This window comes from Protopterus annectens, chromosome 4.part0 (assembly GCF_019279795.1).
Source record: "Protopterus annectens isolate FY-2018-M chromosome 4.part0, PAN1.0, whole genome shotgun sequence".
Lineage (NCBI taxonomy): Eukaryota > Metazoa > Chordata > Ceratodontiformes > Protopteridae > Protopterus > Protopterus annectens.
In genome coordinates this window covers 1,270,589,992-1,270,734,170 of record NC_056733.1, presented here as the reverse complement: position 1 = coordinate 1,270,734,170, position 144,179 = coordinate 1,270,589,992, and positions in this window count along the sequence as shown.

The window sequence follows — 144,179 nt, the reverse complement described above, 5'->3', positions numbered from 1 at the left end:
TCAAGGAGCCTAATTCCTCGCCACTAACACCAGTGAGGGGTGTCCACATTGGAAAGGATAACAAATACACACAGAGTAAAGCACAATTTCCCTTAAGAGCACACAGAGATCGCAGTCAGTCTGGGGCTGGCTTCTCCCTTTCTCTCCAGATCCCCAATAAGACTCCCCACTGGCACAGCTATAGAGTGTGGTCCTTATCCTGGGTCCCAAGCCAAGTCCTCCTAGCACTCTTTCTGTCCAACCAGTGCTTTGTGTCCTTGCCCAAGTAGCTGACACACACACACACATACTTTGAGATATGATTTATATACAACCACACAGACACTCCTGGGGAAGGCAGGCATAGGTTCACTAGCTGTGCCCCTTCTGTCTAGGCTATAAGGAAGTAATCACTGCCACCAGGATCCTTACTTATCAGCTACTAAAAAGGCCCTTACCAAAGGGTATCCAATTATTACTGTGCAATATTATTATACAAATGGCAAGTGTGACTGAGCACCAAGGCTTATTTGGAGTGGCTTTGTACAGTATCACTATATGCATGCAATGTACTCCAGAGCTTAAATTACCTCTACACAAAACAGCCACAGTTGAAATGTTTCAACTATTTAATAAATAATAAAAACACAAGACAAATCTCCAAAATTCAACACATCTTCACAATTCAACACAGTGCCAGTCAAGAGTTCAGACATCACAGGAAAATGCCTAAAATAGTACAGTAGAATAGTTCTGACATCAGTACAGAAAACAGCTAGACTAAATGTACTATTTTCTATGTATATCTAAGAGAGACACTAAAGTCTAAGAAGTTACTTATATACAGAGCACAGGCAGAGTGCTGGTGAGTTGGATGTTGTCAAGACAAATGCAAAATGCTCTCTGTCTCTTAGAAAGTCCTTTAAATTGATAATACATCCTGCTGACTCATTTTAGATTACATCATTTTTTTACAATTCTCTGGTTTCCCAGGCTAACAGAAACTTTACATTAACATTTCTTAGTAAGCTTCCACCTGATCAGGAAACTACAGCAATTAAAGACATTATATATGTAAAATCTAGCAATTAACTCTAGTCTCAAAACAATAGGAAGAATTCCTTAATCCAGACATCTCCGCTCCGAGTTTTGAGATCAAACAATTATACAATGCTTGACTTATCAGCTTACCTCCAGCAGAGTGCAATGTGGTTACATTTTTGCAGTTTAACATCCAATAGTCTTTTCACATTTAAGAGAACATGCCTGTGACTTATATTAACATTTACAAAAGACAGAATTATCTACAAAATTCTATCTAGCTAGGCTGGCAGCCTTTATGTATCTTCACACAGCATACTAAATGTAGACTAACAATTTGTAATTGTGAATATATTGCAGCTGAATGGTAATGTGAAATTAAGCTTGTATCTGTGCTATATCTGAATATATCTATTGTCTCTCTGCCACATGGCTCAAGTAATGGCTGCAAAACAGTCTTCAGACCAGTTCACTTAGTTAGTTAGTTAGTTAGTTAGTTAGTTAGTTAGTTAGTTAGTTAGTTAGTTAGTTGTCTTTGTCAGCCGGGGTAGAGCACTGATATATATGGACCTTTTTCAGATGCTGTATGGTAAAGTAATTTGCACAGAATCACAGTGTAAGAAACAGGTTGAAGAAATCAATCCCTGGACTACAGGAAGCAATGCATAATAGTTCATATCTTCAATCGTCTACACTAAAAACATTCATACTTTTATTCCCCCATACTCAAACAGATCTTTACCCAGTTAACAAAATTACATAAATAAATTAATAAAGTAGTGTTAGAGTAAGAGGGAATAAAGGAACAGAGGAAAATTAGACTGTTAAATGCACTTAAAGCACATTCTAGATAAATGTTATTGCCTTCTTCTGCCACTAAGCAAAAGCAAAGTATTGTTTTGAATGAATATTGCAGACCACATTTCTGTTCTTTTCTGCTGTAGTTATTTATCTAGGGTGAATGCCAATTTTTAGATTTTAGTGAAAACTAAAACCATATGAGTATAATAGGTGCCACAAGAATTTTTGGAGGGCTGCCAGAGAATATGATATTAAACTGGAGTATTAGAGCAGAAGGGAATATTTTTAAATACATAGCTAAAAACCTAAGTCAGACAGCCAGTTTTGAATTGAGACAGAAGTATACAGAAGAAAACTTGCAGCTTGTGAAGAGGAAGAAGCAGTACAGGGACGGGTGGAGTCATCATCATTTTTATATAGTGTCAATGTAAGCACAGCACTACAACTTATGTATGAAGCTCGACAATAGCAATGCACTAAAATCAGAGCCTCGAGAGACACCCGGAAGAATGGTCACAGAGGATGAGACAACAGGGCCCTACCTTACTGTTTCCTCATCTGAATGTAGCCGTTGAAACAGGTCCAGTTCTATACTGTATATGATGATACTGACTGTATGTAATGCTGAGGCATGACCAAGTCTATACTGTATATGATGACACTGACTGTATGTAATGCTGAGGCATGGCCAATTCTATACTGTATACGATGATACAGACTGTATTTAATGCTGAAGCATGAGCAATTCTATACTGTATACAATGATACTGACTGTATGTAATGCTGAAGCATGACCAATTCTATACTCTATACGATGACACTGACTGTATGTAATGCTGAGGCATAACCAATTCTATACCCTATATGATGATACTGACTGCATGTAATGCTGAAGCATGACCAATTCTATACTGTATATGATTATACTGACTGTATTTAATGCCTTGGACAGTTTCAGTTACATAACTCCAGCCAGTTTTGGCAAAAACAGCTATCTGTTACATGGTAATGGCTAAAGATGTTTGGGAATCAGAAAAGAAAAGGTTAAAAGTAGTGCATTGGAGTAGCTGTATATGGGCAGTTTTCCAGCACTTTCAATAAAGGACAGAATAAAGTGACAGAAGAAAAACTGCTAATACCTGACTGCTGCCAACTCACATTTGGAATGGATGGTCTCATTCCATATATTGGAAACATTACTCCTATGAAGGCAATAGTGGTCAAAGATGGCTACTGGCCAGCATAAAAAGTAGGCTGTGGGTTGCCATATTTATTTATTTCCTTACTTGCTATTTGTTAATAAGGTAGGCACTCAGACTAGTATCTCAACCCTTTTCATCTATGACCTGGGCAAAAAGAACAGTTGAACAGAACATAATACAATAGAAATGGACATTACATGGTTAGTCTGAACACAATACAGTAGTAATAATTTACATAAGAAACAATGTGAAATACAGTGCAAATAAGAAATGATGTAAGGCACAAAACATCTTAAGAAGGAAGTTTGTCACCAGTAAAGAAACAAGGTTAAAGCATTTTGAGAAAAGATGTGGATCTGAGTACCCTGGTGGGCATATGCAACTCTGAACAAAGACATAAATGAGAAATGTGTGGGCCAAAGTCTGTGGACTTGCATAAAGACATACCTAAAAATGTATGAGTCACTGAAAAAATTGTAGCCTGCTAAAAAGGAGAGGAAAAGGGGTTTTGACTAGTCTACGTTCCAGGATGCAAAAATGTTTTGACTGCAGACCTAAAATGTTTTGATGAGCGGCTGGAAGTGGACTGAAGATATAAAAAACACTCTTTGCTAGAAAGAGTGAACATTTTAAACTGGTTCTTGGCTTCATGGAGACTCTAAAGGAAAAAAAATACATTTTCAGACTAGAAACTTTTTCACACATACGTTCATAAATTAGTACTAGGCTAACTACCTTGTGGGTCATTTTTAAGCCTAGCCAGTTACCATTTGTGAGAATCAAACCCTGCAGCTTTTGTCTGTAAGGTAAACACCTTAACCATTATGCCAACTTCCTAACCACATGAATTTTAGAGGGTGGCAATCCATGGGGAAGAATATAATCTCACTCTTTTTCAGTGAACTGGATATTACATGCAAACACTGTTGTGAATGGTGATCTGAAGAATTGCTTGACATCATCAAATGGTATCTAAAGCACAAGAAGCTATTTCATTGAATACAGGACATCATTATACAAAACTGGGTCAATGTGTACTACAGCAAAAGACAGAGAGTAGTGGTCCTTCTTGATATAACGTTGTCACCATATCAGGAAGAAGCGTACATTGGTATTAATAATGTCAGCCATCACATCCATAGGTGTTAGCTGGTATGACAGTGAAAATTTAATCATGATTACTATTCCTCCTAAAGACTTTGTTATCCTAGAAAATGCAATGAGTTGTGCTGTATCAGGGTCTGAGTGTGATTCTGGGGAATTACTTTGTAACTATTCGAATGGCACCAAATAATAACCTTATTACTGAACAGACATCTGTGTCAATGACGTGCATTATTAGCACTATCCTATAAGCTAAACTAGATGCAGAGACAGGCTAGAACAAGATATTTATGGTTACTAAAAGTTACATCAAAGATGATGCATCAAGGTTGGGTGGAAGACAATGTCTATGACATCATTATCATCAATTCCCCATTATCCCATTGTTTTCTATATGAGGTCAAGGTATCATGTAAATATTGCCACATCTCTCAATTTTCTGGTGCTCTTCTACTTTCTTCAGAAGTAGGTGCACTTAATTGAATTGAGAAAATAAAGGCAAAACATTCAGCATGCTTGTGTGGTCCATTCTACCTGAAGACAGGAGAGATGAGGAACAGTTTGGGTAACTAAAGAATATAGTCAGATTTCACATTTGTTGGGATTTATGGCTCATAGCAGAGGTTCTCACTCTGTCAGTATTACGTTTATTACATATATTTTGGCACTTACATGCACCATTTTGCTAGAGATGGCTAAGGGCAAGAAATCTGCATTAATGCTGACTAGTGGAGCATTATGTTGAAAAATGCCACTATTTAGACATTAGTTGTTGTTGTTGTTGTGTCTTTTGGCTTTTCCCGGACATTAGAAGAGGAATAAATATGATGTTTAAAAGTTATATGCTGGTATGAATTAAGCTGTATGGCAATCAATTTGCAGTTTCTCCAGTGAAAATATACAACAGACTACTCCTGTAGCAGTTGGACAAGCAGTGCACTTTATTATATAGTACTTAACATTTTGCACAAACATTTACGATTGTGTGCTACTCTAACTAGAGTCTGCACCACTTTGTGGCTCTCACAATATCCATTTGTCTATTGTATGACTTTGAGTCCCTGGAAAAGGACTGTGTGGCCAATGGACTTTCACGGTTAAGATTTTTTTTTTTTTTTGCTGCATAGTGTGGGTTGTGGAAGGGAAAAGTGAATAACTGAACAACTAAGGAAAGGGACAAGTTTATTTCTAAACAGGTATCAGAAACATAGACAAAACCCGGGATTCATGAAGCTCGGTGCAAGGATGGTTTTAGCCTTGCGCTAAGCGTCCTCTTTCAGGTGGTGCAGCAGCGCCATATGAATATTTCTAAGGGCACGCTGCCACACCCTCGATGTGCACAGGAAATGTGTGCAAGTGCAGGGGGCATGTTCAAGTGTTCTACGGAGGCAGAAACATCCCCCACAGTTGCACAACCTACTATGCTTACTATTAGAGCCCGCCTCTAATAGTAAGCAATTAATTCAGTGTCCGTGGTTACTGAAATGTATGCTAAGCATACAAGAGTGTCCACGAACACTGAAAAAAAAACAAAGTATTAAACACACAAACACGTAGCGGAATGTTGAGCCTCGTTCCTAGAACTTTCACAATTAGATTCCCCGTGTCCCTATTTTACATTTGTATTGCTTCAATATCGAAAGTATAAGCGAAGCGCAGCATGTTTGCATGTCGCTGCCCCCTGCTTAGCGTAGCTTACACATCAAAATCAACCAAATAAAGAAAAACATGTGGAATTAACATTAATGTCAATAGTGTAATGGTTAGAGCATCCGCCTAATAAGCAGGAATGCACAGTTCAAGGCCAACTGTAGCACATATCATTTTCCATGTGGAATGTCGTTTTGCTGTATAACCAACATAATAACATGTAAATGTGAACTGGAGTACCGCATGAAATGTTTAACTAATGTCATGCAATCAAAGTGGCAGTGTCATAATGAATAAGGCACTAGTAAGCAGGTGTAAGCACAAATAAGCAGTAGTAAACATATATAAGTACCAGTAAGCAAGCCTGAGTGTGCTTGCGTGGGTGTAAGCAGTGCCCAGCATAGGAAATGTATATAATTATGTAGATGTATGTGCATGTGTATGTATATATATATATATATATATATATATCTATCTATATATATATATATATATATATATATATATGAAGAATGAATGTCGTAACAATAAAGCATACAAAAAAAATGAGAAGGGAATCAACAGCAACTCCAGTATTATTTAGTGCTGTCAGTGTATGTCATACCCAGCTGGGCAGGGGTGAGCAAAGCACTGCTACTCACACCACAGGCAGGATACTACCAGTGGGAGTAACACTGCCGATCTGCTAAGTCTACTTTATAAACAATCACAGGGTAGTCCCTGGTGGGACTACCCAAAAATTGCTAGGATGGTTGGACCTCCGACCATTACACAAGCAAGGGCAGGTATGTTAAAGGACTAAATGGTGGGAAAGCCTGATAATACATGGCTTGGGACAACATACGTGTAGGGCCCTAACACTGGTGAGAGGGAAATGTGTGGAGGTGTGTCATGGCTATGATAGCAACCGGAAAATGGATGGTTTGCATGTATGTCGCACACGGGTGGGGTGGAGGAACTATGGGTATGAAATTATGGATCCAGGCGTGTCAGGGTTGGATGGCCTGGTTCTAATTGGTCCACCTCGTGGAGGTCAGCCAGTTTGTTATAAGTATATATGCATACACACATGCATACATCTATATGTAAAAGTACATTCCTTTCGCAGACATAAATAACATGAAAGTGCCCCTACAAACCTCGACAGTAGATAGTAAAATAGTATGTGCATAAGCGGGAAGGAACGAAACTGCTAAAATGCAGAAGTGTGTGCAATGTTCGAAGTCAGTGCTGTTCTCAAAAAATCAAATGTGAGGACTTTCTCACACATGGAATCATTCCTGTGATCTGCCTGCTATGGCAACGCCACTCACTAAACCGGTCCTAATTGTAAAATAATTTTGCCGAACTTGTACATTATTAGCTCTCATGTGTAATGTGTGCGTTACCACATAGTCATACCGATTAATTTATTGTAGTGTCATGTAAACGGGAGTAATGATGTAATGAACTATAGAGTCTAATCTTGAAATAAAGACATGTGTGTCCCAGGTGGGACAACCCAAAAATTGTGAATAGTGTCCTATTGGCCACTCATTTCACCAATGTTTGTGGACTAAAAGTTTGGGATGTCTGAGGACACGTGGAGTGAGTCAACCCATGGGATGGGTCTACAGGAGTAGGGAGTGGCCAATGTGTAGTGGTGTGGATACACCATGTATCCAACTGGAGAATGGATGACTGCTGTGTTAGTGTAGTGTTGGGGTGGGTGTTTTGGGGAACCAGGAATCATGGGTATATGGGTATATATGCAAATGAAGCAGCACAGCAATAGTGTAGTGGTTAGAGCATCCACCTAACAAACAGGCATTCCCGTTCTGAATCCCACTGCAGCACATACCATTTTCCATTGGTAATCTGTATATGAATATATTTTGACATCTGTCTGCTGTATAACCTGCATAATAACAATTAAAAGTGAACTGGAGTGAAGTGTCAGTGACATAATGAATAAGGCACTAGTAAGCAGGTTTAAGCATAAATAAGCACCAGTTAGTGTGTTTAAGTGAGTCTGCACAGGGGTATGCATTGCCTTACAGACATATATATATATATATATATATATATATATATATATATATATATATATATATATATATATATATATATAGATATATATATATATATATATATATATATATATATATATATATATATATATATATATATATATATATATATATGCATATATATATATATATATATATATATATATGTGTGTGTGTGTGTGTGTGTGTGCGTGTGTGCGTAGATATACACAGATATACAGTTATGATAGGAAACAGCACACAAGAATGACATATGTTCATAGGCTATGCCAATGGAAGTGAGGGGCCAAAGCAAGAAACATGTAACAAGTAGCATGACCCCCCCCCCAGCCGGACAGAGGAAACATACACACAAACCCATAAACAATGTAATTAGTCCACTGCTCCCCAAACCACAGGCAGAATACAACCAGGGGGGTACACAGTGCACCCGTGAAATCCCAAAAATTGACATATAACCAAAAGAAGGTGATACGCCGAAAGTTTTGCCCGGGGTGTGTACATACCTGAAATACAAGGGTGAGAAAGCCTGATGACCTATGAGTCGAGACAACGTATGACATGAGTCCTGTGAAGTGGAGAGTGGGCAGCATGTAGTGGTGTGTTCAGACCCGACCAGCACCCAGAGTAAGGATGGGTACTGTAGAGGAGGTTCGGTGGGGGAACTATGGGTAGCTAGTTATAGGTCTAGGTGTGCAGGTGTTGGCTGATGTGGGTCTATATGGACAGCTCCAGGGATGTAAGCAAAAGTGTTCATTGGGCAGAGGCATCGCCCAACAAGCAGCCACATCCACTACGAGTCCCACTGTGGCAAAGTGTAATCTACATGGCAAGGAATGGAATAACCAGATGTAGATGTATATATGTAGAGGTATGTGTGTGTATATCTACCCATAGCTACATGGAGATATACCTCTCCCTCTCCATAGTACAAATGTATACATACAGAGACAGAATACATATACATACCCACATATAGATATATACACATGCAGACACCCATACACCCATACACCCATATGTTGTTAGATATATATAGCCAGCAATATATAAATATATACATGTATGCATACATATACAGATATATCTGTATATAGTCATGTGTGTATATATATATATATATATATATATATATATATATATATATATATATATATATATATATGTATATATATATATATATATATATATATATATGTGTGTGTGTGTGTGTGTGTAAATATAATGTATATAGCTAGGATATGATACAGCAGTTACGAATTACATATGTTCACTGGCTGTGCATATGGGGTGAGGGGTCCAATCAACAAACGTGTAACACGTAGCATCAACCCACACGCCCCCGCCCCCCCAGCTAGACTGGTGAAACATACAGACACACAATAAAAGTAAACACACCACTGCTTCCCAGACCACAGGCAGGATACTACCAGTGGGAGAGACCAGCCAGGTCTAATCTTGAAACAAAGACATCAATGTCCCTTGTGGAACACCCCAAAAATTACTGATCATTGGAGTCAGTTCATGTCATGAGTCATCAAACCAGGCTGTAGATGTACAGTGACCAGTAGGTTGTGCAAGCCTGATAACCCATGGTTCGACACAACGTACAACATGGGTCCTGTCACGCGGAGAGTGAGCAGTGTGTAGTGGTGTGGTTAGACTCCACCTGCACCCACAGTAAGGATGAGTGCTGTAGAGGAGGGGCAGGTGGGGGAACTATGGGTATGCAATTATGGGCCTAGGCATGCAGGTGTTGGCTGGCGCAGTTGCATTAGGACCACCCCGGGGATGTAAGTAATATTCTGAAATGGGCAGAGCTTACGCCCATACCTCTCAACCCCTAAGAGCAAATCCACTGGACAGGATATAAACCATTGGGGGAACAAATAGGGACCATACCTCTCAACTGTCTGTGATTTTCAGGGACATCCCTGATTTTGACTCAAATTTTAACTCTGTCCCTCTTAATCCCATCTAAAACTATTGACTTTTGGAGGAAAGGTGGTGAATTACACTTAATGAATAATGACAATAATTAAGTGTTATAAACTCCTTTTACTTCAGAAAATGTGTATTAATTTACATGCTCTGAGTTGTCAGTGTTTCAAGTTAATAGCACTAATATTTTAAAAGTGTCCCTGATTGTCCCTGAGTGTTTCTTGACTTGTCCCTGATTCAGCTGAAATCTGTGCCCACTTGTTTGAGAGGTCTGATAGGGATGGAAAGCACATATTCCATTTACAGCCTTAGAAAGCTGATGGAATAATAGGTGTGCATTAGCATGACTCAGCTAAAGGATGTGGGGTCCTAAACCCAATTACTTGTCTGTATTTAATTCTGTCAGTTCCCAGGTATTTGCCAGACTGGTGCAGATTGTAAGCGGAACACACCAATAGTATGAAGCAAACTCTGGCCTGGCTGCAGATTCCGTATAGCCAACCAGCATGCTTATGCCTAATGGGCAGCCATTCCCGATATGGGTTCCACCTCAGCACAGTCCAGTTTAAATGGCTATGTACGGTATGACCATATGTGTCGTTGCATAACCCACTACACAACACCTACGAACACATGGTCACAACACCCCACTATAGGCATGTAAGCCGATGTAATAGGCATCAAAAGGTATTATCGTAGTCCTCACCCCCACCCAGGGGTGTGAGTGTTAGATGCAAACACCAAATGCAGAGCATTTGCAAGTGCAGGAGCAAGTGGGTGTAAGCCTGTTTGGGTGCCGGTATGCGAGTATCACATTGGTGAACCAATGTCGAGGCTAAGTGAGTGTAAGAAACTGTATCCGGAGGTTAGCATTGCTTAGCTCCGAGCAAACCCGCACACACCCGCTCACAACTGCTTTAAAGTGCCTTAATCACTCTGTACCCAACAGGTCGTGTTCTGGCCAGCAACAAAATAACCAGCCTCTGCAAGGCTAGAACTCTGGACCCTGTACATCACAGTCATAGTAGTAAACCACTACACCATAATAGCAACACATATAAAGGAGGTATCAGCAAACTAATCCCCACAACAGGGAAATCAAATCAAATATGTGAACTGAATCTATTTACAGTGTAATGTGCTATAACCTGCCACAGACCATACATATGTGAATTGGAGTACTGCAGTAAACATAGAGTTGAGGTGTCACTGTAATAAAGATATAAAGTCCCCAGGACCCCATACAGTGTATGTACACATGAATGATGGATACCAGACACATATATAACCTGTAATGAGTAAGACGTCATTGACAAAAGGCAAATATAATGCTAGATAACCAATAAGCAATGCTAACTGCAGCACAGCCCAAGTAAGTAATTGTAATCAATGTGTACAATATACCCACAGGTGCACCTCTTTAAGCAGTGCCAACCTGAAGTAAGCAGGTGTGCCCATAGCTTAGCCTTTTTGAAACTGGCCAATTACGGAAAAGTGCAGGAATCCGGCCCTACTTAAACCAAAGAGGCAGGAATACGGCTCATAACTGGTTGTAGCATCCCCCTGCAGGCAGAATGGCTGGTGTGGGAGAAGGCAATCACTTTAGAGCGCAGCACTGGGGCATCCAGGAGTCCAAATTCATGGTATGGCTCCTGGTAAAGCACCATGACAGGAGACTACTGCAGGGCCAGTACCAGGGCTCGCAGTACAAAATGGAGGCCTGGGGCATTCTCACCCGTGACCTCACTAGTGCCACAGGTATCCCCCGGACTGGTGAGCAGGTCAGGCACCATCATGCAGACCTGAAGTAATGGAAGGGGGATGTCCAGGAACAGTGGATCCAGGAAGCAAGGCAGATGCAGAATGCCCCAGAACTGAGTAAGTACTCCTTCCACTACATAGTTAATAATTGCCTAGCTTGTGTATACTATGGATATGTATGGCTAAATATCACTGTACTTCTCTGACAACTGCAGATGAGCGTGCTGTGAACCAGCAAGCCTATGATGCTAGGCTGCAAAGGATGCGTCGCAAGGCAGGTTAGTAAATAGCCTGCATGTACTGCCATAACAAATAAATGTAAGAGCCTCAGAAAGTGTTGTACCAGTATACAGAATTGTTTAATATGCTGAGAATAAATATGTAACTCCTGCATTGCTTCTGTTTACTCTGCAGTCATATGTTGTTGTACTGTTGCAGTTATTAAATAGCACTGTTGTAGTAAGCAGTGTTACCCAGACTGTGGTATGCAGATAAAATGTGTATGAAGTGGTGTATAACAATGTCGGAAGTGCAAACAGGTCAGTCATATTAGACGAAATACATTGCAACGCCTCACAGCAATTGCCTGATAGCATAGTGTACAGTGATCTTAACTGCAATGTTTTTGTCACACACAGCAGGGCTTTGGATCCCAGGAGCGCCAGTGAGTTGTATGCATAATCATTCCACACAACTGCACACAGTTTGTTAGAATGTTCAGTGAGAAAGCCATATGCATATATACACTTAATAAATGTACAGATTATGCTAGAATGCTCAAATAGAAAGTGGTATGCATATTCATACCCCTCAACTGTCCCAATCTGCCCAGTATGTCCTGATAAATGGCCCACATCACCTGCCTTTTGTCCCGTTCCCCTGACAAATTAGTGTGATGATCCAAGAAATGTAGGCAGCTAAAAATGACATATAACTGATAGTCAGACTTGTACATAGTCAGAGAATGTACATGCAAACATACCTGTCATCCCAGCATCTCACCCAAAGTGCATGACAGCAGTCAGCAATCTCAAAACATGTTGCATTAACACCTGCATCTTGTCAAACCTGTACGTAAGACACAGGTCCCATACATACTAATCTACAAACATACCATTGTACAATATAACACCATTGGGTAGTGTAATAATACATGTAAGGGACAGACCACTGCAGTGACTATGAATGTTGTGAAAACTACAAGGAATTATTAATTGTTAATTGAACTCTCTCCCTCTCACCCCTACGATATGTGCAAAAATAACCGATTTACACAACTCATTTTGTATGTCTACACTCCTAACCTTTGTTGGGACATATGTCCTATTGGTTTATAAATATTCACAGCTGTTTCTATGCATGTGCCATGTTAAAATACTCCCATACTGGTGTCCTGTTGCCATCAATGAAACCTGCATGTTGTTGTAATCGCCACTGTTTACCCACATATGCATGCGTTCTGCCTGCTCTGTAACTATGTTATATCTGGTGCCCTGGGTAATGGGAATACCTATGCATGCTGTTATAACTAATCGTGAATGCTGTTGACTATTACTAACCAATATCTGCCTTAAACATGCTACAACATAATTCGTATGGGAAGGCTAGTCCCACAGACCCACCTGTCCTACCTCAGCTGGCCATGGCACCGGGCACCAGCACATCTGGGGCCCAGCCTGGGACCTCCTCGTCTGGTGGCCCTGCATCACCTTCAGGTGGAACCGCCACAGGGGATGGGGAGCAGGAATGGACAAGAACCTGTCACCCGTGGTACGGTCCGGGCAGTGGTGCATAGGAGGCTCGACAGGGAGATTCGAGACCACCTATGCCAGCTTGAGAGCCGAGTGACACAACTAGAGGGTGTGCCTGCCCCTCCTACACAGCCCAAAGCAGAGCCACCTTCTGGGCTGTGAAGGTGCAGTGGTGACTGTCCACGGGTGGGGACCTCAGTCCCACTGTATCCATTTGTGGGCTCATGGGCTTGCTACTTCCAAACACCCCTCCCTGTCCAAGGTGTCCCCCCCCCATGTGTCATATACTGCCCCTGCACGCATCTTGTTTGTCTTGTCTGTCATCCTACCCAACCTATCCTCCCTGAGCATACCTACTCTCCTTCCTCAGCATCACACTCTCACCTAAAATAAAAGAAAAAAGGGCAATCTGTTCCCACAAAAAAGCACGCCCCATACATAGCTGTCCATTTGCACATGTGTCCACTGGACACATGTAAATGTTTCTAATTGGCATCACAACATACTATTGTTGTCCTTACCCCTCTCTCAGGGTTGTGAGTGTCCAAATGTACTGCCAAATTTATTGCATACGCACAGCCATTGCTGTAGAAGAAATGGACAGCTATGGACCTTCCTTACACCCTTCCTGCACATCCCTTGCTACTATCTTTCCCTCTTTGTGCCCCTTTTTCACCACTTTCCTATCACCCCTTTTTTCTTTTCTTTTAAAGAAATTAGTGGGGGAGTAAGCGGGAGTAAACACTTTTAATCAACAGTGAGTGGGTTTCAGCCTGTTTGCATGGGGGTTAAGCACTGCCTACACAGGTTAAGCAATCAAGGAGGTAACTGAGTGTAGGCAAACCCACGCACACCCGCTCACAGCTGCTTAAAAGTGCCTTAATCACTCCGTATCCAACGGATCGTGTGCCTGAGAGAGGGGTGAGGACAACAGTAGTATGTTGTGATGCAAATTAAAAAGGTTACATGTGTCCAGTGCACACGTGTGTGAAATGGACAGCTATGTAGGGGGCAAATGTTGTTCTGGGAACAGATTGGCCTTTTGTTTTAAGGTGAGGGTGGGATGTTGGGGAAGGAGAGTAGGTATGCTTGTGGTGGATAGGTTGGGTAGGATGACAGGGAAGACAGCATACAGGTGTGGTATATGACACATGTAGAGGGGGATACACCTTGGACAGGGAGGGGAGTTTTGCAGTCACAAGCCCATGAGCCCCCAAATGGAAACAGTGGGAGGGAGGTCCCCACCCATGGCCAGCCACCACTGCACCTTCACAACCGCAAAGGTGGCTGTGCTGGGGGCTGTCTAGGAGGGGCAGGCTCACCCGCTAAATGTGACACTCTGCCCTTGAGCTGGAGTATCTGGCCTCAAAACCCCTTATTGAGCCACCTACGCACCACATCCTGGACTATACGATGGCTGACAAGTTCCTGTCTGGACCTGCTTCCAGGGGGGACAAGCTCCATCCTCAGTGGTGGTTCTGCCAGAAGGTGGTGCAGAGCCAACAGAGGTGGAGGTCCAAGGCTGGTTCCCAGACGTGCTGGTGCCTGGTGTCATGGACAGCTGAAGTGGGACAGGTGGTTCTGCCGGGACCTCCAATCCCATACAGCCTATGGTGTTGCAGTTTTAACACAGATATGGCATAGTAATAGTCAGCAGCATTCAGGATTACTTATAACAGCATGCATAGATATGACCATCAACCCAACACAACAGATGTCATACATTTGCAGAGGGAGCACAACACATGCATATATACTGCATGACATCTGTACAAAGCGTAGATGACTTGTGATGGCAGCTATGAACAGTGGCCCATTATTGGCATGTCACTGTGATAACCTCAGACAGTGATTGTCATACCACTGTTTCATGTGACATATGTCCAATCAGGGATGCGATGGCAGTAACTCTCATCACTATCACCATGTACTGACTGCAATCCTCACACTATGCTTCTGCAGTTCACAGATGTGTGTTCTATGAGTAACACAAGAAACAAATGGTTCCACGCACTGACCAGTCCACAGATGACCCTACAGATGGGGGTTTCCTCACAAACAGAGCACTGTTTGTCAGTTATTAAAACATGCAGACTAGCCCATTACCACACATAACCTGTTAAATTGGCAGTAGTCTCGATGAAGCATAGCTGCATCTACATGCTGTAGTCATGTCTAGCACATCACCTTCTGGTCTTTAGGCTATTTTCCACTGTGTATGTTGTTTGAGGAATATCCAGATATCATCTGTGATGCTGTTTAACAAACACCAGATCCAGGTTCCACTCACAGCAACTGTTATGGGCAAACACCAACATGATGTTCCTAGATATTGTACTGTGTTTCCATGCAATTGGCTATGGGAATGTCACCACAGCTGTTCCACATGCAATTAGCTAGAGGAGGACTGCAATAGGTGCAGAGGCCATCACCTGATTATGACCATCACTTACAAAACACAAGCTGCTGCTGAGCAAGTGTACAATTCCACATCCACCAGAGAGTGTGTGGGAGGGACAGACAGAGGCAAAGTAAATCAGAGAAGGGCTGGGAGACTAAAACCTAAGCATCATCTGTTGCACACCTACCAGTAAAGGGGTTCAAACCCTTGACTGACTAGCCATTACTATTACAAGTGCATGCAGTTACTCCATGTGTCACATAGCTTACATGTCGGTGTGCTGTAAGAACATATATGTGTGCTGGTGAGTGACATCTGCAACAGTGATATAGTAGACATACATTAGTTGTTGCACACATGGCTGTCCACATGAACAGATGTCATTGTCAACCCAACCACACTCTCTAAGGGACTCAGACACATTGGCACACTTTGGCAGGCTCACAAATACACTTCCTAACTACTAAGTTTTCCACACTGCAGTAATGCACAGGTATTACATGCACCACAGGGGATATCCTGAGGTTCTATGGGCTAGGGCATGTGAACATGTCTGACATCAGTCAATATGCTAATGGGTGTTATACTGGGTGTGACTGTGGTTGAGGACATCATACCTCACATGCAGATGCAAGGTGCCAGTACTGACATGGATATGTGCATTGCTTCATGGGTGTGTAGTGGTTGGCTGTGCAAGATGGATGTACAAGGCTGGGTAAAGGGTAATCCTTGGCATCTGGCCACCTGACAATGGTCTGCAGTGTGATTCTGCACACAGATGGGTATTGTATGACCTGTCCTGTCATCCTGGTCACCATTGTGTGTGGCCATTGCTTTGCAATGCATGCCATGTCTGTGTTTGATAGTCCTTGACATGGACAATGTCTGGGATGTGCACGTCCCACAATAATGTACAGTGACATGTTTAAGTGCACCTGGTTTGCCTGGCACATGTTGTGTACACTGACTGTTATCATCAGATGTGCCAATACTGGCCTGTGCCAATACTGGCCTGGTGTGGCAGGACCTGCTAATAGACAGCAGGTTGACCCTGCACCTGCAATGATAGCATGATACAGGTATTCCCTGGTGTCAGTGGCATCTGTCCATAAAGGGCATATGTGTAAGGCATTGTTTATCCTTTTCCTTTGAGGATCACATTTGATGGCACCACATATGTTGCAGGGGTCCAGTGGGGAACATAGTGAAGGCGCATTGTCCACAATTATGTGTCTATTGTACAGTTGGACAGGGTGCCATGCCCTCTGCGGCACACTGCAATCACACCATGCGTACTATCTGTCAATAATGTGCAGGGTACTAGCAACATAGCGGGATATTCTAGACAAGTGTGTTTGTGTATGACACATGGGTTCAGACCATATTCTGGGTAATAATAGGGTTGCTTACTGTGTTCACCAGGCCTTCTGCCAGATGTAGGGGTATGGCTTTCCAACCCAGTCTCTTGGCTGGTTGAAATCTGTAAACCTTGTGAGGTGGAAATTGTGACATATAATATGGCCACCATACAGAAAAACTACAAAACCTGCTCCTCAACATGTCCAGTGGTTAGACATTCACAGCCACCTCCACACAGGCTCGGACTGTCAAACACACACACACACACACACACACACACACACACACACACACACACACACATACACACACACACCTGCCATGTCTTGGAATAAAACTCCTACCTAACTGGTTTATCATGCTTCAGCATTACACACAGTTATAGCATGCGCTACAGAGATTACTGAGCTACTCCATCCCCAACGGTGTATTTCACAAGGAATGACATCAGCAGGTTTGCCAAAGTAGGGCAGTTCAGATTTCCTGTGAGTAGCACAAAATGCATTGCTCACAAAACAGACAGTGAGACACACACAACTGGCATGTGTGGGTACAGAACCCATGACCAAGATTTATATTACACTACTGCATAGAGAGGTTATAGGACATACCACGAGGATTACTAGGGAGCTTGTTTCCCAGAGGTGTATTTTACAAGGTATGACATCAGCAGGAGTACCAAAGTAGGGCATCGTAAATGTCCTGAAAGTGAGTAGGGTATAATGCACAGACATTGAAACACACAGAAAACACACATAACTGCCATGATTGTGCATGGATCCCTACCACATTTCTAAATCACATTCCAGCAGTATGCAGTTACAGGATATGCTACAGAGATTATTGGATTACAGCAGTTCCAGAGGTGTATTTCTAAGTGGGTGACATCAGCAGGGTTGCCAAAGGTGAGTATGTGAATTGTAAGGAGTGTGCGTACTCTAAAAAGCATTGTTCCCTTTTCAGGCAGACAGACACGTTGGCATGTCTGGGATTAGAACAAATACCAAACTAGTTTATCACACTACAGTATTACACAGTTGCAGGATACTTTACAGAGATTACTGGGTTACAGCAGTCACAGAGGTGTATTCCTAGGTGGGTGATAGCAGCAGGATTGCCAATGGTGAGTACGTGAATTGTAAGAAGTGTGTGTACTTTAACAAGCATTGTTCCCTTCTCAGGCAGACAGACACACACAGTTAGTATGTCTGGGATTAGAACACCTACCAAACTATTTTATCACACTGCAGCATTATACAGTTATAAGATGTGTGACAGAGATTACTGGGTTAGAGCAGTCCCAGAGGTGTATTTCTAGGTGGGTGACATCAGCAGGATTGCCAAAAGTGAGTATGTGAATTGTAAGGAGTGTGCGTACTCTAAAAAAGCATTGTTCCCTTCTCAGGCAGACAGACATACACACACACAGTTAGCATGTCTGGGATTAGAGCACCTACCAAATTAGTTTATTATACTACAGCATTAAGCAGTTACAGGATGTGCTATAGAGATAATTTGATTACAGCAGTCCCAGAGGTGTATTTCTAGGGGGGTGACATCAGCAGGATTGCCAAAGAAGGGCATTTCAAGTGCACTGCGAGTTGTACATGTATTGTACCTGTGCGTACCCATTGCTTACTGTCGCGAAAACACATTTACACCCGCATAAAAGTGTCTTATTCAGTCCTAAATAACATTATCAACAAGCCTTGGAAGTTTTGAACCCTGGACCGTGCCCACCAAACTTACCACTAAGCCATCTGGGTTGTATACATGTTTCACTGTTTTTATAATACACATCTTACTACAGGTATTCCACAGAACTGAAAATAAATGGGACAGTCACTTTATGTACAGATGTACAGTACCCTTGAATGTACTGTACTCTGTGAAACAACATAGACAAGTCTACATCTGTACAACTGTCATAACTAAATACATATATGCACCTACGGGATGTGGACATATATATATATATATATATATATATATATATATATATAGATATATGCATACACATGTCTGAACACCCAAAGGAACTGACGTGTACACAAAACAGAGGCATCTCTTGTTTTATAACATTTAAATCATAATCAGTTCACCAGAAAAGAGACGGTTGTTGGATATGTGGAGTTTGGGGTGGGGAATGATGGCTAAGGAAATATACCCTGGGGATTGTGGAGTCTGGGTAGGGGGAATGATGGGTATGGACATACACCAAGGTGACCACTTCTGTGTCACTGCTCGACAGTGGCACAGGAAAACAACATACACAACTGTAGTCGTTCTTAATTGTCTATTCTTTTCCATTCCTAAGTATGTAATAATTTGTAGACTCCACTCACCACAGATGACTACCATGGTGTGCAGCATGTTAAAAGACATAACACATGTATATGCCTAGCTACAGGGTAGTCACACACACACACACAAACACACACACACTTGCCAGTATTGTGCATATATGTCTTGCCTATGTAAGGGTAACTGGTAGAGTTGTATGCAGTTGAGGTATGTGCCACAGACACCATACAATTACACTTACTCTGATTCTGCTTCTGAGCTGCGTGACATCACAGGACTGATTACTTACAGTGGGCTGGGAGGAAAGGGTGGTTTAGCAGATGACAAGGATAAAGGCCAGTGCAAAAGGTGGTTTCCCTTTGGAAAGCAGCAAAACCCACTGTCATGACAGGATGCAGACACAAATACACACTCACAACCACACAGCCATTTGCTGACACACACACAGTTGTGAGTGGTGGGATCAGAACTCCTGCCTATCTACAAATCACTATTACAGTAGTACGCAAGTTACAAGACACGTCACAGAGATTACACATTTCAAGGCAGTCAGAATGCCCTTCTAAGAGTGAGGATAACTACAGGGATACTGACAGTTAAGATGTACATAGCTGTAAACCTGTGTATTTAAAGTAGGAGTCCATTACAACCTGTATGCATAAACATGACACATCATCTGCAGGTAAGACATAGGTAGGCCTGAGAGGTATAGTTGTAGCACAACAAACCCTGAACTGGAGTATGCCCATCTGTGGAATGGACAACTACTATCACTATACAGGGTTACAGTGGTCATGCTCATACACATAGAATCACAGGACTTGTTTGGATGCAATGACTCCAATTACACAAGGTAACAGTGGGCATGCTCATACACTTAGTAGCACAGGGCCATTTGAGATGCACTATGACTACAACTACACAAGGTTATAATGGGCATGCTCATACACTTAGAAACAAAGGGCTTGTTCGGATGCACTGACTCAAATTACACAAGGTGGCAGTGGGTACGCTCATGCACTCAGTAGCACAGGGCTGTTTGGGATGCACTCCGATTCTAACCATGGAAGGCCACAGTGTGCATGCTCATACACTTACATGTACAGAACCCATTGTAATGGACCCCTATTGTAAAAGCACAGGTTTATAGCTATGTACATCTTAACTGTCAGTATATATATGCACATCATACAGGTTTACTACCAGATACCTGTATGTGGCCCGTAAATGATATATCTGTGTCTGTGCTGTGTGATACACATGCATATATGTACATGAAGTACTGACATATATATGCGAAGTATACACAATCATACATGTGTGGAAGTGACAGACAATAGGTTAACTGGGGCACACAGGTGGATGCTAACTACAGCATGTGTCACACACATTGCTGCCCTGAAAGGCACACATTGATAGCAGGTTGTGGACAGTGGCATTATACTTGGGACAGTGGTATGGGCAAGCATAATATGTGAGACCCATTGTCTAATGGTACTGAGGTCCAGGTGTCAAGATGACCGATGACCTCTCCCGGCTGTGCTAGTAGTTGTTATTATTAACAGGACCGCTACACTAAGAATATCTGACATTGGTCATATACACAATGTCTGCTGGTGTCCGTCACCTTAGATGTAGCATGTGATACCAACCACATTACTGCCACTCGCAGTGATGTCATGTTATGAGTGGCAACTGCTTGACCAAAACAATGAGCCAATTTCCTGCTGTAATTATGAGGTTGTCCGGTGTCTGTCATTCCGGGATGTCATGACTGAAAGACAAGCCTTTGTCACACAGCACATGCATCCATGATTCAAGGGAGTGTGGATAATACCTAGGTCACATTTACCCATATAGTGGCATTCCAAAGCAAAAGTCCTAAACACGGAAGTAATACCCTGACACCTACAAGACAATTGCATTGGATGCTTATGCTAACCAGTGCTAGATGTATGGCTTTCGTAATCCATTTGCTCAATGTAGAACCTACAATGGGGAATACTGATATCTGTGCAGTGAGGAACACCTGGCTGAAGGCTCTGTAGTGCACAATTGCACTACCACCATATAACTCAGATCCAGACATGTGGGCCATAACACTGGTACGGACCATTCCAGGTGGTGGTGTCCACATATTCATAGAGGCTACTCACTAGTAAAGACCACTACTCCGACATAAGTCATCACAGATGAGTCAGGTACAGGTGACTGTGGCAAAAGCTGCATTCTAGGGTGTATCCTCATACATCCACCACCATGTCCTCAGACTACCAACACACATCCATACATGTGGTATGACATAGCATAGTAGAACACCAAATAACCTTCGATTGGTGGACTGTACCTAGCCCTACATCAACTGTGCAAAGTACCCATGTACTGCCATAGTTGCATAATGTGTTATGCAATGCAATTATACAACTGTTTGTAACCAGGTCAGTTGTACACATACCAGGGTCCTTCGGATGTTGTAATCATTAACACAGTCAACTGTTGCTATACACCAGTAAACAACACCCTCATGGTTGGATATGACCTAAATGTACCTGCCCTGGATATGTACATACCACACTCATACAACATAAATGAAAATACCATAGCTGTTGTTGTCCTTTCTACATACAGGTGGCTACATTTATTACACACATGCACAGGGCAGATAGGTCCATGGCTGCTGAATGATAACAGTACATAAGGTTTGATATCTATGTTGACAGAGGTAATATTCCCTCTCTACTGGTCACCCATGACACCTATCATATCATACAACAACCCATGTGGCATGCATGTCATTAGACATGTCCAACTAATGCAATGCCTACAAACACGCCCAAATAACAGGACCATAGGACCTACACACATGGCCTGTATTGACAGACTCAGGGGAATACAGCTATGCTTTGTATGTTCCTGAGTAGTTACAGGTGATATGTCCATGACATGTACAACCATGTGTGCCCACAGCTCCTACATATATCCCATGTCAACAATTGCAAGCCATGCATGCTGTGTGGTGTCTGGACATTAACCTTATTACCACAATAGCCAGAACATGCTGGGGTGAGATGTTTACAAGCCACAGACCTCACACATGCTTGAATGAGTGTAATGCCTAGCTCAAACAGAGCACATTGCTGGCACTCTTCCAGTAATCATGAGGTGTGTGTGTGTGGCATATATGAAGTGCTCACTGTTGACCATTACAGTGCCCTGGCTTCACCATGGAACTATCAAGTAACAGTTTATGGGATCATGACATGGAATATTGCTGTGTGTGTGTGTGTCTTGCTGATATGTGCTGTTGGCATGAATGTACACATGGCTACTCAGTGAAGGTGGTTGTGTGTCCTACCAGTACATGAATACAACATCCATTATGGTGTAATGCTCGGCTAGGTTTCACACATGGTGTGGGTAAGGTGTGGAATGTATCCTCTTGACCTGCTAGTCCACGTACTGATGGAGACTGCATATGTGTACATGTATTGATGTGTGTTTAGATTCCATGCATGTGCAGTGTCTGATGTTTGAAGATGACTGTTGTCTTAATGCATCATGCTGTTCCAATGCAGCCTCAACATTGCCAACTGTATATGGTGATATGCTCAAAGTACAGTAAGCTGTACTTTAGGTAAGGACAGATGTTTAGACATGACTTCTAAGTGGTGGGGCTACTTTGCAGATGAATGATTACTGAGGACAGCCCACAGGTCTGTTACAACCATTCCTACAATAACCTGTGTAACTGCTACACTATGGTTCTGTTAATTGAAGTGGAAGACACACAACATAGAATGCAGCAAGGGTGACACTGAAGGCAAACCTCTTGACACCTGTAACAGTAACACCTCCCCTGTGCATATATTGTGCATATATCAGCACAGGTGGCAAAGGAAAGAGTCAGTACACTTTGTAGCATGTACAATAGAGCTGTAACTCTGTAATACCTATCATGAGATAGGCAGGTGTTTGATTCACAGTACTGGCACATGTGAGTGTGTGCATGTCCATATATGTCACGTATGGTGGGGAATACATCCCAAATGTTTTTCACTCTCCTGAACACTGTGGTAGACATCAGTACAGAGTGAAGTGTAGAAAGAAGGTCATAGGCAGGTGGTTGAATCTCACACATGTCACATGTCTGTATGTGTGTGCCATAGGTGTATATCTTTGTCAATGCCCTAGTGTGTGTGTACGTGTGTGTATGTATGGCTATCCGGTCCCTGGTGTGAGGCTGTATTTTACCATAGTGAAATGTTAAGGCCCCGTCCCCCCATCCACTCAATGTAATCTAGTATCCCTGTTGATGTCATCAATCTTAGAAGGGCATTCTAAAAGCCTGTAAACATGTACACCCTGGGGTGAGACTTGTTACATAGCCAACTGATGAACCCCCCACCCCACATTCACTCACTGCAATCTAGTATCCCTGTTGATGTCCTCGATCTTAGGCCATTCCAACTACTTGTACATGTGTAATCTCTGTGGCGCGTCTTGCAATTGCGTAGTACTATAATGATGATTTGCACATAGGCAGCGGTTCTCATCCCAACACTGGCAAGTGTGTATGTGTGTGTGTGTGTGTGTGTGTGTGTGTGTGTGTGTGTGTGTGTGTGTGTGTGTGTGTGTGTGTGTCAGAGTGTGTGTTATTGTCTGTGAATCCCTGAGTGTGTGGGTGTGTTACTGTGTCTGTGAATCCCTGACTGTGAGGGTGTGTCTGTGTTTGCATCCTGTCATCAGAGTGGGTATTACTGCTTCCCAATGCGAAGCCACTTTTTCCACTGGCCTTTTCCCTTGTCATCTGCTATACCACTATTTTACCTCCTCCCCGCTCCAGGTAACTATACCTGTGATGTCACCCACTATGGATGTGATGGCTTTGAACACAGTACCTTACTACACAGCTATCATGCTCTTGGATTATTAGATCAGTAAACATAATTGAAACTTGGGAGATTAAAACTATGATGTGGAAGCTACAAAGTGCATGCAGGTATTGTCATACAGACCTGTGGGTAGTCAACATTTACATATCAGACACTAACCGCAAACACTGACATCCCCCAGCACATGCAATTACACCTGAAAGAGGAAGGCAGAAAATCAAGATCAACATGCAATTACTGTTACACGTGATACATACTGTCAAATGTACCAAATGCATTCTAGAACTTTAATACATCGTATGTCCATTGCCTGTCAAACACTACTCAACAATATTAATCTACAATTATCTTCCTAGTATGTTCACCCTGTGCATCAGACCATATGAGCATGTCCCTGCACCGATGATGTGGATGACAGGGATGTGGCATAGGCATCATCATATGCACAGAGTGATAATGTTTGCCAGAGGCCTAGGCTGCACCATTGGATGGCATCATGTGTGTGGGTTAGGGCCTTTGATATCACTGGGCATGTGTGGATGTAATGCGTGTATGTGTTGAAGTGCCCTACATTTGTTTCTGGTGTGTGTATGTATGTATGCACACAGGTCTGGCATGTGGCTGGCCTACACTGGGGTATTATTGATAGCTGCAGTCTGTAAAGGGCAGGTTCCACAGTTCACGGTATCCAGCCATGGCCATGTGACCTGTGCCTGCCAGGGGTTGCACAGGCACTACCCAGCAGAGGCCCAGATTGGGTACTGTCTGATGACACATGTCCACTGGAACTGTGTCCCTGTTGGGACCATCCAGGACCAAGTGCACATGGCCTGCTGTATCCTGGTGTGGACAGCACAGCACCAGCTGTACTGCTGCTGCCACCACCATTATGGGAGAGGGCATGTGAAATAGCATGTTCACGTAGACCTTCAACAAGTGATGTAGCTGTCCTACATCCATGTGCCTGATGCCTCACTCCCACCAGATGTTCCAGCACAGACATTCCACGCTCAAGGATTGACATGCCATGGTTAAGGACTTCCACCATGTCACCCAATCATCTATCCAAGACATCTGCAAGATGATGGTGAGCATTTGTAATTGCCTGGATGTTGTCAGTTAAAGAATGGACAGCAGCCCTCTGAAGCCTCAGACCTTCTCTGTTGTGCTGTTTAGCACATGCCTGTGCCTCCATTACAGCCTGAAACATGTGTCTAGTGACACCAGCTGATGTGATTTGTCTTGCAGGGGCATGTTGGCCAGTGGTCCTCCTACGAGCAGCACTGGGCACATGCCTGTGTGAGACATCACCAGTCAGTTGGCTGGGATCATGGTGTGCAGGCACACCTTCCATAGTCTCCACACTCCCATGTTCCATGCTGCCATCCACCAACTGTCCTTCCTCTATGGCCACTGGTGATGGGGTATGTGTAGGCAGGAGAACTGTGTGCAGGGATGAGGGGGATACAGGTGGAATGGCAACCAATGGCACATATTCAGCCCCTGACAACCCTGCCTGTGCCTCAATCATACTTTCTTCATCACTGCTAGAGTCTGTGGGGACACTAACATCAGGTGGACCGCAGGATGGCAATGCACCTACATCAACACCTGTGGGGGCAGACAAGAACTGTACATTACAAGTTATACAGCACAGCACACACACAGACAGACACAGACAGACACACACACACAGACAGACACACAGACAGACACACAGACAGACACATGCTATGGCACCCAACGGCATGCAACATGCATGTGATATGGCAGATAGCATTCAGCTTAGACAATTATAGTGGTAGATATCATACATCCCTGAGTTGCACACAACAGCATGCATGTGTTATAGCAGAAGGCATGCACCTTACACATTTATAGTAGTAGTTAGCATACATCCCTGTGTTGCACCATTTGTGTTAGTAGCTTATGCTCCATACCTGCAACACAATGCATGCACTATGCACCGTTGCACTGCACTGCCATGTTTTGTGCAACATACCCCACATGTTAACAGACCATCGCTGACCTTTGTACATCTGCCACTGATGCTTTGTGTTGGCCACTGCCCCTATGTGTGAGGAGGACATGTGCAGAAGGGTATGTGGAGTGAATACTATGTTTGCCTGAGCCCTTGCTTGCATTTCTCCCTCAAAGCAGTGCATGTCTGTTCAACATTATTCTGCCTACCCCTGAGCTGTATCTACAGACAATGTGTATGTGGCTGTAAACACATGTTTGACATGGCTGTCCCTACTTTGCAATGGTGCCACAGACCAGAACAAGTTAACAGTACACAAGCCTGATGTGTGGCATATGACCTTGCTAATCACATGCAGTATGACATGTTTTCTGCTGACGTGTTGAATGACATGCATATATGTTTAACACAATGGCGTCCTTTCAAATATACAGTAAGGTAATGGTGTCCCAATGCAGGGACGTGTTACACTAACATGGCCTTCAGCTGACGCAATGTTGTCAGTCTACCCTACAAATATGCAGTGACATATTGCACATTGAGCTGATGTGCATAGCCATTGCAGGGCATCATGTGGCTTCACTATTGCTATACAGTGTGAGTTACAGACACAGTTCATAGCCATGACTGTGTTCAGATACAATACATATCTAATGTGGAATGTGACCCATGACACTGAGGTGTATACACACTAAACCCTAATGTGGAATGTGTGACACAGCTCACTGTAGGGTATACAGATGACACCCCTGCACATCTGCCACCATATTACTGATGCCTGGCAACTATGCCCAGACATGGCTAACTTAGTAGTACTACATGTATCACATGCCATCTGTGTACTTCGCACACATGAGGAGCAAGCATGATACTGATGTCTGACACCAGCAAGGTGCATGTACTGTATCTGTGGCATGCTGTGGTTGTATGTGTATGTTGTGCAACACATGTATGTATTACTGTATAGATGAATGTTTTCATGTCGTGACACACTCAAGATGTTCAAGACATGTTATGTGGTAGCTTTGATGTCATGCCTACACAAGCTGTGCACAGGCCTGTATGATGTTTACTGTTTCACATCTGCAATATCACCATTACACAAAGGCCATAGATGTATTGTGTTGAGCCAATGTTCAACAGGGTGTACACACATATACATCACTTCTACTGTGTGTGTTGCTTCATGTCTCTGGCCATTCTCCATGGCAATGTGTACACATGTTTTGTCCAATGGTTGTGCTGGGCATCTAAGTTACATGTCAGTGTTATCCAATATGACATACACCCATAGATGTCCTATGCTCCACTGAGGACAGGGTTATGCAGACAAAGGGTGGTATGTTTGGGATGTGAGACATCATGTTTTGAGCAGTGTTGCAGTCAGCCCACTATATGTCATGGAAATGTCAGATAGCACATGACATTGTGTGACATTCATAGCATGGGTATAATCCACAAGGGTGAATCCTGTGGGCTGGTCATACTCCAGCTCCAAAACATTTAGAGTGTGTGCACACATATGCTCTCTGTATAGTACTGTTTGTATTCCCCACATGTGTAATGTTAATCTGTAGTACCTGTCCCTACAGTGAACCACACCTTCACCATTGTATTCACAGCTGTCCACACATCTGGCAATGACAGTTTGTAAGGTTTAATGTAGGTGTTTCATATAGTCTTCGATCATTCCACATGGGTAACCACTGTGATGCATTGCAGGTCTGACCAGTGTATATTAACAGGACCACCATACATTATGTGTACGTGTGTTAAATGGCCACATGGCAGATAGCATGCAATTAATATGATCTGTGCATTATCAAGCCTGATAAATAACAATCTCACCTGCAACAGGCTGGTGTCACTGCTAAATGCCAGAGGTACCTAAATAGGAGTGTCACAGCAGTAAGATCATTATCCACACCTGTTTGGTAGCCACAGGGTGCAATGTCCATGTTAGCATATAAGCCAGTACAATAGACTATACTATGGAGTATGCACATTTGTGCACACATAGAGTAGCAGACTATAGTATGTGGCATGTGTGCATACATGCCTTGCATATGATGTTACATTACATATTGTACAGTAACACATGTAACTATATGAAATATAGTTGTGTTATATGTGCAGTAGTGACTGACCAGGCAACTCCTGGCTCGGTGGTTGAGAGACACCCACCTCCACAATACCAGCTAAAGCTTGTGGATGGAAGTCTGCAGGTATCCCCAGGTTGGCCAGTAGCTCCTCGGTACGTGTGAGTGGGGGCTGGGTGAGTGCCCCCCCCCACCTGTTGCACCTTGTTCCCTGGTGATTGCATTAGCACATTGTTTCACCCATCTTATGAGGTCAGTGCAGTGTCAGCGCACCTGCTGATAGGTGTGATTGTGGCCACCAACATCATTTACCCTCCTGTGGAGTTTCTCCCACTAGGCATTCCTCTGGTGTGCATCCTGTGGCACATGGCTGAAGAGTGTTACATGGTTGTCGAGGAGGTATGGGATGAGGACCTCATCCTCCAAGCAGGTGTATGGTGGCAGCCTGGCACACGGCATACCAGGAAGACATAATGATGGAGACAGGTCACAGTAACTCACAGAGAAGTACAGAAGTACAGCTGAACCTACATGTGTATCACATTTATTAAGATTACAAATATGTCTTTGCAAATCTACATGACACTAACACCACTGACATGTTTAATTCACACACATTTGACACTTATTGGTGATTTGATGTTATCACCATATATGTGTGTGTCAAGTGATGACATTGCTCATACTCCATGTGGATGTCTTGATGTGGGCCTGTCTGCTTGCCTGTACTGGTGTCTTTACCTATCAGCACATGCCTGGATGTGTTCACATTAATGCAATAGACCTTAATGCTGTGTATTTGTCACATATATAGTCATACACAGCCTTAATGGACATGACCTGTGACCCTGCAGACTTGCTCACAGAATGTTTTACATGTATGTGTTTTGCTATATGCATCTACATGGCACTGTACAGCTGTGTAGCATCCTGCCATGTATTACCCATGTTGCACATGTGAAACACATGGAACAATGGCTATCCTGATGGTATTTGCAGGGTTGGATATCAACTATAGCATGTATGGTCATAGTGAACTAGTAGGCTATATGTCATGGGCCATTTATGAGCCTAGGCTGAAAGGTTACCTAGCTGTAGCCAGCAGACAGGTAAGTTTCAGTGGCCAGTTCAAGCAGTGCCACAGAACTGATCCACAGGGTTACTGATATATTTTCCATGCGGCCATCACACCATGTCACAAAGAGGGGCAATGTGCAGCTTCACTGAACAGGGATGCATAGTATGGCAGGAGTATGTAAAGTGTATGGGACAGAGACCTGTCAGGCATGTTGTGATGCTTGTACTAGAAATGTGGATTTCCATGAAGTATGTGTTTATTTGAAATCAGTATGTGTAAGTGTAGCATGTCCAACATTTCTGGGTTGGACATGGCTTTATTCAGGGTAGGCATCATGTTACATAGTGGAGCTAGGGATTGGGAAGGCCAGTGTAGGCCATCTGAGCATGGCCAATTACCCTTAAAGGAGATATGTGATCTATTATGGGTCACTTGAGTGTTGAGTATGGCTGAACAATGATTTCTATATTCATGAATAGCACCCTGTCATGATTAGGGGTGCCACGTATGACTACCTGACTGGTGTGGTGAAGTAACTATCAAAGGAGAGACTACTGTCCAGCTGCATCCCATACACACACAGTTTCCATTATATTGACTGCTGCCTAGGTGGTAGTTCATGGGTACACGGTTTTTAACATAGGGGATGACAATGCAATACTTAGCTGTCAGATTTGGGCCAATACGTCACACACCACACATCGACCCAAAAAGGCCCTTCTGTATGTTGACCGCAGCACACATTGAGTCAACTATAGCTCCTAGTTCATAGTCATTTGCAAACATCAATAGGCAGATGCCTACTGTGTTAGTTTGTGTGGTATAGATAACAAAGAGGGGGAGTACCAGGAATTAACCCTGTATTACTGTAGCTGGCGCTGGTTTGATGTGTGTGTATTAGTCAGACACCTTCTGTCGTGTTGGTTCTGCCAGCAGTCCAGTTGCCAACCACTTCTGTGACATAGGAATATACACCTAGTTTACTGAGTGTAGCTGGAACACAGTATGGGTGATGGTGTCCTATGACCTGGCAAGGTAATGATATGCTGTGTGAATCAACCTTACTGTCATCTACATCTGTGCTGACTACATCAAATAAGTTGATCATGGTTCATGGCCTTACAGACCAGACACAGCAGGGTAGTAGTGCACTATTTCCAATTATCAGTGGTGTCTCCCCCTTTGTGGGGTGTGATAACTGTTGCTGTGCACCATTCAGTGTGTACACAGCCTGACATGAAGCTATGACTGAACATGATGTGTATGTGGAGAGCAAATTGTTCTGACATTTCTGTAGGATACACCCTGGGATGTTGACAGGTCCCATGAAAGCTGTATGTATGGCTTTAGAGAGTGCAGCTTGTACCTGCATAGTTGTTATTACAGGGGCTCTGTAGTGTACATGGATATATAAATATGTGTACCTGTTGGGGGGGGGGTAGGAGTGGGTTTAGGTTCTCCAAGACCCTATCTGGATGAACAGGTGCTATTTCTGTAAGTGCAGCACTTCCCATACCATAGTGCTGTGAAGCACGGCAGGTCTTGTTGTTAGCATTACGATTCATGACACAGCTATAGAAGACTCTGTGACTGGCCTCATAATATGTGGCTGATTAGTTTCACAGTAGCTTTGTGTGGTTTTATATGGTGTATCTGCATCTTACTGAGGCTGACCAGGGATCACCTCCACTCATGTGTGTTCACTCTTGCAACAGTTACTACCTTCTGTGGTACACTTTAAGGCAGGGTACCACCAGTTTGCCTTCTTGTTTGTGTTTGGGTGAATCTTGGTTCTGTTTCAATGGTACAAGCACTGCACTTATGTGAGTGCTTAAAGTTCATTTGTATAGGATTCATCATTTGCACATGTATTGTCCATCTGCATGTGTGCCATGACAGTCACCACTTCGGTCTTAAGAAGCATAACATTGGCTTTGGAGACTGACTATGTGTAGCATACTGTTAGCCCTGTTTGTGTGACTATGGTGATCCAGGTCATTGGGGTTGATGAAATCCAACATGCATTGAGCGCAGGTGTTAGTACATGAGGGGTCTTCCCGGTTCATAATGGAATAGTTGAGAGTAGCCATTATTATGGTTATATGTCTCAAACATAATATTCCCCATTACAGCACAATGTGACAGTTGGGAATTCTGAAGTATGGTGGCTGATCTGTCACAAGGTGCAATTTGGATTCCACTTTGGCACAAAGGTAGTTGCTCAGCATAATGTATCTGAAGTTATGCAAGTGCAACTAGGATGGGGGTGTACATATCCTTCAGGAATATGGACACACCTGTGGCCCATGTGTTCCAATAAAGGATAATGGGCAAGAGGTGAGGTATGTGTTATAACATGGTCATGTAGTTGTGCTCTCTGGTGCGTTGAACCATATCTCAGTCACTGCATATATATGTTCTCCATGTTAAGGATTGACATAAGTGAGTCCATATTGAGTTTCTGAAATGCATAATTGAGTAGCAAGACCCACAGTTTATTGCTTGGCTGTCCCTGTTACAGCAGTGGACTTTCACTTGAACTTTGCATGATGAAGGCACTATAGGGGAAGCATGAGCCCTAGCCAGTATCCAGATTCCCAGGGGTGACAGGTGCAGGCCCTGCCTGGCAAAGCATCATGGTCTGTCAACCATGTTATCCCAGGCAGAGAGATACTGGATACCCTTTGAACTGCACCAGTACATTAGACAATTGTGGAATACAATCCTTTTGTCCCTGTACTGCAGTATCATTCTGGCCAATGGTAGAATGCTACCCAGGCATTGGGACATACCTGCATGGGCTACAAGACTTGTCAGTTCCTACATTTGTGTTTCCATGCAGTCCAGGCTACTGCATCACAGGTCCTGCACAACAACATGGAATATGCCAGGGCCATGTGTATAGTTCAAAAGGTGGTCTGAGTGTATGGGTATGTGGCTAATCATGGCAGACAGGCAGCTGACAGTATGTTTGCCCTCGTATAGCTTGGTGTGTAACATAGTGCTAGAGTTTGCATTCTCAAATGAGTACTGTTGGGCATGTTTCTAGCCACATGTTCTGAGGTGTGGCACAATTATGCAAACTATGTCATACAATTTGTGTATTTTGTTGTCTGTCAATTACAGCTTGGGAGGTCACTTGCTTGGCCAGATACTTGGAAGCCTCTGTGATTTCTGGTTGTATGTGTGGGTTGTTCTTACTGCAGTCTGGTAAGGGTATGTGTTGGTTGTGATGATGAGATGCATGTGTTAACCTACACCTCATGACTATCCAGTCCAGTCATGGCTGTAGACTGGACAGCCTTCCAGCTTACCCCTGTAGCTGCATCCCAGACAATGTGTGGGGTGTGGTGTTAGGTGGGTTTGGCAGTGTACATGGCATAGAGATTACATTCCCCCAGGATGGCCACATACACAAAGCTGACATTAGTAAACACCAGTAGCTGACTAGTGGACCTGCCTGTATGAGCATTCAGTACTACAAGTACCAAGTACTGTATTTAGTTTACTTATTGCTTATGAAGATGTTTTAGACAGTGATGCTCACAAGTAATTATTCGTGTTATGGAAGTGACAACACTGGCTATTACAGAAACATAGTAGCTACCTTTAGCAGCAATCCTCCTCTGAGGAGCACATCACATCCTGATAGTTGATTACAGATGATGCAAGTGTCTACATATCTGTTTCCTTTTCTGGGTATATACTCACATATCCACCAGAACCATGAGCTCTGTTGGGCATAGACACCCACTCCCCAAACAGAGTCATGTATCAATAGACTCTGCTGCCACTATCAACATGATCAGGATATAATCAGATAGTGTAAGCCATCACCTATGAAACAGCTATTACACATAGGCAGCAGTCTCCTACATCTTACACTCCTACTGCAGATGTTACACTGGAGTTAAAGATGATATGCAACCTTTTTCATTGCCAGTACTGTGCACTACCTTATATACAGTATTTGCAAGTGGCTGTTAGGCTGGCAATGAGAGGTTAGGCTACACAAACCTGAAAGTTCAACCAGTGTGTCTCTACTCTCAATATCCACTTTATTTAGGTGTGCACATAGCCATTTGGCCCAGCCTTGTATCAAGGGTCACTACACATTTGCATAACATGTACACATGCACAGCTGTTATTGCTTGCAAATGATACTAGAGAGATGGATGTTACATGTGTTATGTGCATGGATAGTTACCTAGCTCTTCCAGTTGTCTTTGCTATCATGCAGCTAAACTGTCAGATGAATACAAGTCATATGTATCCTGTTATTGAGTATTGTAATTGCCAATAGACATAACTAATGTTTGCATAACATAACAGAAATGCTATGTAAAATGGAATACAGATCTGCCTAAAATACTGTACATTACACAGTTATTGGCACAATATCCCACAATGCAAACCATATTTGCACAGTAAGCCCACCTTTGACATGTTCATCTTACTTTTACACCCATACATATGTCTACTGTTACAATATATCGACATATACTATCCCCTGTTAGAGCACATACTTGTTGGACCAACCCTGACAATGACAGTGGCTGGAAGAGAATTGGTGAGTTCCAAGCCCATATATATCATCCCTTGTGGTGTATGAGGAGTTTGCCTTGTGACCTACAGCAGTACACACATAGAATACTACAAGCATTACTACTGCTCAACAATACATCACTACAAGATAGTTATTTCCAATATATGCATTGATTACACTGTAATTCTTACAGAACAGGTACTACATACACAGACATACTAAATGTTATACATACCCGCTTAGTAATTGGAGGTGTTATTGACTGGTATATTACTCATTTTTGGTTTGTGTTTCAGTATTTTGTACTGTTCTACAGGTAGATACAGATGGTTTGAATGTGTGACAAGGCATCCTTTTATAGTTAGAGATCAGTAACACGTGCTATCCTGATAACCAATTGGTGTTCCTAAGTAGTTAATTACATGCACATCAGCTGTGCAGCTACTGCCTTAGCCAATACCATGGCAATAGTGGAATATAACTGAGTACTCCACTTGGACGTTGTCCCTTTGCCTTACTTGTGAGGAAGACAGCCTGGAAGTGTTGTTTGAAATCTATTGCAACAGCTGTATGGATACAAACACTAATATACTGTGTGTAATGCCTAGAGGATTTGGTCTAAATGTGAATACTGCTGTTATATTTCTGAACATTGCTACTTGTGTAGGGTTTGTCTGTACCTAATACTTCTGCATATGTTTCAGACTGGCCAGGATGTTTGACCAGCTCAAGGCTGCATGGCTATGCATATAATGTTAGGGGGTTTACAGTGTGCTTACCAGACATCCTTAGTTTGGTGTTAATGTGTATGTGCTGATAATCAGTAATTGGTGACACTTCCTGGTGTAATTACTTTTCAACCCTCTAAAACGGGAATAGTTCAAACAAACACTGTAACATCAGCAGCTGTTCCATGGTATAAAAGCAACTATTTCACATAGGGCCATGTTAGTGTGTCTGTGTCCAGGTATGTTAAGGTTTCAGCAGATGTCGTACAGTGGGTGAATAATTGGTTATGGAATGACAGTATGTATTGTTGTAATTAGTTTGGGGGTGGGGGAGATGTTGGTGGGTGTACATAGCAGATGCAGGTGTGTAGGAACCGCTTTTATACATCTTCTCTATGTGTGTGGGGGTTCTTTCCCTATGTAAACACCTATCCCTTAGTTGACTAATACTATGGTAATTGCAGGCTGATTCATTAAGGCACTGTTAAATGCTTCCTGTATAGCATGCAGGTACTGTTAGTCCTTGAATCCTTTTGGCAATACATTGGATTGTAATAAAGTTTTGCTAAATGAAAGCTGTCTGTGTATTTCTGTCATGGATATTTGCAGTCATTGTAGTTGTGTTGGTGACTGTGTCCATAGAACATATTTGTAATAGTGTATTGGCATATACTCTTCATATGTTATGTTCATATTTTTTGGGGGCAGAATGTGTGATTGCTGTGGTCCATGTTATACTCAGATATGAACACTTCAGATGCTATATACACACATGTATGTATATATGTGTATATGTATATAGATATAGATATATAATATATATTATTGCATACGTTTATCTGTACCTCCATAGATGTGTAGATGTTTCTAACCTATCTATATATCTACATATATATGTATATCTCTATATATCGACATGTATCTATGTCTCTCCCTCTCTCTCAATATATATATATATATATATATATATATATATATATATATATATTATATATAAATATATGTATATATGTATAGCATACACCTTTCATTGGGTTCATTGTGGTTTGTCCTATTTCCACACAATCCTCCCTTTTGTGTTTTAACCTGTCTGAATACACAACTGACATGGGTACATCTCCGGTAGCTTAGGGGTAGGTTACTCTGAGGATGGTATACATGGTTATGGGTTCTAATCCTGGAAGGGGTTGTTATTTTACCTCTCAGAGTAGGCACTGGCAGGGGAAAGTGTGAATAATGCACATTTAAGCAGTTGTAAAGAGGTTTGCCCGTAGACTGCGCAACTTTAAACAAAGGTTAAACCTGTGAAGCGCTTATCCGTTCAACCGTGTTTTAAGTGCCGCTTACCATCGCGCAAACCCATGCAAAACCGCTTACAACTGCTTAAAAGTGCTTTAATCCACCTGCATCCAACAGCCCTTATTCTGGCCCTCAAAATAAATTAACAGCCCTTGAACCCAGGACCATGAACACCACAGTCACTGACTTTATCACTAAGGCATCTGAGATATGTGCAAATGTTATTGTGTTTAGAATATACATTTTACTATAGGCATTCCTCACTACTGAAAACAAATGTGACACTCAGTTGGTGTACATATGTATGATACATGTTAATGTTCATATGTTCGTGGAATTAGGTGTTGCAATGTGACATGACAGGGTATATTATGGATGAGAATGGTTCCTGTTTTATGTCCTTTTTATATTGTCCCCATACTCCATGTATACCCCTCCAGTTCACTTATTGAACATCCAACCCAGGCTCGCCTTGATGCATGATTTCATTACCCACCATTCCTTCCCTACCACAATCTCCACATACACAACAGCCATCCCTTCTATAGTGAATTAGGTTAATATTAATAGTTATAATACCAGAGCTGCATGTGTTTTATGTACACTTCAATTCCTTTGGATTGCTTCTGTGTCATGAAGTGTGTTCATAAATGTTTATATATATGGCTATAGATGTAACCGTAAATATATATATATATATATATATATATATATATATATATATATATATATATATATATATATATATATATATATATATTTGTAACAGTTATACATATGTAGACTTGTATATGTTGATTCACAAACTACAGTACATTACAATGTACTGTACATATGTACACAAAGTGACTGTCCCATTTGTGGTCAGTACTGTGGAATGCCTATGGTATAAGGTATAGTCTAAAAGACCATGAAACATGTATATACTCAGATGGTTTAGTGGTAAGTCTGATGACTATAGTGTGCATGGTCCAGGGTTCAACACCTGCGATGCTTTAAAATGTTTTTTACTCCAGAATAAGGGTCATTTAAGCAGTTGTAAGCATGTTTAAAAGTGTTTGTGTGACATTAAAGCAGCAGTTAAACAAACTTTAAAACGTATAACCTGTGCGTGCAAACACGGCCACATCTGCTAACTACTCAGGATATATACATTTCAGTGAAGTAACATCTCACTATGTGCTTACATAACATTACATTCTCGGTTGACTTTACTCTCCAGCACACATGGGTTTATATGGGTGTTTCAAATGCTTATTATACTGATGAATACTACCTATATATGCAAGCTGTAGTTAAGGTATACTTTTTAACATGATAAACATCCCTGACTTTATTAGGATTTGAACCGCAAATGCACAGATACTATGCAAATGCTGTAACCATTACACTATTGACATTAACGTTGCTTCCATCTATTTCCTATTTAGATGATTTCTATGTGTAAGCTAGGCTAAGCAAAGGACGGATGCGCCCAAACCCACTGAGCTTCACTTACTCTTGAAATAAAAACATATAACAAATGAAATGAGAGACTATAAATCACATTCCTGCCTACATTAGGCATAGCCCCTTGCTGACACACTTCAAGGAAAACCTTAATGTGTGAATGGGTAACAGAATATACAACGCTGGGATTATGTGTCCCAGAACCATACAGCCAGGGGGTGGGGGAGCCCCTCCAGTTTTATAGCTGCAAGACCTGCTGGGGAGATTGAATGGTGTTGATTTTTCATGTTAACATGCCTTCTTTAGAACACTAAGTGCCCCTATCACCCTCCACCACCCCAGTCTTCAACAGCTTCCAGCAACTCTGCATGGAATCATTTCATTGGCTATGCTTGACAGAGGCTCAGTTACTTCATCAATGGTGCAGAGAAAGCCAATGCACTGTAGCTATGCTTCTAATTGCCCTTGGGCAGATAGCCTACTACCTATCTGTGAACCTCTAAAGTGCAGGCCATCATAGCCATAATATGTGAATAAACAGAGCTTTCAGATCACAATATACAGTGAAATATCACCATGTAGTCAGAAAACAATTAAGTGCAGCAAGAACATACAGAACACTGATACTTAATCACTCCAAAAGCCTATCTTGGAAGCTAGAAGACTTGTATAAGTTTAAGGCTTTCTATTGTTTACCAGTAGGTTACCTACAGGAAAGATGAGAAACAAGCACAGATGGGAAACATGCGTGCAACACTACCATACCGGCTTATGTGTCAGCCTTAGGCTTTGGAATACTGGCCAAGGCTATCGGCGCCCCATGGTGCCTTTTTTAGGGAAGTCTCAAAGGTGAATCATTCCTCTGTAAACAGCATAATAGCAGAATCAATGAGGGTTATGCTACGCAACACCAGGGGTTGTGATCCCAACATGCATGCACTCACAGCACTCCTCAGTATGGACAACGTCAAAATCTGTGCAGTAACTGAGACCTGTTTTAAGGCTCCTGAGAGAACACCAGCACTACCAGACTACAACCCATACCACACAGAACATGGACTGACACAGACATGGAGGGGGTGTATCCATATTCATCAGGGATACCTACACCTCTAGGTTATTGGGGCAGCATGATACCGCTAAGATCATCCATGTGCAGTTAACATCAGCCACAACTGCAATGCAAACTGTGGCCTGCTACAGGCCACCCACCATGACCCAGGACCACCACTCCACCTACCTGGAGACAGTGGAAAACATGATAGTCCTACCACACACCCTGGTATTGGTTGATATCAACTACCCTACCATTAACTGGGAAACGTATTCAAGTACTCACTTCCAGGCCCAGCGCTTCCTGGAATTTATCACCTCATATGCCCTGTATCAGATGGTAAACTCCCTAATGAGGGGTGGAAACATACTAGAAGTGATAATCACCAACATGGGTGACAGGTGCACCACAGCAGAGGTAAACCGGTCACTGGTTAGATCTGACCATGAACTATTCACTGTTTCCACACCCAACCATCTCCCCCACCCACGGAAACCACAGTGTATACCTTTCCTACAGCTAAATTCACACTACTAGAGACAGGGGTGGGGGTTTTTGCAGCCCCCACGCTAAGGGAAAACACTGCTCAAGATACAGACAGATTTACAAATGCACTCTATAAGCACCTACAAGCATGTATGGATCATGCCATCACTGGTAAACCAAGACTCACTCCTCCTAGACAAGGACACCAGTCTGGTGGACCCCTGCAATAAACAGGCTATACAACAGACGTAGGACAGTAGTCCAGAAAAACAGCAAATCCCAAGAAGGGCAGACATCCGTGACCAGTATTGGTAAGAAACGTAGGTCCCTCATGAAATCATCCAAGGCTAACGTCAACAGGGAAATAGGCAAGGATTTGAAAGATAACCACAAAGCCTTCTTTGGCTATGTCAAGGATCTAAGTGGTGACACACAGATTTGCACAGTGTCGGTGCAATATAGCACAAAATATACTGACCCTACTGATATTGCCAACATCCTTGCAGAAACATTCAGTGCAAACTTCACACCCTAAATAGCCCACAACAATACCCGAAAAGTACAGTATCCCAGACATCAGAGACACACAGGTGGAAATGGCCCTCTCTAACAGCAATACACAGCGTCAATGGAGGCAGATGGTGTCCCAGACTGCATCTTGCAAACACTACAAGACAAACTGACCCCCACCTAATTAAGCTTTTCAACCTCAGCCTCTCCATAGGCTACATGGCCATACAATGGCACGTGGCAACGGTTATTCCACTCCACCAAAGTGGAAACACAACTGATCATGGTAACTACCACCCCATAAGCCTGACTAGCCTGGTCTGCAAAGCTATGGAGCTCATCCTCATGGCACTCATTAACAAAGACATTGGTAACCTCCAAACACTTGACCCAACCCAGGTCAGCTTGGTTGAGTGCAGTTCATGCCTACTGAACCTGTTTGATGTCTTACAGACAGTCACCAAGATGTTAGATGAGGGGAGAGGTAGTTCACACATACTACCTGGACCTCGCCAAGGCTTTTGACACCATTCCCCACTCAGGTATTATTGATAAACTCATCAGCCTGTACATACACCCATACATCACAGGATGGGTTGCCAACGGACTTACACACAGAACCCACATGATACGACTAGTGGTCTGCAGGTCCAACTCTTAACTAGTCATGACTGGTGTCCCACAGGACTCAGTCCTGGGACCCCTACTGTTTGGCATATACTTCTCAGAGGTACAGGCAAATACAGGTGGACTATGGCAGACCATGTTTGGCAATGACTGCAAACTAGGAGCCATACTTGACAGCCCAGCTAACACAGACATCCTTTAAGGGGCCTCACAGAGACCAACACAGGGTATCAAAGTCATGGCCTCCAGCTAAGTGCCACAAACTGCATGGTCATTCCCTTGTGGAATATTAAGCACCCACATATTAACACATAAGTGGCAGCCACTTTAATACAGATGAGGTAATAGGGTATCTGGGGACCAAGGTAGATAGTGAACTCTCCTTTGGCAATCATATCTCCAAAGTAGTTAGGGCATCCTTCTATGTAGGCCATCTGATTACTAAAGGGTTCGCATCTAGATATACTGAGGTTATAGTGCCCCTATACTCACCACTCATCAGTCCCATCATAGAGTATAATAACCCATTTGGGATGTACCTCAGAAGACACATCCAACAGCTGGAGGGTCCATGAATGTACCTCACCAAGAGGATTACTGGCCTCAAACATATGTCCTATGCAGCCAGACTGAATAAACTCCTACTTTACTCAGTGGCATCTCGTTTACTCAGAGATGATCTCTGCTGGCCAACAAAGCCATGTTGAACTCAGGCATAATGGATATGCTCCACGTATGAGAATCCATGTCACAGTAAGCCACACGCTGTAGTGAGCTGAACCTTGCCACAACAATAACTGGAAGATGCTGGAGGGATGGATTCCTGTCACAGAAACTCCCCATACTTTGGAACAACATCCCTAATTACATTTTACAGAGCCCCTCACTACCATTCTTCAAGAGAAACCTTGAAGAGTGGATGGGGAACAGTAGTTACACCCCGGGGATCCCGCCATTGGCTCTGCTCCACAGAGGGACAGTTAATGAATCAATGGGGTGGCAAAAGCTGACACATTTTGGCTAGGCTTATGAATGCCCTCAGGCAGTTAGCCAAGTACCTACCTATGAACCTATGAACTTATAAATACAGTATCAGCACATGCTGAAAGCTTAATTTACTATTCAGGTGTTGACCTACCTTGTGCCAATGGCAGTTGTGTGTGCAATAGTTGAGGGTTGCCTATGTTGGATGCACACAGTAGACTGCCTATACATGACAATTTACAGGTAGTCTTGTGTGTGTGCCATCCATTTTTACTGTGTGTGCAGGTGGAGAAAGATGTCAGTCTCTAGGTGCCTACACTGTCAGTGTGTGTGCTATACGTTCCCTCCTTGCCAAGGCATGGGCATACTGGGCATGCCTCTGTCTGCCTACTGGGGCTGGCTCAGGGTGTCCGTGGTCTGAGTACCTCTGTGCCTGTGGGGTCCTTGGCAATGGTGGTGGGCTGTGAGGGCCTTCACCATTCTGTCCCTGCTGCAGCTGTTTCCACAGGATCATATTGTGTAGCATGGCACATACTATGAAGATGTAGGCACACATGCCTGGACAGTACTGCAAGCCTCCACCAGATATGTCCAAGCAACAGACCATGATTTAAGCATCCTAAACACATGCTCTATGATGATTCTGGTTTATGCGTGTGCCTCATTATGGCATTCCTGCATGGGTGTGTGTGCATTTCTGATGAGAGTCATCATCCACGGTTCCAGTGCATAGCCAGCATCCCCCACCAGGTGGCCAAATGGGATGTCCCCCCAGGCAAATACCTGATACAGCTGTGAGGCATGCCAGATGTGGGAGTCGTGATAGCTATCAGGACTGCCAGCACACACATCCACGATAATGCCCTGGGCATTGCACATGACCTGGCAGTCGATGGAGGGGTATCCCTTGTGGTTTATGTAGCACCTACCCTACTCACTGGGTGGTGACTTGATGTGTATGTGCGTGCAATCTATTGCACCCAGTGCCTCCAGGTATTCTGCCACATGGTGGAAGAGATGCATATTGCTGGCCAACTCCTCCTGTGTTCGGGGGAAGTATATGTGCTCATTGGCATGTGGTAACATGGCATCCAGGAACTGGTGAAGTACCCTGAATGCTGATGCCTGTGAGATCCCCATGATATCCCCAGTTGGCCTTTGAAAGGTACCTGTAGCTAGTATTCTCTGGCTTACACATACCTTCGTATCCACTGGGATGGGTTCCCCTCTGTTTGTTCTGGCTCTGAGGTGTGGCTGGCACAGCTCAACAAGTTGCTGTATGGTGTCCCTGTCCATCCTGTAATGCTCTACTATCTCCAGATCATGTAGCCCCTGGTAGGTTACCCTGGGTCGGAACACTCTTCTCCTCCTCTGGTGCCAGAGGTGGTTGTGTGCATCATCCTTCACACCACCTTCAGTCTCCAACACATGCTGGTGGATCAAAGCTATGGCAGCCCCTAACATGTACATACTAAAATTTCCCCGTCTGTATACACCAATGGTGCAGAGTGTATGGAAATACACAAATCTGTGTGAGGTCCTTTCACACTTTATACTAGTATACTATTTTGCTATGGATGCTGCTGATGTCATTTGGTGTGTATCAGCAATTCCAGCTGCAGGGTATCTTAATTATGGGTTTTACAGTGAGTACTGCAAGTGTGGGGCCTTTAGTGTGGAGTTATGCTTGCCTGCCTTGATTAATCTGTTGCCCTTTAATTCACTTTTAAACCTGGATCCCCTCTCATTATCAGGCATGCATCCACCTTCCGTCTTTCTTGCTTTGTACTTTCCTTACCCAGTCATGTGTTGCAAAATGTGTCTTGTAGCTGATATACTGCAAATCCGCTTTGTTCTGCTGTGACACTTTACTGTTTTCTTTGCAGTACAGCCCCTCCCCTTTCCTGTTCTGCAGGTAGCTGCTTGCAGCCTTGTTAGCTGTTGTAAATGACCCACTGTAGGTTCCTAGGTGTTAATTAGTCATTTGTACTCCAATTTCCCTGCTGCAGCATTTCCTTATTTCTTTCCTATATCCTTCCTATTTCAGCTCAGGTGCGTGCCGCTCAAACCCACTTGCCAGGTTTAAGCGGGTTTTCATCACCGTTCACATGCATACTTGTTTACCTTGTGTACTCTCAGCTAAGCAAAGCTATAGCCAGTTCGACACACCCCTATCCTGCAGCTTTGCTTAGCTATGGGCAAACCAGATTGGCAATGCTCCAATGTGCTTACAGCAAAGGTGACACACCCCTCTCTTGATGTCATCTTTATATCAAGGGCAGACCTCGGTGTTATAACGCTACACTGTGAGGTGCATCCTTACACCAGCAGAGAATCTGTAATTCACTATTACTCCTCTCATTTGCATGGCATTGCCTACTAATTCCAAGCTACCACGCATATCACTGTCACAGCCCCTTAGCAACCCTTGCGCATGGTGTGGTGTAGCATGCCTGCCATTCACTATTATGGGGAAATCATGATATGTGTTACACTGCAGTTTTATTCTATTTTTTTCTATTTTCCTTGCGATCCCATTTGCACGCCGCTGCCCTGCTCTTCCACTTCGTGATAGTGTGAATATAAATATTAAATGTTAATTTTATATTTTGTACATTTTTGTTTTATGCCAGTGGCTATATATTTAGCCATTGGCATATATTAACAATATAATACATGTGTTTGGTCGGCTGGCATGGCTCCGATTTTATGTTTGCAAAAATGTAAACCATTTTTTACGGTTTACATTTATGCATGCTTACACTATGCCTGCACCACTTCCTGGATCGCTACATACCCTCATTTGCATGCTACACTGCTGCACATGGGTTAATTAGCATACAGGGCCCGGGAGCTGTGCGGGCATAGCGTACGCAGTTAGTGCACATGGGAACAGCTCGTACCTGGATCACTCGCCGGCCATATTTGGTGTTGGAAAGCTGACGCTACACCTGCACCTGGCGCAAGCTTCATGAATCCCGGGGAAAATGTCTAAATGGAGCTGTATAAATAGAAATTAAAAGTTACTGCATGTAATATCCAAAGATGTTGGGCCCACTTCCAAAAAGAACTGATTCAGTGTAAGTAACTTACTTTAGTCTAAGGCATATCAATAAATAGGCTTACAACAGGGGGGCAAATTCCAAAATACTTGCACTCAGAGTAGGCCTTACTCTGAGAGCATGTTTTCAGGTACATAACTTACTCTGAGAACAAGTCTTTTGGGATCTGGCCCATTGTTTACATTAAATGCAGGTAGATGGTGTGTTAAGCATCAGTAAGGTATGTAGATAGTTACCTTGGCTATGCTTTTGTGTTTTTGTCACATAACCTTTTGTATGACCCTTACGTTTTAGTCATCAATCTTCACTCTAGTTCCCACTATTTTTTCTGCTGCAGTTGTGATTGGCAAGTAATAAACAGCAAACCTGAAATAGCTTAAACAAAGCTAGATTTAAAAGTGGACACATTCATACACACCAGTCCCTGAAAAGAAAATTGAAATAGGGGTGGGCTGAAATGCTTTTCCATCTCAGTACTGGAATTGTGTTTAAAGCTAGAAAAGATAAATAGTATTTGAGATGCTTGTCATGGCACACAGAAGCAGAGCTTCAAACAGACTCCTCACAGCTAGAACTGGAGTATCACCTTCCACAGAGTGGGACTAAAGAAAAGTATAGTTATATGCCTATAAATGTTATTTGATTAGTACCTGGCTTGGAGCATTTACCTCACTCAACTCATGCCCGAGCAGCACTAGACACCAGGGATAACAAATAAGTAAGAAAAAAGAAATAAAAACAAAACAAAGGGGAAAGAGATATGACCCTAGCACCCTAGACACATGAACCCCCCCTCCATTAACCCACTGCACTGATGGACAAGCTAGTGGAATAAGGGTGTTTTAGCCTTTACTAAGTGTCTTGGGCATTATGTGGAAAGGGAAACGGAATATTCCTCCTAGTTGCTAGGATTACAGGTTTTGCCCTAACATGCATGTACTGAGACATATGAAGTACAATTTCAATATCTGGCTTTAAAGACTGGCTGCAACTATCTCTGAATTACCAGGGCAGGGAAAAGGGTACCCTAACAACAGGTACTGGTATGGGCACATGGTGTGTGTGTTTGTGGGTGGCTTAATCTGTGCTTGCGCGCAAAAGAGTGACTGAGAGGAGGTGCCTGTCCTTACACAGTATGGCAGTCACTGTTAAATGCTGCAGAAAAGTGTTGATCTGTACTCATGGTAGTTAATGGCAATTTATAGATATGGAAATGAACTAATAGTGAGGCCATTCTTCATTGCAGCTAATGTGTCTATAAAATGCAACCATTTGTAAGCCATCAATGTATGCTCAAAGTCTCGCAATTTCAATTTAAAGGTAGGCAGCAAATTCACATATGCATTTTCTTCACTTGTACACTGTTCACACTCTGTACTCTCAGTTTCTATCAATGGGTTGTCAGAAATATCCGCCATCTCTCCAAAGGTTTTAATAATGATAGATGTCATGTTAAATATCACAGTTCTCACACAGAGATAATCTCCACAATAATTCACGAGTGTCTGCCTCCACCCGAAACAAATAAACATATTCCAAAAACAGCTGTGAGGCAGTCAACCAGTTCTCAGTCACAAAATCAAATCCAAAGAAAAAAGAAAACTGGAAACATTAAAATGACAAAGTGTTTAATTCAAATTCACAAGTAAAACTTTCACCTTCAAGGTTTCTTCAGGAGAAATAAATAATATCAATTAAATAACATGACTTAAATACACATTAAAAAGCCACATGACTCTGATTACACCTTCTGATGCAGCATATTCAAATAAGGCTTTAAAGTAAAACTGTCATCGAGGCCAGGTGGTACATATGCTCTCATTCTTAAAATCCATCTCATCTCTTCATTTTCAGTTAAAAGTTTTATGTTCCCACCCCTCAATGGTCTATAATTTACTTTTAAAATCTTAAACTTAGAGCCATGTTGATCACTATACCTCATCGTGGAAAAAGGGCATTTTTACTGCAGCCCTTAATTCAAACAATAAGGTCTTAATGAATCCTTGGGCTGATAACTGAACATGTTTTACTGTGTAAAATGTGTATAGTATTTCAGAAATATAAACAAGTAAAACCATGCACATTGCATTTTTGTCACCTTATTATTACGCATACTCTGAGACTGTGGTATGATACAAAGTTTACAGTAGCCTGGGTTGTAGTTTTGATTGTTTTGACTGAAAGTAACTTTGCAAAGAGTATGGTAGTGAGACATCAAATGAGATCATATCCTTGGCCATAAAACAGTAGGAAAGGTGGAAAGCTATGATTAATGAGATGTCATTTACCGGATGTTAAACTGCATTGCTGGATTCTTGAAAGCATGGGGAGAGTGACTAAATATGCTACCATTCTGAGTGGGATAGCAGTTAGAAAGTATAGCTTAAATGCTCTTGCAAAGTTTAAGTCCCAGCTTAGGGGGCAAGCCTTGGAACCTGCTGACTTATCCAAACGGAGGTATATTTAAATGTCAGTGCCGGGTCAAGTTGAGCTATAGCTACTAAATATGTTTCATATAGAGGGTGGAAGGGGCAGGATATGGAAAGGTTATCTAGTTGCAAATGTTTATCTACAGATGACTTTTAGGGAATAGACATCTTAGGAGTACAGGCCCTTTTATGAAACTTTCTAATAGATAATTCTGTCACATAATAATGCATTTTACTATAAAACATTAAGGAGATATTGCATTTTTAAAAGATGTTACTGGCTGAAATATATGTTTATATTGTTTGCAATAAAACAAAGACTTTTAGATTCCCACAGAGCTGATAGGAAATCCGCATTTATGTTGTTTGCTGTCTCTAAATATCTTTACACCCAATAAATATGAATTATTTCATGTGATTATCATTTCAAAAAACTTCAGTGGTGCAACCTTAAATTCAGTGTTGACAAAACAATACTTTGTATATCTATATTTTTTTATTTGTGACTGAGCAGCTGAAATAGGTGGGCAGTACAAAATTGCTTCCTTTATATTTGTAATGACTACATATCTTTTAAATATTAAGTGATGAGTAATAATATTTAAGCAATGATTTTAAACAGCTCTGACCCCAACCCTGCCAAAATTCAATAGTATTATCATATATTTCATGAGAAGTATTATATTTTTCAAATTTAGTTTGAAGTATTAACTAAAAAAGTCATCCCTCTCATTAAATGGTTAGGAGGTAGACATTATGAAAGGAGCTGTGCTGATTACACACAAAATGCACACTGCTACCCCCCTTGACATGAGAACACATTGGTCTCAAACTTTGAGAAACTGTCAAGACTCACACATGATAAAATCTAAGGGCAAACATTTAATTTAATCTCACACAAGTAGTACAGGAAGCAATTATTTGGGTGTGATGTTCAGACCCTTACTATTTGGTTTGTCCATGAATATTTACAAAATATGCAATCCCCATAAATGTAATAGCTGTACAACTATCTATGACCTAAAAAAAAGTTATATCTGGTGTCTTTTATTACTGCATATGAATACTGCATTTGAAAACTACAACCATCTACTAGCCAGAGCATAACAAAAAAAAAAGCCTAGCATAACCAGTCCATCTACTTAATCAAAAATGACTGAACTTATAAATGATTGCCCAAATAAGTGCATACATACATAAATAAGTTAAGTAATTTGGAGGAACATTTACATAATAAATCCACTAGTCTTACTGATGTCACTCATGATTTGCATAAGTTATTTCACAAAAATCTCAAGAAATGGCTTGAAATGGGCTTTGAAGCAAAGTTTCAACCAAATGGATATACCTCAGTAATAAGGTTACCATGCATGATGAAATCTATGTGCTAGTTTGCCTTGCAATCTCTATGTATTAGTCATTCTAATGAACAGGGGACTTCAGCTCCCATTGGTGTTAATTCTGTACCTTCCAAGGGCATCTATATGCACATCCATGAGCATAACATGCATAGATATTGACATATACAAAATATTTCTGTTTTAGAAGCATCAGTTTTATTACTGATAGTAATAAATAGATTATTTTAGTTGGCAAGACTAAAAGTATTTTTTCTGTTTTGATTTCCAATCTTCTGTCCATCTGTTAGAAGTAACACATTAATCAAACTACAATTTCTACCTCTGAAAACCTTCAAAGATTTAAAAGCTTTGGCATGGAAGACAACATTTTAATAAGAGTAATGATTTCACAACCCCCTGCTGACCTTTCATGCCCTAAAATTGCTTATCTTGCCAAATTCATTTATTTGCCATCTATTTATCAATTCAAATACAAGGTGTTTCTAAAGGTCATTAAACAGACAGCAAATGAAAAATGATTTAAAGAAGATTTAAAAAGCTAGAGGCTGCAAAGTATTCATATTTTCAAGAAATTATAGTAAATAGATGCAGAAAAGAGCTACAAATTATTTCACCTGATAAACAGCCTACACATTTCAAACACTAGAGGTTTCTGCTACAGTTTTAGCCACTACTAAGCTATTTAAATTACAAAATATAGTAAACAAGCAATCATTTAACCATGTAAAATCTGAAACCACACCAAGAAATGCCCTGATAGTGTCCTACTCTCAAAGTTTCAGTGTGATATAATTGGATCCAGACAGCCCAGTCTTAAATCATTTCCTTGCTAAGGCAAATCTGGAAGAGAATAAAAAAAACTTTAAGTAAATAATGCCCAGCTTTAGGTTCACTGTATAAGTTTGCAACAATATAATTAGGACCAGTACCAAGTTCTTTATTTGAAATAATATGTGTGCGACAAACATTTTGTGATCTGCATACCATCTGTAAAATTAATAAAACAATGTGTTTTGATGCTCTTACCTCCTGTTCAGATATTTGTAACTGTACTGTTCAAATCTCCTGGACTTCTGAAACATAAAATACTGGATCAGAGATATAGATTAGTTACCATCAACTAAATATGTTTACCATTAAAAGTATCCCTTGAGCAATCTACAAACAATGGTTTCCTTTGATGTGCTGTGCTTTGTCAAAAAAATAAAAATTAAAGCAAATAATACATAACAAAAACAGAGCTAATGTTAATGGCAAAAAACAAAGTATGAAATATTGTTCAGTTCAGCAAAAGACAGATCTAAGTCCCTCTTTCATCTAACACTGTACATAAATAGTATCCTATAGTATGCAATGGAGCTCATTAGCTAATACCAATCATTAGATGTCTTTGGAACACTGCAGTTTTATAGTACTTTCATACCATCACTAAACACATGCAAGCAATAATCATTATGAAAAAGGAAATATGGAAAAAAACAAAAGCTCAAGTGTGTTGCTTTCTGTAACAGACTGTGCATTTTATCTGGTGCATAATGTAGACATAACAACAAGAATTTAATGGTAAGCAAAGCAGCAAAAAATTTAGAAGTGAGAATATGCCATAAAATATAAATATAGAATACAGCCTTACCACCTTCAATATCAATTATTCATTTCACAAGCCAAGAAATAATCTCAAACAAAAATATGTCCTTTTCAAAGTTTATAACATTTCTGCTTCCTCAACAAAGTTTATCTCTAAGAAAGTATATTTGAAAAATTCCATTGCTTCCCTGAAGAGGATCCACTACAGCGTATGTCAAAATCAAATTTTGTTGTCTTTGTATAATACATAGTCTGCTCTTAGAACATTTGTACAGACTGAGATTATAGAATGACAACTTAGATTCTAAGGAATTAACAAAAACATGTTGGTGAATATCTAGGAAATGCATTGCCTCACAAGATTCTTGACCTGAACTCTTTACCATAACGTCACCAGAGACCTGAAGGGCACTAATGCAACATTAAGTCATATTGGAAATTCAAGCTTCATCTCACTGAATTAATGCAATATAAAACAAGAGTCGGACTATTTGTTTAAGGGAAAACACCTGCATGATCTAAATTGAGATTGGGGTCATTGTTCTAGCATTTTGAAGGCCCCCAGCAAGTGTCATGTTGGGGGTAGCCAGATACTTCCAGTCCAAGCATCATCCCATTTCTCCCACCTCTCCTAACAACATATTAACTCATGTTAGAAAGCTTTAGCAGTAGTATGCATAGAGTGAACTGTGGTTAAAATGGTGTAGCACTGTGGTCCTAACAACATATTAGCTCACGTTAGAAAGCTTTAGCAGCAGTGTGCACAGAGTGAAGTGTGGTTAAAATGGTGTAGCACTGTGGTTGGGCCTGAAACCATGCTGTGTGTTGGACATGAGATTGTGTTTGGTTATATGTTTCATAAGCTAACAGTGAATACATTTCTCAAGGATTTTACAGAGGGGTGATAGGATAGGAATTGGTCTATAGTTTGTTAACTCTAAGTACCTCTTTGTGAAGGGGTATAATAATGGATTTTTTCCAGATGGATGGGACATAGTTTTCACTTATTGACCAGGAGATTAGAATGGAGACAAGGAAGGCTAGTGATTCTGCTCCTATTTTGAGGCACTCAGTGGGAAGGTTATTGGCAGCTGAGATTGTTGCTTTTAACTTGATAATTATTTTTTTTATGGTTGATGTTGGAACAAGTTGCAAACTAAAAGAGAGTGTGTTCCTTTCAAGAACAGAGGGAAGTTGGAGGGTTGAAGGGAGGTGGTCATTGATTAGTAAAAGAACTGAGTGGATAAAATGAGTCTTGAACTGCGTGCCAATGAACTTTTTGTTGTTTGAAGTAGAAGGACAGGGTGTAGTGGTATGGTTAAGTATAATAGTTAATTTAGAGCGGGCCAAAATAGCTTGGGGTTGTTTTGGTGCTTTTTTTTTTTTTTTGGAGATTACTGCAGTATGATTTCTTGTCAAGGATTTTGGTACAATTTCTGAGATATCTAACATTTTGGTAAGCATGTTGTATTTTATTCTTATACTATTCTTTCCATGCATTATCTCTTTGCAGCATGAGCTGTTTGGTCTCTTTTGTCAGCCATGGCACTGTGTTAGATTTTACGTAACTTGCCTAACTGCTGCTAAACTGTTTAGTATTTTTAGAAAGGTATAATTGAAGTGAGTAACTGCATCATCTAGGGGCATTACTCTTAATACATTCCAGTTGTAGTGGGACAGGGCTGTAATACGTGTCTTTGTCAAATTTGGTTAAATTGTGTACTTATTATGGATTATTTCATTTAGTAAATCATGTTGTTGTCTGATTCCATAGGCTGGGAGGTGGTCACTTATAGTATCTGGTAAGCAACAAGAAGATTTTATATTATGGGGTTTGTTTGTCAATATCGAGTCCAATGTGGACTGCCTGTTAGTGCTTTTGTTGATTTTGTATGTGGAGCTTATTAATTGGATGAATTCAAATAGGTGAATAGAGTCCTTGGGGTTGCTGCCATTTATGGATTTCCACTGTATATTTAGATCATCTGAGATGAAGGTTTCCTGGGTGATATAGTCAGATATCTAGTGTAGGATATTTTCAGCTATGGTAATGTTTTTGCCTGGTTGGATGTATACTGCTGCGATATATATAGATTTCTTTTGGCTGATTTGGAGGTATGCAATCAGAAGTTCAGCATTATTACATTTTCAGATATTTAGATGAGCTGGAGTTATTTTTAAGTTATTTTTATAAATAATAGCAATACCACCTGCTCTTTTAAGTTTTCTGTCCATTCTGAGTATCCTAAAATCTGGGGGAATAATTTCATTAACAGTTTATTCTTCTTTTAGCCAGCTTCCTGTGGCGATTACAATGTCTGAATAGAAATCTACACCTGCATAGATATCATGAATTTTGTTGCAGATGCTTCCGGGGTTAATGTTAAAAAGAATGAGATTAGTTTCACTACCTGAGGGGAAATCATGTTGGGAAAGTAATGGGTTGACCATGGTGGTTAGTTGATGTGTAGGTCCGGGGTTAGGGTAATATCTCTACTAAATGTCAGGATGGAGATGGGGTGAGTAGATGTGTAAAGCCATCTGTGTTTGGATCTGACTTTCAGTACCCCTGACAAAGTTCTATTTTTAACTTTAATATATCTGCAAGAGAACAGATCTGAACATGCATATCGGTACAAAGAAGGAGAGATAGACAGGGAGAGAAAGAGGATTTTGTGATGTAATGTATGTGTGTTTGCGATGGAGTTGGGATATGAGGTTGGAATATTATGGTAGTAGGTAAAGTGAGCTAGTGTTGTGAGTATACAAAGCAATAGCAATTGATTTACTGTCATTGTGAGTTGAAATGGTGAGATCATGAGTAAAGCAAGAAATTCTTTGTTATTGTTGTTGTATACTTTCTAGGAAGAAATAAGTTGTGTCCAAGGCTTACATTCAAATCTGACAGAATAGTAGCTCACAATAAAGTGGGAAACAAATGTTAGGATACATAAATCATTTTGGGAGTACTTCTTGCTCCCCCCCAAAAAAAAAAATATATTCACGTTCTGTGTATCCCTCTGGTGTCCAATTGTGATGCAAGTAATGGCACAACTGGACGCACTCATATACTTCAAATAATTGTTGCTATTACAGCATAAATTTCATCCCTACCCCCAAAGGCAACTACCTTCTGTGTACCCCTCCAATGTCAAGATGGGACAAAACTGAAAAAACAAATGGAACACAGTAACATATTTCAATGTGTTGCTGTTAAACATATAAAAAATTGCATGATTCCTTACTCTTACCCCAAACGATAGCCACCTGTATGCATGTGCAATATTTGATTGTGAAGAAAGTGAAAACAGTAATGATCACAGTAATGTTATTCCAAGTTGTAAACAGTACACTATCCCTTCACAAGCTGCAGTATCCTACTTTGCAAAACGCTGATGTCTGTGAGAAAAGTTAAAGAAATAATGAACACACAGCTCCAAGTTCCATTATAAATTACAGTGACCTTCTGTGCAAACCTCTATGGTTTGTAAGGAAAGTTTATGAAATAATGACCACACTGTCCTCAGGCACCACACGCACTACAATGACCACGTGTGTATATCACGGAGGCTCAATTGCTAGGAAAATTAAAAAAAAATAATGACTACACTATACATAGCCCACCACCACCAACACCATTACCATGACCTAAAGCAGCCTTTTATGCACATATATGAGCAGGTCCAGTTTTAGAATAGATGAGATAAAGGGCAGAGGCTACCATTAAACCCATGTTAAACTGCATTTATACAGTCTGGGGTGTGGGGATCACCAAGTTTCTAGAAGCTCTAAGAGTCTAGATGTTCTGTGATGCATTTATGCCTTATTTTTTGAAAGATAATAACTAGTTAAATATATTTTACTAATATCCATGAGAGTTATATATGTGCCTGGCATTATTCTGTGCGTTTACAGATAAAAATGTGTGTGTGTGTGTGTGTGTGTGTGTGTGTGTGTGTGTGTGTGTGTGTGTGTGTGTGTGTGTGTGTGTGTGTGTGTGTGTGTGTGCACACATGCATGTGTACAAGTGCATGTGTGAGCAAAAAATGTCATCGGTTCATAGGGTTATAGACTATATGATAATTTTTCACATACACGCACACACACACACACACACACACACACACACACACACACACACACACACACACTGAGAAGCTAGTCTTGTGATCAGTTTCTTTCTACACATAGTCTAACCCCCACAAAAAACAATATCAATTTTCTGCATAGCTAACTTCTGTGTATTTATTTATTTCTCTCTCTCTCTCTCTCTCTCTCACACACACACACACACACACACACACACACACACACACACACACACACACAAAATGCCTCCACCCCCCCAGCAATTACCTCTGATGTGTGATTGCAAAGAAAATGAAATAAATGGCAACATCAGAATGTTTTAACACGCTGTTGTCAGTCACTGACATGCGCAGCTAAGCCTCTCTATCTTAACGCTGTTATTTCCAGAATCAGATCAAGAACAAATCCTGAAATCAATAGTAGTTAATGCTCCTATCTAAAATATTAGTGATATTAACTTGGAATGTTGACAGAATAAGTGAATGTGAATTGATATGCATTTTCAGAAGTAAAAGAAGTCTGTAACTATAACGATTGCCATTATTTGTTAAACGTTATCCAGCAACTTTTCACTCTAAATCATCAGTTCTAGGAAGGATTAGAAGGGAAATATTCAGCAAAAAATTAAGAACAGTTGAGAGGTATACTCTAATTTACTTAAAAGTTAATAGAACAACAAGTGACAAGTTTTATTTTAAGATTCATTTTATGAACAATACAAAGTACAAAAATTTCATCGTTCACATTATGACAGGTTTTGTTTCAGCTTGCATTTTCTGATCAATAAGACTATGTTGTTGTTGTTGTGTCTTTCGGCTTTTCCTGGTTAGGGGTCACCACAGCGGAACTCCGGAATAAGACTATGCTAGACATAATTAGACTTTCATTTGTTTTATTGTCCAGAAAATGCATGTTAAAGCAAAATTTGCCACCCATCACAAATTAATGTTTTTACATTGTAGGTACAAGATTTTGTGGGTGTCACCAAAAACTGGGAAACAGTAAGGATGCTGAAGGCTTGGGCAAGGCCGTAAGCTCATCAGGAGAACCAAATTAAACCACTGAATCAGGTCTTGTTGCCCACCATCCTCTAAAGCTTTCATTGTATTTTTTACAAAGTATTGCTCTAGTATTACCTTGTCTGCACTGACAGTTTTCCTGTACTAGAAAGCTTTTTGAATAAGCAATCTTCTGGAGACAGTAGGAGAGGGAGACAGTGAGTCACTGTGTTGAGGTGACATAGTGATCTCAGAAGACCACTAACAAAAAGCAGCAACTATTGCTGAAGTAGTGTGACATGAAGCTTGACTGCCCTGGCACCTGCATGCCAATGCAAGCACCAGGGAACTGATATAGATGTGTGTGTGTGTGTGTGTGTGTGTGTGGTATATATATATATATATATATATATATATATATATATATATATATATATATATATATATATATATATATATGGGTCTACTTCTAAAACCTGACTCTCACATAACGAAATTTCAATATCCCGAGATGAAAATCCTGAAACTTCAGAAACCCAAACATTGACTGTTTACTAGGGTAAGTAAACACTTATCCAACATGCCTGATCTCTATATCTCTACTGTAGTGTGATCCCAGGGTTGGTATATTTAGTCGGCAGGGGTGCGGGGGGAATATCCCCCCACCTAGGTGGGTTTTACTTACCTCAGTGTGACTTTTGTTTACAGTTGGCCATGTATTTAAGTACACTGGTAAAAATCGACGTTCAGGTTTCTGAAGTTTTATGATTTTCATCTTGGGATTTTGAAAGTCAGTTATGTGAGAGACCCATATATGTATTAATGGCACAGTGGTGCAGCGGTTAACGCTGTCACTTCGCAACAAGAGATACTATGGTTTGATTCTTGGCTGGAGTGCCCTCTGTGTGGAGTCTGCATATCCACTCTGCATTCATGTGGGTTTCCTCTGGGTGTTCTGGTTTGCTCCCACATTCCAAAGACATGTCTGGAGTATTTCTCTCTGGGCCTCTGCTGAAAATAGGCTCTGTCCTAGTTGGACTTCCCAGGTCAACAGATGTTAAATAAAATAAATAAAAAATACAGGTATAGATCAAGGTGGGTAGACTGCAAATCCAGATGTTAATATGACCCTTGTTTTTTATACATTTTTCATCTGGTTTAACAGAAGTAGATGGTCTCAGTGGAGGTTATAGAACACAGAGGCAGATGGGCATCTCAGAATTTTTTGCATTATATTAAAATATACAAAATGAGTGGAAGCTGGAATATGAAGACTAAGCAAACTGCAGTAAGGGGTTAATTTAGTCAAAGCAGCATGAATGACAATATGAGCTCCAGGGTGAATACACCAGCATGAACAAAATATCTAATTTCTGATAATATTTGTGCTTTATTTCATGGGTTGTTTCAGAGTATGGGTAGAAGGGCATGCCTATGTTTTCTGGGGTAAACTGAGATCTCATTTGTGGTGGTAAAACATAGCTGAGACTGGATATGATGCAGTTCCATCTCAGGAGGAAGGGTATTAGGGATGTGGAAAGGATGCCACTATCAACCGAGCAGAGATTTTCAAATGTATCCATCATGCATAATATATCTGAGAGAAATACCTGGACATTCATTTCTCAACCTATATTCTTTTCACTGATGCAACAGCATCTCTTCCATTTGAAGCAATTGTTTCCAAGTTAGATTATTACCTGGTCACAGATAATTCCAAAGTTGTTTTGAAAGAAGGTAATTAGCAATATGTCAAAGGAAAAAGCTAGAAAGTACAGAAAAAAATAGAATGGTTAAATGCAAAGGGGTTTAGACTACTACAGCACAAACACCAGAAATGTAGCCTGGTGGATGAACAGTTAGGCATGGTGCAGGATGTGACACCCTTGTCCCATGGTGCAGACTATACCCACCAAGATAGATTTTGAGTGGTGTTATGCTCCTTCCATGGCATATGCATAAGTACAGGAAGGCTTTTAGCATGTCCTTTGTTGATAAACTATGGCTATTATTTATGGAATATGACAATGCTGCAAGGCTATGAGGTAATCTACATACACATTTATACACACACACACACACACACACACACACACACACACACACACACACACACACACACACACACACAGACACACACATATATATATATATATATATATATATATATATGGGTCTACTTCTTTTGACCTAACTTTCATTTGCCTGACACTAATTTGCCTGACCCCATTTGACTGAAATTTCATTTGCCTGACACTTCATTTGACTGACAAGTATTATTAGCAAGAAAATAGAATATGCCCCCTTCCCCACTGTAGCGCAACCCTGGAGTTAGAATATATAGTTGGGGGGGGCACAGCCCCTCACAATGGGGGGTGTGGCAGGCGAAGCCCCCCACTTCATTTCATATGATATTGTTAACTTTTGATGTAATATTGCTTAGTAAAAGAAAAGTAAGTGGGGGTTTCGCCCCACCCCGTTGTGGGCTGTGCCCCACACCCCTAACTATATATTCTAACTCCAGGGTCGCACTACAGTGGGGAAGGGGGCATATTCCATTTTCTTGCTAATAATACTTGTCAGTCAAATGAAGTGTTGGGCAAATGAAGTGTCAGGCAAATTAAATTTCAGTCATTTGGTCTCAGGCAAATGGGTGTCAGGCAAATGGGAGTTAGGTCAAAAGAAGTAGACCCATATATATATATATATATATATATATATATATATGAGTCTAAAGATTTTGATCGAATGACCCAAACATCGACGTTGATCAGAAAACATTGACATTGTAAATGTCAACAGACAACTATGCATGCACAAAGCAACAGCCTCAGTACATGCAAAATATAAACTTAAAAATAAAGCAAAAAAAAAAAAAAAAAACCCAAAAAACACCCACACTTCCTGCTAAGTATATATACTAACTCTTAGGTCACATAATATTGGGAAAAGAGCATATTCCCAGATCCCGAATATTGTGAGGTCTTGCACACATGTTCACCCCCTCGTCTATAGTATTATATAGTATAACAAAGTGAAGATCACTATATGTATTCACTGTATAACAAATTTATCTTAAGGGGAGGGATGTAGTATACACTGTAGTGTACATTTACGTATACCATAAGGGCAGAGTTCATACAAAAAGTCACATGATGCTCTCTTGTTTCTTCAGTTGTTGCTATATCAATACAGAGAATGCTACAAACACATTGTCTCCTGGATGTCTTATTTCCTGCCATTAAGACAATAAATATCATATTTTCTGAAAATGAATCCACAAGCCTAAAAGAGTTCAGAAACTATTTTGCAAAGGTTGCAGCAAAACTGTGTTATGCCAAAATCAATAGTGAACAGGAGGACTTAAGACCACTAGATATGACAAGTGCAGACTACGGTAATCTATAATGAAGGCGTTCTTCTATGCCCAAGAAGATATCCTTATAACAGGACAGTATGAAGATAGATCTAGGGATGATTCCTCTTCTTGCAGTCTATTTGGGATATTGTCTTTTCTAGGAGGAATGCGGCAACCTGTAGGCTAAGTAGGGACATTTTAAGGGCAAGAAATTTCCTGGGAAGAAGGCATATATACTCATAACTTATTTTTCCAGCAATACAGGAGTAAAGGATGAAGTGCCTCTTATTTCTAATCCTTTTGAAAAGTCAATTAATTATCAATAAGCAGTGACAAGTTACAGATATAACGGGAAAAAAAACTATGAGGAAAATTTGTCAGCCAGAGTACTGCAATGGAGTTTATGAACTAATCTAAAAGAAAAAGTGTGTACTGTGTTTAGTTCATGCTGGTATACAGTCTAACAAAACTGGCTAGAGAGACATGGTGATGCAGTAAGGTCAACAATCTAGGGATAAAGCATACATTATTGTGTTACATCACATCAATGCTTGATAAATAGTTTTCCTGGTGTGAAAATTCTCAGTATGCATTCAAGCACTGTAATCATTCATCTGTGGCTACTTAAACGATAGTATGTGAAAAAAGCAAAATGATACAATGTATGTTTACCCACTGGCTTTTGCAAAAATAACAGCACATTCATTCATACAATGTAGCAAACAGACAACTGTCTGTTACATGGCATGATTGAAAGTGACTACAGTTTGCAAACACAATTGAAAGTAAAAAGAGCTATGGCTGGTCCTCAGCTTTGGCTGAAATGGTTGAACTTGATTTCAGGGAGTGCCAACTGCGGGCATTGCCCTGAATGACCTGGCTACAGCTCTGCTACTACCCATTGTGTGTCTTTAGTCAGAGATCACAATAACCAAGAATCAGGAAATATGCCAGTTTATCTATTTAATCCATTTGTGGGTGAGATTTCATTTTGCTGATTAAGAAAAATGCCTATCACTACAAGTTCTTGAAGCTCCCTAGTTCACATCACAATTGCCTGGCAAATAGTGTTTGTAACCAACAGCTTAATTATACATATGAATGAAATGCATGTTCAGAGGTTAGTACTAGGCTTACTGCCCTTGTGAGCCTAGCCAATTATCCCTTGTGAGACTCAAACCCTGCACCTTGTGTTTGTAATGAAAAACACCTTAACCATTAGGTCGCCCTCCCAACCCTCATGTACTTGACAAGCAAACAGAAGGCAAAGCAAAGCCCTACAAAACTTTTTTTTTTTGTGAAGGGCAACCTTCTTAGCATCCCGGATCTCTTTGCTTTATTATTCTCACTCTAAAATTACTGCATTTCAGAAAACAAAATATCAGTGGTAAGCAAAGAAAGGCTTGCCTTACACTTTCTCTGGAAGGTTTTATGCTTACACAAGTTCAAACCCCTTATAAATTTAAGTTCATAGGTATATAGGTTCAATGGAGATTATGAGGCTAACATCCCAAGACCCATACAAGCGTAGCCATATTTAACCCAAGTTTCCTAATTTTCAATAGTTATGTGAACAAAGTTCACAGAAATATGAGCCTATGCTATGGTATCTAATATTGACAGCCTGTGTCCATGAGGGACATGGGTGCCAGCCCAGGAGTAAATTTACAGTTACTCATCCATTATATCAAGGTTGTGCTTGAAGAGAAGGGCTTTGCTTCATTATGAGAAGCTTGTTCCAGAGAAGGGGTAGTCTCTGAACAGAGTATCTATCTCTCCAACACAATTTATTTATGTCAGAGGATAGGTTAATATCCCTGTAACCAGTGACCCTCGTGTGGTTTGATTTATGAATGTGTAACATTTCTATCAAGGCCAGATCAGAGACTGCTCTGTAGGCCATGCGCAGATCACACCATAGTAGTCTGTAGGAGACAGAATACAGTAGTAGGGCTTTCAATCTTTCCACATATGACTTATTTATCCCCAGTATCTTCCTGGTGAGAAACCTCTAGGGTCACTCCAGTTGCAGATGTCTGGTGAGGTACATGCAAAAGGGTGCATTGTACTCAATTATTGGTCTGATGAGGACCTAGTACAACAGAATTATAAAGTCCTTTGATCTGGATGCCATGCCCTTACTTATGATTTATGCCACATAGAAGGACTTTCTCACCACTGTGGACACACTGTGGTCGAAGTTCAGATTACTATCTACCTGAGTACCCAGAACACATGCCACTGGGTTTCCTCATAGGGGGTTGTTGTCTATATTGCAATTAGCTAGGGTATCTGCTTTCCCAAAGGGAATAATTATGCATTTTTTTTTTTGCATTTACGTTCAGTCCACGGCTCTGGCACCAATCATATGTCTGTGTTAATCCTTTCTATATCAGTATTGTTCGGGGATTCACTGATTGCCCCCAGTTTGCAATCATCCAGAACTTGGTCTGTCTTGATTTCTGAGAAATAAATATTGAACAGAAGAGGGCCTGGTACAGAACCCTGTGGTACATTGTTGGTGACTGTTTACTTAATAGAAGGTGAATTCACATACTTTGACATTATATATTGTCATCCTATTGGTGAGCAATTTGGCTACCCACCTGGTGACACAGGAGTTTATGCCCAGTTGAGAGAGTTTCTCTATACTATATGAGTGGAGAATTGTGTCAAATGCCTTGGCCAGGGCAAGATAGGCAGTATGCACAGTATTTCCCTCATCCATGGCCTTGGTGATCTTTTTGAAGATGTCAACCAGATTTATCAGACATGATCTACCCTTAACAAATCTAAACTGGGTTGGGTCCAGAGTGTGAAGATTACCTATGTCCTTGTTGATAAGGTTCATGATGACTCTTTCCATGGCCTTACAGATGAGGCTAGTCAGGCTTATGGGTCTATAATTCCCTAGATTAATTGATGGTCCCCCATTGTACAGAGGGACGACTATTGCTGTCCTCCATTCTGCCGGAACATAGCCTGTCTGGAGGCTGTGATTAAATAGCAATCCAAGTAGGTCTGCTAGGTCATGTTTTAAGTTATTTGAAAGGCAACCTTGGATGTTGCCAGGGCCCATTGATGCTGTGTTTTTAGCCTTAGAGAGCTGTTAAGGTGACCTGCTCACTTGAAATAATAGGCTGAGGAATGGTGGCAGGTATACTTTGGGGGACAACTGGTGAGGACAGGAGGGTGAAGTTTGATCCAGATCTGTCAGCTAGCAGGTTCATAGGAGGTTACTAAGCTAATGTATCTGGGGCCTTTACAAGCATAGCCATGTAATAACCCGAGTACCCTTATTGCCCATAGTTAGATGGTCGTTGTTAGCAGAGCAATTCTGTGATCAGCACAGACTGCCCCTGTCCATGAAGAACATATGTAGGGATGAATTTATGGTAACCCATCTAGTTGTCAAGATTGCACTTGAACAGGGTCATTGAGGAGCTCTGCTTCACATGTAGTGGGAGCTTATTCCAGTGGAGCAGCAATCTTTGGGAGATATAGCAGTCTCTTCAGCATGTTCTGTTAATGTCATAGGCTAGGTTGAGAACCCTGGAGTGAATTATTCTTGTCCCATTTGATTTACAGATGTGCAGAATTTCCATTAGGGCAGGGTAAAAGACTGCTTTGTAGGCCAGGCACAGACTGCCTCTCAGCAGCCTATATGATACAGAGTACAGTGACAGGGCTTTCAGTTTTTCCATGTATGTCATGTTTTGGAGGCCCTAGATTCTCTTGTTTAGAAACCATAGTGCTCTCTCCATTTGCTGCAGGTGTCTGGTGAGGTACATACAGAAGGGAGCATTGTACTCAATTAGTGGTCTGATAAGGGTCAAGTACAGCTGAGCTTTAACCTCCCTGATCTTAGAAGCAATGCCTTTATTTATGAAATGTACAATGTAGAATGTTTTTCTTACCACTACGGACACACGGTGATCAAAAGTTTAGACTGCTATCAACCTGTGTTTCCAAGTCTCACACCACAGAGTTTGAGCTTAGAGGGGTGTTATCTATATCATAATTAGCAGGGGCTACTTCTTTGCCAAAGGGGATAATGAGGCATTAAGTTTTAGTCTGTGAGTTTGGCACTTATCATTTGTCCGTGTCAGCCTTTCTATAATATGTTAACATCACTGGGGGCTCTATTTGCACCCAGTTTACAGTCATCTACAAACTAGATAAACCACAGGTCATCTACCTTCTCCTGGACTTCCGAGAAATAGATTCCAAACAGTAGAGGGCCCAGCACGGATCCCTGTGGTATGCCAGTGGTAACTGGTCTACTGGTGGAGGTGGAGTCCCCAACTCTGACAGTGTGCATTCTGTCGGTTAGCCAGTTTGCTACCCATCTAGTAATGTATGGGTTAATCTCAGGTTGACTATTTCCTCCAGTTGAGTATGGCTGGTGCCATCTACAACCAGCTCTGTGCATAACTGGGTATTTCCCTTAAAATTTCGGACATACTTAAAAAATGCTTTGTGATTTTCCTTGGCTAGAGAGGCTATTTTTGCTTCATAATTTGCATTTGAGGACTTGACCAGATCTCTGACTTGTTTGTTTAGACTAGTGAAGGATTCATTCTTCTGATGAGCTTGTTCCTGCTTACTTTTGAAAATTAGTTTCTTTCTTTTGTTGTACAGCCTGTTTATACTAGGGGTCCACCAGGGTGACTTGTTTTTCCGGCAACACCTGAGTTTATATCCAGTCTAGTACTGCCAATTCTATACAACTGCTAAAGTGGCTGTACAGGGCATTGGTGTACACCTCTGCATATGATTCTGTGTTTTCTAGTTCTTTGATGAAAAGCTTTAATGTGACTTCCAGATAAAAAAAACAACATTTTTCTAAGCTTGTCTTCTTTGCAGTCAAAAAGACATATAAGCCTTTAAAGTGATTCATTAACTATGGCTTATAAAAGATAAACATAAAACTCTGGTGAGAATTGTACTTAGTTAATCAAATCCACAATTAAATCATTGTAGCATTCTTGCTCTTGATATAAGACAATTAAACCATTTCCAAAGTGTTGCCCACAGGCAATTTTAGTAAAAAATATGTCAATATGGCAACAAATTAAATTTGATTCACATGCTTAAACAGAGGAATATTGAAAGAATAGGCCCAGCATGGCACACAGCATAGTGCAATTTAAAATATAGGAATACTTCAGGAACCTGTTGTTAGAAATGGAACACTGACGTTGCACTTTAACATAACCTGATAGTGTAAAGAATATGTGAAACAAAGTTAAAAATCAATCTAACCATTTAATCTTACCTGTGAAGGGAATTCAACTGAAGTATCCAAAATGTTTCCTTTTGAGCTAATAGAGTTCTTCTCTTACTGTGTCTGTATGTTTCAGTGACTTAAATTAAATGTCTTTTAAAAAAGATTGATCAAGTTCTCTTTAATGTAGGCCAGTGACATGTTTTGTCTTTGGTTTAATTACCCAGTCATGTTCCTATATCCTTGTTTTATTTTTAGTGCTGTAATTGCCATGCCTTCATAATACACCTTAATGTGTTTTTGTGTACACATCTCTCTAAAGGTTTTCAAAAACATGAAACAAAGGAATTCCTTTGTTAATGAGAATATCTGCTTTGTTAAACAATTTCTGACCTATACACACTTGTTTGTTAAGGCCAGCTGTGTATATACACAAACACACACACAAACAATAAAACTATTTTGAATGTATTATCTGTACAGCAGTGCAGTAATTATGCATATACAACTCATCATGCAGGTACAACACTGACCCTTGTTTAGTAAAAAAGATGTCAATACGGCAACAAATTAAATTTGATTCACATGCTTAAACAGAGGAATATTGAAAGAATAGGCCCAGCATTGCACAAAACATAGTGCAATTTAAAATATAGGAATACTTCAGGAACTTATTGTTAGAAATGGAACACTGTCGTTGCACTTTAACATAACCTGATAGTGTAAAGAGCATGTGAAACAAAGTTAAAAATCAATCTAACCATTTAATCTTACCTGTGAAGGGAATTCAACTGAAGTATCCAAAATGTTTCCTTTTGAGCTAATAGAGTTCTTCTCTTACTGTGTCTGTATGTTTCAGTGACTTCAATTAAATGTCTTTTAAAAAAGATTGATCAAGTTCTCTTTAATGTAGGCCAGTGACATGTTTTGTCTTTGGTTTAATTGCCCAGTCATGTTCTTATATCCTTGTTTTATTTTTAGTGCTGTATTTGCCATGCCTTCATAATACACCTTAATGAGTTTTTGTGTACACATCTCCCTAAAGGTTTTCAAAAACATGGAACAAAGGAATTCCTTTGTTAATGAGAATATCTGCTTTGTTAAACCATTTCTGACCTATACACACCTGTTTGTAAAGGCCAACTGTGTATATATACACACACATACAAACAATAAAACTATTTTGAATGTATTATCTGTACAGCAGTGCAGTAATTATACATATACAACTCATCGTGCAGGGACAACACTGATCCTTGTCAGGGGGTTGAAACTAGGTCTCCCAAATTCTGCATATGCCATGACACTCAACATGTCACCAGTTTTACTGACAACAAAGTTACTGCAGGCTTCTTATTTAGTAATATAATTGTATCAAGTGCTACATACATTTTAGATACAGATTTTTCCTCATAATATAGGATGAATGTATTTAAAATCAGACCTACAGAAATAGGAATGCAGTCAGATAGTGAGCTAAGTTAATTTATTTGTAATCTGCAACACTATATTTCCTTCAGCATTTCTATATTTATAATTCTCATTTATGCCCATTTTTTACATTTCCTCTCATAATTTGCAATAGTTGTATTTATTTTTAATTGCCACTTTACTCAATTGCCATTAACATTTATACCATTGCATTGCCAAAAATATTTTGACTCAGATTTATGAGATATACATTACCTTTGTATCTTTTTCCTCATAAATACTGCATGTGCTCACGTTGTGTTATTAGCAGTGCATGTCTTATAGTCCACCAATGTTAAGACTTTATCCTCTGGTCTAATATATAAAAAAATAGACATCAGTGTACATCAGAAGTAAATGACATTAAAAACTCTTACTATATAGACTTTTGGTTATGGTGGGCTCATGGGCTGCATATATCCAGTCAGAACTTGAGAACTTTCCTTAAGTTGTCATAGCAACACAGTTATCCAGAACAAAAACTTAACATTTTCAACTTCAGCTTCTAATTTATTAAAGAGTTTTATCACAAAACACCATTACAGATGGAAAAATATTAAAATTTAACAAACAAAAATAAAAATAAATATTAGATTCAAATAGACTTTGTATAGGAAAACATATTGCAGAAGTAGTTAGTGCTATAAGCAGATGTCTAGTATTGAATATGGCTTTTGTTTGGAAGCCAGCTCTGTAGCACACGCAAAAGAAAAGGCTAAAAGTAAACGGTGTCAGGTTCTCAGCAATCGCCAACCTCACGTGCAATCATAAAGGTGATGGAGAGAGAAATAATTATTTAATTATTTAATTATTTATTTACTGGCATTTGATTACCAAGAAAGTCCGAATGGATAGAAGTCCATTTTCATTGCCGGCCTGCAGAGAAAAGCTCCAGATTATTACAAAATATTTTAAGAACAATAATTTTACAATTAATACAGCAAATATGACAATGAAGCAACCAGGCTGTTCCAAAAGATGTAAAAGCATAAACCTTTTATTACTACAAGTGCATACGGTAAGCACTTTCACCAATAAGCTTCTTCAGACCTCATAATACAACATTAAAGGGAAGTCTTTTTATATAGCAATTCAAATCCTAATAATCCAATCACAAGATAAAGCCTGACATTAGTGGAGTGAGTTCTTAAAGTAGTATGCATATTAAACCAGTGAATATACATATAGAATACCTAGCACATATTTGCATGTAAAAAATACATATTTTTCATATCAAGAATGTATATATAAAAATATCATAACATATAGGACATCCTACATCAAAAGCATATAATAAAAATACATAAAATAACATATAAAATATTTCATTTCTGTATTCTCCATTTTTTTAAAAGGGGTTTTATGGAAGCCAGCTCATTTAACCCACTGCCCCTATCAGCTCTAAGAACAATGATCCAATTAGTTTCCCTAAACTCAGCGTGGTTCCTAATATCTCCTTCCCTAATACTAGGTGTTATAACTTCAATGGCCCTAAAAAGAAAGTAATGACTATCATCATATCTAGTGATATGTTTAGCTAATGCATTATTCTCAGAACGTCTCCTAATGTTATATAAATGTTCTCTAATCCTGTCCTTAAAAGGTCTATTCATTTTACCAACGTAAAAACAATGACATGTTTGACATTCCGCCAAATATATAATATTGGGGGTTCTACAGGTGGCATCAGCATGAAATGAATATTTTCTATGTAAGTCTGATTGGAAAAATGTATCAGATGTATTAATATATGAGCAGAAGTTACACCCACCACAAGGGTGAGTGGCACCTCCACTACTACAATCACTAGTAAAATTCTGATAGCAAAGTAGCCTCTTTAGGTTCTTTCGATTTTTATACAAGAACTTTGGTCGTTCTCCCACAATTTCTTTGATACCTTCATCTATTTGTAAAATAGGCCAGTTCCTGCTGAAAATTTCTACCAGTTTCCTATTATCAGAGGTATAGAAAAGAGGGACCTTAAGTGACTCATGATTCCCATGTTCATGATGGGTAGTTATATCACTCGAGGGACCAAAGTATGGTGCAACAATACCCAGACGTAAAAAACTAACATCATATAATGACTCAAAGATCTCATTCTCACAATACCCTCCAGATAGCAATCTATTTTCTAGGCTTTTGAGTTAATCTAAAAAACAATCTTCTGATGTATTCAACCTTGAGGTCCTAACACCTTGACCTCGAATAAGATTTTGAAAAATATATCCAGGGTGCATACTAGTTCTAAATAGAAGAGAATTCCTATAGCATGTCTTACGAAATACGCCTGTGTTAATAAGACCATTGCATAATTTCTCAATGTAAAGGTCAAGGTATTCTATACGTGTAAATGACCAATTCAAAGTAAAATTCAAACAACTAGTAAGCGTATTAATCATTTGATGAAATTCAAACAACTCTTCCACACTACCTCTCCACAAAAGGAAGAGGTCATCGACAAAGCATCGATAGAATAGAACATGTGCCTTAAATTCATCAGTATCAAAAAGTATAGTATTCTCCCAGTGTGCCAAAAACATGTTAGCATAACTGTTGGCACATGAGGTGCTCATGGCAACCCCATCACACTGGGAGAACATGTCACCATTAAAAGTAAAGATATTATTCTCTAAGATCAATTCCAGAAAAAATGTGACTAAATCTATTTAGACCAAAGAAAGGTCACTATGCCGATGAGATATTCAAGCACAAACTGAATACCGAGGTTATTATGGATGACTGTGAATAACGATTGTACATGCAGAGTTACAAAAATGATCTCATCCAAATCATGGACATCTTTAACACAGTCATAAAGATCAGTAAGAAACTGCTTAGAGTCTCTAAGAACAAATCTATTAGAATTAATGACTGGTCTTAAATGTTTCTCGGCATAAACTGAAAGGGGTTCGGTTACCCAACCTCCACCCGCCATTATAGGTCTCATTGGTGGGTCGGATGGATTTTTATGCACTTTGGGTAACCCCTGTATTACAGGTATAAGTGGATTCAAGACAACAAGATATTCATAAGTGTCCTTAGCAATAAGGCCTCCTTTAAAAACATCTGTCAGAGAATTAAATGCTACATCTATAATCAAATGTACATCCTGACTCGAAATTTTCTTATAAAATTTCTTTTCACTTAACAAATTATCCATAGATTTAACATAATGCACAGTATCCATAATAGTTATCAATCCACCTTTATCTGCAGGCTTTATTATGATTGTTTTATTATCCTGCAAGTCCCTTAGTGCTTTCCTTTCTTTGAAACTGAGGTTACTCCTATTTCTTCCTTTATCATTAAAGCCAATGCTATCAAAATATCTAAAAAGCTCATCTTCAGTGAGCTTCATATATGCATCAACTAAGGGGTGATTTACAGGGATAAAATTGTTCAATTTTTTCAAATGAAATGTTGATGCTCGAGCTACCTCTCCTATATGTTTATTTGTATCTCCATAAAGCATACGAAGCATTATATTTCTACAAAACAATTTAAGATCCAATATCGTATCAGACAACTTACTTCTACAAGTAGGAATAAAATTTAATCCTTTAGATAAAACTCTCCTTTCCTCTAAAGAAAGTACATGTGAAGAAATATTAAAAATTAATGACTGTTCATTCTCCCCCACATTTTCTTCAGGGTATGGTTCTGTGCATATTCCCCTGAGTATTTGTGTTTTTGATGCCCCCGACTCATAGACCTGGTCCTCCTCCATCCTCAATCTGTTCTGACAGGTAGGGGAAAAGAAATACCTTCACTTGACTTTATTTTCAGTATTTAAAGGAAAATCATCATTCAAATGGTGAGTATATGACTTAGGTCGAACTACTGGTTCAGTGACATCAGAAACAACTGATGTTTTACTAACTATAACATTTGGATACAAGCTCCCACCATAATTAGTTTGAATGCCCTGAGTTTCATTAGCACCAACAGATATAGTGCGCGCTTCATTGACCTCACTAACAGCACTATTTACTTCATTGTTAGATGTTAACATCACTTGCTCATCATTATTATCAGATGTTAAACCATTATTAACTATACGACAGTCATTAGAACAATCCACAGTATTCAACGGTTTCCTAGTAATATTATCACTAATAATTTTCAACGGTAAAACATTGTCTATCATTTCAGAACTCTTATTAACAGAAGGTCTATCAATAGTAATAGGAACATTCCGATTATTAGAGGCAATGTTCATGTCCAAATTGCTCCCATTTTGGGGCCACATAAAGACGTGTCCCAATTTAAAATCCTTAGTATCTCTCAATATCTTTATCTTTTTCTGTTGTAGCAGCTTCCGTTCAAAAGCTGCAATTCCGTCAAGAAGGCTCTCAAACAAAGGGTTCACAATCCTTGCAGCAAAGTTATTAAAAATAAACTCTTGCTTTTTCTTTATGGATTCAATAAGATTATTCTCTTCAGGTAGAAAAAAGTCAATAAGTAAGCACATATACTTGTTGCTTACCTCAAGGTTTAAGTGCTGCCAATGTGTCAAGAGTTCCAGATACTGCGAACCCTGTGTTGGCATTTTAAAAAATCGCAGACCGCATGGCATGATCTTCTTATCAAGACAGAACTGAAAGTGATGTTTTTGCGCCTGCAGCCTTTTCAGTTTAAGAAAATCCTTCTCAATCTCTTCCATTAGCTGTTGTAGCCATTCCATTTCACTGGTCGCATTTGCGATGTCATCATCGGCCGCTGCAAAATCAAATTGCCAGAAAATGCTCCTCTCAGGTACAAGATACTGGGCAAACTTCTTCCAAAGTGCATCACTAGCACTATCGCTTCTACTAGGATTGTAGTCCAACTCGATCGAACCAGATAATTCCATAGCCTTATCCTTGTGGTTAGATGCTAAGAAAGTCCAAGATAATAATAGTAGAAAGATGTAGCAAAACACCCACAAGATAAATGGTTGTTAATAATGGGTGTTTTGGACTACAATCCTAGTAGACAACTTTAGGTGTAGAACTTTGCTATAGCACTGTTCAAGCTTTAATTTTAGTGAAGCCCTGAGGTTAGGAAGGATAGTAGCACCATAAGGAAGACAGGGGAGGAGATAATTAGTGGCAATGGTAGTTTGGTTTGCTCAATGATAATGTTTTTGCCTCTGTAAAGCATCCCTAGTTTTTGATGAGTTTTTCTTATGCAATTTTGTATATGCAGGGCAGATGTCAGATAATAGGCTCATAGGTGCGTACTAGGATAGTACTCCACTATTAGCTATGACAAATAACTTCAATTGTTGTAGTATCAAGAGAGAGGACTTTAAATGTTTTTTTTTTCATAATAGAGGGATTTGGGGAAAAAATAGTAGTTTGGTCTTTTTTGGGTTGAGCATGAGTTGTGATTTAGAAAGCCATGTTTCAATGGCTGTCAAAGCTTCCTGGGTAATTTGTTTGGAGATGTATCATGTTGTCAGATGTGCAAATGAAAGTGGAATCATCTGCTTATTGTATTAGGGTGGCCTGTAGTATAGAAGTGTAGAGGATGGTAATGAAAATGTTAAAGAGGAGGGGACCAAAAAGAGAGCCTTGTGGTACACCCGTGGTGACTGGGAGGCAAGGAGAAAGCAGGGAGTGTCATTTTACTGACTGATACCTATTGGACAGGTAGCTTTTGAAACACAGAAGGGTGGGGTAAGAGAGACATAGTGAGGACATTTGAAGTAGGAGTTTCCTGTGACAAACTGTGTTGAAGGCTTTAGACAAGTCTAGAAATAAGAAAGAGACTAGCTTGCCATTATCTCTAGCTTTATTGACAGTATCTATATTGGTTAGAAGGACAGTACTAGTACTATATGGGAAGGATGGAAGCCATGTTGTCTAGAGGACAGGGATTTGTCTTGCAGGAGATAGCCTAGCAATTGTTTTTTAATACATTTTCAAGTATTTTAGTGAGGGGAGATACAATTTCTATTGGTCTAAAGTTATTAATGTCTGTTGAATTTCCACCTTTTTTCAGAGGAATAATTTGTTACTTTTTCCACAGAGAGGGAAAATACGATTCTCTGACTGACCTGTTTATAAGGACTGAGACAGGATAGGCAATGCTGTTGGTTGGTCTTTTTAAGTACTCGCTTAGAATGTCATCAGCTGAAGAAGAGAATTTAAGTTTAAGAGTAGTTTTATATAGGATGTGGGCACAGGTTTGAAGGTGAAAGTGGATGGGGTGATGTGACTATTGGGCAGGGTTATGATTAGATGTTGAGGAATCCTTGTTTAGAGATTCTATACTATTTATAAAATAAGAGTTGAACTGTATTGCAGTTTTGAGTGGTGAGTTATTGGGAGAGGGGTTTAGGTTGAATTTTTGGCCAGGATGTAAGATTTCTTTAATAGATGTGCAATTTTTTTTAAGGTTGTGCTTAGTATTATTTTGAAAGTTATTATAGTATAGTTTTTGTCTTCATTTATTTGCTTTTAAGTATGATTTTGAAGCATTCTTAAGTTTTCAAAGTATTGTGGTGTTTTATATTTTTGCCATTTTTTCCATGCATTTTCTCTATCCTGCATTAGCATTCTACCCTTTTTGAATAGCTAAATTGCATTATTTGTTTTTAGTCTCTTCTTCTAGGAAGTGCAAGGCTATTTAGGATATTTAGAGTTGCATTGAATTAATTTGCATCATTGTCTAAGGGGAGGATTTTTACGTAGTTCCAGTTAATAAATTATATTGGGTTAAACATAGGAAGGTTATGTGTTGTTTTATAAATATGCTGTTTAACTGGATGTGTGAGATGTCTAGTTGTATAGACTGGGAGATGATCATTGAGAGAGTCTGACATTGTGCCTGTGGTGGAGTATTTGCTTGCGTCTGATACTAGGATCCAATCTAATAGAGAATTTGATGTCTTGCTATAATGTGTTGGGCTATTAATCAGTTGTGCAAAACCATATACATTCATGCCAGATGGAGGGAGAGTTAGAGTTTATGTCCAGCCAATTGACATTCACATCACCTATATATATGTATATATATATCTATATATATATATATATATATATATATATATATATATATGTATATATATATATATATATATATATATATGTATATATATATATATATATATATATATATATATATATATATATATATATATGTATATATTCTTCTGGAAATATGGACATCCTATGTAGGATAAGTTCCTGTATAGCTGTATTGTCACCAGGAGGGATATAAAGGACACTAATACATATTACATACACATGTGTATATGCTTCCCCTTTACATAATCAAATTCCCATAGCGAGATGACAACATTGAAGGTTCAAAACAGCAAACTCTCTGAACGGCAAATTTCGGCTCTGGGAAAATAACCACTTGGCCACCAATGATGACCTTTGCCCTTTTCTCCACTGTAGTGTGATCTCAGAGTTGGAATATTTAAGTGGCGGGGAGTGAAGCCCCCTACTTCAGTTGGTTGAATTTGTTTATTTTTTTTTTTTGTCAGTGGTAACCAAGTGGTTATTTTCCCAGAGGCAACATTTGCCGTTCCAGGAGTTTGCTGTTTTAAACTTTCAATGTTGTCATCTCGCTGTTAAGCGAGTCAACATTATCGGAAATTGATGATGCAAAGTAGAACCGTGTATGTCTAGGTTTACCTTTACATATCCCTAAACCACTCATGCGATTGCTCATATGAGCAAATCGTAAGCACGAAACACAAAAACACGACAGTTTTCAATGTTTGAAAATCAGCAAATCGAAAAGCAGTTTAGCTGATTTTCAAACATAAAAGTCAAATACGATCTGTAATGAAGTGTAATGCAGGGGGGCAAGCCCGCCTGCGACCCCCATACACCCCCTACTTTAATATACTAACTCCTAGATCGCACTACAGTCAGGAAAGGGTCCATTTTCCAATCCCCACTATAGTGCAATCCACACCCAAAGTGCCGAATCTGCAACGAGTGAATGTCACTGTGCATTCGATCAGTACACATTTGAAGCATTTTATGTTCAACGTTTGGGAAATTTGCAAATGGCCTTTCGCACATCTGCCATTCGTCCGTGTGCAGAACACACACACACACACACACACACACATATATATATATATATATATATATATATATATATAGATAGATAGATATATATAGATAGATATATATATAGATAGATATATATATATAAATATATATAAGCACTTTACTATCTCAAAGTACTGAAATCTTGAATTTCAGTATCTCGAGACAAAAATGCTGAAAGCGCAGTTGAGCAAAATTGCACTTGATCGAATTCAAAGTGTCGAATTTGAGGTTGTGGTAGTGCTGTATGTTGGATTTGCTGTGTTTGTAAGGTGTGGTGTCCTGTAGGATATGATTTGCCTGCTGTTGTGTGGATATATGTGGAGATTCAGGTAAGCGATGTTTTTTAAGGGTTTTGGGTAGGGATTTGAGTGTATGTGAATGTGTTGGGAAGTTTTAGGTGTAGGTTAGGGTAGGTAGGTAAGAGTGTGGTTGTGTAAGTGTTGAGAGTGGCGTTGTTTGTACGTATGTGGTGTGTGTTTGTGCAAGGGGAATATAGAGTACATAGTGGTGGGTTTAGTGTCTTTGTCTTTTTAGTGTCATCTCGGAGTTAGTATATATATATATATATATATATATATATATATATATATATATATATATATATATATATATATATATATATATAAGTAGGAGGGGCACATCCCCCCACATGAGGGTGCAGGGGGGCTTGCATCCCTGCTTATATGTAGGGTAGGTGTTTGTATTTGTGTTGTTGTGTTTGTCTGTGTTTTGTTGGTTTGTTGTAGTGTGGGGAGGAAGGTGTACGTATGTTTGTGTGGTGGAGGGTGTATTTAAAAGTCACGATTTTGAATTTCACATTTTTGGGGTTTAGATATTGTGAATGTTTGGCTTTATAGTTTTGAGATACTGAAATTTGAGATTTCAGTATTTCGAGGTTATAAAGTGAATATATATATATATATATATATATATATATATATATATATATATATTATGCAGCACTCAGCATCAAAACTGGCTTACACATTAGGGGAGAGCTGGGCTGGGGTCACAATTCCTTCTTTAAGCAAATAATGCAGAAATAAATCTGAAGGTAAGCTCGAAGATTACATCTGCAAGACTGAGAAGAGAGTTAAAATGAGTTGCAAAAGGATGCCAAGGGCTCTAAAACCAGTTTGGTTAGAGCATACGGCTTCAGCAGTGCCACCAGAGGCAAAGAGAACAGATTTGGTAGATGACTGCACCAGAAGGAAAAACATTACTAGAGGTCTGAGTGAAAATTCGAGCCAGAGAACTCCACACTAAGTAAATCTATCAACTATTTTGGTCCTAAACACCCCTGTAAACATGAGAATGCCCACAAAACTAAATAAATAAATATTTGTTCAGCATTTGAAAATGCTGTTTCACTTAAGGAAGTATGGAACAGAATGCTTTCCTAAATTCAAAAAATGTAAGGATAATATGAATGACTGAAAACAACATTTTCTATAATTAAAGGCATGTCAGTGCATGCTGTAATCAAAGGCATGTCAGTGCATGCTGTAATTAAAGGCATGCTAGTGCACTGATACTGGATTCAAAAATCTGTTAGATCAAACTGCATTGTGTTTGTGCATTTATTTCATGAGCTCAACAGCAACCCTGTGATGGCTCAAAAAAATCCGGTAGAATAGAAGCAGTGTTAGTGACAGAAATGAGTATTAGGGGCAATACTATCCTGCTTGCACTGGAATTCCAAGGTGTAAAAGGTGAAGTAGTATAGAGGCAGCTGAGAATCTACAATAAGTGAAAGCATCATTATACATAAAGGGAGAGGAATTGTTCTAGTGTTAGCTGTTATATGGTATAATTTGCTTGTAAGTTGACCGAGTACAATGTGATCATATTTTAGGGCAATCTAATTGCTTCACAAAGTTTAAATGCCAGGATGTACAGTGTAGAGAAGCAGGCTATTTTTTTTCCTGCCTACTGAATGCCCCATGAGAATATTTTTGCTGAAGTGTAAGATGGACATGAACAACTACATAGACATTGGCCTTCTAGAAGCAGTTGCATTAAAATATTAATATTCACTGAAAAGATAATTTAATGTAAAAAATTACATGTTGCATTACTTATACTGTAGTTAAAAAGGTTCCAGACCTAAGTGTATTAATATGTTTGAACATTGACTTTATATAATGGATGACAAAGCAGAAAAGCAAATTCTCTGAAATAGTGTTGCTGTTTGTAAAGGGTGTTTAGTTTAAATGAAGAAATGCTTTCTTAGTTGTAGTGACATTATAAGGTATAAACAGTTGAACGGCAACAAGGTAATTGAATGTTCATCATAAGTGGTGATACCACACTACGTGATATGAGTGGGCCCTTCCAGTGTTATTTGTTTCAGGGTGAAAGAGGCCTGCAGACAGTCTCAGTATAAAGTAGCTTTATTTGGAGGTAACATGCCCAATATGTTGTATTACATAAACAGTGAGATGGGGCAGGAGGTCTCTGAAAAATTGAGTTGAACAAACTCATGAAACTGACATTTCTATATGCTATAATACTCCAGAGGTGAAGCTGTTACAAGCAACCATATGCCTCATGGTACCTTTAGGTGCATTACCAGCCCTGGGAGATAACATTTAATCAAAATGCATATGAAAAGTATCAACAACTGAATATTACTGTACTTATTTATGCATTACTCAACTGAGTAAAAACATATTTATTTTTCCGTGTTGGTCAATATGCATTTAAAATGATGAAAACAGAAAGTGATGTAACTAAAAAAATCTGTAATGGTGCTTTATGTGTTCAAAACGAAATACATGTGTTCTATAGCTTACTGATAGATGTGTTAGCATTAGTTAAAAAAATGGGAAGAGTAACTCAGTGTGTGTGTGTGTGTGTGTGTGTGTGTGTGTGTGTGTGTGTGTGTGTGTGTGTGTGTGTGCGTGCGTGCGTGTGTGTGTGTGTGTGTGTGTGTGTGTGTGTGTGCATGCAAAGGAAGATTCCCTGTTGAAATATTGGGACTTAAAATGCCAGATGCTGACAAGTTGAAAAAAAGATTGAAAATACCAGAGAAGAGCAAATTTTGAAAATCGCTCTTCCCCTATAAACTTCGTTTTGTGAATGATGGAAGCCCTCACTGCACCCCCCCCAAACTTTTATATAGCTATATATATATATATATATATATATATATATATATATATACACCAACTCTGAGAGTGCCATACCTTGTTTGAAGAAAAGGGAATATTTTGAGAAATGGCATCTCAAATTTGGTATACTTAAGTCCTTTTTTGGCCATTCTATCTCAGTGTTTTGGTACTTGCAGTAATGGGTGATGACATTTGAAATGGTTACCAAAAGGAACTTAGCATGGTAGGTTGCCCCAACTTTAGATATTCAGGTATGTAGCTGTGCAAATGGTGGATACACCTTCATTTCTCTGCTCAGAAACATGATTTCTGCAATTCTTCCTCTGAAAAAATAGTATTGTGGACTGCCATGTCATGTTTTGCACTCTGAGAGCAATTTAACTGAGGATGAAAATAATAAAATGGAATGTACATAGGTCAGGACACTCAGTGAACAAGGCCTGAATTATTTCATGTTTCCACTGACTGAAAATGTGTATTTTTATATTATTTTAGTGGTGCTGTGGTAGCGTTCCGTTCGATTCTCAGCTAGAGCGTCTTCTGTGCGGAGACATGCATGATGGGGCGTACCTTTGTTGAAGGTTCTGCATCAAGGCTGGCAACTCAGCACGTAATAATCTACTGCCAAACATTAGCGGACAGGAGTTCCGCTGTGGCGACCCCTAACCGGGAAAAGCCAAAAGACACAACAACAACACAACAACATCTACAGGAGACATACTTGCCCAAGGAAGACAATGAAAAATTACTAAAGTTCTGTTAGGATAACATATTTTCAGACTCTTTACATTTGGCTATGAAAAGAGGAACAGCTACTTTATTATTGTGTGGGACTTTTTTTTTCAAAGTTACGGCTCGGTTGTCTGGCCCTCACTGTTTTGTAATAGTCAAGGAAAACTAGAGGGAAGTGTGGATTACTCTGCTTAGTCCACATCACCCTGCAGACATAGCAGCAATTGATCTTAGCAACATTTTTTTGGAACTGCTTCTTATCTCCAAAGGAATGATAGTAGTGGCAGGAGACTGAAACCTTGTCATGGATTATAGAGGGAATCAAGGACGCCCTCCAAACTATTTTGTATATTTTCTCAGTTAATGGGAATAGAATATATCATTAATCTCCTGAACCTGCAGAGATAGGTATATTAATATTATTCTTTTGTTTATAAAAATAAAAATATATATATTCATGAATTCACTGGAATGAAGTCCTCATGCACTTTCCTTTGATATTAATGTTATTTAATGTTATCTATAGACGAGAATCAGAGTATTAAACACTTTTTTTCATGTCCAGTATTTTTTTAGACCACACCATTTATGAGATCTGGCACAAGAGAAAGTGCCAACCACTCCACTATGGTTATACAGATGATTAGGAGATCTATATGCAAGCAAAAGAGAATTCAGTGTTTTTTTTTTTCCAAATGAATGTGTGGATCATAATAATATTAGTTTTATTGATATTAATTTATTTTGTCAGTGTTTTTATTATTGATATATTTTGCACTTACTGGTATATACATTGTTAATAAGACCCCAAAAATCGAATTCTTCGGAATCACTTAATTAGTTAACTTTGAAAATAAGTTACCTAGAACATTATAAGTAAGGTGTGGTCACATGTGAACTAGATGATATAACCCCTGGGATTCATTAACAACTGTGTAGGCTTTCTGCGAGGCCTACACAATTACAGCACATTAGGGTGACAAACAGCAGCGTTCCTTGAATATGCATGCTGGTCATCACACTTACATATTTACATGCACTGTTCTGTGGCCGGCAGCAGAGCTGGCAGCCATGAAATGGTGCTGAAAAGCATGAACACACAATAAACACAAAACTCCTTGCCTGTAGGCAAACCTATTATGCAAGCACGATTGGTCAGCTTATATGAAGTAAGGGCAAGTGAATTATAATAAGTTAGATGCAGGGTAAGTAAAATTGGGAGAATGCACACAAAATACAATGTTAATAATGCAGACATAAGTACCAGGGAGGGTAATCGGAAAAAATGTACTCAGTTAATGCATTCAAATGTAATAATGTCACAAAGAAAAATTTTCAACAGAAACAAACACATATTGATGGCAATAATAAATAATCCTGTTTCCAGTTGTTAACCCATGTACATACATCAATAAAAGAGGACGTGCTAGCAATGGATATCAGAGGGAAACAATGCAACATTGTATAAAACGGGAGTAAATGGGATATTAATGTTAATAACATGCTAAGTTGAGATATCGGTTAGCAAGGGCAGTGGATACATTAGGGGCTATTAACATACCCTGCAGTTACTGACTATGACATGTCTATACAGGGAATATATGTGTGATAACTGACTGCAGTGCTGTATCTTCCACTTCATCCAGCATAAATAAGGCATGAGCAGTAAAGCTGGTATGTCACACAGCAGAAAGGGAAATATTTTACCATTTGTTATCATTGGGCTACCACATATTACCTTGATATATGTATTAGGCAAGCTTGCGTTTTATATTCATGTACATCATAAAAAGTAATATAATAGCACTCAAAATACACAAATGACAACATAGATATGATGACATTGCAGTAGTTCAAGGTCCGTTTGTAAATGGAGCAAACCTACTACATGATTATACTGGGCATGTTCACATGACATTACAGTAAACCCACCCATAACAGCATGCAAACAACACAACACATAACAAAGTGTCTGAACACAGGCTCAGTCACACTTTATGAGGATCTGTCATCGTGCCATATTGGAAGATACGTTTTGGAAGTCCTCATGCCCTGTAAAGCAGTACAGTGTGAAAAAAACAATTACAATAATGCATAAATATTTGGAAGAAGACATGCAATATACTGCATTCTTATTTGGAAATTAAGTAATGCCTGTGAACAATCAAGGACATACTCAACATTTGTATTTTGCCAAACTTGAACACATGCCAAGACAGATACTAGAAAAATGCGTATCAACCTGAGATACCACAGAAATAGGCATATTGCGTGTGTTGTGACGAACATACTAAAACAGCTTACAACACTTCCTTATTGCACAGGGTATGGATTTTCTACCATGGAAGGCCATACCTTAAAAATGTTGACCCCTGACTGTGCCATAAATCCTTCCTTTGCCTAAGACACTCCCATCTGACACTGTTTTATGACAGACAGATGTTACCATATTTAATCTCCTGCCTGTCATACTACACACTCTACAGAGCGGTGCATGGACTGTATCTGCCACACAACACAGAAATGGATCTTGTCACAAATAAATCAAATTAATTTGTGATGTAATAAAGGACATTTGATAATAATTTGTACACTATGATTTTGTCAGAATGATGCCAAGGATGTAACTATGTTAATGTTCACACAACTGTTAACAGTGCAACGTCAGTGTTTCTAGGCCATGGAAGCTATTCCCATTGTCTTGTACAACAACATTGTTCAATAATTGAAACACACTATTTCTGGGTAAATATGTTATACAAGTTATTACTGAATACATGTGATGCAGGAGCAGTCAAGCCATAACATTCACAGAACAACTGTTTCACTTGCAGGATATTACAAAATGATTTTATATTTCTTTCTCCAAAATAAATCCTGAAAATAATAATTTTATAAATACTGTTTGTGTAATGTCAATACTTTTACAAAATGTTGCCCTTTGCAGGATTTCAACAGCAAGCTATTTAAACCCACCAACTACCGACATATATACGAAGTGCATGTGCCAAACTGCAAGTCTTAACAAACCCGACAGACTCCACCTATGTGAAGTCATTACATCATATGATTGTGTTGCAATTTGTATGAGACAAAAGGGATAGGGAGGTTTCTCCTACTATAATTGTACATATTATAAGACTTTCGGATGTCATTCATGCATAACAGCATTAAGATGCATAATGCTTGCAGTTGGTCAATGTAAGTTTTGAACACCTGACTATGTGACAATAGATGCTACACAATAATGAGAAGAATGAATATGCCACAGTGCAAGTTTTGCCAGAATTGTGAGATATTTGGGTCTTTGAATCTGCGATATTGTGTTATTGCTGCAAGGGATATGTGTGCCTGTAATTTCTCTAAACGACTGTTGCTATATGTGCCTTTCTCACACATCTCATTTGCACGTTGCAGGCCCATTCTCCATTTCCTGCTTGTATAGGCAGAAGCATGACCTCATGTGCTTTCATTTTCAATTAGGTCTGTGCACTCCGCATATAAGCAGGGCATAATAGAGGAGACTGTAGCTTGTCTCGTCATCTTCTTAAAGTCAAGTCATTTGCTACCAGTGCTTCAAGAGTCATGAAGATGAGAGCACCATCCAGAAAAGAGAGGGTGTCTGGAAAAACGATTAACTCTCTGCCATGCCCAAGAAGAAGATTGAAGGGGAAGCATTCACTGCTGCCTGCCACACCCAAGGATAAGGATTCGAAGAGCTGGATCGGTCTGTAAAATCGGGGAGGAGCTGAAGTGGATGAATTTTTGCACATAATGTCTGAGGTTTATTTGTGCTTATTTTTAAGGATTGCAGGTAAATTTAACTTTTTGTAAATCACTAGGAATCTGGAGAGGATGTCTGTCTCCCCCTTACTTTATGCTTCAGACAGAAGATTTTTTTGTGCTAGTAGAGGTGGTATAGGTTTTTATTTTTTTCTGTGCCTCATAAAATGTGGTGTTGTCTTCTTTCTAACACATATCCTGTTATTCCAGCATTTTTCTGAGTGTATAAGACTAAGAGCAATATTAAAAATCTGTCAGTAATTGTTGGTCCATATGACTTTATGCTTTAAAATTTAGAGGATTTCTTGTGCTAACAGGTCAATTATTCGGGTTGCTGGGTTCTGTTTTTTTTTTTTTTTTTTTTGTCTTACATTTTTGGTCTGTTCCTCTTAAAATGTGATGTTTTCTGGCAAATCAATTGTATATCCTTTAGAGAATGCTTGCTAACACATATCCTGTTATTCTAAGTTTATAGACTAAGATTTAAAATATGTCTGCTTAGTCCTCCCCCCCATTATTTTATGCTTTGCCCAGATTTCTTGTACGAAGAGGTTGTTGAGGTACAGCTCCATATTTTTTTGTTCTTTTCTTCTTAAAATGTGGTGTTTTCTGGCAAATCACTGATATAACTAATGGCAGACATTTGAGTTTCAGGACTGCATATCCTTCAGAGAATGCATGCTAACATACCGTTATTCCAGCATTTTTCTAAGTTTATAACAGCAATATTTAAAATCTGTCTGCATGTCTGGGGTCCTTTGCCCCCCCATTATTTTATGCTTTCCCCAGATTTGTTTGTGCTAAGAGGTTAAGAAGTATGTGACACACTGCCCAGTGCCCAGATTTTTTTGTATTTTTGGTCTTACTCATTCGCTAGTATGTTAATGTGTTTATTAATACAGCTCTATTCATGGAAGTAGTGTTAGGAATGCATTGTGGGATTTACAGATTTGTACAGTTTACTTCGAGGGGGACCAATTCAGGGCAGTGTTTTGACTTTCTTGGGAAAATGCGTTCAGAAATCATATACATTGGGTGTACTTGCATTCTGTTTAAATTATTTGAAATGTAGAAAATCAGCTTTAATTGTTTTCAGTGCTTGTTGAGTTATGCAATTTTAATGGGGAAATATCTGTGACATTTGTTACTTTTATTTTGAACATTGTGGATTCTTTTCCTTCCTTTCTCTGGCAGTAATGATGTTCAGTTTTGTTTTCGGTGGTGGAAATGCATTCCTTAGTTTGAGACTAACTATCTACCTATAAATTTGCATTATTTCAGTCAATCTGTCTCTAAAATATTAGCTATGATTGCTTTTTCGGATACATTTATTGAGTATTTGGAGTGTACCAAATTGTATGAGTCTGGGAGTCTTCAATGTGAAGTGTTTTGCCTGGGCATTACAGGTAATAGCTATGATGGTGTGGGCATGTAGGAATGAAAACTGCCATTTATTTACTTTTATTTTTTTAGAATGTTTATTATGGACATATGCACATACAAGTCTCAAGGTTATGTGTACTATAGTTATATGTGCATATGTAGGTTTTAGTGTTATTATATGCTCAGGCAGTGCCCACTTAATATTTTTGGAAGTAACCGAAGAGCTCATACTTTGTTAGTACACAAGAATAAGTATTTGCAACTGGTATATCCTTTAGAAAATGTATGTTGCTACAAAACCTGTTCTAACAAATGAAGTGTAAGGGAACACTGAAATATGGCCTCCTCTGATTTTGGTCTTTTGTCCCTTAAAAATGTTTGCCTTTGTCCTAAGTTGTCTGGATATATCATGTTAATGTATGAGGGTGTGGTGCATACCAAGTGCAGTGAATTCCACAGAATGGTCAGATTTTCTCACTTCCTTATGTCCTAGTCAGTCATGTTCATACATGTCACTGATCATCATACTTTATATCTGGTTGAAAATATTTCTGTAAAATAAACATTGTGAGATTCAAGTTGGCTAAGTAATGATTGATGCACAATTGTGTGGTATAATATATCCATGATTTGCAATAATGAATTTTTTATTGGATATGTTACAAATCATTTGCAATACGGAGGTTTTTGTTGGATAAGGATATGTTATGAATCATTTATAACTCTGACCTTTTACCAGTGTGTTATGAATAATTTGCAATAATGCTCAATCAGATTTTGTGCCTATGTATGTTGGCATTTATTAAATTGGCTTACCAATTTGTCCACATTTATAGAGGCTTCTGCTTGGTTTCTTATCCTTTATCTAAACCATTACAATAATTTTCTTCAGAAATGAAATAATGGTTGAATCATGCAACAACATGGTACAAGCCACAATGGAAGGGGGTACAACGCAACTGTTATAGTGGAGCAACTCTGAAGGGCAAGACTTTCTGATTAATGTTTGGCATCATACAAACTTCATTTTACTTTAAGTATACTTCAGGGTACACTTGTCACCTTGAAGCTTTTCTAATTGTACCCTGTCTTCTCCAGAGATGTTACTCTGAGAAGAAGAAGCAAATGACTACATTCCAAAGCAGCTGGTAGATCAGCTTTGACTGGGTAAATGAAAGCAAGCATGATCCAAGATATGCTTTTTATAATACATGTGCTATCAATATTAATGTGAGATATGGAGGGAGGAATGATCTATACAGTGACACATGATACCAAAAAGCACAAGATGAGCATCAAACATTCGACTGGGAAGAAGGTGACAGAAATGTTTGCCACTCAGCAAACCAGCTCTAAAATATTGGAGGCTGAAATAGCCTTTATGAGTCTCCTTGCTGAACACAACTAGCCTTTTACAACTGGGGACCATTTCTTAAAGTACATGAAGTACTGCATGGATCCAGAGGTGGTGTAAAAAATGGCCTGTGGGCCAAAAAAGGCTGCTTACATTTTAAGGGTTATAACATACCTCTCAACCTGAAAACATCAAAAATCTGGACAAAGGCCCATGAAAAATAGATGCAAATCTGTATGCTGATTAGCATACAATTTGCATACATAATTTTGTAACCCCGCCCACTCAGATGGAATTATGGGATACCAACTTCAAACTCAAATTGAAGAACAGACAAAATATTAACCAAAACTATAACCAGAACAATAATGTTTTATTTATATTAATATTTGAACTTGTGTATAACTAAAATAAAAAAATCCTTTATAAAAATAAAATTTACTACTTCTACACTTTTTGTGTCTTTCGGCTTTTCCCGGTTAGGGGGTCGCCACAGCAGAAGTCCGGTCCGCTAATGATTCTAGACGAGAATCTAGCTGAGAATCGAACAGGACAACATCTTACTGTGAGGTGACAACACTACTGCAGCACCACCACTGCTTTTACACTAATATTAAATAACACAACATGACATAACCAGAGCTAAACTGTTTATGTTAGCATGACTATATATAAAACTGCATACTTATTTTTTTATTTCTTTCTGTCCATCCACCCATCCATCTAGAGAAAGATATACAAACTCTGCAGCTGACTGATGATAAAGAAAAAGAAAAGTGCAAACTCTTGGAATCACTGCCAAGCAGCACGCACCCACATATAGAAAGTGAAAAAGAGGAATATGCCAAAGTGAGATTCATGACTGAAATAATTTTTGTTAGAAAGGAATGAATGAAGCAGTACTTATTTCAATATCAATTATGCAACAGTACTAAAACAGAATATCAACTGCAACTGTTACATCAAAAAATACACAGTAAGACCAATGTACTACGTAATATGTAGACAGGAAACAGTAGCAAGAATTTTGCAGTACACAGCTTCAGAAATTCCAAGACAGGTGCAGCATGAGCATACACCACCTGTATGGGCTCATTGCCATCCAGCAGTAGTACTAGATAGAACAAGTGACTCACCTGCTATAGCCTGCTATGACATGGCCTGTCCCCTCAGTGGAGCATGAGAGACAGCATATGGTGTACCCACTTTAGTACATCCTGTCATCTCCACACTGACAAGCAATACATACCTGTTGCCATCCAATAAATCAATTCTAATATTACCTCTGCTAAGGAATGATCAAATCATACCACCCAATAAATCAATCAGTCTCCCCCAGCAAGATTCACCATGTATAAAATGTATAAAATGTTATCTTCTATGAGAAATGCATTTTTGCAAAAGGGAAAAAGTACTGATCACACACTGTTGACAACATCTTTCCAAAATGTTTATATCTTGGAGCTTTACCCCTTATGTATCCTACTGTTCAGTAGACATATTGCTGAAGGATGTAAACTATGGTTTTGAAAACCTTTACATAAAGAAGGGGATCCAACCTCTTTCTTTAACTGTCATTTTATAGTGGCACTACTGCTTGTTGCAAATGTGGTTGAAAAAGCAGTGTGTAAAGCAGACACTAACATTTCTACTCAACAACAATCTTCTCCAAGATAGATGACATGGGTTTTGTCCTAAGTACAGTGTTGACACGGTACTCCCAAATGTTACAAACAGGTTTGAGAGGTCACTCATTGGAAGTTCCAGCTTTGCTGGAGTTTTCATTTAATTTTTTACTGATTGTTTTTTCTGTGTGACCTTCTCACTCATTGTTTCAGTTTGTTATTTGGGATATTGTGCAGTCACCCTAATGATAATGGACATCAGCTGGGTATAACAGCCCTGTGTTTCTTATGCTTAGTCAAACACTCTGCTTGTGCTGTGCTGATGAGGTCATAACAAGGCCGAAATATGCATATCCACAGCTAGTGGGGTTTGGCTTTCTTGGCCTGAAATTGTCCATTAAAATGATGAAACAAGTCATGGGCATTCATCTTACCCTCGCCAAGAATGATGCCACTGTACAAAGACAAAATGATCAGCTTTAACAATTGGCTTAATTACTGGTGTCATTCTAAGGGTATCCAATGTCTGTCTGCTTGGGATGACATGCTTGACAAGCCACGCTGCTTCGCAAGGGATGGCTTGCACCTGTCACCCCTGGGCTTCCGGATATTGGCCAAGGCTCTTGCCACCCCCATAGTGCCTTTTTTAGGCAAGGCTCAAAAGACAAACCCACCTCCCCAGAAAACACAAGTGAAAAAAAACTAAGGGTAATGCTGCTCAATGCCAGAAGTCTAAACCTCAAGATGCACACTCTTGAAGCCCTCCTCAGTATGGAGAACATTGATGTCTGTGCAGTGACGGAAACATGGTTCATGGCTCCTGAGAGCACCCCAGCACTACCAGGTTTTACCTCATATCATGCTTTCCGGCCCCAAAACTTGGACCAAACCACAAAAGGAGGGGGAGTATCCATATTCATCAAAGATACCCACATCTCCAGGTTAGTGGCAATGCACGAAGCATCGGAGACCATCCAGGTGCAACTAACCATAGGCAAAACTGCCCTACAGGTTGTAGCATGCTACAGACCACCCTCTCAAACTCAGGAACCCCACTCAGCTTTCCTGAAGACACTGGAGAGTATGAATGTCTCACCAAATACCATCATATTGGGAGACTTCAACTACCCAAACATAGACTGGGAACATTACTCACGCCCCAACACCCTAGCCCAAAGGTTCCTAGAATTCATAAACTCAAATGCAATGGAACAACTAGTCACCACTCCCACAAGAGGAGATAACATACTAGACCTGATCATTACAAACATGGGGACAAAATGCTCCACACCAGAAGTATACCCCTCATTGGTGAGATCAGACCATAAATTAATCTCACTGGAAATCCACATCCCGCCCCCACCCCCTGCACAAAAGACCACAGTGAAGAACTTCTCAAAAGCCGACTTCACACTTCTTAAGACTGAAGTGGTATCCTTCAAGGCCCCTGGGCCAGTGGAAACCACAACCCACACCGCTGAATCCTTTATAAATGCCTTCTACGGGCACCTTCAAGAATGCATGGATCATGCAATCCCTAATAAAACCAAGACCCATTCCCCCAAAGACAGGTGCCCTGTCTGGTGGACCGCAGCCATTAACAAACTTTACAACAAGAGGAGGAAGCTACTACATGACAGAGCAAAATCCCTAAAAGGGAAGGCATCTCTGATCAGTACTAGCAAAAAACTACGATCACTCATAAAATCATCCAAGGCCAACTTTGAGAGAAAAATCGCAAAAGGCACAAAAGACAATCACAAGACCTTCTTTAGCTATGTTAGAAACCTGGATGGAAACTCCCAGATATGCTCAGAGTTAGTCCAAAATGACACAAAATACACTGAACCCACAGACATTGCCAACATTCTGGCAGACAGGTTCAGTGCAAATTTCTCCACCCCCTCCCCCCCAAAAGGAGAAATATCTATCCCAGCAGAGTGTAGCCTCCCTAACATCTCAGATGCCCAGGTGAGAGCCGCCCTCTCCAAAGCTAAAAACACAGCATCAATGGGACCGGACGGTGTCCCGGGCTGTGTGCTACATGAACTCCAAGAGGAACTAAATCCACACATAAGGCTGCTGTTTAATCTTAGCCTTACTACAGGATACGTACCCAAAGAGTGGCATACAGCAACAGTGGTCCCACTCCACAAAGGCAGTGCTTCTATGGACCCTGGAAATTACCGCCCCATAAGCTTGATGAGCCTGGTCTGCAAAGCTATGGAAATGATCATTATGGAACTCATAAACAAAGACATTGGGGACCTACAGACATTGGATCTTACCCAATTTGGCTTTGTCAAGGGCAGATCCTGCCTTTTGAACTTGGTCAACTTTTTTGAAACAGTCACTAAGGCCATTGATGAGGGTAAGGCAGTTCACACAACCTACCTTGACCTTGCAAAAGCCTTCGACACAATACCCCACTCGGGCATCATAGACAGACTCACCAGCTTAAATGTAAACCCATATGTCACAAGATGGGTTGCAAACTGGCTCAAGGACAGAACCCACAAGGTCAGAATTGCTGGAGCCATGTCAGACTTTAAGCCAGTCACAAGCGGTGTCCCACAGGGCTCAGTCCTGGGACCCCTCTTATTATTATTATTTTTTCCGAGATGCAAGCAAACATAAGAGGATTGTGGCTGACAAAGTTCGCAGATGACTGCAAACTGGGCGCCATAATTGATACTCCAGCGGACACAAGCATCCTTCAGAGAGGCCTCATAGAAATGGATAACTGGTGCCAGAGCCATGGCCTTAAACTGAATGCCAAAAAATGTATAGTCATACCCTTTGGGAAAAACAAGGTACCCACAAATTACCACATAGGTGGTAATCCATTAAGTACGGAAGAGGTAATCAGGGACCTAGGGACCCAAGTTGACAGTAACCTCTCATTTTATACTCACATTGCCAAGGTGGTTAGGAAGACCTTCTATATTGCCCACCTTATCATGAAGGGATTCACATCCAGATCAAGAGAGGTCATTGTGCCCCTGTACTCTTCTCTTATCAGGCCCATGATTGAGTACAATGCCCCATTTGGGATGTATCTTACCCGACACCTGCAGCAGTTGGAAAGACCCCAAAAGTTCCTCACCAAGAGGATAAAGGGTCTCAAACATATGTCATATGCTGCCCGGCTGAAGAAATTCCAGCTCTATTAAGTCACATACCGCCTACTCAGAGGTGATCTATGCCTGACGTACAAGGCCATGTCCAATCCAGAATTAATGGACATGCTCCACCTCAGAAAATCCAAATCCATCAGAGCCACGAGAGCAACAGATTTGAACTTCAACACAGAAATAAATAGGACGTGCTGGAGGGACAGATTCATAAACCCGAGGCTCCCTACACTTTGGAACAGAATCCCAGTCCACGTTAGGCAGAGCCCCTCACTAGCTCTCTTCAAGAGAAATCTTGACGAGTGGATGGAAGATCGTAGGTTTACCCCGGGGGGGTCATCTCTGTGTCACTACTAGACAGAGGCACAGTAAACTAAACCCTAAATGGGTGTAGTATTCTCATCCCAAGGGGTGGCAAAAGCCACACACACTCTGGCTAGGCTTATAAATGTCCTAGGGCAGATAGCCTAGTACGAACCTATGAACCTATGAACCTAATTAGCTGAAACACCTGGTGTTCATAAGGTCATTTGCATATATCCCATGTGCCTCTGATTCAAGAGGTTTGAGAGGTCACTCATTGAAAGTTCCAGCTTTGCTGGAGTTTTCATTTATTTTTTTATAAACTGCATACATTTGGAAAATAATGAATCCAGAGTTGTTTTTGTTTTTTTGGACAATGCCCTTCTCATTTCACATCCTCTTAATATAGGCATCAAATTCACAGCAGTGATTGTTTTAAATTTACCTAACAACTAGAATCTAATACAACTTAAAATAAACCAACACAATCAAATAATATCAACCAACAGAAATATGTCCAGGAACCTTAAAATAGCTAAAATATACATTACTCCAACAGCCATGTTCTCTATAGTTTCCTTAGTCCTCCTTCCTGAACTACTCTACTGTTGCTGAATAATTATAAACCTTTAAAAACGTATGTTCCATTTATTCTACGCACGTTGTGATAAAATAATCAGACTTGTTTTAAACTGACTTTTTCTACATTTCATTGTAGCATCCAAAGAGCAACCTAAAGGTTATCTTTAAACAGATTAACATTTTCCCATATTATCCAAGCACATAAAACACTTTTCCTGAATAAATGCCCAAATGTTGGTCACAAATAAAGTGAGTAATCATCATTAAATTCATTAGATACTATTTAGCTACGTGTCCTGCAATCCAGCAATAGATTTGGGGAAGTAATACATTCCGCTCATGTTTAAAACTTCAAAACACTTCTGACAGCACACATCTACCCATCCAACCTTCCTATTGTGTCACTGTCAATCATATATGCACCATTCACATATCTAACAGAAACAGAATGCAGAGATTTTTCCTGTTTTTTTTTCCTTGCTTAGCCAGTATCATTACACAAGTTAGACTCTTGCATGTTTTGATATGAGATCAAGATGGTCACAGTTGCAGTTTGCAGACAATAATAATCTTTAATTGCTGACATGGTGATTCTGCTGCTATGATACCTAACATGTGATGATTAAACGGTTCAGCACTGCAGAAACATTCCAGTACAGTTCATCACTTTGTTTGTGGAGGTTTTCTGCATAAGCATTATTAAGCAGCAGAGTGATAGCAAATTGCAATGCAGGAATCCAAGCTAAAGAAGTCTCTTGCTATAGCTTAGAGTCATATACACGCCATAACTAAATAACACGTTCACATGTCTAACAGAATACACTATTTTATCCAAGAAACAGCACAGCTGAAACAGCTCAAATAAACTTTTATTAACAAAGAAAATGAACATTAAAAAATAACAAAACGAGCACTTTCATCTGATGATAAAACTTGATCTGAAAAAGTTTGATCATTATCAGACGAAAGCTCTCATTTTGTTACTTTTTAGTGTTCGCTGGATATTTTATAGTTTGGTCTTTTTACTGCACATTTCAGAATACACTATTTTTCTGGTTCTTTTTCCTTGTTTAGCCTGTAACATTAGGACTGACCGTTGTACAAGTTATACTGGCTGTTTTCTCATGCTGTCTGTTAATGCACCACAATGTGTTGGTTGACAACATTACCAGAGATTTAGAAGAAGCTTTTCTAACATTTTTAAATTGTTTTTACTTACCTGGAGAGGTTGAGCTGCCATAGAGAAGAGAGAGAGAGTAATTTTTCTTCTCATCTGATTCCTGTGGAGTGCAAGCAAGCAAGGACGGGCGGTAGCGGGTGCTGGGTGTCTCACTGGACTGTTGGACTGCTGCAAAAGAAGTTGAAGAGACAAGTTAATTAAGCAGCTCTGGTCTGTTCACTGCTGCTGTTGATGCCTGTCTGCTGATATGGTATTCCACTTTGCAACAGTTCAACAGTTCAGTTCAGCTGCCTGACCGTGAAAGAGTCTGACAGGCTGCAGTACTGTCTGCCTCATGATGTTGACAATGCAGCTGATGTCATACCACATGTTCCTGCTAGTTTGATGATATGCTGGCTGGCAATGTGTGGTGATGTCAGACATAAGTTTAAAGTCATATTATAAATAAACAATGAATTTAAAAAAAAATCGGAAATTAAGGGGGCCACTTGGGAATTTGCGGCACCCCATTATTTTGCCCTCAAAAATGGTAAATACTGAGTGATTCTGTATGGCTGAGGGGTATGGGCTGTAATGGGGCTAAAGTATCAGAAGGACATTGCAAAAATGGGTCAGAAAGTGCCATAATGTTTGTACCTTGGCCAGAGTACAGATATTAGGGATGACAAACTGCGAGTAATTTTACTTTTATTTTATTTATTTTTATTTTATTGTAGTTGGTTTACCAGGATAGACCATTGGGCCATAATGAACCCGTTTTCAATGGAGTCCTGGGGAGAAAAGCTCCAAAAAATACATTTTTCGTACTTACGAACATACATTCTTAGATACAAACAAAGTTTAACAATAGGTACAACAGGTAAAAAAATAAAGCAATATCAAGTAGTACAGCAGGTGTACATTTAAAATACATTGCAGAAAAATGAATTAACTATTTAGCATGGAATTATCCATTTATGCAGAGTAGTTAAGAGAACAGGTTACTAGAATGGAAGAGGAGGTACAATGACCTGATGAAGTGGGGGAAGAGGAAGGATATGGAGTCTAATAATTTCTATGGACTTATCTGGTTGATTTAAAGATGTGAGCAGAGCATGAAGGGATGAGAGTAGGTGAAGAGTAGGTTATGTAGGGTGGGAGCAGGAGCATTCCCAATGTGATGTCAGGTGAGTATGAAGGGATTTTTTGAAAGCAGCGTGATTAGAGATGGTGCGGATGAGTGGAGGAAGGGAGTTCCAGAGGCGAGCTAGGTTGAAGGATAGAAGGTTTTTCCCTGGGGATGAGTAGGTTTATGTACTTTGAGTAGGTTTTGATTGTTTGATCTTAATACTCTATTGGGTAGGTGCATATTAAAAGCAGAAGATAGGGAAGGACAGAGGGAGGGATTAAGAATAAGCTTGTGGGCTAGAGTTAGTTGTGTGTAAGTTAGTTGATTAGGAAGCTCTAGCCATTTTAGTTTCTGGAGGGAAAAACAGTGGTGGGTGGAAGACTTGTGGCTAGTGGCGAATTTTGCAATTTTATTGTAGCAAGAGGAACTTTTTTTTTTTTTGACCATGCCAATGGTAAAAATGTTATTAGATTCTTCAACATGTCTGCTTGTGTCAGTGGAACTGGCCAAGCCATTTATGACTGTTTAATGGAGACTCTGAGCAAGTTTGACATTCCTGTGAGCAACATGGTGGCTTAATCTTCTGACAGTGCTGCATCCATGTTCGATAAATGGAATTCTGTGCCATCTAGACTAAAACATCTTAACCACCATATTTTCAACATGGGCAGCTAATGCCACATTGCAAATGTATGCATTAAATCTGGTGTAAAGGCAATGACTGTACCTACAGAGTAACTGATATCTGACACTTATTGTCACTTGTCCAGCAGTGCACAGTATCAGCAGAAGCTTAAAGAGTTTGCACTGTTTGTAGATAATGATCCTCTCAAAATCATCAGGTATGCCCCCACTTGATGGCTAAGTTTTGTCAAAAGTCATCAGAAAATGGTTGCCTTTGGGCCGCCCTGAGATCCTACTTCATGTCCAGTAAACAATACTCTATTAAAGTGGAGTTCCTAGCTGAGAGACTGAAGAGCCAAGACATGTTTCTACAGTATGCCATTGAACCACTGTAGAACTTTGAAGTGGAAATACAAGACACAGAAAGGAAATTGCTTACCTTGCATAATGGCATCCACAAAGTGCTACAGGTATATGCTAGCAGGATACTCAAACCACCAATTGCTAGGCCATTTCTGGACAATGTAAGTATCATTGATTCAATTCTTGAAGTACAAGACAATATACTGTAAAGGACAGTGACATTTATATTGGCCCTGATGCCAAAACATATTTGGATGACAATATGGATGATATCAAGAGTAAAATACAGCAGCACTTTATAAGAGAGCCAAGCAGTTATACTTTACAGTCTTACTGAAAATGAAAAAAAAAATTCCCTGGAAGAGATCCTCTGCTGTAGAACATGGCCAGCTTATTAGATCCAGCTCTGAAACTATATTTTTCTTCCACTATTGTTGCATATATTGGCACTCATCTTGATTTCTGCAGTTCGTGAGTAGAGGGCTGCAAACTGATTGATGAGCTTTCTGTGTATCAAATGGCTGAGTAGTCATATGGATCAGATGCATCTAATTTCCTGAAGTACTGATCCATGGTGCTTGGGAGTCCTGTAGTATAAGACCTCCCAACATTTCAAAAACTAATGCAAACTGTGCTTTGCTTGCTGCACTCAAACAGTGAAGCAGAACGGGCATTTAGCATGATTCACAAAGTAAAATCTGAGCTCAGACAGTCACTTGGCCCAAAACATTAAACTCTTTATGAGATAAATGACATGCTGGAAGCAGCAAGAAAGGTATCGGCTGCTCATAACAAAGAACATTGACATCAGGAGTTGTAGAAACTGACTCTGCCTGCCAAGATGAAGCTGAATAACTTTTAGTTTGACATGTGACCATGGGGAAACAACATGCAGAACTGTAGCAAACAGTCTGCATAGCAATAGTCTGAATGTAAATGGTTTTGTTTTGTTTAAGTGTGTATTTGTGCTTTGCAAATATTTAAGCACCTAACTTCATAAAACTTGAACTCATGAGTGTAAGGGGTGAGCATGCATTACTTTAAGTTTATACTATTGTGTGAAAATATGAACATTGTATTTTAAGCATGTCTCTGTTTATATACATCTCTTTTAATAATAAAAAACTGCTCTAAAATGATACACTATCTTTGTGTAATTGAGCATGTGGGTGTGTCCATTGATGTGCTTATTTGAATATGCATATCTTATGTTAATTAGGTGCTCCTGATTGTCTCTAAGTTTAAGGTCCTGTGTTCTTAATTCTCTCATATGGAGACTGAGAGCTATGCTGGCCAGTGGAGGGTTAAGTTTGCCTTTGGGCATTTTCAAATCGTAGGCCCCTTGCACACATTTTTTAGACAATGCATAGATGCATGTGTTCTTTAATGCAGCATCCTGATTGTATTAAATTAAATTTTCAAATCGTAGGCCCCTTGCACACATTTTTTAGACAATGCATAGATGCATGTGTTCTTTAATGCAGCATCCTGATTGTATTAAATTCTATTCCTTGTATAATCGTAGGCCCCTTGCACACATTTTTTAGACAATGCATAGATGCATGTGTTCTTTAATGCAGCATCCTGTTTGTATTAAATTCTATTCCTTGTATAATATAGCAACACTTCTTAGAGTGTGTCTTAAATTTGTAGATTTCAGTGTTTTTTTCCAGTAAGCATTGAAACAAAATGTGTTAACCAATAATGACAAACTATCCAATACAGAACATTTCAACCACAAAAGGCCACTCAAACTTCTGTCATTACAATCTACCAATATCAGTCAATATACACAATCTCTGCAGAAGTAAAAGTCATCTGAATAATTCCACATTAAAGGGATCTATAACTAATGAAGAGGTTGCTACTGGCAAACAAATTTCCATTTCAGTGTTTCATGTACAAATTCAATGCCTACTGCCCTTGAAGAATAAACTGCCCAATGTTACATTAAAAATAAGTTGGTAAGCTAGTAATATTGCAATAGGGAATAGCTGTCAAACAGGCAATAGGTTCATAGATATTATTATGTATCTCATCGAAAGGAGGACACACTCAGGAAGGCAGCTGCAACACTCTGTCTAGATAGTATGGGAGTAGAACTCACACCCTTTTGTATTTAAGGTAAGCATGCTACCTCTTGTGTTACTAACACTGTTTCCAAAATTTACAGCGCAAACACTGATGATGGCCATTTGTAAAACAAAATAGTTATATTGAAAACAGACTTTGCATGAGCAACAGTAAACTGTTCTTCCCTTAAAACTCAACATTCTTTGAAAATGCACAGAAAGTCAACATTTTTTGAAAATGTACTGAAACTCAACAGTCTTGAAATTAACTTGCTGATGACAGATTGACAGTTGGTATAGAAGATTCAAGCTCTAGGGTCCTGTAGTCAAGTACAGGATTTGAGCTTAAATGAGTTAATCAACCTGCCATCCATAACTGGGGCATTGCACACACACACACACACACACACACACACACACACACACACACACACACACACACACACACACACACACACACACACAAGCGTGCGCAAACACACACACACACACACACACACACACACACACACACACACACACACACACACACGCACCTGTGTTTATTTCACAAATGACTCAGAATGGCAATAGCAATCTAAATCCTTGCTCATCTTAAAAATTGCATGCTCCAATGTTTAAACAAACATGTGTCATACTACGGATACATTTTGCATGAGTTTTTAAAGAAGAAATGTAACACATGCAGAGTGCATTCTTGAAGAAGAAAGATAAGTTGTGTGGTAGTCTCCTGGCCAGTGGGTCCCCTCCCCAGTAATTGGGCTACCCAAACCAGTGGACCCTAGGCGACTGCCCAGGTCACCTAGTGCTGGATCCAGCTATGATCTCATGGCATACTCATTATCCAATAAACATCTCTGTGCAAAAGATGAGCAGAAAGTGTTGTATTAGGAATCCCCAGCAGACCTCTCAACAGTACCAAATTTCTCATTTTTTACCAGTTTTTGAGGTACAAATAATGGGGTGCCATGATTCCTGAGTGGCACCCCTTAATTTCCAAATTTCCTGGCTTTTTAAAATCTTTTTCTCGTTTTTTCGGCTGACATTATCACATGCCCAGTGATGTCAGCTTTGTGAGCAGCCTACCAGCCTGTCAGAATTGGCTGAGTGAGGGCTGGATGCATTACTTTGTTTTTGGGCAGCCAGCAGCAATAAAGGTAGTGTGTGAGTCATTGGACAACTGGAGGACAAGTAAAGTAAAATTTCTACACTTAGGAGCTGCATTTATTGATGGTCAGTGCCGCGGTTGCACTAGTTGAGCATTTAAGTGTTAACTTTGCACTAGTTGAGCATTTTGTGTGAACGGTTCTTTCTGCTGTGAGCTGCATATAGTTGAAGTGATTTAAATTACTGATTGATTCCTTCACAGTAGTTCTGCCGCGAGCTGCATATAGTTGATATAGTGATTTTTTGAATAATTACTGGTCATGACTCTCATAGTATTTACTAGTTGAGCATTTTTAATTCTCCTAGTTGTTATGCAAAGGTTGACAGTCACAGGGTGCATAAGGGAGACAGTGTGTTGTTCCACAAAGTTTATGTGGTCGGATGTTAAACTTGTAAACTTGTACTTACACTTTGTTACTGTTCTGTAGAGATTACCCTTGAGCTAACATAGTTTCTACATTACTGTTAAAAGAAATGTATTTATGTGAGCACTTTGGGGGAAGGTATTTGGTAGTGATTATCAACTTTGAGAATGGTGGCTTGCCAGGCCTGACAGTTCCACCTTGCACACACTGTTGATCTTTATCTTTTCATCTATGGTTTTGTTTCTTTATTTATATATACATATGTAGAGTGTGTTTTGTTGTCCAGTCTGATTTTTAAAGTCAAGCTGTAGTGCCGTTTCCGGAACAGTTGAGTATTTGCCTTGTAATTGTGTGTTGCATTTTCTTGTCTTAACCTATTGGAGTGCAATAGCTGTGTGGATTAACATGCATAGTCTTTTTACGTATTAGAAGTCCCATTTTAAAGGAGTCAATTTGATCTCCAAGATGAGTTGGTGTCACTTTAGTTATTTCTGTTCAAGTTTAGTACAGTATTCCAGTACACTTGCAATGCAGTGACGGTTCAACACAGAATTATAGGGGTCTTCTATGGCATGCTTATTGCATCTTGTCACCTTTGTGGGATGCTTATTGTGCAGTTTTATAAACAACTTAGAAAAATGAATACCACCAACAGTTGAATAAAATACCAGAAATAAATGCCAGCTCAAAATCCACAGTTTATTGTTAGCGCTTTCGTTCGCTCACAATGAAGGAACTTCTTCAGACATCAAAGTGTAGTACTGAACAGTTTAAATACCACAGTTAATTATGACATTATAACCTCTCCCAAGCACAAATACCACCCCTAAAAACCATTTAAAGAAATATGTACGATACATGAGAATGCATATATTAATATATATATATATATATATATATATATATATATATATATATCTATATATATATATATATATATATATATGTATGTATGTATATATATATATATATATATATATATATATATATATATATATATATATATATATATATGTATATATATATATATATATATATATATATATATATACATGTATGAACATTGAAATTCACATACTGAAAAAAATAAATAAAAAAACATTTATATCACTGTCAATATTTCTATCTGGTTAAATATTTTAATTTTAAGACACATTTTAAATAGCTGATAAAGTATAAAAAGCTTCAACTCAAAGTCGCTTACCTCAGGGAATGTATTCAAAAACAGCACATTCCCGATGTCTTAGTGGCGATATCCTACTGGTCTAATTCTGAACTCACCCTTTCATTTAGATTTATTGAGACTGTTTGATCGCCACGGAATTGAGTTCTTACAAATCCTGATTAAACACTATTCCTTTACAAATGGATGTTTTGAAAACTGAACTTGGCACTTTGGAACAAAACATTAGGTTGGATGTTAACTTTTTAATGTACAAGTATGATTTGTGCTGTATTTACAGTAGTATAGATGCAACCATTGATAAACTGAGAGGGGTAAAATCAAAAAACTTGAAAGGGACAGGAAAGAATATGAACAAGGTATAGCATACCCACCTCCACCCCTTTCTCAGCAAGCAAACAATTTAAACAACAACAATGGTGTTAATTTAGTGTCTAACACCATAACTGAAAGCTCTACAGATAAATTACAAGAGGAAGAAGTAGACACTCCTGGCAATTGGAATAGCTGACTAAGAAACAGAGCACATTAAAATAATGGTGGATCTGAGCCACAGGATTTTCAGAGGGGTCAGCAGCAGCCTTCAAACTTGGCCCAAGGGAACAATCAACACAACCAGAGGTCCAGGAGGCAGAATCGAAGGAGGAGGTAGCAGAACTGGGCATTATTGATGAAACGGATGAGCTGGTTCACCGTGTCAGCGTCTGTAATAATACAAAAGGTGACTTTGTAATTTATAATTACACTGACTTTGTTATCAAACCTGCCTTGGTCGAGACTTTATCAAAGGGATTGACATTTGTGGCTTCTATGAGGGCTAAATTGGCAGGCTGCTTGCTTGATTTAAAACTTTTTTCCAAAAATTGAATTTGCAACTGCTTTTTGGAAATACTTTGTCTACATTTCCTGAACTCAGTATCTAGTGTTTTTAACTCCCACTTTAGCCGACCATTAATTTATTTGAGAAAATATGCAAGGCTGACATTAGATTTTTACTGAATACATCTGTGGGGAAGAGTTTTAAGAAGAGGAATATAATAACAGCAGAGCTTAATGATTTGTTTGATTTGAGAATGGCAGGGGTTAGAGTCATGCAACCTGATAAAGGAGTGGGGGCTTGTTTTTATGTATGAAGAGGATTACAAGATTAAAATTAGAGCCACACTTGAAAATGAGGCATTTGAGCATGTCTCACTGAATGAAATGAACAAGGCATATCAAAATGCTATTAATGATTTGTTCCTTGAAGGTTATATAGATGTAAACACACAACTATTTAGACATGACAGCACCTGTTACACCCATTTTATTTGGAATTCCCAAGATACACAAAGGTATCAATAAGCCACCATTTAGGCCTATTACAGATGGTAGGAATTCCATCTCATATGCTTGTGCAAGGTTTGTGGACCAGAAATTAAATAAATATCTTGAGACAGAGGTCCAAATATGAAAGGACTCTTAGAGATTTTTACAATCCATGAACAATTTAGAATTCAACCAAGAATATAATTTTTGACAATTGATATCAAGGACCTCTATATGGTCATCCCACAAGAGCTAGGGATTGAATGGATAAGGGAATTCCTGTTGGCTAAGAGAGCACTGGGGGATGAAATAAATTTGATTTTACACCTACTGGAGTTAATTCTTACTAATAATTATTTCTACTTTGATGGAGATCTGTTCCTTCAAAAACAGGTGTGGCAATGGGCTCACCTTGTGGGGGAGCCTTCGCCAATGGTGTCGTGGCCCATTGGGAAAAACAGATATTTTTCCAACATGAAATTTACAACAAAAGAGTCCATTGGTATACTAGGTATCTGGACGATATGTTTGTACTATTTGAGGGGGACTTAGGAGATGTTACAGAATTCATGCAAGTCTTATGTAACATAACACAGTTTTTAAATTTCACATTTCACTTTGAGACTAAAGCAATCCCGTATTTGGATGTCTAGTTATCAAAAGACACAAACAATAGTAGGTATATAGCTAAAATTTACCGAATGCCTACATATTCAAATTACTTCCTCCACTTCAGCAGCAACCACCCCTTTCACCAGAAAAAGGCTGTGATAAAGGCCAGATGATCAGAGCAGCCAGAATGACAACTCTGCATTCAGATTTCAAAATCGAGTGTGATAATTTAAAAGGGATGTGTTTTTAGGAGAGGTTAGCCCTCCTTTTTGCTGGATGAGATCATTAAGGAAGTTGGGAGGAAAAGAGAATCAGGACATTTCTTACCCATATTGAATAAAGGGTCAGTTTCACCTGAAGTAAGAATAATTTCAAGGATTATTCCTAGTGTGAAACTACTGAGAAAATTGATTATAAAATCAGCTTTCTAACAGCTTTTTCAATTGATGCCATCGACCTCAGGAACATATTAAGTAAAAACTGGGCCTTGATAAATGATGACAGTAATTTAAGGAACAGACTTGGACTAGAACCAATGATTGTTTTTTGAAAAGGTTTTAACTTGAAATTATTATTAAATAAAGAAATAAGGCCCTACATTCCCAACAAGGGCATGAAAACGTGTGGCAGATGCCCTATGTGTAAATATGTAGAAATAACCTGTTAGTGAATATAGGAAACATGAAATTTACTTTGGCAGGAAAATATGGTTGTATCACAAAGGGAGTTATTTATCTAGCAAGATGCCAACAATGCTCCGTATTCTACATTGGAAAGGGGAGGCATTTTAAACAAAGGATTTATGAGCATCAGTATGCCAAGAGCAAACAGGATAAAAATAATGCTTTAGCCAGACACATATTGGAACAAGATGATCACTGCTTTCACTACACTATTGTTGAAAAAGTAGAAGTTAGCCCTGGGGGGGACCGTGGTCATTAAGACTTGAGGAGAGGGAGTTATTTTGTCAATTGAAGACTAATGCTTTTTCCTACCCTGACTTAAATCACACTTGTTCTTTAAAATGTGTCTTAAAATTAAAATCTTTAACCAGATAGAAATATTGACAGTGATAAAAATGTTTTTTATTTATTTTTTCAGTATGTGAATTTTAATTTACATATATATATAAATATATATATATATATATATATATATATATATATTTATTTTTTTTTTTAATGTATGCATTTTCATGTATTGCGTATATTTGTTTAAATGTTTTTTAGGGGTGGTATTTGTGCTTGGGAGAGTTTGCCACAGTGGTATGGTGGTAGCATTGTTACCTCACAGCAAGAGGTTCTCCCCTGTTCGATGCTTGGCTTGAGAGTGCCTTCTGTGTGGAGTCTGCATGTCCTCCCCGCGGTTGGGTAGTGTTTGAAAGACATGCGTGTGTAAATGGGCGTGCCTTTGTTGAAGGTTGGGTGTCAGGCTGGCACCTCGGCATTTCGTAAAAATCTACTGCCAGTCATTAGTGGACCAGAGTTCCTCTGTGGCTACCCCTTACCGGGAAAAAGCCAAAAGACAAGCAACAACAATTTGTGCTTCGGAGAGGTTATGATGTCATAATTAACTGTGGTATTTAAATTGTTCAGTACTGCTCTTTGATGTCTGAAGAAGTTCCATCATTGTGAGCGAATGAAAGCACTAACAATTAACTGTGGATTTTGAGCTGACATTTATTTCTGGTATTTTATTCAATTATTGTGCAGTTTTGTGTTCTGGTTAGGAGTTGCAGTAAAGTTTTACCATTTCAGTGGCTTTTCATTTTTTTTCTCTTCCTAGTCTGACAAACCAGCTGGGAAGATGTCAGGTACTTTGTACTGTACGAGTGAGTATAATTGTATTTTTTTTTCATAGGTTGGTGCTATTGTCACAAAGTAGTAGGCAATAAAGTTTGTGTACAAAACTACAGCCCATTTTATTTGTATTTTTGGGATAATTGAAACAGCAAATCTGCGAAGGTGAGGAGCTTGATCTTTTCTAACTGGAAGAATTTAACGGATTCCTAACTTGTAGTATGGGTTGAAATCCTTAACTTCCACAAAGGCCGAACTATGCTGCTAGTTGACTTGTGTGCTTGTATTGTGCATTTACGCTGAGGGTGGAAAATTTTCTAGTTGGGCTCTAGCATAATTGAGTTTGCACAGCCATGAATGTTTTGGTTCTGTATTATTTTGAAAATGTTAACCTGTAAGCATGTATATCCCATATTCATGTTATGTTTACTAATGGTATTCATTTGTGTCACATTTAGAGCAAGGGCACTTTGAAAGTCTATCTACAACCAAACAGGGATGTCAAAAATAGGGTCCTGTAAACATTATGTCACACACTAGGGGTGTGTGTGTGTGTGTGTGTGTGTGTGTGTGTGTGTGTGTGTGTGTGTGTGTGTGTGTGTGTGTGTGTGTGTGTGTGTGTGTGTGTTTACTAGTTGAGCATTTAGTGATTTGAATATCTGGTTGATAGTGGATCTGCCACAAGCATCCTGGTCACACACAAGGGGTGCGTGTGTATATGTGTGTGTGTTGACTCATACCTTTGGTCTGTTCCTCTTAAAATTCAGATGGTGTAGTGGTGCCACGGTATTATTGTTGCCTCACAGCAAGATGTTCTCTAGTTTGATTCTTGGCTGTAGTGCCTTCTGTGTGGACTGTGGAGTCTGCATGTCCTCCCTGTGTTTGTGTGGATTTCCTCTGGGTGATCTGGTTTCTTCCCATGATACAAAGACATACGTCTGAAGCCTCTGCTGTAAATTGGCTTCATTCCAAGTTGGACTTTCCTAGTAAACAAATGTTAAATAAAATTTGTGGTTTTCTGGCAAATCAGTGAGAATTGAATTGAATTCACTAAATAATGATAGCCATTTAAGTTTCAGTCTTCCTATATTTCAGGAAACACATAGCAATACAACATTTTATTCTAGCAACTTTCTAATATTATACAAGCAATCTTTAAAGTGTGTCCTCAGTTTTGGGCCTTTGCACCCCCACCCCCCACCCCCATACATTTTGGCTTTTTCATGATTTCTTCTCCTGCATAGTTCTTTACGGAAAAAGAAGTTTAGTGTTGCTTATGTAAAGTTGCCTTGCATTGTTAGTAGCACAACAGGTGGTATCCTTGCTTTTGCTGCAGAAGGCTGTGTCTGTGGGTTCTACTCCCACAGTATGTTGATGGATTGCTGATACTGTACGGTGTTGCATCTGAAATTCTCCAGGTGCAACTAACACTAGGTAAGACTGCAATCCAAATTGTAGCTTGCTACAGATCCCCCACCATTACCCAAGATTCTCACTACACCTTTCTAAACATACTGGAAAATATTAAGATACAACCAAACACCCTAATACTGGGTGATTTCAACTCCCCTGCCATTAACTGGGAAAACTACTCATTTACCAACACCTTTGCCCAATGGTTCTTGGAATTCATAAATTCCAATGCCCTGGATCAAATAATCCATAGTCCCACCAGGGGCTCCAATATCCTAGACCTGGTCATTACCAACATGAGAAATTGACCCAAACCTATGGCCAGCCCCTCGCTGGTCAGATCTGACCATAAGCTAATCACCCTTGACATCCACATCCATCCTCCACCCCTCAGTAAGGAAACCTCTGTACAAAACTTCTCCAAAGCAACTTCATGCTACTCAAGTCAGAAGTGACAAACTTCATGACACCCATGCAGATGGGAACTAAAAGTTCGACTGCTGAATCCTACACTAAGGCACTGTATGAGCACATCCACTCATGCATGAATCGTGCCATCCCGAATAGAACCAAGACACTCTCCTCCAAAAAATGGAAACCAATCTGGTGGTCCCCTGCTATAAATAAACTTTATAACAAAAGGAAGAAACTGTTGCAGAAAAAAGGAAAAATCCCAGGATGCAAAAAACTCCCTTACCAGCCTCAGTAAGAATCTCAGATCCCTCATAAATTCTCCAAAGCTAGTTACGAAAATAAAATTGCCAAAGATTCCAAAGACAACCACAAGGCATTCTATAGCTATGTCAAGAATCTAAATGGCAATGCTCATTTCTGCTCTGAGCTACAACAGGATGCCATTAAATATACTGATTCCAAGGATATTGTTAATATCCTGGCAGATCGATTCAGTGCCAGCTTCACCCCCCCTCACCCCCTAAAGGGCCCATCTCAATACTGAAAGATTGTCAAATTCCGGTAATAATGGCCACACAGGTAAAAAACACACTCTCCAAAGCTAAGAATACAGAATCCATGGGACCAGATGGCATTCTGGACTATGTACTACATGAACTACAAAATGAACTGGCACCTCACCTAAGTGTCATGTTTAATCATAGCCTCACCTCAGGCTTCATGCCCACTGAGTGGCGCACAGCTACAGTTATCCCACTCCACAAGGGGAGATCCACATTGGATCCTGGGAACTATTGCCACATCAGTCTGACGAGCCTGATCTACATGGCCATGGAACGTATTATTGCGGAATTGTAAACAAAGACATTGGCAACCTTCAAATACTGGAACACATCCCCAATTTTGGTTTGTGAAGGGCCAATCTTGTCTCCTGAACCTGACTGACTTCTTTGAATCAGTCTCCAGAGCTGTGGACAAGGGTAAGGTGGTCCACACAGCCTATATGGAAAGGCCTTCAACACCATCCCCCACTCTGGAATCATAGATAAACTTACTAAGCTGGGCATTAATCCCTACGTCACTCAATAGGTTGCCAAATGGCTTACTGACAGAACCCACACTGTAAAAGTAGCTGACTCTAAATCCAGCTCCAGACAAGTGACAAGTGGAGTACCTCAGGGTTCAGTCCTGGGACCGCTCTTGTTTGGCATCTACTTCTCTGAAGTACAGGCCAACACTAAGGGAATCTGGCTAACAAAGTTCACGGATGACTGCAAACTGGGAGCCATTATTGAATCCCCAGATGATGTGGATACTCTACAAAAGGGCCTTACAGAAACAGATGCTTGGTGCCAAAGCCATGAGCTCAAGCTCAATGCCAAGAAATGCATAGTTATCCCCTTTGGGAAAAAACATGTACCCGTGAATTATCACATAGGTGGCAGTACACTAAACACCGAAAGTGTGATAAGAGACTTAGGGACACAGGTGGACAATGGTCTCACCTTCGATAACCACATCGCCACAACAGTCAGGAAATCCTTCTATGTGGCACACCTCATCACTAAGGGCTTTACATCCAGAAAAAAAGGAAGTCATTGTCCCACTGTACTCATCCCTCATTAAACCCATTATAGAATACAATGCCCCATTTGGTATGTACCTCTTAAGACATCTGCAACAACTGGAAAGGCCGCAGAAATACCTCACTAAAAGAATCACAGGCCTAAAGGATATGTCCTGTGCTGACCGTCTAAAAAAACTCCAGCTATACTCTGTCACATATTGTCTACTCAGAGGTGATCTCTGCTTAACATACAAGGCATGTCAAATGCAGAGCTGTTGGACATCGTACACTTAAAGAAATCCCAATCCCTCAGAGCCACATGCTCCAGGGCTCTAAACCTTGTCATCACAATGAACAAGACATGCTGGAGGGATAGGTTCCTGACCCAGAGACTCCCCAGACTCTGGCATAAACTGCCCATACATGTCAAGCAGAGTGCCTCTTTAGCCCTCTTCAAAAAGAAACCTTAATGATTGGATGTGGGATAGGAAATCCACCCCAGGGATCACGTCAGTTGCCCTGCCCAGGGAAGTAAATATTGTGGGAAGAAATAGCCAGGGAAGCCTAGTACCAACCTATGAACCTATGTTGTACTTTTAATGGGGATGGATGCTGCAGTCCTGAGAATGTCCTTGGAGGAGATACCTAGTAACTATGAACCCATTATCAGTTTGCCATCTATTCACTATTGAAATATTACTAGCTTATCATTTTTTAATGTAACATAGGCAGTTTATTCTTCAAGGGCATTTATTTTTCAAGGGCAGAAGACACATTACTTGTAGATGAAACAATGAAATATAAAGTCGTTTGCTAGCAGCAACCTCTTCATTAGTTATGAATCTCTTTAATGTGGAATTATTTAGATGACTTTTACTTCTGCAGAAATTGTGCATATTTACTGATACTGGTGGATTGTAGAAGTTTGAGTAGAGTTTTATGATGGAAATGTTCTGAATTGGGCAGTTTTGTCATTATTGTTTCATGCATTTCATTTCATTGTTTACTGGAAAAATGTTCAAAACAAATTTAAAATGCGCCGTAACAAGGATGCTGTATTATACAAGGAATATAATTTAATACAGTGAGGAAGGTGTATCAAAGAATATGTATGTGTTGTGTGCAAGGGGCCTATGATTTGAAAACTGCCCAAAGGTAATCTTTATCCACCACTGACCAGATGCATTTTCTTTGAATGTGGGTTTCAATGCTATTTCAATGAATGTGAGTTTCAAAGACAGAGAAGTTTTAATGCTAAGTATATTTTCATTGTGAGACTGTATTGCTTTGTTTAGCAGATGTCTATTAGTGTTTATGCTATAAAATGTAAAATAAACATTTTAAATGAAATCCAAATCATTGTAGAAGTAAAGCAGTATGCAGATCACAGTGTTTATGGTAAATGGGGCAAAGTAGCCAAGCAATGGGACATTGGAATGGCTGTGGGGAACTCTGGGGCCATATTTTGGTTGTCTGTTCTTCAGTTTGTGTTTGAAAGTTGGTATCCCACAATTCCTTTGGAGTGGGTGAGGTTACATAATTATGTATGGAAATTTTTATTTTAATCAGTGTACAGATTTGTACCTATTTTTCATGGCCTTTGTCCAGATTTTTGTTTCAGTATATTACATATCTAATAAAGAATAATAAACAAATGTAATTCCATACAAAGTGTAGATTCTTGAAAATAGTCTCTCATCTGGATTAACTGTCTCAAAAATTAAAATACAAGAATGAATTAAACATTAGCATGCAATTTAACTTCAGTAAAGAATAACAGACATTTTGGGACCCCCTCTCCTTCCCCCCTTCCTCCCTTCCTGTTACTGCATGCTGAATCACATTATTGATACAACAATATGTGAGCAAACAAAGAATATTCATATGACAGGTTTCATTTTACTGCTTCTCACATCCTTCTCTTTTCTTTCTCATTTTATGATATGTGCTTCTAGGTCATTGTTAATTTATACAGTGCTAGAACAGATGTTGGTTTTAAAGATTTGTAATGAAAAGAAATTTATTTTATGATATTAATTATTTACATAGTCTTAGAAAATACCTTATTCTTTAATAGGTATTTGATACATTAACCTTACAAATGTTTACATTGACTTTTCCCGTTAAATAAACTAATTCTAAATTTCTTAGATTTCACAGGTTCACATTTGTTGTGCAATGCTTTTTCCAGCTTGTGCTAGAGTATTCATTAATATGTGAGCTTTCCTGTGGTTAAATGTTTAGTTAATTATCTATAGAATGTGATAGGACAGTTTAGTTATTTTAATAGTCTTTACTAGATTATTGCCATTAATCAGTAAAGATAACTGCCCCTTTAAATTAGTGTTTAGCTGCATGTAAGTGAGAAAATGCTTAATAGCATTTCCTCTTCATATATTTAGGCTATGTGCATCATAGAGCCTTAATAAATCAAGGTAAGATTTGCCATAGAAATGGGTTTCCTTCACTAAAACAAACAGTATGTAGTGTGCTTTAAAAGTATGTTCCCGGTGGAGCACTTCCCACAGATCAGAATGCTTGCTTGTGTAAATGCCCCCCTGCATTACATCATTTATAACATTCTGCTTGAGTTTATTGTGGGAGGTGGGCTTAATGCACTAAGCACATTTAACACTGTGAACCCAGTACAAGAAAAAAGGTAACTGTTCAAAATTAATAACAAAATTGCAACCATTTTCCATTCCCATGTCAACAAGACTTCACAGGTGTTAAAATCATTTCACAAAGAAAGACATCTCATCACCATCTCTCTTCTACAATGTGTGCCAACTCAACTCTTTATTTAAATCTATAGTTCCTCCACTAACCTTCCATCATAGGTTCTTAGGTAGATACTAGGCTATCAGCCTGAGGGCCTAAGTAAGCCTAGCCAACAAGGTTCCCTGGCTTACGCCACCCAAGTAAGTTATTTTCCTGTGCCACTGTTGAGCAGAGACACAACAGTAATCAGCGGGGTGTATTTCCTATTTCCCATCCACTCATCAAGATTTTTCTTGAAGAGTGCTAATGAAGAACTTTGCTTGACATAGATGGGTAGCCTGTTCCAGAGTATGGGAAGTCTCTGGGACAGGAATCTGTCCCTCCAGCATGTCCTGTTTATTATGGTGACAAGGTTTAGGTCCCTAGAGCATGTAGCTCGGAGGGATTGGGATTTTTTTAGGTGTAACATGTCCAACAGCTCTGGGTTTGAGCCTCAATGAGCCATCAAGCCTCATAACATGAAAATCAATAATCTAGGCACATAAAAACTGATTATCATCTGTAACAAGGAGCTAGGGGGGGAGCTCATGCCAAGTGAGAATACAATATTGTATCTACTCTGGGTCTTATGCCATCCTTATTGTATTCTTCCATTTTGCAATTTTTAATGATTTCATGAGATCAGAGCAAACTACAGATCTTATGGCTTTGATTAGGTTCATAGGTTCATAGGTTCATAGGTTCATACTAGGCTATCTGCCCAAGGGCATTTATAAGCCTAGCCCATAGTTATGTGGCTTTCGCCACCCCTTTAGTTTGAATAAAACTAAAATATCATTTTTGCTTTGCTGTGTCAAAGCAGTGATGTTACACTTTGTAATAATTAAGAATCGTTATTTGCTGAAGCTAACTTTCCATGACTTCTTGGTTAATGTAGTGGCTAGCATATAATGTGGAAGACCAATGGATAATGTGGATTTCTAACAGTTAATGTAGATGGCTACAATTCCTTATTTATTTTCTGCCATTCCACTACTGATAATAGTTTACACTATCTGCATTAAGTACCTCTGGTCAACTGATGTGTCTAGGGAGAAGTCATGAACATTTCTGAGTTCATGGTTATGAGTGTGTATTAAACTCTATTTGGACTTCATTACTTGTCTCTTTTTTTTTTTTTTTTTGTGCTAGTTGTGTCATAATGCTTGAGTGTACTATCAATATTGGTGTTAATAAACAGGGCATTTACTTTTATGTGAGTCAGGAAGAGTCCATGTGTAAATGACTGTTTTGAATATGTAGGTTTGTGACTCACTTCCTGGATATCTTATATGAAGTAACATTAATGTATGGAGCACTTGCAACCATATAATATGTGAGTAGCAGCCAAGGCAAGTGTATAGATTATAAGGAGTCTCACGACTACTGGCTTGTCAAAAATTGTCAACTCACATGTTCTCAGGATGTAGTTTATGGAATTTGGTGCTCATTTTGTTATTATGATTAAATGAAAGTTATTACTTAGAAAATTTTAAACTGCATGACTAGGAATAAAAAGACATTATGTGTAACAGACACAGTTACACTTAAAATAGCATTTTCCCTTCGTTCATACGGGTACAAGCTTACACTTACACTTGTTAAATGAATGAAGAACAATAAATAAATATTAGAAGCTATTATTTTTACCCTTTTGTGAAACAATTAAACCTATGCATGTACACTCAATTCAAGTCTAGTAAAGCAGTACCATTAACCTATTGTTTAGAAAATTAATCAAAACAGCAACAGAAACAGGTTCTCATCTAAATAGTTAGATATTTATGTACCAACTTGTTCTCTGATTTATTTATTTATTTTTATTTATTTTACATTTGTTGACCAGGCTAGTCTAGCTGGATATATTTCCATTTTCAGTAGAGACCCGGGGAGATGTGTTAATAGGCTGATAATAATCTAGTAATATAACCATATGAGTTCTGGATCTTTAGTTCAAGTTTAATTTCTGGTATTATTGTTATGAACGACTAGGACTATATATTTAAGAATAACAGGCAGATAAGAAAAATTAAGTAAATTAAAATATTGGGAGAAAGGAAAATTAAAAGTACATACTTTGTTCACACACTGTGTAAGTTATTTCTTTTGTATATTCCATGAGAGAATTGGATGAAGCTATGTTATATAGATCAGTTTTTTGTTTTTTCTTCTTCACATTTGTCCAGATATTCTTTCTGGAGGATATTTTTAAGGATGTGGATGCTGACCATTCCATTTCTTCCAGTATTGTGATTATGTTATTGTTCTTGATGAAAGAAGATGCTTCCTCAAAGTAGCTGAAAGTTCTCATATAATTTGCATAAAAGATTCTGATTTTGGCTGAGTAGGCAAGTTGTGTTTTTATTTTATTTTGTTTAAGGAGTTTCACAAGTGGCCAAGTTTTTTCCTCAGTTCCAGTATCTTGAAGGAATACTCATTGACAAATCTTATTTGACTTAGTTTGTAGGTTAAAGGACTTTTCCTCCATGCTGATTTAAGTATAAGTTCTTTTTCCAGGAATGATAGAAATTTTACTATTATAGATCTTGGAGGAGCAGTTGGTGGGGAAGGTATTGGTTTACCTATGGCTCTGTGTGCCCTCTCTATACCTTACTGGAAAGTCTTTCTTTTAAGTCTAATATTTCAGGTAGCCAAGAGTTAAAAAACAATATGATATCCTGACCTTCAGATTTCTCTGGTAGTCTGAAGATCCTTTAATTTGTTCTCCTATCTCTATTCCCTAGGTTGTCTATTTTATTTATTAGCCAGTTGTTTTGTTGTAAGATGTATTCATTATGGTTTTCCTCTTCTTTAAGTCTCCCATCTATGTAACATAATGATGTTTCAATGTCAGAAATTTTAGTTGTTGTTGTTGTAGTTTTTCTTTAAGTACATCAGACAACTCTCTTTAAAGTTTTCTAGATTGTCCTTGAAATTGTCCATTTTCAGAAAAAAGTTTATGTTAAGTGGTAGACATTAGTTGTATTTCCTTTTTCAGTGTAGTTACAGAGTGGGAATTCGTTGAGTTGCTCATTTCCACACTGTTGTTATAGTCACCAGTTAATTTTGATAGGAAAATTTCAGTAGATTTTTTTTCAAATTTGATGTGAAGATAGGTTGTATATTCTTAAATAGGTTTCTGTTATTTTAGATTGTTAAAGTTGATTATTTTTCTGTATTTTAGAATAGTTTTGTGGAGCTCCAAAAAAATGTTGCTATCAGTTAGCCATCTAGGCTCCACCTCTGTGTCAATGGGCCTTTGTCTAGATTTTTGACAATGTTACCTACCTGTACATTCAAAGACATACTGACACAAGTGAGGCTAAGGAGTAATGGCTGGATTTGAACACACTAAATAAGATCACAAGGTGCAGAATACTGCCTGAATCACACATGTCACATGAGGTGTTTTTTTTACAGTTGTGACAGTGCACATTTGTATGGATGTCTTCACCATTCTTTCATATATTGATATTCTTCTAAAAATGTATGAAGGTGGCAGAAATGCACAGTAACACTACACATAGTACCTGCATTAGAAGCCTTATTTAGGCAGCTTGACAAACAAACACATACAGTAGTCAGACATTGCTGGATTCAAACCTCCTCCCTCTGTACTAATTTAGTCTAGAAAGTACAGAATCAATAGTCAGCTCCATAGGCTAACTTGTATAACCACTGTAATGTAATTAATTTTTTATAGCATGATGTAAGCACTGTGTTTCCAAAACTGTTTTGTGCCTGGTGGTTATACAAATTTGTAGGGTATTCCCCTGACAGTGAAAATACATTTCTTAGGTGGAAGTCTACATAAGGGATGTTTTTATGGACAAAAATGATACATGTAATACACATAGTCTAATTAGTTAACCTGTGGTAGATTCAAAACCCCTACCTAACAAATTATACAATCTATAGAACACAGAATTATCAGCAAGCACCACAGGAGAAGTCTGAATTGTAAGGGCACAGGGTGTGCTTTTGACATGAGGACCTCATCAGTGTGATGCAGGGAAGATGTTTGTAGTAAAAGTGGGATAAGGGGTTGGGGGCATCCTGACCAATGTTAAACTAGTCGCCTGATTGGAAGGCTGATACAGCACATCTGTTAAGGAAGCTGTATGCACTGAACATTGAAGCCAGACACAAAAGTTCCCCACTGTGAGATTTCAACCTCCTACCTATTTAGGTATTCAATCTAGAGAACACAATATTTGCCACATCCGCCACAGGACAAGTTTGACTCTTAAAGGGACAGAGTGCACATTTGACAGGATGACCTCATCAATCTGTTGTAGAGAAGAAGAAGAAGTTAAATGTGGGATAAATTGCAGAAAGAGTTGTGTCCCACATTAAAGTTTTCTCCCAAGTGAAAGTGGATACAGCACATCTGTTGTGGAAGCTTTATTTCCCTGACACTAGAACCACACAGACGCATAAGTTCACCACTGTCAGGCTTGAACCACCTTCCTAACTAATTACACAGTCTAGGGAACATAGTATTAGTGGCAAGCACTGCAAGAGAAGCCTGACTCTTAATGTGAGAGTGCACTTTTAACATGATGATCTTATCAGTGTGTTGCAGAGAAGATGTCTGTGGTAAAAGTTGGATAAGGGGATGATGGAATACTCACCCAGGCCAAATTTCTACCTTGACTAGAAGTTGTTACAGCACATCTGTTCAGGAAGCTATATGTAGCTGATATTGCAGCAACACACACAAGTTCACCCTTGTGTGAGAGTTGATCATCCTACCTATCTAGTTGTGCAATCTGGAGAACACAGTATTAATCACAAGCTCAACAAAAAAAGTCTGATTCTTAAGAGGAGAGAGTACACATTTGACATGATGACCTCATCAATGTGTTACAGGGAAGATGCTTCTATTAAAAGTGGGATAAAGTGCAAAGAGAGAGATTTCCAAAGTTAGATGTATTGTTCTGAGTGGAAGCGGACACAGCACATTTGACATTGAGGCATAACTTAACTGCCAATTACATTTCTGTCAGCTTGACCAACAAAAGGTTAGCCTGACTATACATAGCTGAGCACAGTACTGAGAAGGGCACCACAGTAATGTGGTCAAAGGCAACAATTCACAAGGTTTTACCATAAGTTGTTAAACTTCTAGTTATCCTCAGTTGCAGTTGGTGCTCAGTGCCAGAATTTGTGCAAATGCAGAGGAGGAAGACTAATGACACAGAAGGAAGATGATACATAGACAGGGAGAGGGAGGCAGGGACCATGTAGCTTATGAAATATGTGGGCAACAGCAACACATAACATAGTGTACTAAAAACAGTCAGTTGCATAGCACTTAGCTAATCACCACTCCCATTTATAAACTAGCAACCAATAGAACCTCCAGCCACACAGCTATGGGTACATTATGCCACAATATATCTCCTAGTTTGTAACCTGTTAAAAAAGGCAGAGTTCACCAAAGCAGTAAGTACACAAACAGTTCAAGGCAGTAAAAATTCAGTTGCTACACTATATCCATACATTCGTAGATCATGGACAAAAGCAGCATATATTAAGGTATAGCAGATTACACTGAAATATAGGTGCACTATGCTACAATGTATCTCTTGGTTGGTAGTTTGTTAATAAAGCCGGAATTCACAAAAGTGATACAAAATATACAAGAGCAGTTCAAGGCAGCAAAAATTAAAATGTTACTCTATGTCTGCACATTTGTAGCTCATAGACAATAGCAGTATACACCAAGGCATAACAAATTGCTCCAAAGGTGTTCAAAACAGAATAAATTCCAGGGCATCTGTCTCCTTAAGTACTTTTATTTAAACACAGCAAATTCACAAAATAAAAAACTAAGCAATAAGAAGTAGGCGAGTGCAGCCAACATTAAGACATAAGCAGGATAAGGGTGGCTTACTAACTCTTCCTGTTGGGGATGGCATGTTTTTGCAAATGATTTCTTGCTGCACTATTTAAATGGTATGTTAATTAAATGTTGCAACTGGAGAGAAATACAGATGTTTGCAGTTAACCATATGATAGTGATATCAAATAACATGAAATAATAATTTGACATGGAGCTATAATCAAACCCATGCAACTATGCAAAAACATCAGTCTACAGACAGCGGAATTACCTCAACACACCACATAGAAACTTCTAGGTCATTACATCCAGAAGCCTAAAAAATGTTACAGTAGCTGTTTCACAATAGTGCCTTTAGTCTGTTTTCCCATAGCACAGTATATTTCAGCATATTTATGGGAAAGTAACCAGCCTACTGCAGCTAAAATTAAAATATTCAGCTTTTACTATAGGAAATTAAATGGATATCGCCATTACTCAGAACTGATGCGTGATGCCAACCTCTGCACAAAAGCTGAAGACAAAAAGTGAAGGATTTTTGAATGGCCATTTCAGACCATGTGTATTCTGTGTGTGATCCTATTTTTTATCAGATTAAACATGTGAAAAAGGGGTTGATAGCATACTGGTGAAGCAAGCAGAAAGTAGGACACAGGGAAAGAATACAGGAATTTGCAGGAGAGTGGACCATAATTATCCACTTCTTCAGAACATAAATGTAGTAGTCTACACACACTTTCATAACTTAGGAGAGTCACCACACCAGGGATAGTTCATAATATTAGAATAATGCATAGCCAATTGTACCAAATCAAGTGTGTCAAAATGACATATTAGCAAAGTGGTGAACTATGTATGGACTGTATTTTTTTTTGTTTTGTGGGACAAGTGCCCATTTTCTTCTTCTTTTGGGGGGATAGAAAAATGATGGGAAATGCTCTTATGAATGAGAGGGTTAAGTAGATAGGGCAGATTTGGTAACAGGTACAGACATGCAGGACATACAAGACAGACATGGATAGTGATGGACACAAAAGGTTGGAGACACCATAACTGGAAATAGGTAGTGGACCTCAGATGCACATCCACATCCAGCATTAGAACAGAGAGAATCTAGTACCCACCATCAGAACTGTCATCAATGTCCCATGTGTCATTTACCTGCATCAGTGGCATCAATTTTTGGCAATATGATCATAGCCAGCCTTAGGCATGGGCCAACTAGGTGGCTGCCTAGGGTGCCACTCTCATAGGGGCACTTTTCCAGTATTTATTTGGTGGAGGTAGACCAGGATGGGGGCACCAGGTGCTGGGGGGGGGGCACCATGGAGCCCTTTTGCCTAGGGCACCAATTGACCTAAGGCTGCTCCTGAATATGATGCAGAACTTTTTCAACCCTGCCAATTCAGGGAAACAAGGCCTTACTCCATAATGCCCATCACCAGCTCTGTAAGCCCCTGATGGGAAACAAAATCACCAGCTTAACTGCTATGGCTCCTGAAGGGTACCACTGTACCACGTGTATTGTGTGTATGATGTACAGATACATTCATAGATGTTTTGAGGGGGGTAACAATGAATTTTTTTTTTTTTACTTTTTAGTTATCTATTTTTTTCTTTCCTATTATTTTTTTTTCATAAAGGGCTATAGCAACCAAGACATTTGCACCCCATAAACTTCCATACATTGATGATGAAAATTATGTGATCATTCAAACCCAACTTTTCCATAGTCCAGAGGCAGGGGTTTCAAGTCCTCCCATGACCATATCTGGGAGAAGGTAGTGAATGATGTGAACACAGTGTGAAACCATGGACGTATATTTTCCAAAATAAGACACAGAGTAAGTGATATGATTATGCTGGCCAGATGTCAGGCAGCTACAATTGCCCGTGAATGTATTGCTGTGAGGGGGTAGTCTTCTACTGAGCCACCACTGACTGAAACAGAGGAGTTCCCATTCGCTGTCAAACATCCAAACAGCTCATCGCAAGGTTCACACAGAATCCTTGATACTGAGGCTGACCTGGAAGACAACCCAATTGTGTCCACTGCAGAACTTCCATATATGCTATATAATTAAATAATTGTCATTCTATACATCTCTACACACACGCACACACACACACACACACACACACACACACACACACACACACACACACACACACACACACACACACACACACACACACACACACACACACACACACACACACACACACACACACACACACACACACACACACACACACACACACACGTAAGCATAAAGAGTCAGAGACACAGGGAGTATAGAAAAGATATTGAGAGAGAAGAAGAAGGAGGGTGAAGGGGGTGTCCCAGAGGACAGTAAATATATGTATGCAATCTGTCTTATTCTTCAGTTGTAAATTCATTTGTTTTCTGTCTCTGCAGTCATTTGCTTTGTGATGCTTATCATTTTTGTTTCATCTCCCTTTTTCATATGTAGATACTTCTGGGTCTTTTATTGCATGACCATCAGCACATGATAAGCACACTTTCTGTATGCTTATTAATGTCCAAAAGGTAGATGTATGTGTAACTGAAAGTTACTTGATTTCATTCATACCTCTCAACAGTACCAAATAATTGGTATTTATCAGTTTTAAGGGCAAAATAATAAGGTGCCATGAATTTCCGAGTGGCCCCTTCAATTCCCGATTTCTGCTGCTGGTACACATCTGACATCATTATGCAATGTGAAGCTGTTTTCTACAAACATTAAATCTGCAATTTATATCTGATGACGAGGAATATCTGCATAGACTTAGTTCATTAGGTTAACAAATGTATGCAAGGGATGCTGAACTTCAGTATTTATGTGTCATGCAGAACTTCCTGGAAATATGGGACAGCACAAGCACTGTACTTTTATCCAAATTCCAATTTACTTATACCTTATCTTGAGATAATGCCTTTAGAGATCCAGCCATATTATGAGGAATAATCAGGCATCCAACTCACAAACGTTTGTAATCTAATAAATTAAGCGATAGACATGTAAAACATCTTTATTTCTGCACACACCACTATACATATGAGCTCATCCTCCTCCTCCTTCAGCCGATTGGGTAGTAGAAGCACTCCTAACTTTGCTGTTTGTTGCCCTCCACTATCTCGTCCCCTGACTGGTTAAAATACATTGAGTTGTATTTTATCCAAGCCAATAAGAAAAGCTGGCAGTGAAGTAACACCCTTCCTTCCTCCTTTCATAATTCAACTCTTATAAAGAAATGTTTTGGCTTTATAAAACAGATCAGTGGGGTTCCTGTTTTGTGATTTAGAGTTGTTCTCCACTCTTGCATGCCTAAGTTATGTTGTGAATTTGTGACAGCCAGCCCTGCAAACAAACCAAGTTTGTGCAACACATAAATGCAAACTGTTAGATAGGATCTGCCATTTAATCAGATTGGGAAACATGCAGAGCAGGTGTGCAAAAGGGTCTTAATCTGCCATCAGAGTACAGATGTTTTCTGAAAATAGATGCTTCCATTATCATGGGCAAACTCAGAAATAATCTGGGAAACTTTTTAAAGTATTAGTTCTGTTAATTTGAGATGCTGACAGTAAGTGAATGTTAATTAAGATGCAGTATAAGAAGTCTATAACTAACTTTAATTATTGCCATTATTATTTATTAAGTGTAATTCGCCTCATTTTCTTCCACAGTTGACAGTTTTAGGCGGTATTAGAAAGTATAAAGCAAATTTTGAGTCAAAATTGGGGATGTCCCTGAGAATTGAGGACAGTTGACAGGTATGTCACTTGCGGCTATATGTATTATTTAAATCCTATGTACCACCTAGTAACAACTTTAAAATATAATAATACTGTTCTTTTTGGGGTGTACATTACAGTCTGTACATGTAATGTGCACAACAACCTGGCATCGTCTATTTTCAGCCTTTCAAAGGTAAAATGTACTTTAGAATTTAGTTCTAACTTCTACCTTAAAAAGCATTGAAAGGCTAACACAATTAAAGCTGCATTGATAGCTTTGCTCCAGTCCAAAACATAAGGCATCCATAGGCACACATTTCTTCCAATCAGATGCGGCCATGGGCATGGTGACTCCAAATATTGCAGACTTCAGAGGTGGGCTGCGCCAATTCTCCACCTTGGTAGGGCATTTCCATTGCAAGCTGTTGTGGTTTCTAAGAAAAGTGATCTTGAGCTGCAAAACAGAAGGACTGCTTGATTATCTCCATCTTTAGGTACAGATTTGCTGAAGAAGGATGCAAACTAATTAGCTGAGAATACTTTTTTTCTCGTTTATTTCGTGCCCACACAAACTGACTGAGCAGTCTTTGCCTGGAGAAGTGCTTGGATTATTTTAGATGCTTTGACTAAACCATATGACAGTGGCACCCTACAGCTGACTCTCTCTCAGCCAGGGGCCTGCTGGCTGCTCTGTCTCATAAAGATCGAGGATTTGAGGTTTATTTTTAGCTTCACCCTTTAGTAGTACCTGATGTTATTGTTTCTGTGCTGCTTAACTGGAGCACTCATGATGTTGATGGAGTTTAGATGGTAAACTCTCCTCATCTGCTTTTGCCTTTTTGCCTCTGGCCTTTTGCCCTGGCTCCTCAGGTAAGTGACCAAAGTGAACAGCTGCACAGCATACCTCTGTAAAATAATGGGATGGGTTAAGCATCTAGGTTAAATGGCTTAGATGTCCAAAGTGAAAGTGTCTTTTTCCATGTATGACACATTACTTATGGTTATAGTGTAAACAGCCTTATGCCAGTATGGGTTTATGTAGCTCAAAAAGATTTCTGTTGTTCTCTAGACTGACCAAGTTGCTGGGGTGGATGGAGTAGCAGCACCAGGAAGCAAGTCCGATTGGTGTACTTTAGTGTTTAAACATGAAGTGGTAAGATTTTGATTGCAGTTGTAGATAGCTCCATTAAAGGAAAGAACATGCTTGAGGTAGTGGCAGTTTTTGTTCACTGTGTGGAGAAAATGGATTTAGATGCTTAGTTTCTGTTGGCATTAATTGTACTTACTTTATATCAAAGCAAACTGCAATGTGTATGTGTTGTAAGGGAACAGATTTTTCTTCTTTCCTTTTTACTGTTTCGTCTTTGCACTGTATATAAAACCTAAACTTAATTTCTATGCAATATGTTATACAGACACACATACACTATATATATATATATATATATATATATATATATATATATATATATATATATAATACTGTTGCTATCACCAGGAGCACTAACAACTTATACAAATGTTTCTAGACCTGGGTGATCAAAAAAGAACTAGACCGGGAGCCAGTATCAGATTTGAGCGCTTTCGTTCGCTGTTTATTTTACAAAATCGAACTTCATCAGAAATCTTGTGAGGAACATATTACATCAACTTAAGTAGTGCATGTAAACCACTGTAATTTGATAACATTGCTGACGTGCTGTTTGCTAGTGAGATCATCTGAGCCATTTAAGGAGGCATTTAATGTTAATGGCTCCGTTGAGACCAGGGGGCATGTCAGCTCCTGTTTCAATTTGCCATTTTAATTCTTTGACCCCCAAGGGGGTTGAGGACTCATTACTGAAGCTTTCAACTTGTTCCAGGACCAGGAAGGTGAACATAGGGGATGTTTGGCATTGCCCTGTGTGCCTGGCTAACGCGTTGTTGCGGTCCCCTCTGCGTATTGCCTGATAATATTCTTTGATCCTGTCTTTCAGCTTGCGAGTGGTTATTCCTATATAGAATGCCTCGCAGTGCTGACACTTGCTGTAGTACACCACATTGGTGGTGTTGCGGCTGTATACTTGAGAGAATTTCATGGCCTTTTTGCTACTGTTGAGCGTGGGCTTGTCTGTTGTATTGATGTATTGGCAACAGACGCCCTCGTTGCAAGGACAAGTGCCCGGGTAAGGTGTCCGGGCGTTGCTTCTGGCTTTTGTGTGATTTGTCTCGAAGAAAGCTTTAAGTGAGTGAGTTCTCTTCAAGCATCGCTTTCTTACAGTTCACATTGGCGGGAGCTGGGTCTAAAGTCAACTTCCTTGACGTGTCTCTTAGTGTGGACCCCAACAGTCAGAAGTTCTCCTCCACACTGTATAAAAAACCCACACACAGAAATAACCTGCTCCACTTCAGCAGCTCACACCCGAGCTTCATGAAGAAAAATGTCATTAAAGGACAGCTAGTTCACCTCAGCAGGCTTACCAGCGATGACGCTGAATTCACCAACGAATGTTTAGTCCTCAAAAACAGCTTCTTGGAGAAAGACTACCCCCCCCTCCACTATTGATTCAACCATAGAGGAAGTGACCAACCAAAGGCACAACAGACACCAACCCATTTTAAAATACGGGTTCAAAAACAGAAACAGAAACAGAGAGAGCCACTCCCCCAGGTTCCCAGTACCAATCTCAAGTGATGCTAAAGCCATCAAACTTAGCATCACGAATAACTGGGACATTCTACAGGCCAACCCTGAGTTAATCAGGGCGATAGGTGAAAAACCCAGCTTCACCTACAAGAGAACTCACTCACTTAAAGCTTTCTTCGAGACAAATCACACAAAAGCCAGAAGCAATGGCCGGACACCTTCCCCGGGCACTCGTCCTTGCAATGAGGGCGTCTGTTGCCAATACATCAATACAACAGACAAGCCCACACTCAACAGTAGCAAAAAGACCATGAAATTCTCTCAAGTATACAGCTGCAACACCACCAATGTGGTGTACTACAGCAAGTGTCAGCACTGCAAGGCATTCTATATAGGAATGACCACTTGCAAGCTGAAAGACAGGATCAAAGAATATTATCAGGCAATACGCAGAGGGGACCGCAACAACGCGTTAGCCAGGCACACAGGGCAATGCCAAACATCCCCTATGTTCACCTTCCTGGTCCTAGAACAAGTTGAAAGCTTCAGTAATGAGTCCTCGACCCCCTTGGGGGGTCAAAGAATTAAAATGGCAAATTGAAACAGGTGCTGACATGCCCCCTGGTCTCAACGGAGCCATTAACATTAAATGCCTCCTTAAATGGCGCAGATGATCTCACTAGCAAACAGCACGTCAGCAATGTTATCAAATTACAGTGGTTTACATGCACTACTTAAGTTGATGTAATATGTTCCTCATAAGATTTCTGATGAAGTTCGATTTTGTAAAATAAACAGCGAACGAAAGCGCTCAAATCTGATACTGGCTCCCTGTCTATTTCTTATTGATCACCCAGGTCTAACAACAATTGTGTATATATATATATATATATATATATATATATATATATATATATATATATATATATATATATATATCTATATATCTATATATATATATATATATATATATATATATATATATATATATATATATATATATATAGATATGGTAGTCATATAGTGTGGTTGTCTGTCTCTTAAAGTTGACATCTGCCTTCTTGCCTTGTGCTGCATGAGAGTAATCTGGGCAAAACATTACATGCCTTGTGTTGGCCAATAGTCTATAGTTGGAATGTGTGTCTTAATGATGTTGTTGCCTAATGCCTGAGTCTCCTACTGTAATCGGGATCTGGGGTTACTGAATGGCATTACGGCACCATGCTATATTTATCACTATTAACTGACAGATAGATTGGAAGTTAGTAACAAGGGGGTGGTGGGATCACTGGGATAACATCACCTCTGGGACAAGTTAAAGTGAGAGTTTGACTGGATACTTCTCAATCTCTCAAAGCAAGAGATAAGGACAAAGCCAAAAGTAATGCTGGGCCTGGGACAAAGGCCCAAAAATAGGGACAGATTTTAAGTATTGCTAATGTGAACTCAGATATTTGTTAGACTAACAGGTTTTATATTGTTATGCATTTTCTGAGGGATATGAAGTCCGAAATTGAAATGTTTGCCATTATTTATTATTATTTAGTGACTTCAATCTTCATGTTGGCATCCCACAATTCCATTGGAGTGAGTGCAGTTACGCAATTACGTATGCAAATTTTATCTTACTCAGCATCCCGATTTTTTGCCAGTTGTATCTACTTTTCATGGGCCTTTGTCCAGATTTTTGATGTTTCCAGGTTGAGAGGTATGATTTCATTCCATTAGCATATTTTAATTTTTAATATACATGTCACATAACATATGTTTGATCCTTACTAATTTTCTTTTTCTTTGTATTACTGGGGTCCAAATGGAGAGATGATAAAAGTAGCAAGCAAAGGAAAATAGTATTGCTGGAAGTGAATTCATCCTCAAGTCTTGCTGAGTACCTTCACAAAGTGGACTTTGTTTTTACAAAATCTCATCAAGATGACACTGATATATATAGCCCTATTTTATATAGCATCTATCATGGACATAAGTAGGTTAAAAATAAAAAAGACAGCTGGGTGCAGAAGTCACAAGATAAAAAAAAGTGCCCTCAGTCCTGATATGTACACTGGTGCCAAGACTGGAAAAAATTACAGCATATCAATGGGGTAGGCCAGGCTCAGGGGAAGGAGTCACCCAGTTGTAAAAGGCAGTAGTAGTCCACAACAATCACAAAAACTAGCAGGCCAGAAAACAGCCATAAAGATGATGGAGTGGACTATTAAGGATAAGAAAGAAATTATCTATTGCTACTATTACTCAAGAAGCCCGGAATTTCTAGAAAGAAGATATACAAAAACATTAAGAAAGAAATTAGAGGCAAGAAAAATACTTGCACATGAAAGACTGTCAAAACGTCCTATACAAATGTGTGTTCATTAATACAACAGATTCACAAAAAACATTATATAGGCCAAGAAACCCGGGTGAGTAAAGAAGTCCGAAAATATAAAGGACAAAATATAGATAATTTTAAAAGGTATAGAAAAGAAATATGGACATTGGAAAGAAAGAGAAATTTAATATGGTGCAATATTTATGTAAAGGAGGAAGGAGAAAGTGAAATTAATTAATACAAAAAAGCAGCTCCAAAGATATTCAAAGAGAAATACAGACAAAAGCATCCAGATATGGTAAATTTCACAAAACAAAAAATAAGATCACAAAGAGGTAACAAAGAACAGAAGATTAGCAAAGTAGAAGTTAAAAAGAAATAGGAGTGGAAGTTATGGAATACCTGTGAAGTGAAGGACTTAGTGTAGAAAGTCTAGCACAGATTATGTCACAGCATGATGGAGCAATGAGTCCCCCAAGTAAGGAGAAACAGGAGGAGTGGGAGACGTCTGAAGAAGAAATATGGATATGGGAACGAAAAAGAGATTTAATATGGTGCAATATGTATGCAAAGGAGTAAACAAAACTAATCAATTAAAAAAAGCAGCACCAAAGATATCTGAAGAGACATACAGGCAAAAATATCCAGATATGGGAAGTTTTACAATACAAAAAATAAGAAAACAAAGGGGGGAGTAGAAAACGGGATTATTAATGGAGAAGTTAAAGAAATAGAAACTGAGGTTATGGATAACCTGCAAAGTGAATGATTTAATGTAGAAAATTTTACTCTGATAACATCACAGCATGACAGAATAATGAATCCCCAAATTAAGGAGAAACCAGTGGAGCAAGGAAACATCTGATCATTTGTCATATGAAGATACTTTGGAGCCTTCTGCAAGAAACCAATACAAAAGTTCCACTGGTGTTACAGAGCAAGGGAAGCAACATGAAACTGTGGCAACTCTGACACAGTCAATGTTGTGGAGTGATAGGCCAGTCAGTTTCAATATGCAAGAGCAATGGATGACACAGGGTGAAGCCGAAAAGAATATGGTACAGGAAGATTTTTCTGGAATTTTTTGTAGAATGTCCATGGGAAATGTATAACAAAGAATGTGCCCTTAGTTTAGAAGAAAATGATCATAGGAAAGAATTATTTGATTTAGTAGAGATGGCTAGACATATCAAGATCAAAGAAGGAAATAGACTATAGAAAGTCAATGTTGTTGTTGTTGTGCCTTTCGGCTTTTCCTGGTTAGGGGTCGCCACAGTGGAACTCCGGTCCGCTAATTATTGGCAGTAGATTTTTATGTGCTGGCTTGCTGGGCCTAATGCACAACCTTCAATGAAGGAACGCCCATTCATGCATGTTGCCGCACAAAAGACGCTCTAACTGAGAATCGAACGGGCAATGTCTAACTGTGAGGCGACAATGCTACCGCAGCACCACCACCGCAGTAGACTATAGAAAGTTAATAAGACTCAAAATGTTAGAAGTTAGATAAAACTAATGAACACAGTAATCAAGACTGGTCATGGAAATTCATCCTTCTTATGGGGTCATCAGCACAGGATAAATTGACTGTTTGGCTAACCTTTACAAACAAAACAATCTACTTATGCTGTGCTGATGAAGCCACAAGAAGGCTGAAAAATGCATGTCCACAGCTACTGGGGTTTGGCTTTATTGACCTGAATTTGTCTATAACAGACTTAAAAATAAAAAAGTCAGGGGCATTCAGAACTCTCATATAGCTAAAACACCAGATGTCCTTAAAGGGTCATTTACATATATCCCATGTGCCTCTAATACAAGAGGTTTAAGGAATTTTACAGTGTAAAGTCTAGCACGGCTAGATTTTTCGTTTAGTTTTTACTGATTGGTTTGTCTGTGTGACCTTTTTACTCATTGTTTTACTTTGTAGTTGGGATATTTTGCAGATACCCTAATGGTCATGGACATCAGCTGGATACGATAACCCTGTGTTTCTAAAGGTTAGCCAAACAGTCCACGTATGCTGTGCTGATGAAGCCATAAGAAGGCTGAAACATGCATGTCCACAGGTAGTGGAGTTTGACTTTATTGGCCTGAATTTGCCCATAACAGACTTAAAAACAAAAAAGTCATGAGTATTCAGAAGTGCCATATAGCTGAAACACCTGATGTCCTTAAAGGGTTATCTGCATATATCCCACATGCCTCTAATACAAAAGGTTTAAGGAATCACACAGTGGAAAGTCTAGCTTAGCTAGATATTTCTTTTAGTTTAAATATAAAGGAAAAGTAGAAAATAAGCAGGTTATTCTTCTTTTTCCCGGTTAGGGGTCACCACAGCGGATCACCCATCTGCTCATGATTGGCAGTAGAGTTTTTACGGTGTCGAGTTGCCAGCCCAGCACCCAACCTTCTGTGGAAGGCACACACATGCATGCCTAGGGCCAATTTAGAATGTCCAATCCACCTACAGCATGTCTTTGGGATGTGGGAGGAAACCCACGCAACCCCAGGGAGGACATGCAGACTCCACCCAGAAGGCACCCCAGCTGAGGATCGAACCGGAGAACCTCTTGCTGTTGTGAGATGACAATGCTAACCGCTGAACCACCATGGCCGCCCAGAAAATAAGCAGATTATTAATGACCCAAAAAAAGTTTGACAGAGAATTGTTAAACAAAGCAAAAGGAATAGCAACACCACCAAAAAGAGAAGAAATAGACACATTTTGGAGAAATATCTATTAAGATACTGTGGAACATAGCAAAGATGCTGAACGGATAGAAGTAAAAGAAAGAATAACAAGTTCAAATGTACAGGATATGAAATGGGATGAAGTAATGGCCAGAAAAATTGAAACAAAATTAAGAAAAGCTCCTAAATGGAAAACCCCAGGCCCAGATGCAGTGTCTGACCTCTGACTAAAAGTATTAAGATGAAGATTTCCCTGTGAGTGAGAACTATTTATATGCATGCCCCAAACAGACATCCTCCTCCTCAAGAGTCAACCTGCAAGATATCCTGATGTCTTGCCTTCCAATAATGTATAAATTATACAATGGAATTGATGCCAACAACTTTATACTCATTTAGATGAAAACTCAATCATGGCAATAGAACAGATTTGTAATAAAAGGAAGTCATATGGAACAAAGAATCATTTTCTGTTAAATAAAGTCATAATAGAGAATTGTAAAAAGGGGAAGAATCTAATTATGGCACGGAGAGACTACATAAAAGCATTTCACAGCATCCCACATTCATGGATAAAAGAGTGCTTACAAATGTATGAGATACACCCTACATTCATCGATTACACTTACAGTGACCAGGAAACAGTAGCAAACTACTTTGCAGTTAAGCCATGATAAAGGACAAATTATCATCCCAGGGATAAAAATTCAGTGAGGGATATTCCAAGGTGACACTTTATCACTGCTACTCTTTGTCTTGCTCTTAATCCATTAAACTGTCTACGCAATAGATTAGGTCATGGCTACAATTTGGCTCCCAGCAAAGAACAAAATGTAAAGACATTTCATTGTCTTTTTTTGGATGATTTAAAACTGGATAGTTCATCAGATGAGGAACTGAAAGCACAACTGCAAGTGGCCAAAACTTTCTCCGATGATATAAGAATGTCATTTGGTCTTGATAAATGTGCAAAAGCAACCTTTAAAGCAAGAAAGCTGCAGCACCAAGAAAATATCAGTTTACTAAAGGAATGTGATATAAAGGAACTTGAGCAACAGGGAGTGGATAAATATTTGGGAACTGATGAAGGATAAACAGTAAAGCATGAACAAATACAAATAAAACCTAGGAATATTTTAAAAGACTAAAATGAATACTGAAAGCAACTATGACAGGGACAAAATCCAAGCTATAAACCAATTTGCTCTTCCTGTTCTAACTTACAATTTTGGGGTGATTAACTTGCCCCAAAACGTATTGGATCAGTTGTACAATGAAACAAGAAAAATGCTTCTTGTTTATCAAATGATTTATAAAAAATCAGTGAGTACCAAGATTTATATTCCCCGTTTTGAAGGCGGTATGGCCCTACTCAAAATTGATTACATGTATAGATCTGCAATTGTAGGATTGCATACATATTTGCTGATGTCACAAGATCCAAACATAAAGTTTTAAAACATGAGGAGAACAAGTCTAAGATGACTTCCCTGCTTAGTTTAGCAGAAGCATATTGGTGTCAAGCTGGAATGGAAATCAAACCAGAAGTAGATAAAATTCAGGTAGCAACTCAATGTTCCAAAAAACAAAAGAAAGAATATAAGGTAAAGGATCAGATGAAAAGGCAAGATAAGTGGAAAATGCATAACTATATTTGCAAGTACAGAAAACTCCTGGAACAACTGCATGTTGATCAGGATTTAATGCAGGAATGGTTAAGGAGAGGTGAATTTAAACTAAAAGATAAAAGGTTAATATTGGTGGTCCATGAAGTTGGACTACATACACGTTGATTTACAAAGTCCATTGAACATGTCTGAGAAACTGACAAAGGTGCCATACAAAATATGAGTAGGGCCACCACAGAGGTACAGGCACATTCCAAAAGGGTCTCAGAAGAGATAATACAAGTAATAAACATTGTGCAATCTAACATGAGAGACTGCATGAACCATATGAGTGACTTCTTTGACAGGATAAATGACACACTGGATCAAGCAGCATCTGTAATGGAATGTCTACTAGGGGAAGGTCCGCATCCATGTGGTTGTAGAGTTGCTACATTATATGGTTTTAGCCAATGTAGCCATGCAAGATTCCAATCCCATAGTGTAACTACTTCCATTTCTTCATCAGTGATTGCAATGTCCACATAGGCCATGTTATTGTGGTCCTAGATCATGATGAGAGCTCAATCAGCAGACATCAGTCATGTTCATGTAGCACCCCAAATTCTAGACAAGGCCATGGAGCTAGCATTGGAACTCCTGGCAGAGGTAGTTCTCATGGACAGGGGCGAAGACACAAAACTGACTAGTCTGCCACGCAGGGCTCACACCTGTCTGACGTGCCAGGTCGTATTGCTAGCACAGTGCTTGATTGTTTTCATGCAAATACACACACACACATTCAACAAATACTTGATTATACCAAACACACACACAAATGCGCACACACACACACACACACACACACACACACACACACACACACACACACACACACACGCCACACGCACACACACACACGCCGCACACACACACACACACACACACACACACACACACACACACACACACACACACTTAACGTATAAACTTTTTGTTTTACTTGCACTTAGTCACTTCTTTGGTGTCAAATGTGCCCACCCCCCCCCATGTGCAAAGAGATGATGACTGTGTCCTGCACTTTGCACAATTCCTTGTTAATTAACTTGCATATATGTCTGATGTATAAAATGGATAGCTAATGCTTGTTTACTCAGAACCTTCCTTTAATGTGAATTTATTGCAGTATTAATACTTTTAATTATAGTTCATAATCAATTGTGAATGACTGCTTCTGTAATTGTTGAGCCTCACTGTATTTCTGTTACTGTTCTTACTCATGCAGTTGAAGCAGATGTTTAAGTAATGCTTATTGTCAGTAGCATAAGGTAGGCTTAGACGAGAGGGGCAACTACCCCAGGTGCAAAGTGCTGGGAGGGTGATCAGCCAATCTGGATCTTTCTCTAATGTAATACCAGATTTTAAAAGCTGGTATTGCATTTGTGATCAAACCTAAGAGCTGTAGCACTCTGTGTGTTGTTTAAACTGTAGCACATGCTTGCTACATTATAGCAAGCAGTTTACTACAGTTCAAAAGATTTTTTCTTTTTTTAAGTAAAACCTGCATGCAGTAGCATTTCATGCAGGCAGGGCATAAACTGTAGCAACTGTTTACTACATTTGTAAGAAGCAGCTTGCTTTGGTTTAAAAAGAAGACTTTTTGATCTAAAGTATGAACACTATAGTTCTCCATGCAAGCAGGGTATAAACTGTAGCAACTGTTTGCTACATTTGTAGCAGGCAGTTTGCTACAGTTTAGAAAGGAGATGTTTTTCTTTTAATTAAAGCATGAGCACTGTAGCACTAGTTGGTGTACCTGTAGAAGGAACGTCCAATGTTGTTTTTTCTTTTTTGTTCTGGTGGGGGGAGGCATAGATCTAATGAATGAAGTGCTTTTTTTTTTTGCTCTTCACATGAAGAACTGAGGGGGTGGGGCACAGATTCATAGTATATGCCACTGTGCTGGTTGAACCAGCTATGCTTCTGCTTAATGTTATACTTGTGCAAGTGATGCTAATGTTGACCTACTTGCCGGTTTATATACAGTGGCCAAGTGAAATACTTAATGCACATTATTGGACAAAATCCATAACTGTGTATTGCAAACATCACTCATAGGCTGTTACTGACATTACTGTACACCTGGGGCATGTGTCACCTTAGGGACATATGAGAATTTGCAGAACACAGTAACCAGTTATATAACTCTGTTGCCTGTTCTGTACAGGTTCAAGACTTACCTTGGTAATAATGCAGATGAGCGACATGTCCTTGGGGAAGTTTCCTGTGCCTGATGCTAACAGAATACAGCCATTACCAGGTTAAGTAAAGGGTGTGCAGTTTGTCAGACATCATTTTTAACATTAGCATGTGCTACGGCTGTTGTTCTTTCATTTATGTATTCAGTGTGTGTGTCCTGTCCTTTGCTTCTTAGCCAAAGTCTGCACATATTGTGCAAGCCTATGTCTGTTGACAGCACCTGCAGCTGGTAGTTCTCCTTCAGACTCCTCATCTGTATGTGCTGGAACTGCTGGCCCTGCCTGTGGTACTGGGAACTGTGGTCTTGCCCTTAGTTGTACTTGTTGAAGCTGTCACCTAAGAATGTTATTGTGCAATATGGAACAGACAGTGATTATTTCAGCACAGGTTGCTGGGTTGTACTGCAAGGAGTCTCCTGAGGTGTCTAGACACTGGAACCTTGATTTGAGCAAGCCAAGTGTATGTTTTATGATATTGCTAGTCTGAGCATGGGCATTATTGTATTCTTGCTTGGTAGGGTTGTGTGGGTTTCTCGTGGGTGTCATTAGCCACAGTTTCAGTGCATTACCTGCATTCTATACTTGATACCCTTGTGGAAATTGAACTCTAGCAAACCTTATATACAGCCTTAAGGTTGTGAAAACTGCCTGGGTTATCTGCACAAGCACTGTAGATAATCCCTCTGGCATTACAGAGAACCTGACAGTTTATAGAGTGGTATCCTATCCTGTTAATGTACCTCATTCCATGTTCACCAAGTAGGGTTTTATTTCTATGTGTGTATAAACTATAGCCTCCAAACTTCATGGAAGTGTGCTTTTACATAAAATTCCTGCATAGTTCTTCCTATCTCCTCTGGGGTGTGAGAAAAATAGATATGGTACCATGCATGTTGTAGCATTGCATGTAGAAACTGACACAATATTCTGGAAGCTGAAGCCTGTGACACCCCCTAATGTCCCCTGTGCATCTCTAGAAAGTAGCTGTAGCTAGATATGTAGTGCTACATATACATTTGCTCCCACTGGGATGGGTTCTCTATGATTTCTTGAGGCCTCAGGTGTGTGGGCAGAAGTTTCATATTTACTCTAGTGCTTCCCTGTCCACCCAGTATAGCTCTGCAGTTTCTGTGTCATGCAGTACATGATAAGTCAAATGGGGTCTAAACATCCCTTTCCTTCTTGGCCAAGGTCTGGCAGCAGCAACACCTTGACTTAAAGCCTGTTACACATACAGGTTTATAATAGCAGCAGCAACTACTAACATGGTTTTATTTCCTAAGTGTAATCATGGCTGTAATCCAAGAGTTTTGGATTTCAGGGCAAATGGCTGAGTGTACACTATTGCTTTATAGCTTTATGAATACCTCTGCCATCCATATTGGAATGGTTAATTAGCATGTAATGTGGCTACTTGTGCTGTTATTAGCATATTCTGCCATTTCCCCTTGTTTTGTGGCTCTACACTAAGTGTAGAGCCATTTAATGAATATGAAATAGTGAGCTATCATGAGTGCGGCATGCCACGATGCAAACACAATAGTTTCACTTAGTGTAGCCATTCATGAATGTGGACCATTGATTTTTTACATTCAGAAAAAACAGCAGCTAGTGTAGAGACCGATGCTTCTAACTATGCTATGGGCATTAAGAGAAGGACACAATATGAGCTGCAAAGGAAACTTTGATTTTATTATACTAGCAGAGATTTCAAGAAGCTGCTGCAACATCAGTGCAATGGCCCTGTCACAAGTGTGATGCCCTAGTGAGAAGACATGGGAACCAGCTGAAGGAATGGATGAGATGGTCACAGCAGATAGGAAGTGATGAGTAGCAAGTGTCTTCTTTGAGTTATTTATTCAACTAAAGTCAGCTTGAAATCTATTTATGATTTAATCCTAGCATGTTATTATTATAGATGATAGCTAATATTTATCATTTTAGGTTGGGGGCTGTTACTAAGTACATTCAAGGGCTTGTGACCAGTGTGACCAATGTTTGTGTGAAGGCAAAACTGCTGGATCATGATGTATGCCCATGTGACATAACACATGTGCACCACTGTGGATGATATATACACACAGTGAGAGACAATATTATTTAGATGAGATTGTTATGTACAAACACTTAATACCAGAGGTGTAGCTATGGTTGGGCAAAGGAGGAAGCTGCCTTGGGAGAAAAGTATTAAAGGCATGATTGGCAGATGCCAATCAGCTTTGGTGTATTATTAGCATTCAGAATGCCAGTATTGCATTTGCAGTCAAAAATGAAGCACTTTAGCACTCTGTGAGTGGCTTAAACTCCAGCAACTACTTATTACAAATGTTGGAAGCAGTTTGCTACAGCTTTAATTTATTTTATTAGTATTACTTTTTTGTACTTTTTTATTTTAACTTCTCAAGTTAGAGTTGAGAAGCCAAGTCATGGAATGGACTTCTTTTTTTTTTTTTTTGCTTCAACTAAAAGTTGAGGAATGTGTCTGATTAAGGGATGCCACTCAAAGTCAGAATCACTAGCTACTCTTCTGCTTAAAACATTAGTAGCCCACTTGCCTTTAAATAAAAGTTTAAGAAAAAGCTGGAACAAAATATGTCTGAACTAGAAGTAAAGCCATATAACACATTACTGGAGTATATATCCTGAGATTTATCAACAATCATGTAGGTAGTGCTCATTGAATGTGTCTGCTGCTCATAGTGCTGACACAATTAGAAAACACCTTTTTGTGGCCAGCACCAAGAAAGCATGAACAGACACTTTAAACAAAATGGATTGCCTGTAAGGAAGCCTATTATGAAACCAAACATGGACAGCTTATATGAAGTAAGGGCAAGTTCATTACAAGAATTAAGATGCAGAGGACATTAGATGGGGAGAATCTACACAGAATACAATGTTAATAGTGCAGACATAAGTAAGAGGGAAGGGTAAATGGAGAAAATGTACTCAGTTAATGCAGACAAGTGTGATTATGTCACAAAGAAATATTTTAAACAAATATTTTCATATTGATGTAATAATAATCTTGTTCACAATTCTTGACGCATGCACATAACTAAAAATGGACATGCTAACAATGGATGTGAGAGGGACACAATGCAACATTGTAACAAAAGGGAGTAAATGTGATATTAATGTTGATTACATCCCGAGTTGAGATCACAGTTAGCAAGGACAATGAATACATTAGGGACTATTCCCATAGGATGTAGTTATTGAATATGATGTATATACAGGAAATGTATGTGTGATAACTGACAGTAATGATGTATTCTCTGCTTCGCCATGTATAAGCAAGAAGAAATGAACCCCATAGATGTTGTGTCATGTACCACGGAAAGGGGCATGTTTTAGCATTTATTTAGCAAGCATAGACAGGGGGTATATCACTGAAATATGTATTAAAGCATGCATTTTATATTTGTGTACATCCTAAACAGCAATATAACAGTCAAAATACACAACTGACAAATGACAATGTAGTCAATGTCCACACATCATTAGGGAAACACATATAAGATTGAACAATGGGCTGAACAGTTTTGTGAAATTCTGTAAAGGTAACTGTAGAACAAAGATGTTGGTATACCTTGCTGTATGTGTTAGATGTTCTGCATTTTATATAAGAAAAACTGAGAGAGCATTTAAAGATAGAATATATGAACATATTTATGGCATACGGACAGGTAAAGATACCAGTGCATTGTTCAAACATTCAGAGTCATGTACATCTTTTTGTGGTTTTAAGTTTGGCAGTTCAACCAGCACCGTGGCATATACTATGAATCTGTGCATTATTGATGTTATCAGAAACAATGCCAGAGGGGTTGACAATAACAATATATTGCTAAATAAAGAATTAAAGTGGCAGCTTAGGCTGAAGGCCAATGTTCCACCTGGCCTTAATGAATATGTTAGTATTAAGCCAGTTTTGATAGCAAAAGCAGTTAGTTTAAATACCATCCTGTTTTGGATGTGTAATGTTTCAGTTATTATTTTTTATACATGTTTGTGTTTTTTGATGCCTAATATGCATGGATATGGCTGGTATACACTGTATAATTACACATAATAATACTTTTATTAAGGTTACACATTTTTAATGTGAGTATTTCTTTAAATTTTAATTGAATGTATTTATGAAGAGCTATTTAAGTAGTATGTAGCACCTGTGTTATTGTATCTGAAGAAGTCTTTTCTAGATGAAGGCGCTTATACATAGAGCTTTTTATACCTTCACTTGTGGCCTGGATTCTTATTTTTCATTCATTTCTGCATATGTTTATGTTGTGTTACTTTTCAGTTTGTCATCATAGTTATATAGGCAAGATCTGTACAACACAGTGTTCCCAATAAGAAGCAAGCACATTAATGTAGCAGCATAATTATGTTGTGTTAAGAAAATGTGCAGCTAACACTTACACTAAAAGGAGTCCTACAAAACATTCAAAAAACCATTTGGTATACATCTGGATTAGAATCTTGACAGTATTCCAAAACAAATCAGCACACTTGAATATTAAGTAATCACACCATATAGGAGCTCCTACTTTCCAAAGTTCAAATATGACAATGGATACATTTAAAGAAGAATGTATGTATTATTCTTCATTGCACTCCTGATAATTATAAAATCCCATAATGTGTCTATTACATCCAGTAGCCTAATAAATATAAAATAGTAAAAAGTGATGATACAGAAGTGGGAGCAGATACAAACATGCAGACGGGGATACCGACAGGCAATAAATGTTATATTCATCTTGGCCATTTTTTAACATCCTTAGAGTGCATTACTGTTGTGTTTTTTTCTGATTAGTAATCTGTTATGCTATGTACAATCAGGTGTTTCCAATAGGGAGCAAGCAGGGGTTGAAAAGTGGACACCAGGAATAACCATTCCACTGGTTTCAGTTACGTTTTGTGAACAACATATCCTTATGTGATCTATGTGAAGCTGTGTCACATACATCTTAGATGCAACTAGTGTGATGTTACTGGATTTACACTGAGTAATGCTGCACACATGCATTTTAATGTGAGAAGGTTAACTCACTTAGTGTTCCTGGATTAGAATATTTTCTTACAAAAGTGTGCTATCCTCATTTTTTTAGAGGAATGACACTGTAATCAGTTATTTGACTGACAGCTATGCCCCACTGCCTACTTTATGAATCTGTTGAATAGCAAAACATTGGTTACTATATTGTTATACTTACGTCTTTGCCTCTGTTCATAACAAGTACTTTTAATTTTACATTAATGAACATCATTCAAAATAATTATAAAACAGATTTTGAACACTACATAGTGAATAATGCCAGTATTCAAGTGTCTTTCATTGAATGTTAATGAGTTAAATAACCCAATAAAGAGAATTAGCCTTTACAAATATTTAACACTACATAAATCTGATGTTATCTTTCTACAAGAAACCCATTTAATGTCTAATGATGTAAACACGTTATTATTGAAGGATTATTCAGTTTTAGTTGGATCACAGTTAGAATCCAAAAGAAGAGATATTCTAACTTTATAGAAAAAAACATTAGGTATACCCAAAATTGTAGCTTCATCTTCAGACAAAAATGGTAGGTTAGGACTAGTAGCACTAGAAATTGGGAAAATATTACACTCTTATAAATACATATTGATGTGAATACTATCAAAAAGTACCTAGACATTATTATATTACACTCTAAAGTTGAAATGTTATTTGCTGGAGAGTTTAACTGCAAAATATAAAAAATCTTCAGTAGCAAAAAATTTAAATAATTACATTAATTTTATGAATTTGAGAGATCTATCTGACCTAAAATTGCCAACTTCCTTGAAATTTACACATTACTCTTATATATTTCGAACCCAGATAAACATAGACAAAGTTCTAGTACCCAATTCATTATATTCCAAGATAGATGAGGTGTTGATTGTCTCATTCCCCTTGTCCAATAACAATGCTATTACTTTTAAATTAACATTAAGCCCAAGCAACTAATTTATTGTCAAAGAATACCAGCAAATATAATGAAGGTAAAAGGCTTTCAAGAATGGTTCTTAAAAGAAATTAATCAGTTCATAGAACTTAATAATAATGGTGAAGTTTCTGAGTCCATACTTTGAGACACATTAAAAGTTGTTTTATATGGTAAAATTAAAAACTGGTATATTGCAAAAAAGAAAGAATGGGACAAAGAATTAATAGCTCTTTTAGTGGAAATTGATAAATTAAAACTAAACCTTAAACCTAATGATAAAACTGCAAATACCTAGCTCAAAAATCTAAATAAGAAATATATAGATATCCTTCAACATAAGATTTCTATCAGTTTAGAAAAAGTCAAATTACAACCATACTTAATCAACCCCAAAAGCTTACATAACATAGCAAGCAGATCAAAAATATGAATAAAATTAATAACATTAAAGAAATTGTAAATAAAGAAAGGGATAAAGCAGTGAAAGTTACAGATCTGAGTGATATATTAAAATGCTTTAATAAGTATTATGATAAAATTAGTAAAATAAAACCAATTTTAAGTAGTAGTAGCATTTTAGATACATTCTTAAAAGAAAATGTACAACACAAATTATCAAAATAATACAAACATAAAACAGATAAAGAATATATCAAATATATAAAACCAAATAAAGCACCAGGTCTACATGGAGTAATTCTAAAGCTATGCAAACTAATGCCTAATAACATTCTAAAAATCTTATTAATCTCCTTTGAAAAAGTCAAGAATTCTTCTAACTTACTGCCTTATTGGAAATATTCACTTATCAACTCTATATTAAAACCAACCAGTGATCCTACCTCATGCTCATCCTATCATCATATATCTCTCTTAAATGTAGCTTACAAGATTATGTCCATGTTAGCTAAAAGACTAAAATTAATATTTTCTTGCTTAATAAATGAAGACCAAACAGGTTTTATATTTAATAGGAAAGTTTGTGACAATATAATAAGACTTTTTTTCTGGGTAAACTCTCAGATAAAATATCTAGGAATTACCATTGAATCCACCTATAAACAATCTATATTAACTAATTACTGGCACTTAACATAATAATAAAATTAACAGGATCTTGGAATAAATTATGTTTCACTTTTTAATATAGATTAACACTACTTAAAATGATAATATTACCAAAAAATCGTATTTTTAGCCGGTCACTAATACTTCCTCCATCTAAAGCAGTAATAAAGCAGATAAACTACATCTTAGTAAAGTTCTTGTGGCATCTAAAAAACTCGAATCACCCTACACTGGCATACTTTAAGTTGGGAAGAGGGTAGTATAGCGTTTCCTAATATTAATGCATATATTAAATCTGTGATTAAAATAGTTTACATATGGTTAGACTCTTCTTACACTTCTTACACTTCATGCTGGAAATCAATTCACAAAACCTTGTTAATACAAAATAATAAATCTATTATTGAGCCATTCACAAAATTTGATAGAAATGTATTCATATGGGTTATAAAAAAAATATATATATATATATATATATATATATATATATAGAATGATAAACACAAGTATACATTCTTTCCATTTATAAACCAAATTATTTTACTATTTAAAATATTTATTTACTCTGATTATATATAAAGATCTACTAATAATATTATTCCTGATAGCCTACACAAGTGGATATTTAATATCATTTAACACAACAAAAATGATTGAATTAGAAGAGAATGGGCTCATTTACTGGCACCAATTTCTGACAGGAAATAAAATGCATTCTGCAGATTATCTGATTGCCAAATACAGCATAGAATATAATAGTTGGCTTGATTTACACACATATAAAGGATTTATTCAAGATAAATTCAAAGCAACATCTGACACACAAAATAGTAACATCCCAAAAATCCTACACCTCCTCTCTAACACTAAAAATAATTCAACTAAAAATACTTCTTTGTTATCAATCATTTATAAAATTATTAGAAGTGAACTTATTTCTTATGATAGTTCTTTCTGGTTATATTCAACAAAAATTAATAAAGAAGAGCTATCGGATAATAATAAAAACTAGTCTTGAAATCAGCAGTGAAATCAACATCTTTTCCATACTGGAAAATATTCACATGGAAATTTCTACACAGAATTTTTCTTATACCTCTTAAGATGGCAGTTATATATACAACAGAAAACACAAAATGCTGGAGATGTGAGACAGCCCTTGGTGCTGATCGGCAACATATGATTATTGAATGCAAAATAGTTCTCTCATCTTAGACAGATTTCAGAAATTTTTTGCAAAGCATTGTGGTTGAATAACTGTGCCATCACAGATTCCCTCATATTATTTAATGCACCTATACCAAAATTTATCCCAGTATCGCAAATACCTCTTCTTTGGAGTATTTTAGTCATAGCAAGGAAAACCATTACTAAAAACAGGAGAATGAAGACTACTATCTCTTTTAATAATTTATTTGGTTAGCTAAATCAGTTTTTAACAATGAAATACTCAATATAAAAATGAGAACAAAGAATGTAATCCATCAATTAATTGCTTGGCAGAAATTATATAATTTACTAGAAAAAATAGTTTTATATGTGTAAAGATTTGTTATGGACTCTGGAAATAATCAAAAGAGACACACTGCCAGGTAAAGCACTCCCCTCAGATGCTAGAAATCATGTAAAAAAAGGATAGAGAGTGCACCACGGGCTGATACTCAAATTCCAATAAATAAGTCCAAGAGAATCACTAATAAAATAAAATCCTCCTTTATTGCGAACAACAAAGACTGCAGCAAAGTAGTAGTAAGAGCTTTCGCGTTGATACCCAACGCTTCATCAGACATAGAAGGTAGCTGAAAATAGTCCCTTTAAACATCCAATAACATGATGTCATAATTGACTTAAAGAGACAGTTAAATCACAAATATATATAAAAATACAAACAGAGACAAAAACAAAAAAACATATGCATAAAAACATGTATCTAAAACATGATTATTGAAAACTTTGACACAAGAAGACAACTATTAAAGAGTAATATAAAAGTGGGCATCAATGTTTCAATGGTCTAGAGGCTAAGAAGGGCTTAATAGAAAGTTTTTCATTGAGCCCAAACCTATGTGCTTGTAGTTTGGTAATCCACTTCCCTTCTCTTTCTTCAACCCTATTTCTAGCATTGCCTAATCTACTGTCTGTCTTCACCAATTCAAGAACAAGAAATCTAAAAATGTGATGTTCACCTGCCTCGGCTACATGTTTTGCAAGGGCATTCAGTGTGTTACCTTTGGATATTGCATAAATGTGCTCTCTTATGCGTTCTCTTAAAGACCTAGTGGTCATACCCACATAAAACTTCCTGCATATTTGGCACTCAGCTAGGTAAACCAAGTTAATGGATTTACAACTGGCGTAGTGTTTAAAAACATAGTTCCTGTGTGTGTCAGGATGTATAAATATGTGAGTGTTGGCTATGTATCTGCATTGATTGCAAGAAGAGCAAGCAAAGGTGCCACTTCGTGTGATGGTCTTGTCATTGGTCTGAGGTTTATCATAGCAAAGTAGCCTGTTCAACGATAGCATATTCTTATATGCTACTCGAGGTCTACTATCAACTAAAGATTTTATGCTGTCATCTATCATGAGGAGATTCCAATGTCTGTTAAGAATCTGCAGAACATGTTTATTCTTATTAGTATATGGAATCATAATCCTATTGATCTTAGGTCTAGCTACATGGGTGGGATGATGGCTCTGAATACCCCGTCTTCTAATGATAGGTGTGGCTTCATTGTCCCTCTTGCTATCACATTCAGAAACAGCTTCAAGTACTGACTTTCTACTATAACCTCTAGTGATAAAGTTAGTAACCAAATCAGACTTCTGTGTTCGGTATGCTGAGTCTATAGTGGTTAACCTAGAGGCTCTCATGACTTGGTTCTGAACAACATTCCTGTATATGTGTTGAGGATGCATACTATCTCTGTGAAGTAAATTGTTCCTCCAACAATTCTTCCTAAATAGTTCGGTATCAAAACCATATCTATTCTTGAACACACTTACATCCAGAAAATCTATATGTTTACAGGAGTATGCATAATCAAAACTCAAAAAATCAGTGGTTGAATTGAGATAATCAATGAAGTCTAAAAGACGTTCAACAGAGCCTCCCCATAAAAGGAAGACATCATCCACAAATCTGTTGTAAAATAACAGTGAGTCTAGAAAAACAGAATCATGATTAAACACAAAAAGCTGTTCCCAGTGTGCCAGTACTAGATTGGCATAAGCGTTGGCACACGGGGTGCCCATCGCTACTCCTTTAGTTTGTAGGTAGTATGTGTTCTCATAGCATAATACATTATTCTCAAGGATTATTTCAAGTAAAGATACACATCTATCTACCATATAAGGTGTGAGCTCACTGTGTGTCAAAAGTGTTCTGATGTATTCTAAGCCTGTATCATTGGGAATCGAAGTGAACAGTGACTTGACATCTAAGGATACTAATATGCAAGCATCGTCAAAACAAAAAGACTGCTCAAAAATTGCTAGGTTCTCTAAAAAATTAATAGTGTCTTTCAAAATGTGCTTAACATTTAAAACAATAGGCTTAAGGACCTTGTCAAGGTAAATAGAAAGAGGCTCAGTTAACCATCCTCGACTGGATACTATTGGACGTAGAGGTGGGTTCATAGGTTCATAGGTTCATAGATTAGTACTAGGCTAACTGCCCTTGTGAGCCATTTTAAACCTAGCCAGTTATCCCTTGTGAGACTCAAACCCTGTACCTTGCATTTGTAAGGCAAACACCTTAACCGTTAGGCCACCCTCATCCTTCGCATCCTTGTGTATCTTGGGAAGGCCTCTAAAAGATGGTACTAGGGGTTTGTCTATTTATCCCAGTATCGCAAATACCTCTTCTTTGGAGTATTTTAGTCATAGCAAGGAAAACCATTACTAAAAACAGGAGAATGAAGACTACTATCTCTTTTAATAATTTATTTGGTTAGCTAAATCAGTTTTTAACAATGAAATACTCAATATAAAAATGAGAACAAAGAATGTAATCCATCAATTAATTGCTTGGCAGAAATTATATAATTTACTAGAAAAAATAGTTTTATATGTGTAAAGATTTGTTATGGACTCTGGAAATAGTTTTTATATATTTTTTGTGTTTATACTATCATTAAATCTTTAAATGATTATTGTTTTGAAACAATCAAATTAAAAAAAAATAAAAAAGTAGACACCAGCAGGATAATGCTGGATTACTATGATATCTACACAATACTTATAAACACATAATAGCAATATAAATAAAATATTAAATATGAATTTCAAATATTTCTTTATTCAAATCCTTGACACCCTACCAAAAGCATTTTACAGATGTGACTTATGTCAACACATCACACAGGAAATGTTACTTCATAACATTATCTTACTGCTTTGAAAGGACAATCACAAAACATTGAGGCAAAGGAGAATGTAGGCATCAGGCTTATTAACAGTAATCAAACAAAAGGAGATACCAGTGCCAAAATAAGCAACTCAAAAAATGTAACAACAGCACTGAAGGAGGCGAAACAGTCACCAGGCATCCAACCATTAAATAAAAACTGTTTATTAAATATTGTTTATTAAATAAAATGTAAAATGCTTAACGAATCACCGCATTTTTCATCTCCCATTTCAGACTTCATCAGACAAACACAAATAGTACAAACATCCCTATTTATACTCCCATTCCATTTAAAATATCCAGTAGGAATAACTAAATGTTAGAAATCTCATTAATATGTAAACACAACATTGCAGCCACTAATTTCAACACTTCACAATATGCAAAGACTGTTTTTTTAAAAAAACTCAAACTTTTTAATTCATTGCTATGATGAAATCATTACATAAATAGTTCAAAGCTTCTTATAAAAAATAAAGAATAAAGTATAAATGCATCACCCATATATAAATGAAACATTATATATAACATTCCATAGACAACAGTGCCATCAAGTGGCCAAATATGCAAAACAAGCAAACATTTAATTTCTAACCATTAATACATATTCTAGTGAGGCAGGATGACGAAAATCTAAAAATTCTTAATCTAAAAAAATATATATGTGTATATAGATGTGGATTTAATACAAATATATATAAATACTGTAAAGGTTCATTAAAAATCATTAAAAAATTCATAACTAACCATAAAATCTACATATAATATATTAAAATTATTAAAATTCATAATCTAGCTGCACTCATTTTTTAAATGGGTGCAAGGAAAATTCCATCATTAATTCCTGGGTATTTATTGCCTTCTAATATTATCTGCCAGTATAACTCACGATATTCAATCTTCATTTCCCACATACCACCCCTTTCATCTTTGGAAACTTCTTCTATAACAAAGAACTTGTATTTTGCCAAAGGGCAAGCTATACTATGCCTGAACAAGGCATTACTTTCTTTTTTTATTCTTAATAGCATTCATATGTTCATGAACCCTCCTCCTTATTTTCCTCTCAGTCTTCCCAATGTAAAAAACACAACATATCTCACAAATTGCAATGTATACAACTCCCTGGGTATCACAGGTACTGTGGGTCCTACCCACAATCTCTCTCCCCCTGGATTCAATGTATATACTATCCCTGTTAGCCATTAATGGGCATTTATTACACATCCCACATGGGTATGTGCCCCTTAATTTTGTAGTCTTCTTATGACTATCATGATGAAACAAAAACCAATCCTTTATATTCCACCTTCTTCTATATATAAATTTAAGTGATTCCTTGTTATTTAATTTTAAATCAGTTAAACTTCCAAATTTTTTCCACCTTCTTTCAAGAATATTATAAATAACCCCTGAATCCCCACTAAAATCTGTAGCAAATCCACTCCCATAAGAACTATCCTCTTTAAAAATATATTTTTTGATATTCTCCATATTTTCTTTATTTTACAAGGGTAACACTTCCTTGCCCAAAATAGGTTCAAATCTACCTTTCCATCCCTTAACTACTTCATTCCTTGCCATATTACAAAGTTCTAATGGGTACCCCCTTTCTAGAAATAACTGGGTTAAAAATTCACACTCTTCATAAAAATTGTCTTCACTAAAAGTCATTCTACAAATTCTAATGAATTGTCCCTTAACTATACTTTTTTCTGATGCATGGGGTGCCCGCTACTATAGTGTAAGTAAGAGTTAGAATAAGTTTTCTTTCTATATACTTTTGACTTAAACATACTCCCATCTTTAATTAATTTCACATTCAAATAGTTCATTTCATTTATCCCAATGTCATAAGTAAACTTTAAAAAATCAGTGGAGTCACTTATATATTGTATAAATTCATCCAGCTTTTCCATAATATCTTGCCAAAAAATAACAATATCATCCAGAAAGCACTTGTATAACACCCAACTGTTTCTATATTGACTATTAAAAATATTTTTCCTCTCCCAGGTGGTAAGAACCAGGTTGGCATACAAGGGGACGCATCTGGCCCCCATGGCCACCCCACTCGTTTGATGGTAATATTCTCTATGAAAAAATATATAATTATATTTCAAAACCATCTCCATCAAGTTTAATCATATATACAACTCATCATCTTTTAACTCACCAGTGAATCTTATTGCATCCTCAAACCATTGTAAACCTATGTTGTGTGGTATAGACCCAAACAGGTCAACCACATATATTGTTACAAACGTAAGATTCTCCTGAAACATATCTTGTTTAATACTTCTCAATAAGTCCCATGAATCTTTCAAAAAAGATTCACCCTTCATCGTCAATTTTTAAATTTAACATCCACATATCTAGCCAGTGGGGAAATAACTGAGCCCTCAGCTGCCACAATAGGTCGTAAGGGGGGCCCAAAACACTTTTGTGAACCTTCGGGATTCCAAAAATAGAGGGTATCTTAGGCTTGGTATTATGTAAAAATTCAAACATTTGCTTACCAATAAATCCCTCTAAAAATAAATCATATAAAGCTAGATATATCTTTCTATATCCAATATAAATCTCATTTTTGGAAATACTACCATATTTTGTTTCATCTTGCAAAACCACTAACATTTTAGCTTCATACATAATATTGTTCATTAAAACAATCCCCCCACCCTTATCAGGTTTCATAACCCTCTGATTCCTATTGTTCCTTAAATCTTGTAGCAGCACCCTTTCTGATGGAGTAAGGTTAGGTGTAAATTTATTTTTCTTAATTACTTGTCTTAATTCGCTTTTCACTATATTTTCAAAATTTTTTAGCTGTGGGTGTATTGTTGGGTTCCAAACATTCCTTCTTTTTAATACATCAACCTCCACACTTGGGCTTGGTGTAACATCACAAAGTAATTCTAAGTTTATCTTTCTGGTGAACATTTTAAGTTAATTATAAGCCTACTAATATCACATTTTGTTCTAGGGACAAAATTTAAACCCTTGGAAAATAAATTAAAATAAGTATCATTAATTTCCACATCCATATAATTATATATATTAAAATTATCACGAGTCAAAAGAATGTGTTCAATACTATTACTAACAGTATTTTCATTATTTATTTCCTCATAATCAAAAATACCATCTTGACTCACCTCCTGCCCCTCCCCCTCCATCCATTCTATGGAAAATTCCCATGTCGCTGGTTCTTTATCCTCTCGGATCTTCGGAGGGGGGATATTCTAAAGGGTCATATCCATTAGGTGGGCACTCATGGAAAACTTCACCATTTCCTTGACTCATATCATCCTGCCTAACCCCATCCACCCCAGGGTGGATTTCTGTTGTGTAATTAAACATAATCCTTGGTTTTGGATAATGAGTGTGATTTTCATATTCAAACTTATCCCTAACTATCTTCCTTTTCTTTCTATTGAGAATTCTAACACATTTGTTGCCTATTTGTTTTCTCAAATCAAAATACTTATTTATTCTTTATCTACTGTAAATAAAAGATCACTCATAATATTTCCATTAATAATGTCAATCTGCTCCATTAATGCATTCATTTCATTTTCATTATTTCTGATAACTGTTCTCATGAGGCTGAAGCCCCAACCATCAAACATATTAATTCATCATAGTATTTAGTCCCCTCTTTAACATTATTTGGGAACGTCCAAATGCGCAAGCCCTTTAGCACAATGTTTAAATGTATACATTCCTTCAAATATGAGTTATCCATATCTAAAGTCTTATATTTAAACAGTAGCTCATTTAATTTTTGCAAGTTGCCAGCATAGGATAAACTACTTTTATCCTTAGCACCAGTCGAATCATTAAAGCCAACTTTTTGTTTCAGCCAATCATTTAAATTTGGCAAATTGTTTAAACAGTCACCTTGCTGGACAGCAGTCTGTTGCATCCTTGCAGAAGTATGGTTACGACCGTTCTGCAAACTGCCACTATCATTGTCAACCAAAATACGAGAAAAACTATCCATGACATCAAGACTGGTACATCTATTCTCCGCTTGACTCTTTTTGGCCATATCACCTTGGTCGGCTGATATAGTTCCTCTTTCATGCAACGTAGTAACATAAGTACACTGATTCCCAGGTAAAGAAACATCCCTGTTTTGCTGCATTAGCAATAAAAATAAAGGGGTCAAAATTTTAACTAATTGGGTAAGCTGCCAAATAAGTTTAGACAATTCACTCGAATCATGCCTTTTCCCGGCCAAACCATCTGGTGAGGTGCTTTCCTCCAACTCCATTAAACCAATAACTAAACAAAAGGAGATACCAGTGCCAAAATAAGCAACTCAAAAAATGTAACAACAGCACTGAAGGAGGTGAAACAGTCACCAGGCGTCCAACTATTAAATTAAAACTGTTTATTAAATAAAATGCAAAGCACTTAACGAATCACCGCATTTTTCATCTCCCAGTTCAGACTTCATCAGACAAACACAAATAGTACAAAACATCCCTATTTATACTCCCATTCCATTTAAAATATCCAGTAGGAATAACTAAATGTTAGAAATCTCATTAATATGTAAACACAACATTGCAGCCACTAATTTCAACACTTCACAATATACAAAGACTGTGTTTTTTTAAAAAACTCAAACTTTTTCATTCATTGCTATGATGAAATCATTACATAAATAGTTCAAAACTTCTTATAAAAATAAAGAATAAAGTATAAATGCATCGCCCATATATAAAGGAAACATTATTAAAAAAAACACAGTCTTTGTATATTGTAAAGTGTTAAAATTAGTGGCTGCAATGTTGTGTTTACATATTAATGAGATTTCTAACATTTAGTTATTCCTATTGGATATTTTAAAAGGAATGGGAGTATAAATAGGGATGTTTGTACTATTTGTGTTTGTCTGATGAAGTGTGAACTGGGAGATGAAAAATGCGGTGATTCGTTAA